Source organism: Lampetra fluviatilis, chromosome 12 (assembly GCF_964198595.1).
Source record: "Lampetra fluviatilis chromosome 12, kcLamFluv1.1, whole genome shotgun sequence".
Taxonomy (NCBI): domain Eukaryota; kingdom Metazoa; phylum Chordata; class Hyperoartia; order Petromyzontiformes; family Petromyzontidae; genus Lampetra; species Lampetra fluviatilis.
The window spans coordinates 8,761,787-8,890,731 of record NC_136286.1 but is presented as its reverse complement, the minus strand read 5'-3'; the positions used below and the strand labels follow the sequence as shown (position 1 = coordinate 8,890,731).

General features: G+C 49.0%; 3 protein-coding genes across 5 annotated transcripts; 2 read left to right on the top strand and 1 right to left on the bottom strand.

Annotated features, from left to right (window-relative positions):
- Window positions 1–68,402: 68,402 nt before the first annotated feature.
- Window positions 68,403–95,869, bottom strand: NUP107 (nucleoporin 107). Of its 3 annotated transcripts, none has more exons than XM_078861572.1 (28): window positions 95,583–95,869; window positions 94,539–94,610; window positions 93,688–93,795; window positions 92,256–92,389; window positions 91,332–91,485; window positions 90,772–90,875; window positions 90,266–90,393; window positions 88,767–88,821; window positions 88,592–88,663; window positions 86,627–86,715; window positions 85,718–85,796; window positions 85,017–85,130; window positions 84,052–84,142; window positions 83,488–83,573; window positions 82,373–82,432; window positions 81,247–81,392; window positions 79,740–79,788; window positions 79,272–79,341; window positions 78,036–78,151; window positions 76,667–76,705; window positions 74,894–75,044; window positions 74,299–74,411; window positions 73,620–73,722; window positions 72,878–73,050; window positions 71,383–71,508; window positions 71,145–71,258; window positions 70,015–70,185; window positions 68,403–69,164 (listed from the first exon to the last, which is right to left on the bottom strand). In XM_078861572.1, the coding sequence occupies exons 2-28, from the start codon at window positions 94,591–94,593 to the stop codon at window positions 69,054–69,056; spliced, it is 2,811 nt and encodes a 936-aa protein (XP_078717698.1). In that variant the 5' UTR covers window positions 94,594–94,610; window positions 95,583–95,869; the 3' UTR covers window positions 68,403–69,053. The 3 variants fall into 3 exon arrangements, with proteins under 3 accessions (XP_078717698.1, XP_078717697.1, XP_078717700.1); XM_078861571.1 differs by having other exon boundaries at window positions 95,592–95,869; XM_078861574.1 differs by lacking the exons at window positions 68,403–69,164; window positions 70,015–70,185 and adding an exon at window positions 70,211–70,276 and having other exon boundaries at window positions 95,592–95,869.
- Window positions 95,870–101,708: 5,839 nt separating this feature from the next.
- Window positions 101,709–114,916, top strand: HSPA9 (heat shock protein family A (Hsp70) member 9). The gene is made up of 17 exons (XM_078861570.1): window positions 101,709–101,795; window positions 102,735–102,793; window positions 103,430–103,517; window positions 104,451–104,632; window positions 105,104–105,228; window positions 105,403–105,476; window positions 105,913–106,019; window positions 106,886–107,048; window positions 107,465–107,557; window positions 108,626–108,835; window positions 109,395–109,622; window positions 110,421–110,525; window positions 111,178–111,295; window positions 111,762–111,856; window positions 112,519–112,611; window positions 113,606–113,746; window positions 114,134–114,916. The coding sequence occupies exons 1-17, from the start codon at window positions 101,757–101,759 to the stop codon at window positions 114,242–114,244; spliced, it is 2,031 nt and encodes a 676-aa protein (XP_078717696.1). The 5' UTR covers window positions 101,709–101,756; the 3' UTR covers window positions 114,245–114,916.
- A 2,280-nt stretch (window positions 114,917–117,196) lies between these two features.
- AP5S1 (adaptor related protein complex 5 subunit sigma 1) lies at window positions 117,197–122,445 on the top strand. The gene is made up of 2 exons (XM_078861569.1): window positions 117,197–117,452; window positions 121,119–122,445. Exons 1-2 carry the CDS (start codon window positions 117,298–117,300, stop codon window positions 121,639–121,641), a joined length of 678 nt encoding a protein of 225 aa, XP_078717695.1. The 5' UTR covers window positions 117,197–117,297; the 3' UTR covers window positions 121,642–122,445.
- Window positions 122,446–128,945: the final 6,500 nt, after the last annotated feature.

Below are 128,945 nucleotides of genomic sequence, written 5' to 3'. Positions count from 1 at the left end.
TGATCCAGCATACTGGAGGTCAGGTTTGGTGGATTACATGCAGATTTGAGTAACTCCCAAACCGGCTTGGCAGAAAGGTGGTTACCGTTGCATCATGTGGGTTCGTGAGACCATCTGATATACCCCCCCCCCCCCCACCGTGGGTACTGTAAATAACTCGTTAAGAATACATGGGGGGAAATATTTCAATGCAATGAGCAGGATATGGTAGTGCAGCAATATTCTTGAACAAGGTTAAATGAAACCGTGAGCATAGACCAGATTTTCACTTTCTCCCGAGATGGCATTACTTGAGCGTTTTCAATGTTCGTATGTGGCCGATAACGGTGAATTACGTAAACACCGTTTGAAATGAGTGGGATTCTTAATCGCTCATTCGCCGTATAAAGCGGTACTACTAAAGTTTAATCCGCCTTAGTTGCTACCATTGTCTGCTCTGGCCCATGGGCAAAATGTACTCGCGCATGGAAAAGGAGCACACTGAGAAATGTCTGGCTGAGGCAGTGGGTGGCGGTCGTGCTTCGTGCCTTACGGTAAGTACACAGCAGCCGGGAAGCGGCAGATCTCGGAAGCCAAGCAGGCGTTGAGCCTGCATAACGCTCGAATGGGGGCGGGCAGTGCTGCATTGGGGCAGTGCAACAACATCCACCGCTGAATAGTCACCGCTTCCCTGCCGCGTCTGTGCTCCCCGCTATTACCACGCACAGAACCGCCCTGGTGAAGGACGACTTAGGGGCCGTCCATAAATGACGTCACGCACCTGGGGGGGGGGGTGGGGTCAGACATTTGTGACGAGGGGGGGGGGGTGAGAAATGTGACGTCACAAAAATGCGCAACTTTAAATAAATATAGACAACACGTTCTACTTAATTAAATAGACTTATTAATACATGTGTAGTGGTGATACGCGCTGGGTGTATACGTCGTGTGCCAGCGCGTATGTACGGGTGTGTGTGTGGTGACGCGCGCTGACGGGGAGGAGCAGGCGTCAGTGCGCGGGTGGGGGTAGTGCTGCTGATTGGCTGTGTGCCGGTGACGCGCTGAGAGGGAGTGATCGGGTGGCAGCGCGGTGTGATTGGTCGGGGAGTGGAAACACGCGCTGGGCGAAAACGGATCGTGGAGATAGCGCGTGGTGATTGGGTAACTGAGGAGCGGTGCCGACGTTGAGGTCCGCATCCGCTCCGTCTCCCGGGAGGAAGAGATATATAAGGTGATGCACAGAGGAGTAGGGGGCAGAAGTGGAACCATCTAAGAATGAAGACGAAGGTGCAGAGATAGAGCCCGGAGAGGAGAGTAATGGAGAGTAGAGGAGAGTAAGGTGTAAGTGTAGCCAGAGAGAGAGAACGGTCTACACGAGCTGAGTAATGTATAGTGTGTAGCCAGAGAGAGAGAAAGGTCTACACGAGCTGAGTAATGTATAGTGTGTAGCCAGAGAGAGAGAAAGGTCTACACGAGCTGAGCGATGTATAGTGTGTAGCCAGGGAGAGAGAAAGGTCTACACGAGCCGAGTATGCATACGGTGTAGCCAGAGAGAGAGAAAGGTCTACACGAGCCGAGTATGCATACGGCGTAGCCAGAGAGAGATGTAAGGTCTACACGTGACGAGTGAAGAGTGTAGCAGAGGCGCAGAGTCTACACGGGACGAGAGAAGAGTGTAGCCGAGGCGCGGAGTCTACACGAGGCACAGAGAGCCAGCAGCACAGAATCTACGAGAGTCAAGAGAAGCGTAGGGCGGAGAGAAGAGGTCACGAGTTGTACCGTTGTATGGTGACCGCATTGTGAAGAAGAGAGGCCACGCGTTGTATCGTTACAAGTCAAGATTTAATAAAATAAGTGTGTTCCCGTCAAGGAGTTTCCTGCCGTCATTTTCCAATACTTCATCTGGCGTCAGAAGTGAAACGGGCTTCCAAGCATGGAGACAAGGAAGACCCGTAGGACCCACGGGATTGACCGCGAGGAAAACCTGGACGACTCGGGGCCGCTGGTGGCGGGGGGTGAGGAGGAGGACTTGCCCACGCTACAGGATCCGTCGACGGTGCCGGCCGAGCGACCGGGGACCGACGCCGGGCTTCGTGAGGCGCACTCCCGACTGGCGGAGCTGCTGCTCGCCGCCGCGTCCATCTTGGCGGAGATCAGCTCGTCGGGAGGAGCGGGGACGGTGGGGGACATTTTACAAGGTCGCCCCGCAGATTCCCGCCAAAACGAATGGGGGATTCCCGCCATTGCGCCTGGGCCTACTTTTGGCGGGAACGGCGAGCGCCACGTGGTGGTGGGTTCCCAAGCGCGCGCATCGACGTCATCAGCGCGCGAGGGGGTCCGCCATTTTACGTCTGCTGCTGAAGCCGCCATCTTAGACACCGACGGACAGGCGGAGAGGAACCACGAGGCGGATGACTTCATTTTTCAGCAGCGTCTGCCCACGTTGTCAGCCTTCAAGGCGGAAGGCGGAGACTGGGGCCAATTTCAGCGAAGATTTTTGGCGCATCAAGAGATGTCAGCGTGGTCCGATGCTACGGCGCTGCGGGCGTTGCCCGCCATGCTGGACGACGATGCGCTCGCGGCCTTCAGGGCTGCACGGAAGTCGGACCGCTCCACGCTGAAGGATGCGCTGGGTTTGTTGGCCAGGGTCTACGGACCTCCCTCGGCGTGCCGCCATCATTTCTACGCAAGACGGAAAGCGGCCACGGAGACCGCGCTGGCCTATCGCACGGCGTTGCTGGCTCTTGCTGATGCTGCGTTCCCTCGGATGGACGAGGAGGGCCAAGACGCGATGGTTTTGGAGCAGCTGCTTAAGTTGGCGCAGGACCTGGGGGTCCCTATCAACACAGCTGACGAGATTGATATTTCTTCTTTGAGAGTCGCCACGAGTATTCAAGCGCACGAGGCCCTACAACGGAAACAAGGCGTTGGTTGCAACGCTGCTGTCGTCGCAGCCCCGGGTTCGGTGGTCACCGAACCCCAAGTCGTCAGCCCACGAGAGGAGGCGTTCGCCACGGGACGACCGGGGGACTGGAGGCCGGGGGCCCGGTCGCCTCTGCGATCGGGCCGAAAGTCGGAGCAACCAAGATCTACTCCGACCCTCATCACGTGCTATAACTGCGGCCTCCGGGGCCACGTGGCGTCCGGGTGCCGCGCTCCGCGTCAGCGCGCCATGGGAGCTCGGCTGGACGACGACCGAGAGCCCAAGTCATCTCTACAATCCCCGGCAAGTCGCGGCACCTCACACGCTCGGCCTGTTTATTCGGCACACATGGGACGCCGCGTTGCGGCGGAGGAGGGCCGGTTAAGGTTCGGGGATTCGGTTCGGCGAGGGGGGTTCGGCCGGGACCAGGGAGACATTGAATGGGCGGAATTGGGGCATAGAATTGTGGCTGCTTCGGCGGGTTCGTCCGTTGTTACGGGATCTATTGATGGGGTTGAGATTAGGGTGTTAGTGGACACGGGGGCATCGGCAACTATCATATCGGACCTCATTTATAATATTCTTCCAGTCCAATGCCGTCCGCTGCTTCCAGTGGACGTGCCATTTTACGCCGCTAATGGGGGATCGTTGGGCATTATCGGTCAGGTTAGGGCGTCCATTTGCATTGGAGATATCAAATTGTCGGGACCCGTTTTCGTTTCGTCTTCTTTGGCAGTTCCGTGTCTTTTGGGCACTGATTTTTTGGCTAAAATGCCTATCAAAATTCTTATCGATCAACGATGCATTGAACTGCCATCGGGTCGCCGGATTTCATTTTTGACGGGCCCTACTGACATTCGGACGGCGTGCGCTACGATACAAGCGGTGGCGACGCAGACCGTGCAAGTGCCCCCGGGTTCACAGATGTTGATTCCCCTCCGGTTGCGGAAACCATGGGTGAGGGAGGCTTCGGGACAAAGTATGCTTTTGGGTCCTTCTAACAAGGCTGTCGGGGGTCTTGATTTATCGGTGGCTCACACTTTGGTGCGGGCTGACAGGGATCCGTTTGTGATGGTTTTGAACGCGGGGGCGCGACCAGCTGTCATTCCGCAGGGCACCGTGCTGGCTCACGCGGCGCGGGTCCCTGTGGATGATGGGTTGGTTGCGCAGGTGGGCTCGAGCCCCGCGCGGGACGTTGAGCCAAGGGAAGACCTTGAGTGGGTCCATTCGCTATGCGCCGCCTCGGACGATTTGTCGGCGGCGCAGTTGGGTGCGCTGCGCGAGTTGCTCATTGAATTCTCTGATGTGTTCAGTAAACATAAGTATGACATTGGGTGCACGGATTTGGTGCACCATCACATTGAAACGGGCGATGCGGCGCCGGTCAAGCTAAATCCCTTCCGACTGAGTCCCGTGGAGAAGGAACACGTTCAGTCGGCTGTTAACGAAATGCTAGAAGCCGATATTATTTCGCCCTCCTCTAGCCCGTGGGGAGCGCCTATTGTGCTGGTTAAGAAGCAGGATGGGTCCCTGCGATTCTGCGTTGATTTCCGTCGCCTGAATAAGATCTCTGTGGCTGACGCGTATCCGCTCCCCAGGATGGATGAGTCCCTCGATGCATTGTCTGGTGCGCGATATTTTTCGACTCTTGATTTGTTATCGGGGTTTTGGCAGTTGCCGCTCGACGAAGAGTCGAAACCTAAGACAGCATTTCGGACTCCAGGGGGGCTGTTCCAGTTTAACCGGTTACCCATGGGACTTCACTCCTCTCCAGCGACGTTTCAGCGACTTATGGAGTTGGTTTTGTCGGGCTTGCAGTGGGATACATGCTTGATTTATATGGACAATGTCATTGTTTTCAGTAAAACGTTTGAAGAACACCTCCAGCGATTGAGAGGGGTGTTCTTGCGAATGCGATCGGCTAAGTTGAAATTTAAACCGGCCAAATGTCACCTCCTTCGTAGGTCGGTTAGATACTTGGGTCACATTGTCGATTCTTCGGGGATCTCCACCGATCCCGCGAAGACGGATTGTGTCGGTTCGTGGCCGACACCTACGTCCGTTTCCGACGTGCGTAGTTTCATCGGGTTTGCTTCTTATTATCGGCGGTTCGTTGAGCACTTCGCCACTATTGCAAAACCCTTGCACGCTCTAACGGCGAAAGGAGTGAAGTTCAAATGGGGACCGGAGGAGAAGGCCGCGTTTCGCTCCCTCCGGGACGCCTTGGTGGGTGCCCCACCCTTGTGTTATCCCGATTTTGCGAGTCCCTTTTTGCTGGACACGGATGCTAGCAACACGGGCATTGGGGGGGTGCTATCCCAAGTCGTTGGGGGTGTCGAAAGAGTTGTCGCCTACGGTAGTAGGGTGTTGTCTCCGGCGGAGCAGCGCTACTGCGTCACCCGTCGCGAGCTGCTTGCCATTGTCTTTTTTGTGCAGCAGTTTAGGCCATATCTCTATGGTCGTCACTTTACGGTCCGAACGGACCACGCGGCGCTACAGTATTCATTGAGGGTCGCCCAACCCTCGGGCCAGTTGTCGCGTTGGTTGGAAGTCCTCCAGGACTATCAGTTTACGACTACGTACCGTAAGGGGTTGCGACACACAAATGCCGATTGCTTGTCGCGGTTGTTGCCTTGTGATGAATGCGCGTGTTTGTCGGGATCGGCGCGCTGTAAACCGACGCTTGCGGGGGAGATGGGGGCACTGGCTGCGACAGCGGGCGCACCGATCGTGGATGATTCCACTGCCTCTCAGGGTCGGGACTCGCTGCTCTCGTTGTCGCTCAGCGAATGGGGCCGTCTCCAGATGGCGGACAGCTCGCTGCTAGCATTGCGCGCAAGGTTGGGGGTCCCGAGGGGGACCAGGAGCGTACCGGCTCCTATGTGCTTGAGCAGGGCATGTTATTGAGATGGGACAGTTTGTCCCGGCGGAACGCACTCGTGGTGCCTTCCGCTGTGAGGGGGAGGGTTGTCTTGGCGGCACACGAACGCCTCTTGCACTTGGGAGTTAACAAGACGCTTGCCCTGCTTCAGCGTGACTATTACTGGCCGGGAATGGGAAGTGATGTGGTAAATATTCTGAAGGGGTGCGTTGAGTGCGCCAGGCGTAAACCACCGCCCGTGGCAGCTAATCCACCGCTGCAATCTATTCAGGTCTCGCGTACCAACGAGCTCGTTGCACTCGATATTTTGGGGCCCTTCCCAGTCACGCCGAGAGGGAATAAATATTTGTTAGTGGGGGTCGAATACTTTACCCGATGGCCTATGGCGTGGCCTCTCGCTAACCAGTCGGCAGCGGCTGTGACGGACGCCTTCGTCCAGGGCTATGTCCTGGACAAGGGGGCTCCCGAACGCCTGTTGACCGACCAAGGTAAAACATTTTCGAGTAAATTGTTGCAAGAGGTGTGCGATCTGTTGGGTACCAAGAAGGTGCGTACCTCCCCGTACCACCCGCAGACAGACGGGATGGTGGAGAGGCTCCACAAAACTTTGACTTCCATGCTGTGCCAGCAGGTGTGCGAGGCACATGTAGATTGGGACCTGCAGGTCCCGGGAGTCCTTGCCGCGTATAGAATGGCCCCCCATGCAGCTACGGGGTTTTCCCCATTCTATTTGATGTACGGTCGGGAAGCTGACCCGCCAATGGAAACGCAACTTGGCCTGTCCGCTCCACGAACTAATTCTAAATTGGCTGAACATATTAAGTTTAATATTCACAAGCTGACAGAGGCGAGGGAGGCCGCACGGCTTAATTCGCGGGCTCGCCAAATTGCTAATGAACGGTTGCGGGCACGGAAGGTGTCCATGCACGAATGGAAACCAGGTGACAGGGCCTGGCTGCATTGCCCTCAGGCACCCTTGGCTACGTCGCCTAAATTGTTGAGACCGTGGAGGGGACCCGTGGAGGTCGTGCGCGTTGCACGGCCCCAGTGCGTTCAGATAAAGTGGGGAAAGCGCCGTTGGTACGTTCACCCCTCCCGACTGAAACCGTTCTCGCCTCCATATGGCCTCCCCTTGTGTCGTGATGGCCGGGCGTGTGACGTGACCGGCGACCCAAAGGGGGAAATGTCTCTGCCTGATCCGCACGTATTTTCGCCTGATCTGCTCCCAGGTGTCTCGGAACTGACAGCTGCCGATCACCGGCGGCCGGATCTCCGCGGCGGGGCCGGCCCTTTCAGGCCCGTTCCGCGCCGTCTGGAGCAGCCGGAACCGCCGGACGGTCGTCAGTGTCCCGCCCCATACGACGGACCAGCCAGACGGACTCGCGCCAGGTCGTGCTACTTTGCATGACCTGCCTCGTGAGGAGTCGGGGCAGTTGCAGCGCCTCGTCACTGCGTGTGGTCGCAGGGACGTGGGGCGCGTTCGTTTTTTGGAATTTGCTTGTATTGTGTTATTGTTGACTTTTCGTGTTCATTGTCAATCTGTACATAGTTCTGGTTGTTGTTGTTGTTGTTATGTTACGGGGCACACTGGGGGGGGTTACAGGGTTTTTTTTGTTGGTTGTTGTCTTATCGTTGCGGTTGGTTGTTGTTAGCAGCCGGGCCGGCTGCGAGCTATGTGGGAGGGGGTGATGTAGTGGTGATACGCGCTGGGTGTATACGTCGTGTGCCAGCGCGTATGTACGGGTGTGTGTGTGGTGACGCGCGCTGACGGGGAGGAGCAGGCGTCAGTGCGCGGGTGGGGGTAGTGCTGCTGATTGGCTGTGTGCCGGTGACGCGCTGAGAGGGAGTGATCGGGTGGCAGCGCGGTGTGATTGGTCGGGGAGTGGAAACACGCGCTGGGCGAAAACGGATCGTGGAGATAGCGCGTGGTGATTGGGTAACTGAGGAGCGGTGCCGACGTTGAGGTCCGCATCCGCTCCGTCTCCCGGGAGGAAGAGATATATAAGGTGATGCACAGAGGAGTAGGGGGCAGAAGTGGAACCATCTAAGAATGAAGACGAAGGTGCAGAGATAGAGCCCGGAGAGGAGAGTAATGGAGAGTAGAGGAGAGTAAGGTGTAAGTGTAGCCAGAGAGAGAGAACGGTCTACACGAGCTGAGTAATGTATAGTGTGTAGCCAGAGAGAGAGAAAGGTCTACACGAGCTGAGTAATGTATAGTGTGTAGCCAGAGAGAGAGAAAGGTCTACACGAGCTGAGCGATGTATAGTGTGTAGCCAGGGAGAGAGAAAGGTCTACACGAGCCGAGTATGCATACGGTGTAGCCAGAGAGAGAGAAAGGTCTACACGAGCCGAGTATGCATACGGCGTAGCCAGAGAGAGATGTAAGGTCTACACGTGACGAGTGAAGAGTGTAGCAGAGGCGCAGAGTCTACACGGGACGAGAGAAGAGTGTAGCCGAGGCGCGGAGTCTACACGAGGCACAGAGAGCCAGCAGCACAGAATCTACGAGAGTCAAGAGAAGCGTAGGGCGGAGAGAAGAGGTCACGAGTTGTACCGTTGTATGGTGACCGCATTGTGAAGAAGAGAGGCCACGCGTTGTATCGTTACAAGTCAAGATTTAATAAAAGAAGTGTGTTCCCGTCAAGGAGTTTCCTGCCGTCATTTTCCAATACTTCACATGTTTTCTCCTACAATATCAGTGCAGCGCCACATTAAATACGCACTACAATGACAATAGTTTAAAGCGATTTTAAGCATGTTTTATTTATTTGGGGGGGGGGAGGGCAGAGCTTTGTGACGTCATATTTGAAGGGGGGGGGGGTCTGACTTTTTGTGACGCCGTGTGACGAATGGGGGGGGGGGTAAAAAATCGTCCAAAATCGCGTGACGTCATTTATGGACGGCCCCTTACAACACCGCCGCCGTTCTCCACGTACGGTGGCGTCACCACGGCGCACAGTCCTCACGATGAACCCACGCGTCGAAACGAGTGTCGGGACCAGGGGTCGTCAACCTGCGGCTCTTTAACGACTGCCCCCTGACGTCATTTGTGAAGGACCCACCGTCTCGTATTCGCACGGCACTGTGGCTCTTGAAATATTGAGCGTTGACCGAATTCGAAAAGAAAAAAGTTTCGTTATTTTGGTTGCCGACCCCTGCTCTAAACTTGCATAGCCATATTTGTCAGAAGCAATACTGACGGTGGGGGGCGGGCTACGTGGATATACATCGAGGATATGCCTGAACGTTCAAACGCGACTGTGCCTAGTGGTGGGAGAGACACCGTGAGCAGCGGCTGCACGTTGGCGTAATTGCCACGTGTTCGGTTCACAACGGAGCAGAGGTGGGACAAAGTCATTGTTATGCAAGTCCAAGTCGAGTCGCAAGTCATCAAATTCATGACTCGAGTCTGACTCGAGTCCAAGTCACATGACTCGAGTCCACATCTCATAGGTGGGACAAAGTCATTGTTATGCAAGTCCAAGTCGAGTCGCAAGTCATCAAATTCATGAGTCGAGTCTGACTCGAGTCCAAGTCACATGACTCGAGTCCACACCTCTGCAACGGAGCGCTCGTTCACAGTATGTGCTCGTGCCGATGCTAATTGACGTAGCGACGCACCCGTCAGCATCATCCCGAGCCTGCCTGACATCTCACAAAGACGGGAGCTGTTCAATAAAACCTCGTGGGTGGTGGTGGGGGGGGGAGGGCGTGCCCAGAATACTTGCTCCCACGTGACGAGTTAATGTTATTGATGTCACTGTTGTTATCACCGCTGCTGCGGCGCAATAATAATAATAATAACAATGGAACGAATGAGTGGCGAGAATGAATGTGGGATGAGAAAAATGCGAGTCCCCGCGGGGAGAATCCGTGCCGACGACTATTTATACCGCGGGCATTCCGCCTGCCGCGCACGTGAGCTGTGACCTTCATAGCTGGCACAAAGGCACGGGTTGTGTTGTTTGGGGGGCGGGGGGGTCTGGTGTGGGGGGGGGGGCACGGATATTGCGTGCGGGGCGTTGTATTCTTTGGGTCTTTCGGTAAAGTCGCGTAGATAGTTCCTGGGAGTTGGGGTGTTTGGTGCAGTGTGTTGGATGTTGGTACCGCGTGCTGGGAGCTTGCACACTGGGGTACTGTGTCAATTGCTGGGTAGTTGAGTATTCGGTTTTTGAGTGTGTTTTATGTGCTGGGTACTAGGAGTTGAAGCTGAGTGACCTGGGTGGTTGTGTGCAGGGTGCTATCGGTATGTACATGTGTGTGTGTGTGTGCGTTAGACGCCACATGGTTTTTGTACCATGTGCTGGACACTGCGTACCGCGTACTTGAGGATGGAGGCTCGGTGCTGTACGTGTGCTGGGTGGCTGTGTGCTGGACGTTATACTTGCGCGTGGTGCTACGTGTGTGTTCGAATCCACTGGGTATTTGTACAATGTCCTGGGCACTGCTACCACATGCTGGGTGTCTGTGTGTGTGTGTGTTCCATATATGCAGGGTGCTGTGGACGTACGTAATGGGTTAAGAACGGCACTGTGTGTGTGTGTGTTGGAGTGAATGCACGCAGCAGCAGCAGCAGCTGTTGGCGAGTCGCCCCAACTGCTCCCAGGGAACAATGCGGCTCTGTCCAGCAGCGGGCCAGGTGCGCGTGCGTCGGGGGCGGGCGAGCGCTGCGTCGATTGCGAGTCGCGATCGACCACTGCGTCGCTGTCGACTGCGCGAAAATTGTCGTCATCGCACCCCGACATTGCGATGACCGAGCTCGTGTTAATCGCATTTTTTTTAAACACCACGATTTTTGTGTCGCGATGGAAACCGCCAGAGTATTGTCCATAATAAGTGATTTTTTTTTGCACGTATCTCCATCACTTTTAAGAATACTAACTTTAATATTCTTGGTTCTTTCGGTAAAGTCACGTAGAAGGGAAATCGAAACATCGTGAGAATTTAATTGTTTATTTTTTATTATTTTATTATTTCCCTTCTACGTGACTTTACCGAAAGAACCAAGAATATGAATCCCTGCAATCACGAAAGCTTTACATCGAAACTAACTTTAATGCTTGTAATAACAAAATAACTACTTAAAGGTTAGCTTCTTCATTGGAATTGTTTTACGGTTATCGTTATTACTATTGGATACGATAGCATTATATACTCAAGTATGCTGGATAAAAAAAACGGTCCGTGGGTTTACTTTCTAAAGACACGCCATGTATTGTTACACGTGACACAAGCGTATCTGCAATTGCTGAATAATTCAGAATTCCCTTATCAATTCATACCCTTTTACCCAAGAAAGATGAGTCTCAAGACACATTTTCAGGAGGGCCCTCTGCTATTGCGATGTTTTGGCCAGATTTGTCATGCATTTGGTAAATTGGCTTCGTGTTGGAGGAAATCTCAAAAAGCCCCGGAAGAAAAACCCAGCCCTGCCTTTCTCTCCTGGCCACACCTCACAGACCTGTGCCGGTTTACCTCGAACACCTGAAGCCGACCTCACCCGACATTGACTCTGAACAAAGCATTCACATGCGTCTCGTCTTCAGCCGTCCTCGATCCGAGGGTTGGCCGCACCATGGGCACATCCTTCGCCACTGACTTCTGTCTTCGCCATCCTCACTGTCTGTTCCAGCGTGAGTCTCGCCCACGCTTTGCTGTTATCCATCCGTGTCGAACCCTGGTCTTCCTCGCGCACGTGAACCGGGTATTGTGCCTTTTCACAATCTGCTTTTACAAATAACTTCAATCTTTCGCATGGCATGTCCAATGCGGGCGAGCTTTCTTGATTGCATCGCCTCTAACATTTGACCTGCCTTGGATCAATTTCTTCACCATCGTAAGTGCTGCGATAACAATGCAATTACGAGTCATTGACCTTGCGTGCAAAACGCGTCCGCGGGGTTCTTATCAATCTGCTATGCTCAGTTGTGCCGCCAGGGGTCGCCGCAGACGGACAGATGGAGACGAGCAGTAGCCGAGTTGATCTACAGTGATCGACTCCCCAAGCAGTGATTGACAATAGACTCCGCAGTGATCATCGACTCCCCAGTGAGCATTGAATCCACGTTAGTCTTTGAGAACAATTGTAATCGTTCACCATTCGTCGTCCTCGTGATTATTGGGCCTCACAATCGTGAGTGCAGCAAACACAAAAAGAAAGATCTCCCGTTATTACCTTAACAGACTGTTGGGGCAAGTGCGGTTAGCGAGTAGAACACAACAGCCGCAATGACGCACGTGGGATTGTGATAAACTGGCGCGGTTGTTCACGCACACCGCGCTATAAACCTGCCCCGTGCTAGGTTCGATTCCTGGCAAAAGGCTAATTTTAGGTGATTTCCGAAGTGGTCTTGGGTCTCCCTTCAATATCCCGCATTGACCCAGGCTGGTGAAGTATGGACCAACCGATTCCCGTGATCGACACAGTACGCGGGAGGCTGCAATACAGCATTGTATTGACACCGGGTTAAAATGTCTGATTTTATACAACTAAATGAAATATATTTCAGGCCCTGTTTTTTTTGTATATAAATGAGTATTACCATGTCGACGAATCTCGACGATTGAGTAGGTCTCACTTGACGTCTCCGTTTTGAACAATTTGGGCCAAATCGCGTCTACTTTGTTCCTCGATTCCGATTGGCTCTCAATCGGCAGCAGCCCCCGACCGATCCACTGCTGGATGAATGCCTCGGCCACAAGCCGTCGCCACGTCTCACGATCCTGTGATGAAGATACATTCGCTCTCGGTTGCCTTTTAAAAAGCAAGCGACGCAGCTTAAAGTATGAGAATACCGGAAGAGATCGATACGCTGTTATACAATCCGTTCCTTTTCAGTAACTTAAAACGGGGCTGGCTGTACGTATGCTGAACTTCTTTCGCACCGTACGTAGCCAATCGTGCTGATCGGAAATTGCGGAAGAATGACGACACAACAAACACACAGCAAGGCTGCTGTGCTGGCGGGGTTGTCCGAGATGTCCCGTGGTGAGTGGCGTCCAACCCGGCGCTTGGGCCCCACCGGACCGTGAGGCCCGCCGCTACGCAGTTGCACCGCCTGCACACTGGCTAGCTACCACCCCCCACCACCCACCCCACCGCGCACTGCATTGCGGCTTGCGCACAACTCAACAGACCCAAACACCGAGGAGCGGTCGTCGGTGATAGCGATGGGCTTGCACTTTGCACGTGGCGCGCTGTGTGGAATTGCGTTAAACCATTAATGACTGAGCCATCGCTGTGGTGAGTAACGCCACACCTGTGCTGTGGGGGCTATGCCGAAGCCGGTGGGGGGGGGGATGGAATTTGTCGGGGTGGGGCGGAGTGGGGGTTCAATTTAATGTGGGTCTCGTACCAAGGGACCGTCTCCTTTGTGTCGTTTACAGCCTCATAAGGAATTCAAATGCCAGGCACACTGAGTGCTAAATTAAGTCTAAATGCAAACGCAGTCTTGTGCGCTTTTTTGTGCATGTGTGTCTGTGCGTGCGTGTCTTGTGTGTGCGTGCGATGCGGGTAAATTAATATGCGAGGGCTTAAACGCGTGCTAATTTGCAAAGCGAGCACCGTTATTACTACATGTCTGGATTTAGTTCGCTGTGAAGTGACGGCACGTGCTGTACGGCGGCTATCCGTTTATAGATACCCCGCTCAAATAACCATGCGCGGGCATAGATCATTAATTCGAGAGAAAACGGCATTTTTTATTTCAAAGCCTCTCCACGCGTCTCCCCGCCAATCTCGGTGCACGGTAATACACCTATTTGAAACACGCTCCTCTTGTAAGATGCGGGCCTTCTCGCTAACCATGCCGGCCTTCAGAGGCGCTTCTCGCTCACAGTCACAGCGCTCGCACCAACCGCCTGTTGGTGGCTATACGGGGAGGCGGGCGGGGGGGGTCTTTGTCTTTGTGGTTGCACAAAAGTGAAGGTGAATGGAGTGTCACGCAGACAACTGTCAATGACCGCTCCCCCCCACCCCACCCCACTCTACACCGCGTGGTTATTTTAAATGCCCGCTGCCTGGACGGTTTAACGGGTATCCGGTCACGAGCGCTCCCCTAGGTGCCAAAAACAAAGGCAAAGATACTCCCCCCCCCCCGTATAGCCTGTAACAGATTGTTGGGGCAAGTGCTGTTAGCGAGCACCTATGAAGGCCGGAACGGCACACGAGGGGAGTAGGTGGCCAACACCACGTCCGGCCGCCGCCTTTCTGTGCTCAGTGGCGATGATGTTTACACACCGACATCGGGGAGGCCCAGGACCGGTTCAGATAATCGTCACTGGTGTTGGTGGCTGTGAGCGAGAATCGAACTTCGGGTCGCTGGGTTCGTAGCGCAGCGCGCTAACCGCTACGTGCTAACCGCTACACCACCGATCCCCACTCCCCTAGGTACAAAGATCAAAGATCCCCCATATATCCTGAACAGACTGTAGGGGCAAGTGCTGTTAGCGAGCACCTATGAAGGCCGGAACGGTACACGAGGGGGTGGGTGGGCCAGCACCACGCCCGACCGCCTTTGTCTCCCTAGTGGCAATGTTTACACACCTCACCAGGTACTCATTTGAGGCTGAGTCGACCTAGGGGAGGCCCGGGACCGGTTCAGATAATCGTCACCGGTGTTGGCCGTGAGCGAGAATCGAACTCGTGTCGCCGGGTTCATAGCGCAGCGCGCTAACCGCTACACCACCGATCCCCACTCGCCTAGGTGCATACACTCACACACACACACCGCCTTGCGACAGGCACAATCGCATCTGTGTCTCGCGTTTGGAAGGCAGGGTTCGGGGATTAGCCATTGATGCAGTCATCACGTTCGCGAGACACAAGATTACAAGTTTTTTTTTTATCTGCCTGCAAAAAAACAAAACCCTCAACATTATTTGGCCAATTGAGGTCGAATGGGATCAGTGGTCAGAGCACTGATCCTGGGTCCATATCTGGACGTTCGTCACTTGGTTAAGAAGCCCCTAACAATGCCATGGGACTTGGGTATTGGTGGTGGTGCATGGCGGGGCTGTCCTGGTTGCCTCGGTTGTTATTTGTGTTGCCATTCTTGTTGGTGTTGGGCCCCAGTGGCTCTGTCCTGGGCTGTGCCGCGGTGTTGCTCCCTCAACTCTGCCCGCGTTTCTCCGCCGGACTTCTTCTCTACGAACGTACCTTTTAATTTGTATTGTCTCGAGATGCGATTGCATTTCGATGCGAGAAAAAATAATTTGTTGTGCTTTGTCTTGGATACGATGCAAATGACATAATTGGAATAATACGGCTTTTATGTCTAAATAATAATAAAAAACAAACATATCACCATTATTTTTTTTCCTGGGTTCACAGCAACATTTTCCTCTTGCGAGGAAAATTACTCAAAAAGGATTGTGCTAAAAATCCTAAGCAGGTGACCCCTCTTAAAAACGGGTCTTGAAACTCATTCGAGGCTTTCCTGGGTAAATAACGAATTAAATATGTTTTGTCTTAATACAAATCCACGTTCACCGCCGGGACTTGCCGTCGAGCTAATGCCGGACATCTCAATTTCATCGCTTGCCCCGGCCTTCCTGACCCCGGTTCGTGCAATTGTTTTTTTTTCTAATTTTATTCCGCTAACCGTAATTGGAAAATGATTGCGCAGCTTACATCTCTAACCTGATAATCCTCATCCTCCCTCGAATGGCAGCGAGGGGCAATGAAGTTCACCCATTTTTTTTCTTTCTCGAGTTCCCCCACTCCCCCCCCCCCCCCCTTCGAGCAGACCGCCAGCCCCCCCACCATCTCCATCTCCTTTGCTCCCGTCCTGCACCGACCGTATGTGTATCGTGCCGGACACGCAGCGTCCTGGATTATGAGCTTAACCATTCCTCTCTGCCCTTTCTGCCGGCGAAACCGCGGCGAGCAATCCCAACCACCGTCCCACCACCACCACCATCAACCACCAACCACCACCACCAACACAAGAACCCCCCCCCACCCCCGCCCTCCACCCACAGCAACCACCGACAGACCTCCTCTGCGTCGCGTTAGCGGCAGGAGACGATCGCAAAGCAGCTGCGCGCGAGCGGAGTGCATAGGCGCAAGATGCTGCATTAGCAGCACGCGCGCTTTACACACACATACACATATACACACACACACACACACGTGATAACGTTAAGCTCTTTGGCAAATCCACTGCTAGCTTGAATGCCTCCCCATGCGATATTGGTCTTGGGAGTTGTTTTATCATTCTTCGCTGGTTATTGCCCGTTGTGTAATGACTGTGCTCATGGTGGTAATGCAATTTATATATCGTTGTGTACTTTTTTTAAAAACGTCTTTATCATGTTTCGTATTATTATTCTTCTTTTGCATGCGCACACGTGTTTCGTGCAATGTCCCATCACGTGTAGGCGCATTGCGATGCCGCATTACACCTCCACGTGGCTATGCGCGCATGATATTTGCATGGATATTGCTCTTTGCGTGGGGTCCGTGTTTGCCCTAGATTAGGCGATGCCCCAAGTCAAGTCCAATGCAATGGCAATAAGACCCTGCAGACTCGCGTTTGGTTACGCTGGGTCAGGAGACCTAACCTCTCTGTGCCTCATGCGCTCCGTCATTTATTTAGAGTTTAACGAAATTTCTCCTTCTCACGCCAGCATCGCGTCGCGCGTACGTGTTGCGTTTATATATATATGTGGGGCGCAGCGGTTTGGCGCACTGCGCTATGAACCCAGTGACCCGAGCGCAATTCCCGAACTTGGGTGTCCTCTGAGTGAGCTGGGTCCCACCCTTCCACAGGTCCACCCGGCGTTTGTGCGCCGTGCAGGTCTCGATAGGACCTCGCTAACAGCAGCGGTCAGCACGCTGCGCCGTGAACCCCGACCACCTGAGCTCGCTTCCCAGCCACGGCTAACATCAACAGCGACAACCAACCGTGGCCGCCGTCCAACTGCACCGAGCTGCACTGACCAGAGTGGTGAAGTATGGTCAAACAACCCTCCCCATGACCAACATATCGTGGCAGAAGGTCTTCAGCAATATTACACTGACGAAGGGCGCACCTCCGATTCGCACGGTTGGCTACGTACGGCGCGAAAGAAGTTCAACAAACAATGCCAATTGCCGGCGACGGTGAAACGCGTGAAACGGGATTTTTCAAAACTATCCGTACCGCGTCGAGACTCCCTTATACTCTTAGGTTGTTTCGGTAAAGTCACGTAGGTAAAATAATAATAATAAAATAAAATAATAATAAATGAAAATAACTCAATTAAATCACGACGTTTCGGAGGCAACACAAGTCTCCGTCTTCAGGTGGGACCGTCACAGCTAAATTTACTGAGTTATTTTCATTTATTATTATTTTATTTTATTATTATTATTTTACCTACGTGACTTTACCGAAACAACCTAAGAGTATGAATCCTTGCAGTCACGAAAGCTTCAAATCTAGAACGAGACCCCCCCTTCTTCGCCGTCTTACTGAGCGCCTTCGCCGTTGCGCTCATCATCGCGCTCGTTGCCACGTCTAATCTCCTGACCCCCCCCCCCCTCAATGTGTGTGTGGTGGGGGGCCTGGTGGGGGCGGGGGGGGGGGCGGGGGGGGGGGCTATGGGGTGGGTAGGGGAGTCCTCATTGTCGGAGCCGCAGACACAATGGGCCGTGCATGTCTTTGCAAGCCACGCTGGGAATTTGTCCGGCTGCTTTGGTGTGCGCGGGGCCGCATTGTGGGGCGATCTTTTCCACGTCTCCACTAATTCCCTGCAGCCGTCGTCCGCGGGTGAAAGCGCGCCGATTTTAAGCCGGGTCGCCGTTAAATGGGGCTGCCTCCCCTCCACTGGAGGGACAAACATTCGGTAAACAGACAAATGGGCGTAAGAATTAGCCATTTAACTCGAATGTTTGAGATGGAATGATTTTGAACTGCAGTGCTCAATGGGGGAGAGCACTGAGGACTTAGAAAATTGAATAAATACGATCCGGGGGTATAATTGAAGCGAGTGGTGCTTTTGACCAAAACGCAACCCCCCCCACCCACCCACCCCCGCTAGCACGGTTGGCTACGTACGGTGCGAAAGAAGTTCAACGTACACCACATACCCCGGGGCCCCGTGTCGCCCAATCCAGTCTCGTCTGCGAGGCGAAGCGTGGCTGAGCCTGGTTAGTTACACGGTAGGGACACCACACCAGGGAATGGCAGGTGTTACTGTCGGTTTTGTCTGTGAGACGGACACAATATTTCAGTACTGTGATGGATTATTATCGAGAGGGAACCTGGGGTCAATGAAAACAAAATGTTGTCATCGTCGTTCGTGACGAATTGCAATCGTCGTGTAATTGAATTGGTCATTTCAGCTGAAACAATACCGCTGCGACGCTAATTATATTCAGATGACCCTTGACCTGATGTGCACACGCGACCTTTGAGTGACACCTTCTCACAATGCCCGATGGGCTCTCTCTGGAGGTTCTTCAGAGTTTCCTCCCACAAAGTGGTGTTCAAAGGCACGAGTTGGGGCCCCCCATGAGAACAACCATGAGATATGTTTTAAACATACGTATAAAAAAAAACGTATTTAAAACTCGGTTTAAATTTATTTTTACGAAAATAATTTCATTCACGTTTCACGTTTAATTTTAATTTAATCAGAGCAATAACGTAATATCATAAAGAGGCACCACGGATCTGTCGTGGCTGCATTTTGCGAAGATAGAGCGCCTCTACAGCGTTCAATGTTCGAGACCGTGAGCATAGCGATTTGACTAGGCAACAGCAGCCGCGATATATAGCCGAGGTGCGACTGTGCAAAACCAATTAAATATTGGTGCCCCACCTGACCGATTGCCGCACCCCCTGAGCTGATAATGTAGTTACTACGCCACTGATAATGTAGTTACTACGCCACTGATAATGTAGTTACTACACCACTGATAATGTAGTTACTACGCCACTGATAATGTAGTCACTACGCCACTGATAATGTAGTCACTACGCCACTGATAATGTAGTTACTACGCCACTGATAATGTAGTTACTACGCCACTGATAATGTAGTCACTACGCCACTGATAATGTAGTTACTACGCCACTGATAATGTAGTTACTACGCCACTGATAATGTAGTCACTACGCCACTGATAATGTAGTTACTACGCCACTGATAATGTAGTTACTACGCCACTGATAATGTAGTTACTACGCCACTGATAATGTAGTTACTACGCCACTGATAATGTAGTCACTACGCCACTGATAATGTAGTTACTACCCCACTGATAATGTAGTTACTACGCCACTGATAATGTAGTTACTACGCCACTGATCATGTAGTTACTACGCCACTGATAATGTAGTTACTACGCCACTGATAATGTAGTTACTACGCCACTGATAATGTAGTTACTACGCCACTGATCATGTAGTTACTACACCACTGATAATGTAGTTACTACGCCACTGATAATGTAGTTACTACCCCACTGATAATGTAGTTACTACGCCACTGATCTTGTAGTTACTACACCACTGATAATGTAGTTACTACGCCACTGATAATGTAGTTACTACGCCACTGATAATGTAGTCACTACGCCACTGCTCCCACGTGAAGCTAAACACTCATTACAGAAATTGTCCAAGCATCCAAGTAATGTGGAAGCCTCCTAAAAACAAGTATTGAGACTCAGTAAAGTTTCCTGGATAAAGTGGCATTATTAGTAGTATTAGAGACAGGCAGTGGAACGCATTGAGTAGAGATCATTACGCAAGTTACAGGCATCATATTGACTGATGAGAAAAGTCAGCAGGCTTGAGCAGAACGTGTGATGAAGAGTGGTCGAGACCAACGACGGAGCGGCAGCAGAAGGAGGGAAACACCTCCGAGAGGACGTCCACGACGGAGACGGAGCGAGGACATGAGCTCGTCGGCACGAACCGTGTGGATGGATGCACTGCAAGACCACGAGGAAATGGCGACAGCTTGCATGCTGCAGTTGATATATAAGCACAGTATAGTTTCTTTTGTATTTCAGTAGACAGCCCAGCTCAATGTAATTACGGTAATAGACTTATAATTTTCGTGTAATTTTGATAAATGGATAAGATATCGGACTTTGGTGGCACTGGTCCAACGCTGCCTCTGATTTCTGATGCCTGTGGTCATCTCTGTGCCATGTTGTGCGCTGGTGGGAGGAGACCCACGAACAAGGCAAATGTCCCCCGTACAGCCTCAACAGAACTTTGGGGCAAGTGCTATTAACGAGCTCCTATGAAGGCCGGCACAGCACACGGATAGGTGGGTGGCCAGCACCACGGCCGGCCGCCTTTATCTCTCAAGGGTTAGGGTTACTCATCGCACCAGGAACTTATTTGAGACTGAGTCGACCTCGGGGAGGCCCAGGACCGGTTGAGATAATCGTCACCGGTGTTGGTGGCCATGAGCGAGAATCGAACTTCGGGTCACCAGGTTCGTAGCGCAGCGCTCTAACCGCTGCGCCACCGCTCACGGCAAACATACACACACACGCACAGACACACACACGGGCACGGACGCACGCACGCCCCACGCACAGACAGAGAGGGCTTTTCATAGCCACATCGTGCACCGTAGCTTGGTCGAAACTCGTCATGCGCAGTGAGGAATCACGGGAGCACGTGGCGACATGGGTACGTCTTGTTTTGCTTTAGGATTTTTTTTGTTAAACTTTTTTGTGTCGTTTTCTCCCCCCCACCCCCCAACCACCCCACCGGCCCCGTTCTCTACGGTCAGGCAGTCGTATTAAGGCTATAATTACTTAAAAGCATTTTTGCAGGTTGCGCCAGATATTTTCCGTGAAGGGCTGAGTAATGTATTTTAATCGCTCGTTTAAGGAGCGCATTATAAACAGTTCCGCGACCCGCAGCGTTGCATTACCGTCCCATTAGCTGCCCGCCGAGCGAGCGAGCGTGCGTGCGGGCGCGCGCCCCGTTGCGCGCGCGCGGACCCGCGCACGACAACAGTTGTTTCACTTACATCGTTCCCTTTATAGATCCTCTTCCATTGTCCTGCACACCCACCCACCCCCGCGCCCCACGCGACCCGAGCTCTAGAGAATCGTTTCTGTCGCGCGGCAAAGGGGTTGGAGGGGGGGGGCAAGCGCAGTTGGTAATGCTTGTGTCTGGCAGCAAGGAGGGGTTCCTGGGTTCGATTCCCGAGTCTGGCGGCTGTGTGTGTGTGTTTGTATGTTCTCCCCTCTGTTCTGCGTGGGGGTTGTTTTGGCTTTTTTCTTCGCATAGCTACATAAACACAAACACACAGGTACACACAGGTATTGGCCAAGAACATCCGAACGCTGTAAAAATGACCTGCAAATCATACTCAAATTTGAGATTGCACGTGGTAATGTGGCCCCATGCGTGTGAAGACTGGGCACGACAATCTTGAAAAGGGTCTTGAGACTCGGTAGGGCTTTCATCATAATAATAAAGATTACCATTAGTTTTCTATGTGTGCGTGTGAGCGAGCTTGAGTCTAACTTTTGTACCCCTCCCCCCCACCCCTTTTGAAAAAAACACATCCAGATTCAATTGTGCCACCAGTATCGTGGAAATGAAGGAGCTCGATTATGAATAGCTTGTTTTACTTTCACCGAAAGAGGGCACATTCCCGAGAGGGTGTGCCCACGGCGGAGATGGAGCCATGAAATCGGAACTTGTGCAGGAGCAAGTTGGATCTTTGTATCGTGGGACCACGAGTAATGGTGAAGGCATGGGAATGACTTCATCTGGCACGGGATTGATCTTGGCCGATGATCACAGTACTTGCACATAATCAAATGTTACCCACTATCCAGCAGTCCTGAGTATGTATATTAGTACAATGTTAGGGCACTTCCAACAGGTGCCGAATAATAATAGCAATAGCCCAAACCTGGACAATGTTATCTCAACTGCGACACGTGGGAATCCTGTATGGCTACTTCCAAACACGTCACAGGCAGAGGTCACGTGACAACCCGAGGTCACGTGCTGTGTGGACCAAGCAATGATCGTTCATCAAACACCGATTTCAAACGAATTCTGTTTTCGATTTGCAAATCACAACTCCGTCTCTCTGTAGCATTCGCGTACCAAGTCGCCACGGTTTCGCTGGTCGCGAGTACGTTGGTGTTGACAGTTTCCGTCAACATTCACCCGAAAATTATCCCCATTCATCCTCGTGCACTTGAGCTCAAAATTGCCCACGAACAATGCACGCGCACGGACGAGCAAAAAGAGTTGACGGAGCGTCGTGGAAAGTTTTATTACTCGGTGGGAGTCAGACGTGGTTTTGGATAACGATTTTGGTTTAATTTTTTATTATTATTATTTTTATCATAACGCATCGCGAAAGCAAAGAAAAAAAATATTTGCACGCGCCTAGAAAAATTGACACCGGCGGATAAAGTTCACAATGATGGTGACGGCTGCTGAAATGAATAAATAGCCAGCTCCAGTAGCGCCGATAATTAAGCCCACGGAAAATTCCATCCTATTATTGTTGGTGGGCCAAGCCCCCTAAATATTCGGCGGCTCATTAGTGAGGGGGCCCTCGGATGCATGGGGGGGGGGGCGTGCGGTGGAGACAATTTACATCGCGGCACCGCCACTCTCAGCTGCCAGCCGGGGGCCCGCGCTGAGTGACGCTTTTGTTGGAGCTGTCGGGAGAAAATTGTATAAATATATGTGTGTGTGTGTGTGCGTGCGTGCGTGTATTGTGTGTGTGTGTGTCTGTTGTGGCCAGGTCACTTCTGAAAAAAGAGCTACATAGCTCAGTGGGCCTTACCTGGTAAAATAATTAACAAAAAATTGGTTCGTTTTAGTGTTGTAGTGGTAAACGCACTTTGCTACAAACCCCTAAGTTGTATTCCTGACCGGGGCTTACAGCAGTGGCATGCATAGACGACGACGTTGTCCAACAACCACCGCGACCGGCACAGCGTCATCATCCTTCGACTCGAGAATCGGTTTTGTTTTCATCCATAGCGGTGCATGTAGCGGCCTCTTGTGTCTGATGATGCAGGCGTCACAACAACCAAATTACATGCAACATATACGAATCGAAACTAATCGATACGCTTTCCATAAATGTATACCTTTATGACCACGTGTATTATTGACGGGGGGGGGGTCACACTAAACACTGCCATCACCAGTATCGCAGCCCCACACCCACAACACCTGGCAAGCCCTGGTGGTCACCTCTCCAAGCACGAACCAGCCTCAGATCGCCTTGGACTTTGAGATCTGTCAAGACTAGGACACACATTGACCGTGATTAGGTCCTAGACACACACCGGAAATTCATCGTGAACCGCCACCACGGTTCCCATTGAAACAAAAAAACATCCCCCTAATGTGTGGGCACAGATTGTCAAAAATGTGAAGGTGCGGCCCTGCGATTTGCCGGCTAACGCCACACGCAAACTCCAAATATGCAGGTGTCCGAGTTGGGATCGAACCCACGACCTCCTGCGTACCGGTAGAGGGAGTCAACATCACGCTAACGCGGCGATTCGATTCAATCCAAAGATTCCGTCCAGTGCGCTAACCGTTAAGCCACGATGAGCGGGAGTAATTCAATTAAAATCTCTCCGCAATGACAAATTTTGCCACACCTATCTGCGGTCTGGGCAATAAATTAATAGGGGGATTTAAGTAAATTGCCATGGCCTTGAAAAAAAAAATTTTGTTGCGAAAAAAAACACAGTCACATACGTACGCAGCAACAGCAGCAGCAAATCACTTACGGAGGCGAGGGGGCATTTAAAAACAATGGGAGTCCAAATGTCTCTGTACTCTTTTGTGTGTTCGGCTGCGCTATTCGTAGCGCTCGTCGTGGGACGTCAACGCCGGCGTCCATCAGCAGCCATTGTCTGGGCGCGCTCGAGAGAATGCGGCCAAGCAGCTGTGGTGGCAGTGGAAAAGTTAATTAAACGATGAGGGACGTATTGGGCTTCCTAATGAAGCTCGTGAACACCCACGCTTCCTCCACCTCCTCCTGCTCAGCCACCGCCGCCGCCGTCACCGCCGTCGCGCTGATTGCGGCTGCAGTCGTTAACGCCGGGGAGCGGAGAGAGCCGGACCACGTACCATGCCTTCTACGGCCGCTCATCGCCAGCGGTGGCCCCGTTAATATTTCTGGCCTTTTCGAGTATTATTAGATTTCCTTATTATGAATACTGCTAACCTTTGCGCGCGTGTGTGCATGTGTGTGTATGTGTGTGTGCATGCGTGTGTGTGCATGTGTGTGTGTGGCCGGGCGTAGTGCTGGCCACCCACCCCCTCGTGGTGCCGTGCCGGCCTTCATAGGTGCTACTCGCTAACAGCACTTGCACCAGCGGTCTGTGAAGGCTACAAGGGGGATCTTTGTCTCTGCGGGGAGCTGTGGCGTAATGGTTTAGTGCACTGCCCTACAAGCCCGGTGAATCGAGTTCGATCCCAGTTCACGGCCAACATCGATGACGAATATGTAAATCGGTATTAGGGCTCGACTCGGCCTTAAATGAGTACCTCGTGCCGTCTGTAAAAAATTAGCATTGGGGAGACAAAGGCGGACGGGTGTGGCGCTGGACAACCCCCGTCTTGTGTGCCGTGGCGGCCTTCGCTAACGGTTTGCCGGGCGTAGTGCTGGTCACCCACCCCCTCGTGGTGCCGTGCCGGCCTTCATAGGTGCTACTCGCTAACAGCACTTGCACCAGCAGTCTGTTAAGGCTACACGGGGGAACTTTTTCTTTGTGCTCGTGTGTGGGGGGGGCAGTGATAGTGTGGTGGTTAGCGCACTGCACTGCGCGCACTCGTGACAATCGAGATCAGGGTTGACATCAACAACAACAACAAACAAGAATAACCATTTTATTGCAAACTAACAAGGGAAGTCGCAATGCGTGTGAGTCACGTCACGAAGCAGCCCTTAAAGAGCCGCAGGTTGCCGGCTCCTGCCCATGGTGTACGGGACTTCCATGGTGTACGGGACTTCCATGGTGAACTGGACTTCCATGGTGAACTGGACTTCCATGGTGAACTGGACTTCCATGGTGAACTGAACTTCCATGGTGTACAGGACTTCCATGGTAATCTGGACTTCCGTGGTAAACTTGACTTCCATGGTGAACTGGACTTCCATGGTGAACTGGACTTCCATGGTGAACTGGACTTCCATGGTGAACTGAACTTCCATGGTGTACAGGACTTCCATGGTAATCTGGACTACCGTGGTAAACTTGACTTCCATGGTGAACTGGACTTCCATGGTGAACTTGACTTCCATGGTGAACTGGACTTCCATGGTAAACGACCTTCATATGTGTTCGCTCACAGCACTTGCCCCCCTCGCCCCCCAACAGTCTACGAGGCTATACGGTGATATTAGTCTATATATTTGTGCGCGGCAATTGACGATCGCAGCTTCCTCGTGCACGATCACAAATCCCTTCTCTCCAAACTTCATGGAATCCAAAATGCCCCTGCCAGACTTCTCACCCACTGCTGCCGTTGCTGCTACGGCTGCAGTCACCACTCAGCGTGTCTCCCCCCCCCCCCCCCTCCCACAGACCTGCACACCCTCCGCTCCGGTCACGGGGGGCCGCTGGTCGGCCCGGCACGGCGATGAGGTGGGGGGGTGGGCACCGCGTGGGCCGGATGCATCCCACAACTTTATTTCAGCGTCCGACGTAATTTGTGTTGAACTTCCTTCGCACCGTACGTAGCCAGCCGTGCTAATCGAAGGTGCGGGGGAAGGACACCAAACACAAAAATCAGTTCTACAGACACGAGTATTCAATCGGAATTATTTCAAAGTGCATAGCTCTCAGTGGCTTCCTGATATCGGATGGAAGAGCGTTCCAGACGGCCGCAGAAGCGCATCTGAAAGCTCGCGATGCAGTGACCGTTTTTGCGAGAGGTCAGCTCATTTTCCTCTGCCGCCCCCCAATGTATACAACTCCCCCAGACACCCGTGCTCTTGACTCCTTGCCCTTGTTCAAGTCCAAACTTAAGACCTTCCTCTTTTCTTCTGCCTATGACTGACTTCCGCTGTAAAATAATTATGAAATTTTCATCTACGGCGTCTTGAGATGTACATATATATGGTCGCATTTGCATTCTATGTAAACCCCACATCGTACTGTCCTGTATTGTATTGAGAGGTTTCTGCTCTCAGATGGGTTCGCAGTGACCTGGTTTGATTCGTCACGATATAGACACGAGTGCAAACTGGAATATGAATTCTATACCGGGCCTTTTTTTTACACGTAGACAGAAAACGGAGTTCCTTGAGAAACCCCACAGATGCAAGAGGCTAACACTAAAACGGTGGCGAGATGGTAACGATCTCGCCTGGTATACAGGAGGCTGTGGGATCGATCTCGACCCTGACGCTTGTATATTTGGAGTTTGCATGTTCTCCCCATGGTCGTGTGGATTTTTCTCCGGGTCCTCCGGTTTTTCCTTCCACATTTAGAAACATGCGTTTAGTAGTGGTTGGCTGCGATGAATTTCTACACGATAAGCTACTTCGTTGAGCTATCATTTGTGGCCAGGTTTCTTATTTTTAAAAAGAACCACATAGCTTAGTGGGCCTTACCTGCTAAAATAAAAACAGTGAATAGTTAGTTAAACCTATGCACAGATAGGCCAACGACCTACTTTCTGTACCATCTCGTGCAGGCACCAAATGATTCTGCAAGTGCGGGTCTCACTCAGGCATCAGCCACCAACCCCAAATCGAAATCACAAGGTTAATTGTGTGCACCACCATTCACAACCGCCGACATTTTCACACCTTTCGTTTACATACATCACAGCCACCATCATCATCAGCCACGATCTCTCCACTGCCTACAGAGAGGGCCTCCCCAAGTCATCACCATCCCTCGCGGACTTGCCGCAATCTAACTAGCGCCTACACGTGAGCTGATTTGCATCGCTCCATCTCCGCGTGTGAATGTCCTCACTGGGTGCCTTCCTTCCTGCGGCTGCCAGGGAGCGGTTCGGATATCACTCGCCCACGGGGGGGTTGGCAATGGACACGGAGCACGAGATGGTGGCGGTGAGGGTGGCATCGTGCACACCGCCGAGCAATGTTCGTTGACTCACCAAGTGCTGGTGTTTACCCACTGCATCAGGCACACGAGAGAAGCCCAGAACCGGTTCAGATAATCACTCCCCACTGAATTTATCACCGTGGCCTAGAATCGAACTCGGTTTGCCCCGGTGCATCGTGTGGCTCTCATACCCGCTGTATCACCACACACCCCACCACGCCACCATCTCAAAATAATGATACACAACGAGCAAAACAAAGTGATAATTGTCGGAAGAAAATTAATAGAGAGGTGGCAGGCCTCACCCCCCCCGCTCCCCCCCCCCGGCCCCCCGGCCTGCGATGAGAGAGAAGCAGTGGAGTGAGCAGGGAACTCCGCCTTATTAGCGCTTCCTGAATGACAATTTGCCCTCCTGATTTAATCATTTCTTTGTTTGTTTAGCTACAATGGGCAGATTAAGGGGAGGTCTTCCTCTGCGCACATGATAGAGCAAACTTTAACGGGATTACGCGGCGCGGAGGGGTTTGTGTGTGTGTGTGCCTGTGTGTGTGTGTGCCTGTGTGTGTGTGTGTATGTGTGCCCGTGTGTGTGCCCGTGTGTGTGCTGCATAATGCATTCCGGGCGCGGAGCCGGGGCACTCTCTCGACGAGGGCAGCGCGCGGTGCTGGGGCCCGAGTCAATACCCGCCGCGGTTTGACCTTCAACAATTCCATCCTCGCCGCCGATGTCGCTCATTCCTCCAAATCGCCTCTCCGTTTACCCTTCTTAAGCTGTCGCTTTGTTTCTTCCCTCCGTCTCTCTCTCTCTGCCCCCCCCCCCTCTGCTGCAACCTCCCCCCCCCCCCACATCTCCTCCCACCCACTCACAAACACCTCCTACCACTCAACAGCCTCCCAGACCCCGCTGCCTGCCCGCCAACCCCTAAGCAGAAGCGTTGTCACTGCTACGTGTTTGTGGCGATCTGTCGCTGTTGGTAACTTTTAGACGACGACTCTCCTTTAACAAAATGGGGGTGGAGGAACTGTTGGGAATGATTGCGTGCAAAAAACACAAATAACCATCCAATTGCTGTTGATGTATGTAATACAACTAATTTTCATTTTGCTAAAACCCGAAGACCAACAGCCCAGTAAACACGGACCAACGTTGGTCCAACGGTCCTAACCGCATGCCAAACGCTGCGCCAACGTTGTTGGCATGTTTACTGGGACAAGGTTATTCGTACACAAATTGGTGCGCGTGATCTGACCTTGGTGAGCGGGGTTCGAAAGCAACTCACGCTGCGGTTTGGTTGGATGCGTCTGCTCGTCAGAGACACACACATTGCATCGCAATCTTTCTTGCTTCCAAGTAAACATCATCATCATCATCATCAGGCTACGATTGACGTTTTGCTTCTCACAGGAGCATATCCTAGCGCCGACGAAAAGGTGTGCGCACGAATGAGAGTCCGTGCGCACGTGTCCGCCAAGCCGACTCGTAGCGAGGCACGAGGGCGAGGCACCCACACATCTCAGGGCAGGGCCCTCCCAGGGCAGGAACGGTGTCTTGGGACTCGTCTGGGCATCGCCGGGTAAATAAACAACGCTTTATTTGGCGACGCGGCGCTTGGCCGCGGGTGCGCGAGCATGATTAACACACAAAGATATCCAGCTCATGTGTGCTGTGAAGAAGGGCCATTGCCCGAAACGTTGCCGATTAGATATTGTTTCATTCCACAGTGTTAGTGACAAATGTATTGCATTTTTTTAACGGACGAATAACGGCCTGTATTGTCATGAGTAGTGTTTAAAATGTAAACGTAATGATGACTGTGTTAAGTGACGTGTAATTCGCCTACCTGCGATACTACAGCGCTCATTCCCCGTCTCATTTGTTTAAACAAGACCGTGCTCTTTGGACCGGTCCGATGTTACGAGCGGAGACCGTTGGTGCAAAGCCTGCAGTTTGATCAATCGGGTCATGAATCTAAAGCCGGCGAGCAAAAGCCTCCAATTGGTAACGCTGCCGAGAGGAGAGCGAGAGAGCGAGATCTTAATTGAATGGGATAAGACTGGCACAGACAAAGGTCCCCCCCCCCCCCCGCCGCGCAGAGCCTCGTAGACTCTGGGGCAAGTGCTGTTAGCGAGCACTTACGGAGGCCGGGCACGACACACGAGAAGGTGCTGCGGTCAGCGCCACGCGCAGAGCCGCCACTAACCGCCCCAAGTGATAAGGATGTTGTTTACGCACTGCGCCGCGGACCAGAGGAGCGATTCGTTCTATTCAAGAATCAAATTGGCACGTTCGTTGTTTGACCTTATGTCGCGCGAAGCAGTTACTTTTGCGATAACAAGTCGCCGTTTAACAATAACAACGACGTTTCATCTCACCGGGGCTCTGCCTTGGTTTTAAATAAATGACGAAAATAATTCACACAGCGACACATTCAGAAACGTAACCAAGCGAGTTAAGTTCGTTGAGTTTATTCAGCTGCCCAGGATTGGGCAAAACTTCGCCAACTTTTCACCCGGGCAGCTGGATAAATGTTTTTAACATTATAATTATTATTATTTAACCTAATCAATAACGTATTTAAGAATCGCAGTTATGAGACAAACAACATTTACACTATTAAAATAAATAAATACCTTTTTTTCATTTGTTAAGAGACATAATGTTGAATGTTAAGAAAAACGATTAACTTTTTTTATTTGACCAGGTAAAGCCCACTGAGCTATGTAGCTATTTTTCAGAAGAGACCTGGCCACAAATGATAGCTCATCGAATTGGCTTATCACGTGATAATGTATAGCAGCCAAATACTCTAAACGCATCTTTATAAATGTGGAGGAAAAAAAAACGGAGGACCCGGAGAAAAATCCACGCGACGACGTGGAGAGAGAGACACCGCAAACTTCAAATATACAGCAGGCGTCAGGGTCGGGATCGATCCCACGACCTCCTGCATACCAGGCGATGGTAGTTAACATATCTCGCCCCAAAAAGTAGGGGGGCCTGGGCAGGCCACGCCATGGCTGGATACGAGGCGATGGTGGGTGACGGCAGACTTCCGAATGAGTGGCAGCCAAGAGAGGCACAGCATGCCCAGGGAGCTACGTTCACGACGGAGACGGAGCGATTAAATGTGCCAGTGTCCCACAGCGCTGCAGATTCATGATAATAGCAACCACGAGCGAAGGCGACTGCTTTGGAGGAGGGGGGGTGAGAGGCCTTTGTGCAGCATTGGATCGATGACGTCCGGCAATGATTACGGTGAGACGACACCCATTGACAAAAACACGTCACTTCTATAAAGGGGGACTGCGCTCAAAACTAAAGATGAATATAAATGCCACCTCCTCCTTTGTAGGCTGCTGCTGGGCAAAGTGCTCTCACAAGGCACCTACGAAAAGCAGGCAGCGCACCCACGGAGGCAGCGGTGAACAGCACAACAACAAAGACAAAGATAAACAAAGATCCCCCATATAGTCTTAACAGACTGTAGGGGCAAGTGCTGTTAGCGAGCACCTATGAAGGCCGGAACTGTACACGAGTGGGTGGGTGGCCAACAACCACGCCCGACCGCCTTTGTCTCCCTGGTGACAATGTTTACACACTACACCAGGTACTCATTTTAGGCTGAGTCGACCTAGGGGAGGCCCGGGACCGGTTCAGATAATCGTCACCGGTGTTGGCCGTGAGCGGGAATCGAACCCATGTCGCCGGGTTCATAGCGCAGCGCGCTAACCGCTACACTACCGCTCCCCCACGAACAGCACAACAGCACGCACCCCGGCACGCACACATCACAACGGTGAACCTGCAGCGAAATCTAAAAGCGCATTTAGGCTTTGTGTGCATCCTGTGACTTCGCTAATTAAAGAGGTTCGCACCCGCCCCCCCACCTCGCCTCGAGGTCGGGGCTATCAGCAGTTCCTCCACACAAACACAAACGGCCCCGGAGCGTTGAGTAGCCAGAAGGGAACTCCTTACAGCGTCATTAGCGGCAGCGTCAATCACCCCCGAGCCGGCCTGCCCAGTCACGCATGCCATTTGTTTGTTTGTTTACTCACTCGCCCTTGCGTGTGCACGTGTGTGTGTGCGCGCGTCTGTGTATTGCGTTGCAAGGAGGGTGCACTTAGGAATGATTACCGCTCGAGGACCTTTCGGTGGTAGTTCTATGATATCCGCCTCCGTGGGGGCGCGTTCTCTCACGCGATGGAGCTTGCGCTGACAGCGATCCGCAGGGACTCTCCTCCGTCTCGCTACGTGGGCGACGCCGAGAGTGCGATCGCGATGGCATTGCGGGGTGGAGGTGTAAATACAAGAAAGAAAGTATTTGTGCTAATTATGTGAATATTAAAAACCAAATAGGAATTATTTCGCCTGGTATAACGGAGATCGTGGGTTTCATCCCGACCCTGACGCCTGCTGTATATTTCCAGTTTGCATCATCTCCCCGTGGTCGCGTGGGTTTTTCTCCGGGTCATCCAGTTCCCCCATCCCCACATAAAACCAGGTCACTGGGGAGTCAGTCATGTTTGTGTGTTCATGCGGAGGTTGGAGAGTGAACCAGAGAGGCTTCAGGAATAAAGTTTCAAGTTAATTTTTTGTTTAACCAGGTGACAACTCAATGGACCAAGATAGTCTCATTTACAAGAGTGAAATGAGGCATTAGTCTGCGAGTAGCGGATCATTATTGCTATGTATAGACCCAATTGGTTAATTTGCGGGTAATATTTTAGAGTATTTGGCTGCTATACATTTCCACACGATAAGCCACTTCGTTGAGCTATCATTTGTGGCCAGGTCGCTTCTGAAAAAGAAGCGAATCGCTCAGTGGGGCCTTACTCGGTAAAATAAAATAAACATTGTCTCGTTTAATAGTTTAGTTTTCAGAGAGAATTTACACAAAGCGTGATGAACGGCTTGATCTATATCGCTACTCGTGACTCACCTGTAGCGCAATGATTGATCCCCGGCACCTTCCACTACAACTGCGCTCAGGTTAGATCCCAGCTTCTCTACCCAGAGGGGCCCACTTCTAGATCCACTCAGTCTGAAGTGGGCGGCACCCCACTGACTAATCGCTCTCTCTATCTCGCTCTCTCGTGACGTTGATCTCAGAGTGCCGTGGGTGCTTAAATGGATTTATTGCCTGCAAAAAAAATATATCCGTTTGCAAAAGAGACTCTTGATCTCAGTGAGCTTTGCCGTTCTTCTGAATACACAACAACAACAACGATGATGATGGTGATTGTCCACTTGCTTTGATCCATTGGTCAGTGGGGTGGCTGGGGGTTAGAGACACTGAGCCACCTCCGACGTGAACCTGGGTTTGAATCCGGGTTTCAGCTACTCGTGATGTACCGGGTTTCTCGAGTGTCGTGCGTTGATGGTCACTGCCTGGTCAGCGCTGTCACTGCAAAGACAAAGGTAAAGATCCACCTCATAGCCTCAGAGAAAGTATGGGGCGAGTGCTGTTAGCGAGCTCCTATGAAGGCTGGACCGGCACACGAGGGGGTGGGTGGCCAGCACCACGCCCGGCCGCCTTTGTCTCCCCAGTGGCGACGTTTACAGACCGCGCACCAGCTACACAATTGAGGCTGAGTCGACCTGGGAGAGGCCCAGGACCGGTTCAGATAATCGTCACTGGTCACCGGGTTCGTAGCGCAGCACGCTAACCACTACACTGCACGCACACGCACACACATAGAACACACCCCAAATTAGATTTAGTTACGTGCTGAATTCTGGTGCAATTTCTTCTTTGAGAGACAATAAAAAAACATGGGACTGACATGAGGTGGGAAATTACGCATCGTAGCACAAGGTCACTGGAGCGGCTTCTGCAAGAGTTTCGATGTACAGCCCTACGATTGGACAATTGCATTGTATTGGGGGGATTAATTATATGATAATGGACCGTCCATATGCAAAGTTCCGCTCACGGCCATCATCAGTGACAATTACCTGAAACGGTCATGGGCCTCCCCTGGGTCGACTCATCCTAAATGAGTACCTGGCGAGTAAACATCGCCGCTAAGGAGACAAAGGCGGCCGGGCGTGGTGCTAGCCACCCTCCTCCATCATGGCTGTTCTGCTAACAGCACTTGCCGCACTAGTCGGGGGCAGCTTTGTCTTTGTACGTCTCCGCGTGCTGGTATGCCTTGCCCCGCGTGTAACGATGTTAACTCCGGACGCCTCGGGGCGCTGTCACCTGTGCGCGCGCGTGCACGTGTGATGTGGTGTGTGTGCCGTGGTTATCACCCGCGGCACACACACTCACACACACAGCATTCTCTTTCAACGCCGTCTTTGTCTTCGCGCGCAGCTGGCTCGCCCCCCCCCCCCCCCGCTGCTGTGACCACTAATGCGACTGTTTAGCCCTCCGCCGCGCATTGTTTGGTGATGGTTATTTACTATTTGAAAGGATTTGTGTGCGAGTTGTGGGGACCGGCGGCGGAGCGGGGGAGGGGGGGGAGGCTTTGGTTGTGGCCGAAGAACGAGACGGGAAAGGTGGGCAGTAGGGGGTGGGGGGCTGGTGGAGAGGGGAGGGGAGGGGTGGGGAGGCCAGGTTTTTTGTGGCTGGTGGGGGAGTTGACATTTGGGAAGGATAATGGCTGCTTTAAAAAAAAAATCTACAACAGGAGGGGCATTTTTTGCACGAGGGTAACTCATCGCGTGCCGCTGGGCACTGATAGTGCCCCCACAACCGGAAGGAGCCCCCCCCCCACACAGCTCCCCCACCCCGCACCCACTCAGTCGAATTCCTGGTGTCGCACACATGTCTGGTGGGAGTGGTTCGTGGTGGCTTTAATTCTTAACGTCTTTTTTTTATTGCTCGCAAACAAAATAAGGCGGTGCTCATGTCTTCTCTAATTACTTGAAGTGACGAAGCTTATGTGATCCTTAAACGTGATTTTTCAATATTTGTGAACGGGACAATATGATATTGGCAGCAGCAAGAATGTTAAATGTAATATTCAGGGTTAGTATCCAGGCACCACGTTGGTATTGAGGTACAATCATCAATATATATATAAAGACTCACGACATCTTTCATTATGACAGCGTTATTAAAAAAAACAATCTATAGCAAGGTTGACGTTTCATGTAATGGCCCTTCTTCAGAGCCGTTTCCGAAAGCATTACCCTATTAAATGATCGTTTTCAATACAGACACGACAGCCAAAAAAATATACTTTTAATTCCAATGGCAGCAGTTCAGCCAAATAAAACTCAAACACCGAATGTAATAGAACGGTTTTTTTTACGCGTAATAATTTGGTGACCGAGCTGAGACGATCATCTTCACCACTCCTGTCACTCTGGCCACGGTGGCGATACATGAACTACCTCGCCTTGTATAGAGGAGGTCGTGGATTCGATCTCGACCCTGACGCTTGCTGTATACTTGGAGTGTGTGCGTTATCCCCGTGGTCGCGTGGATTTTTCTCCGGGTCCTCCAGTTTTTCCCTCCACATTTAGAATCAACATTACGCGTTCAGAGGATTTGGCTGCTATGCATTGCCACGTGATCAGCCACTTTGTTGAGCCATCGTTTGTGACCTGGTTACTTCGAAAAAAAAGAGCTATATAGCTCAGTGGGCCACACCTGGTAAAATAAAATAAAAATAAAAGTAGTTGAGTTTACTTTACGCTCCGGTTTAAACACGGGGCGGCTTATATCCGAATCCAAACTCAGGCTCTCAGCGGCTCAGAGTCTCTATCACCCCCATTAGCCACCAGGCCAGATTTACAGGGGAGCGATGTGGGGGGGTGGGGGCACCTGTCCGGCCTCCAATAGACACTTCTAGGAGCAGGGACCTCTGAAGGCGCCCGCGGCGCTGTGTGTTTGTGGGTGGCTCCGGCTCCCCATTAGGCGTGATGATGAATTGGAGCGTTGAGGCGATCGCTCTCACCTGCGCTCCGAGTGAGCAGCAGCCCCGGGGGGGCAGGATGGGGGACGTGGGGCGCGGGGTAGGGGGCAAGGTGGGGGAGCGGGACAATTAGGTTGTTTGGGTTTGTTGAGTGTTGTTGTTTTTATCTCATTTTCGCGTAGGGAGGGGTTTTCCTTATCTCTTCGTGCCCGTCTTTTTCATTTTTCTCTCGAAACGACGCTTCGTAACTGAGGTTGGATGCGTTAAGACATTAGCTCTGTCTGTCCGTCTGTAACGTGGGGGGAGGGGGGGAGGAGGTCGTGCTGGTAGGCGCGGTAACTGTCGTAATGATCATCGGCGGTGAATGCAACATCAGTTCTAACGTCGTGTTGCTATTCGGGCAGGGCCCTGGGGAAACCCGGCCGAATTGACCAAAGCGTTGACGAAACCTGGAGACGCAAACACGCGCGCGCCGGAAGGCGTTACAAGAATCCGTGCCGAATATCCATGATTTGTTTTCTTCCTACTGCCTTGATTTTCTGAAGCTCATTGTGTGCCGGAGCTGCTCATGCGATTTGGTGAAAATTACGAACCACATCCAGTATGCCTCTCGCTATGGCTGTGGCTACTCCGAGGTCGTGTGCCACACGCTGCGAAAAATATTCAGTGAGAAATTGAGGCCCCGGTTCAACGGCACGCCGTCTAGATTTGGCTGAGTTACATTAAACCTGCGAGGCTCAGTCAATAATTAATAGTGCCCTGTCTGGCTTCCAGTGCTTACCGCGAAGTCTGACGTGTTCTTGGAATGTTCTACATGTCGCATTAATGGTTGAACACGCACACACACACACACCTGCAATCGATAAATTAACTGGGCCGCGCAGTATAAGTGGCTCACCGGTTTAAGAAGTCACATTTCAGAGCTGGACCAGGTCAGAGTCTTATTGAGATCAAACATCTCTGTTTCGAGAGAGATCTGGCTCACCAAGCGATGCTGTTAAACACGCACACTCATGGCCAAACACCTGGCATCACGCCTTGTAACAAGTCACCTCCCTGGCCACTTGATGAAGTGTGTGTGTGTGTGTTTCAGGGCCACAATTCTAGTTACATTTTTAGTTTTTTTTGCTTCGTAATATTAATAAGAATGACACCGAGTTTTTTTTTTAAAGAGTTTTATAGCGCATCGGATTCCTCCAGTATAAATAACTATGCCGATTCGGATTCTCATCTTAAACATTTTAATTGGCACTCCCAGTGGCAGCTGGGAGTGCCAGCGACACAAGGTGACTTGGCACCTGGCCTGCAAACGGGCATTAGTCTGCCACTAAGGATGCGATGATTGCTGCAATGCGTCATCCCAATCGAGTAATTGGTCTTGACATTTTTATATGTTTCAGCCTGTTACAGCTTTGATCCCTTTATCATCTCAAAACTTGCCATTAGCATCTCACTAGCGCGTAATTAGCACGCAACCAAAAACATCGATTCTCACACACGCTCCCGCTGTTCGCTGCCACGCATCACGACCTGCACATTTGACAACACAATTGATTCAGCATCAACAGCTAAACACAACATACTGCCGTGTGTCTCCCGATATAAATAAACATCCGATTGTGGTCGCCCATCAGCAGATTGGCTTTAGACCCCTTCGGTTTCAAAGCAAGCAAACTTTGAACGGGCTTCGACCTTCTGGGTCTCATCATCAAGCCAAGGTGGTTAAACATCACCAGGTTTGACACCAGCAGAGGGCAGCGTAGGCCCGCCAACACCTGTCGCCGACTCGTTCGTCCTCGCGGTGAGAAGGCACCAAGCTACGCCCTGGGCGCAGTGGAGTCGTGGGGGTGGGGTGGGACTCAGCATTTACCGCTCATGCCGAGGGTGTCACTTTCAAGGCTCATATCAATTACTCCAGGTGTAGCGGGGGTGGCTAGTGGGAGGGGAGGAGGGGCAGGGTGGGAGTGAGGCCCGGTGGGGGAGCGGGTGGGGGGACGCGTTCCCTCACACGGCCATCCTCACCCCCCACCTCCTTCATCAGTCGTCGCTTGTGAGAGGTGACGGTTTGGTGGAGATGGGAGATGGGGCGGGCAAGGGGTGGCTGGCTCACGCATTCCAACAGACACTGCCGCTCTCCCTCCCTCCCCCCTTCCTCCCTTACCTTTCTCTCGCTCTCTCTCCTTTGCGTCTTCTGCACAGGTGTGAGCGGAGGCGGTGGTGGTGGGGAGGGATCTGTAAACAGGCCCGGCCCATGTCCTCTCACAGGCCCCCTTAATGGGGCAGCGCGTTCTTTGTCTCGGGGCGGCCTCAACGACGCAGAGGACGCAGAACAATGCGAGCGGCGCGGGGAGGCAAATGTCACCCGTGTCACTCGTTTCTTGCGTGGTGTCGTGTCGTGTGTGTGTGAGTGTGTGTGGGTGAGAGTGAGAGTGTGTGTGTGAGTGTGGGTGAGTGTGAGTGTGTGTGAGAATGTGTGTGTGAGTGTGGGTGAGTGTGTGTGTGAATGTGGGTGAGTGTGAGTGTGTGAGTGTATGAGTGAGTGTGTGTGAGTGTGGGTGTGTGGGTGAGAGTGTCTGTGTGAGTATGTGAGTGAGTGTGTGTGAGAGTGTGAGTGTGTGTGAGTGTAGGTGAGAGTGTGTGAGTGTCTGTGTGAGTATGTGAGTGTCTGTGTGAGTATGAGTGTGTGTGTGAGTATGTGTGAGTGTGTGTGAGTATGTGTGTGAGTGTGGGTGAGAGTTTGGGTGAGAGTGTGATTGTGTGTGTGAGTGTGGGTGAGAGTGTGTGAGTGTGTGAGTATGTGTGTGTGTGTGAGTGTGGGTGTGTGGGTGAGAGTGTCTGTGTATGTGAGTGAGTGTAGGTAAGAGTGTGTGAGTGTGTGTGAGTGTAGGTAAGAGTGTGTGAGTGTCTGTGTGAGTGTGTGAGTGTCTGTGTGAGTATGTGAGTGTCTGTGTGAGTATGTGAGTGTCTGTGTGAGTGTGTGTGAGTGTGTGTGAGTGTCTGTGTGAGTATGTGAGTGTCTGTGTGAGTATGTGAGTGTCTGTGTGAGTGTGTGTGAGTGTGTGTGTGAGTGTGTGAGTGTGGGTGTGAGTGTGTGTGAGTGTGTGTGTGAGTATGTGTGTGAGTGTGGGTGTGAGTGTGTGTGAGTGTGTGTGTGAGTGTGTGTGAGTGTGTGTGAGTATGTGTGAGTGTGTGTGTGAGTGTGGGTGAGAGTTTGGGTGAGAGTGTGAGTGTGTGTGAGTGTGGGTGAGTATGTGTGAGTGTGAGTGTGGGTGAGAGTTTGGGTGAGAGTGTGAGTATGTGAGTGTCTGTGTGAGTGTGTGTGAGTGTGTGAGTGTGGGTGAGTGTGGGTGAGTGTGTGTGAGTGTGTGTGTGAGTGTGTGAGTGTCTGTGTGAGTGTGTGTGAGTGTGTGAGTGTGTGTGAGTGTAGGTAAGAGTGTGTGAGTGTCTGTGTGAGTGTGTGTGAGTGTGTGTGTGAGCCCATGAGAGAGTGGGGAGCGGTAGTGGAGCGCTAAGCGCCGCTGCGCTCCGAACCCGGCGAGCCGAGATTGCCGCTCACAGCCGCCAACTCTGGTGACGATTATCTGAAGCAGTCCTGGGCCTCCCCTAGGTCGACTCAGCCTCAAATGAGTTCCTGGTACTCTCTGTAACCCTGACCCTTGGGAGACAAAGGCGGCCGGCCGTGGTGCTGGTCACCCACTCCACCGTGTGCTGTGCCGGCCTTCATAGGTGCTCGCTAACAGCACTTGCCCCAAAGTTCTGTTGAGGCTCTGCGGGGGATCTTTGTCTTGTTCGTGTGTCTCCTCCCGCCAGCGCATAACATGGCAAAGAGTTGACCACAGGCATCATAATGTAGACCCCCTTGGTCGACTCAGCCTCAAATGAGTACCTGCTGGGGTGTGTAAGCATCGCTACTGGGGAGACAAAGGCGTCCGGGCGTGTGCCGTGCCGGCCTTCATTGGTGTTTGCTAGCCGCACTTGCCCCAACAGTCTGTTAAGGCTATACGGGGGATCTTTGTCTTTTTGTATTATCTTGTATTTGTTTAACACGTAGGCTTTTGCGACCAATATTATTCGTAATAAACTTTTTGGGTCAGATCGCGTTATTTATAAATGTGTCGTAACCCTCCACCACCCGACACGGCCAATCAGTAAAAAAGTGTCACGTTGACAAAAGACAAATAAATTTCGATTTAAAGCTTTCGTGACTGCAGGGATTCATATTATTGGTTCTTTCGGTAAAGTCACGTAGAAGGGAAATAATAAATAATACAAATATAAAACAATAAAAACATTTCTATTTTATTGTATTATTTCCCTTCTACGTGACTTTACCGAAAGAACCAAGAATATAAGAGACAAATAGTTCACTACTTTAGCCCACCGGTGTGTTGACGAGGGAATCCACAACATTGACAATTTCATCATCTTGTATTTGGTGTCAACGTGAACGTTGGTGTCGCAAGCCATGGGGGGATGCATCAGTCCCAGGGGTCGGCAAGTAGCTGCCTCGTGGCGGTTGTTGATTAAGGAACCGCCGTCTCGTATTCACGTACAATGCGGCTCTTGCAATGTTGAGGTTTCTTTGTTGTTTCCGAATTCCAAAAAAGCAATGGCTCTTTTCTTGCTGTGTCGCTTGCCGATCCCTGCATTAGATAATGGAGCTGCTGTAATTTAAATTGCGTAATGATGATGAATGTGGCGGTTAATTTGAGTTAAATAGACCGCTCGCTTTCCCTGCGTGCCCCGTGTCCTTTCTCAAAGACGTGGGCTATCATAGCCGTCTGTCATTTAGCTCTGCACAGACAGGCGTTGTAACGTTACGCACGGCGGGCGTGTGAGCACGCTGGTGCTTGGAGATGGAACAATGAACGAACGGATTCGGATTTCTTCCGACACATGCATTAATAATAATAATTGTTCAATTTATAACGCGCGCAAATTTGCAGACGTAGTGGCCGCAACTCAGAGGCGCGTGGGAATCCGTGTAATTCTAGATTTGAAGCTTTCGTGACTGCAAGGATTCATACTCTTAGGTTTTTTCGGTAAAGTCACGTAGGTAAAAAATAAAATGTAAATTAATAGAAGTAATAATAATCACGACGTTTCGGAGGCAACACAAGTCTCCGTCATCAGGTGGGACCGTCACAGCTAAATGTGCCTGCATATAATGGGTTCGGGTAACCTGTACAGCCATTTGAGGCCGCTACATCCACCAGGATGTAAACACAAAATATACAAAACTGACTCTTCAGAACTAGCATATGTAATTATACTGGAGCAAATCCGATGAGCTCTGAAGCTCTTTCTCACAGATGTTCAGTGGCGGATCAGAACGTTACAATAGCAAACAATACAAAAACACGACATGAGTGCAGATTGCAGGAAAGGTAACAGATCACTGAACAAAATATGCAAACATTTTTTTTATATTACCACGTAGAACCCCACTGAGCTATTAACGCGTTTGTCAGAAGCGACCTGGCCACAAATGATAGCTCAACAAAGTGGTTTTTCGCGTGGACATTTATAGCAGCAAAATCATCTAAATGCATGTTTTTAAACGTGGAGGGAAAACCTGAAGGACCCAGATAATGTAAATATACAAATCGAGAGAGGAGTCAGCCAAGGAGGTATGCCTTCACCAAGGAGGTATGCCCTCACCAAGGAGGTATGCCCTCACCAAGGAGGTATGCCCTCACCAAGGAGGTATGCCCTCACCAAGGAGGTATGCCCTCACCAAGGAGGTATGCCCTCACCAAGGAGGTATGCCCTCACCAAGGAGGTATGCCCTCACCAAGGAGGTATGCCCTCACCAAGGAGGTATGCCCTCACCAAGGAGGTATGCCCTCACCAAGGAGGTATGCCTTCACCAAGGAGGTATGCCCTCACCAAGGAGGTATGCCCTCGCCAAGGCTGTCCACAGCAACATATTCAACTATATCCAGAAAATATGTGAAAAAAAGCAAATCCTAACCATTGGCATCTGAATATGCCACGGCGGTGTGATGCTCAGCGCATTGAACTTGCAAACCAAAGGTCACCGACTCAAGTCGATCTTAAACCAATGAATGAATGAAACAAGTTTCGATTTAAAGCTTTCGTGACTGCAGGGATTCATCTTCTTGGTTCTTTCGGTAAAGTCACGTAGAATGTAAATAATAAAGTAATAAAAATAAAACATAAGAAAAATAAAACATAATAAAAATAATTTTATAATGTTCAATTTTTATTATTTTATTATTTACATTCTACGTGACTTTACCGAAAGAACCAAGAAGATGAATGAAACAAGGTTACGCCACCGATTGTCGATCGGCAGGTCGCGTTTGGTGGCGATGGTGTGACTACCGCCACCTCTTCCAAGACGAATGGCCAGCGTGGAAAAGTAGGCCAATGTACCTTCTAGAGGGGCTCCCTGGAGCTTCCTATAGTGAAGGCCACTTCCGCCAGCAGTGGCATGAGCGAGCGGTTTCAGGGCTGCGCCTTAAAATGTTAGCTTACTCCTACTTATGATGCCAGGGTGGCGAGATGTTAACTACCTCGCCTGGTATACAGCTGTTATAAATGTCCACATAATGATAATCCACTTCGCTCAGCTATCATTTACGGCCAAGTCGCTTCTGAAAAAGAGCTATGATGTAGCTCCGTGGCCCCGACCTGGTAAAATAAACAGTTTACTTTTAGTAATAAAAAAAACCTTCCCGCTGCGCACGTGCATTTACGGAACGCGGCTCCGTCTGCGAGGAATCTTGGAAGATTTCTGGCGAATGCCCTCTGCGCGCTCGCAGGCAACACATGCGGCCTGTGATCCTTGGCGCCTCACTTTGATATCGAGCCACTGGCCTGGCCGCGGTAGGCGCGCACGTGTCGGTACCTGCCAAGCCGGGAGCACGTGGCACAGCGGCGAAGGAGTCGAGTGGCCTTCCTGGGGGTATTTTCGCCCTCCCATTTTTCAACATTCGCTCAAATTTACAGCCAAGCAACTTTCATTTTTCACCGCGATATCTTTCCCAGCTGTGTGCGCTCGCAATCGGCCCTTGCACCACTTGAGGAGTTTTTTTTCTGTTCCCTTCTTAACTTCAGTTTTTACGCTAAAAACTTGCAGACTTTACTTTTCGTTTTTTTTTGGGTCTTCCAACATCTGCGGCAATAAGACATTTTTATAAAGGGATAAATTAAAATTCGTGAAATGCTGCAGCGGTAAATTATAATGTTCACTTGTGCGCATTTTTATAAATGTTTTAGGCCGATACAAATTTGCTTTGTGAGAAGACGTCCCCCCACTCTCCACCATCAAAACTTAACACGTAGCAAGCTTTCGCGACCAATATTATCCACAATACCGGGTTTTCTTAGTTAGATCGCGCAAATATATAAATGTGTCGTTAAACTCGCCACCATCCGATACAGCCAAATAGTAAAGTTTGTCACGTAAACAGAACGTGCCAATTCGTTACTAGTACAGCACACCGGTGTGTTGGAGAGCCAAGCCACATAATTTACAATCTGTGTACGACGTTTCGCCACTAATTACAACTAGCTTCATCAGGCGACAGCCAGAAATCTGGCCAGATATCCAACACACCGGTGTGCTGTACTAGTCACGAATTTGCACATTCTGTTCACGTGACAAACCTTACTAGTTGGCTGTGTCGGGTGGTGGCGGGTTTTACGACACATTTATCGATTTACACGATCTAACCCCAAAAAACCCTCTATTATGGACAAAATGAGAAAATTGCACGGATCAGTCAAAATAAATTTGACCCAGTCAAATCTTTCTGACCTGCCTAGTAACACCCCTTCAAATTACTTAAACCAACATCTCTATGCAGAACCCTCGTAAAGTATTCTTAAACTCGCTTGTGAATGTCGGATAAATTAGTTACATTATTAATATTCACACTACTTCGTCCAGAGGGGTGTTTGACCATACTTCACCACGCCAGTCAGTTGCACGTTGGCGAAGGAAGAGGACGGGCAGTCTCAGGAGCAGTTGAAAAATCACTCCCCACTGATGGCAACCAGCACTCCGAATTGAACTCAGTGCTACCGGGTTAACTACCGCCGCATCAACTACTGCACCGCACTAACTACTGCGCCGCTGCCAGTCAAAGCCATCTGACCTGGCCAGTAACACCCCTTAAAATGGAAATGACTTTAACAAACATCTCTAGGCAAACCCCCTACCTCCCCTCCCCCCATCCGATGATTTTCAGTATTCGTGTGAATTTCCAAACATGCGCTGAGAGCGTACGCCGGGAAATAGCAGCACGTGGATCGGAGAAACGAATGGAAATCGGAGCAGAGCGATGGTGACTGACCGCTTAGAAAGGTAAGTGGCGGTTTGGGGGAGGAAGCATCGACAGATGGCCGGGCGGTCGAGACTGCTGATGGAATTACAGCCAAAGGATGCAGACGCGCTCGAGAGGACGTCCGCTCTAGAGATGAGATGGAGCCAATAGATCGGCTCATTTTGCAGGAGTGTGGTGGATTGTGGCTTTGCAGGTCCGTGAGGGATGTTAGGAGGTCCTTCGTATCAGAAGTTGAATGACAATGGTTGATTGATGATGATGGTGGTAGTGGTGACGGTAGTGATTCTGATTACATTATCCATTGTAAACGAAGTCCCTTCCAGTGCAGAGTTACTGTAGTGGCATCTCACGAAGAGCCAGGGGCATTAGAAGCTTTGCAGAATTGGCAGGGGTTAAGCCACACATTCTTTCATTCATCAAACATAACAGGTGTTCCGGTACCGACACGAATAATGCGTTCAGCATAAACTGAGTGAGTTTCAAACATTAATCGTACTAAACACACACGGTTTCATTGATGCGACTGGTAGATAATGTTTTGTAATTGCCTCCGGAAAATGACATGTAACGTATATTTCGGATTATAAGACGCACTTTTCCCCCATGTATTTCGGAGCAAAAGATGAACTCGCGTCTGATAATCATCCGGTTCGCGTGCGCGCGTGGATGTGGGAGACTTGAGTTGTATAACTTGATTGACAGCGGGCACGATTTTGGCATGCGTCTTACTTTCGGGAATGTATTATAATCCAGGGAATACGCGATGTACATATTTGGTTTAAACATAATTACACAAGAGTCAATGTTCATACAAGTGCCTAATTCACGCAAATTGCATCTCACAACGCTGCGCGATCCGCAGCGCGTAGAGGTGGTACGTAGATTCAGATGGAAAAAAATTCAGCCAATTCACGATAATTTGTACGTGCGCGAGGAAACCGGAGCACCCGGAGGAAACCCCAAGCGCGCGAGGGGGAAACGCTCTATCCCCGCACTGATGGAACGGACGGATATCAGTCCACACGTTTCATTTGCCGCCTTCGACTGGTGCGAGCTAGGGCACGGCACTAACCACCTCGACTCCCACGGCGAAAAGATTTCGCAACATCATCTGTGCGGTGATCCACCAACCCCCCCCTCGCTGCTGCTGCTACTGCTGCTGCTGCTACTCCTGCTGCTGCTGCTGCTGCTACTGCTGCTGCTACTGCTGCTGCTGCTACTGCTGCTGCTACTCCTGCTGCTGCTGCTGCTGCTACTGCTGCTGCTGCTACTGCTACTGCTGCTGCTACTGCTGCTGCTGCTACTGCTACTGCTGCTGCAGCTACTGCTGCTGCTGCTGCTACTGCTGCTGCTGCTACTGCTGCTGCAGCTACTGCTGCTGCTGCTGCTACTGCTGCTGCTACTGCTGCTGCTGCCTCCACAGTGCTGGATCTCAGCCCTGTGGAGGCACCACCGCCCAACAAGGCAACCCACCGCCCCCCTCCGCCGGGCTGACAGTTTTGCGCAAACACCTGCGCTGGCTGTTAACACGTCGCAATTAGGGGGCTTTTGTGGAGGGGGAACGAGCCGGCGAATTGATGGAGCCGGATGGACGACACCGACAGCTTTGCGCCCTGGGGGCAGTGGCTGGGCTCTTCCCTGCGCACGTGCTCGCTAACAAATCGCCCGATCACAACGCCCACCACTCCCCTCCTCCCCCCCCCCACTCCTACACCTCCCTCCTCCCCCGCCCCCCTTCCCCTCGCAATTGCTGGCTCGGTTTCGCCAAGTAAACACGCACAGCAGGAGAGGTAAAGGCAGTGATCATAGGGGGTTGTTTGACCATACTTCACCGCGCCGGTCAATGGCGGTTGGTGAAGGGGGTGCTCCTGGACCGGTTCGAACGATCGTCGTGGCCAGCGGTCGAACTCGGGTCGCCAGGGTTCAAGAGTGCAGCGCGCTCCTCTCCGTGCCACCGAATTTAGCTTTTTAAATCCTTTATATTAAGTTCACTTGCTTGCTTGCTTGCGTGCTTACGACCGTGCAAATCTTTCGGTCGTTTTTTTAACCCACTTCCCGTGATCCAATCGAGCTGACATTTTGCACACAGACTCGTTGTGCGTGACAATTTATTTTCGTGAAAATTTTTTTTCATAACTTTACACTTTTTAGTAAAAAAAATATATATATATTTAATTACCAATTGCTTAACGGTGGCAGGCAATCATCTGACCCATAGGTGGCAGCCATCTCAAGCCAGAGGACGAGAGTAGTCTAGCCGCCACGCATATAAAGGATTTATGGTGAAAAACTTTGTTTTTACGGGTTAATTTTTGCTGAGTTGGCTCCGCTGTAATGTGAACCCGTGCAGAGTCGGAGGCGGCCAATTGTATGACGTCGCACAATCGCGGGTCCCCGCTCAGCGAACAGATGTTGCTCGCTGGTGTCGCGTTCGAGACGGGCGCGGTGCTGTTGGTGGTGGTACTGATTGCAACATTGCGAAATTTTACCACCACCACCACCATCACCACCACGACCACCAACAGACAAAGATTCCCCGTATAGTCTAAAGTGATGTTCGCGAGCACCTACGAAGGCCGACAATCCATGCAGTGCATGCACACGAGCCGAAACTTTCACTCCATCTTTACGGGCACGGTTCCTGCATTGGCTGCCACGCAATCATTAGTCTCGACCACGGGCTATTATACCTTGGAATGACATGCCTCGCTTGAGCCCCCTCACTTCTCCCAGCAGTCAAGATGACGCCTCGAACTGGCTTATTCCCTCTAAGCCACGTGTTCGTCTCTCTGTCTCTCAGTCTAATTCCAAGCACACATCCCTCCGCGCCTTCCTTTGTCAGCTCACGCTCAATATTTGTTGCATCGCAGACCGCAGATTTTTTTTTGGTTTTACACCGCGAGAGATGGCCACGGTTCGATGCCGATGCCTGAATCGAACATCGATCAGCATCGCGGCAGACGATGATGACGACCACGGAGATGGTGATGACGCCCACTAAATTTTGATGTTTGGAAACACACACACACAGAGAGAGAGAGAAAGCAGAGTTTTGCTTTTATTCGCATTGACTCCAAGACGGCTCATTAAACTTTAAGGAATCTCTCTCAAGGCCGCCGCTGCACATTATCTCTATCGGATTGATTGGCGGCGAGCGCGCGCCCACGCGCACAATGAGGGCTTAGAGGGGTCGCTCCCCTCTCCCAGTGGCGACTCCAAGGCCATTGTTTGCCCAAGGCAAAGGTCTTGCATCCAGACGTCATTGATTTCCCCCATCGCAGCGGCGGGAGTTTAAATGTAAATGCGAGCGTGCTCCCCGCCTGCCCTCGCCCCCCAACCCACCCCCACCGCGTGTCTTCTGCCGCGCTGCTACAGTCTCAGCGAAAGACGCAAACAAAAAATAAACCCAGCTCACGGTCAGGGGCAAGGGGTCAGGGTTCACGCTGGACGTGACCCATCTCCACCGTCGAAATCTTTTTTTGCTCCTCGACCCAACTCCATGCCCCCTCCACCACCCCCACCGTCTCACCCAATCATCCCCTTCGCACCCCTTCCACTTCCACCCCACTCCCCCCCCCCACCTCTGCATCGCCGCCAAACCCTCTCAATTGGACTTCACATCTCGGGGATTTGCGAACGCAAAAGCTGCGACTTGCACGGCCAGACCACACGCCGGGCTAATCCCCGCCGCTTAATGAGACAAAGGCGCGATGAGAATATAAACTGTTCCCTTTGTGGGGGGCCCGGCCGAGATCCCACCGCTAATCCGGCGAAGCGCAAATGTGCGGCACCTGGACCCCCCCCCCCTTCCAACCAAAAAAAAAGTTCAGGCTCTGTGTTGCCACATTTCTCTCAGCGGCTGCCATCATCAGCAGCATCATCATTAGTCATGGTCAATCCACTGCTGGATGAAGGCCTCCCCCCGAAGCCGGCCCCGCCGCCACTTCTCACGATCCTGCGACGCGATAATCTACCAGGCTCCGTGCGCAAGAATTTTATTCCATCGTTCCGTCTCCGAGGTGGAAGTTACTTCTCGATACATTCGTTATCATTGGTCGCCGCCTTTGGAATTTAACAGAAGATGGACAGAGATGGGGCGGAGGGAGCGGTGGTGCAGGGGGGATTGGGGGAGGGGCACGAGGTGTGTAGATTTACTGATTTAATGGCGAAGTTATTTTTTATTAAAAATCTGAGCCACCGCAGCCCCCGTTCAAAGAGTTACATAGCAGAGTGAATCAACAAACTCGTTGCGGTTGCGAGAGCGATGCACTTTTTTTTATCTGCTCACTCCTTGCGAGTTATTATTTAAGTACTGTTTTAAATCAGTTACATTTAATTGACGTATTTTGAGAATCTAGAGTATTGACAAAATTACGTCGGTCCTTCTACCAAACGTATTCTTCTCTTGAATGGATGGGGTCAAATGCGTATGTAATTGTTATTTTTTTTAAATATATTAAAACATTCAGATTAGATTTGGTTCACTCGGGTAAAAAGTAAAACATTCATTCGTCCGCTGATTTATAAGAATGACCCGCCGGATGGGACCTTGGTACAGAAAACGAAAGCTTCTCGTCACAGCCATATCTTGGACACACTTAAGCGGTTGTGCTTTCGCTACGTTGTCCCCACCTGAAGAAGGGCGCTTGTGTTGCTCCCAAAACGTCGTGATTTTATTTAGTTGTTTTCATTTATTTTATTTTTACCCACGTGACTTTACCGGAAAAAAACAAAGAGTATGAAAGCTTCTGCCACTAAATCATAAACATTGCAGACACTGAGTAGCAAGCACATTGGAGGAATGCCGTGAATGAGTTTTAAGTCAAAATAATCGACGAGTGACAAATTCCTTACAATCACAGACAGCTATAATTATGAGATTACGGTAAAAATAACATGAAACTAAAAGCACTGAATGCCAAATGTACTCACGTACTTTGTCTATTGTATTTCCCCCATAATGTGAGTGTTGGTGCAGTGGCTGGCACACTGCACTATGAATCCAGCCCACGTGAGTTCAATTTTCACGAGTTTAATTCCCACCCACGGCTACCATCAGTGGTGATGTGATATCTGGACCGGTACAATCCGCTTCTGCTCTCTGGCTACAATTCGTCAATGAAGTATGGAACCCTCATGGACACCCTGGGATGCTTTGGAGACACGACCGTCGTTTCTCATCGGAGACAGGGCCAGACGCATTGGCGCAGCAATTCGGTGTGCAGGCGGTGCAACTGCGCTCGGGGGCTCGGATTTCGGGCTGCGAAGAGGGAGGTAATGAAATGTAATCGTGGGCCCTCGTTTGCATCCGTTGCGCCAGTGCCCAAGCCAACAACGCCGCACCACTTGCCAGGCGGTCAGTGCACCGAAAGACGTCACACAAAAACAAAAATCTATCTTACAGGTGCATCGCTCGTCGTGGCGATGCTCGTCTTGTCTGAAGCCACGGGCTCACAGCGAGCGGCGTTATCGAGCAAGTGAGCTCAGGTATGCGCGTAATTGTGCCAGTGGCGTGACTGAAACCTCTTCAAGGAGTGAAATTATTCGCAATAAAATGAGAGGCAACTCGCCCCGGGGCGCCGCCACGGACGCCCACGCTTCACTCGAGGTGTGTTTGTGTGTTTGTGTGTCTCTCACTTGGCAACATCGGCGCGGTCTTGGAAGATCGCCCCAAGGCCACGGAGCTGTGTGGGCATAACGCGAAGTGCTGCCCCTGCTGCAGCCTGTCCCAGATAGGTCGCGCCCGTCTCAGAGCAGGCGATCTTTATTTGTAGCCAGGGTGAGCGATCAGTGATGCTACACTCAGACACAGGAGGAGGAGGAGGAAGAAGACGTGGAATCGAGAACATGCACATGCAGGTGAGAGACAAGGCGTTTACTTTTAACATGAGCAAGTAAGCGTGGGCAGGACACGCTACTGGAAGGGCCGATGGCCGGTGGTCGAGACTAACAACGGAGTGGCCGTCAAAGGAGGGAAAACACGCGCGAGAGGACGTCCAGTGCTAATGATGGCCTCATTCATACAGGGCACTCGTTTTGCGGCTGAGTCTACCTAGATGAAGTACAATCCACAGGCTCAGCAACACCGCAGCTCATTCACAGGCAGAGATCACACTTCAGTATTGCTCCGAATGCATTGCTCGCATCCCACAGCTGACACAAGCACACGTTGTGTCATCCACTAAGCCAGTGGTTTGGGACCTTTTCCTTCCTTAGGTCTGACGTGGACTTTCAAATACCTTCGGCCAGCCACATATTAGTGCCTGAGTGTTATCCAATAACACTGGTCAACACACGTTTTCTGGCATAAGGTATTCCAACGGGTTTAAGGTAATTTTGGGGTGCTGATTCCAAATCTGGTATCAGTTTTTGTCTATCACATCAGGTTTTTGAGATATCAAATATTGCATTTTCAATAAAAAATGCAGAAGAAAAATATTAAATAAATGTGGATATCTACATAAAATTATATTATAAACACACTATCCTAGAAATACAGCACCATATTTTAACACTAAAGCAGTCACTGACTCGCAACAACTTGCAATCATAAGTGACAGTGATAGAACAATTCTGAGATCAGATTTGGAATCAGCACCCTCAAATTAGTCTAAAAGAGCTGCAAAAGTCCAGGCCAAAAAAAATAGTTTTTTTGTTGACCAGTGTAATACAACAAATATGTGGGCTCACCTTTACAGGTTGACTGAGCATGGAAAAGGTCGACAAAAAAAGTATTTCCAAATTAGAAACTCGCCCCTGCAGTGCCCGATTGATGCGGCTAAGATCCTTGCTGCGATGTGTGGACGGATATTGTTTGCGGGTCCTACGAAAGTGAAAGATCCCTCGTGGCCGCGGACCGTACGAAATTAAGTCACAGGCTGTACGGAATGAAATCGTAGGCCGCACGCAATTAAGTCGCGGGCCGTGTGAAACGAAGTCACAGGTCGCGTGACATTTGTTTGTGTGTGTGCGTGTTTAGTTTGTTGTCCTTCCCCCGCACCTCCGATTAGCACGGTTGGCTACGTACGGTGCGAAAGAAGTTCAACACAAAATACGTAGGAAGCTGAAATAAAGTTGCGGGATGCATCGGGCCCACGCGGTGTCTCCCCCCCCCGGCCCCCGCCACCTCATCGCCGTGCCGGGCCGATCAGCGGCCCCCCGTGACCGGAGCGGAGGGCGTTCGAGAAGGGGGGGGGGGGGGGCACGCGGAGCGGTGACTGCAGCGACAGCAGCAGCGGTAGCAGCAGCGGCAGTAGCAGCGGCAGCAGCGGCGGCGGCAGCGGCAGCAGCAGCAGCGGCAGCAGCAGCAGCGGTAGCAGCAGCGGCAGTAGCGGCGGCAGCGGCGGCGGCGGCGGCAGCGGCGGCAGCAGCAGCGGCAGCAGCAGCGGCGGCAGTAGCAGCGGCGGCAGCAGCAGCGGCAGTAGCAGCGGCGGCAGCAGTAGCGCTGCGCGTCCGCCCAAGTTGCGGTTCGACTCTAATTGCGGCGAGGAGATCGCTTCAATTTGAATCTTTCGCTCCACATCAAACGGGGCTTTCTTTCGCACGGCGATCAATCCGGCAGCCGCGTGGCGGGGCATGTGGGGCAGATGACACGCAGGAGGAGGAGGAGGAGCGCCTCGGGACTATAATTCTCGAGGGATGGACACGGGAGGCCGACATTTGATACCGCTGATGGCTTTCCCCCCCCCCACCCCCTCCATTTAAAAAAAAATACATTTTGCTTTGAAAAATAATTTCTTTTGTATGTCGCACATGTATCAATTTATTTATTTTGAAGTGCCGGTCGCTTACCTGTCACCCTGCCCTTCGTTTTGGCTCATTTTGATTTCATAATAAAGCCCCCACACCACCCCACCTCCGCCTCTCGTTGGGCGTGAGACGCGCATGTAAATGTCACGTTGACGTTCCCCTGGCCGGGGCTAGGAGCGCCGTCGCCGCGAGTTGTGAAACAGCTGACGGGCGGACGCGATCAAAGCGAACTTTTGATAACGGCGACGGCGGCGATGACATCAAAATCGTAGAGCGGCTCAACGTGGCACTCGGCGGCCACGTGCTCGTCCGTCTCGCGAGCGCTCAGATGTGTTTTGCCTTGCGGCCAACGGGGGCCGCGGTTGTCAATGCCCAACGGGTGGGATGAGTGCTCTCCCTCTCTCTGTCTCTCTCTCTCCTGCTCCCTCCCTCACCCTCTCTTGTCTAAACAAGACGTGCGAGTCTTAGGCGACGCTGAAGGAGGCAGGTGTGAAAGTCCAGGGTGGCTCAAAAGGCCAGCAGGGCACATAGGTTATTATATTTATTTTAACACTGGCATTAGAATATTTTATTTGTTAACGCTTTAAGTTTGTATATATTAGCATTATTCATATACATTTTCCTTCTTCCTTTTTTCGATGACTTACAAGAATGGAAAGCAAATTGACTCAATTTAGACAAATGATAATTGTTGAATGTTAAAAGATTACATCTGCAATCTTTAAAAAAAATCCCTCAATTAATTTTAAAAAGATCATTTACACGCGCACTAATGTGAACGGGAAGACAGTTTCGAACATTTATTGAAACGAATGAAAAAAATCCTCCGTAGGAGTTGTTAACGTAAATATACGACGGCGCCTATGTGCCCTGACTTTTGGGCCGCCCTGCGCATCCCCCGTCGCGTCCCGCAGCGCATGGCGGCGCTCGATTCTCTCGTTGCGCTCTCAACGCGGCCTCCATGGAGCGCACATCGCACGCGGTTCCCGCGTGACGCCGAGCAGCGGCGCTCCGTGCCGTGCAAGGGCTTCGTCAGGATGTGCCACGCGGCGCCGATGCGTCGTCAGGCGTTAGAAGGAGAGAGAGAGAGAAAAAAACACGTTAAACACTTCCATGCTTTCTTGCAGATTTCTCCAATTATTTTCACTGTGAAATGCACTGTTGATGTACTCCTGCCTGCCATAGCAATGGTGAGTTTTACACAATTGGCTCCGTGCCGCCGGTGAAGATACGAACCACCAAACATTAACTTAAGCACGGCCAAGTTTTGATTTTATTTTATCTAAACGATGATCATAACAAGAGAGTTATTACACAATAGCAAAATATCACTTTAGCTTTTAACGAAATCCTGCTGTTATAATTCAAGAGTCGGTGAGACGGAGATGCTCAACTCGTGTGATGACTCGAAAACGACTCAATTCCCACCCTTGTAGGTGTCCTGTCACTGCGATGTCCCGTGACCTGCGACCTCCGGTAGCTGCTGCTACTGCCGACGATCGTGAGCTCGTGTGTTCGACAGAGATGCTCAGCTCGTTCGGGCCTAACCGGCCGAAATTAAAGGTTCTGGAAAATTCGGTACAAAGTTTATGGCCGCTGAAAAACCTTGAAGTATTGCTCAAACGGCAAGAGGTGAAGATTTTTAAAGGAGACGCAATTTCGAGGGTAGGCGAAGATACTGGGAGATGCCCTACGCAGTAGAGTCGAGTTTTACTGTCACACGACGACTAATGTTGAGCGTGATTTGTCCAATTTCTATTGACTTTAGCGTCACACTCCATGGTAGGTAAATTTCACTGCGGTTCCTCTGATGACGATGACGGTCATGATGTCAGGGATCGTACATGTGTGAGTGTTTTTTTATGCTTTTTTTTTGCTATAAGCACAAACTGGACTGTGCAGTGCTTGACCAATTTCAGTTTAACAGAACGTCGCTAGAATCTACATCAAAGGTATCTAAGTGTGGTCAAACAACACAGGTCGGTTGGGGAGAGCCTTTCACTCCACACAGATGTGACAAAGCGGTGTAAACTTACGATGTCATTAGATCAACACGTGGCCGTCGGTTATGTATGCATGTTGAACTTATTTCGCACCATACATAGTAGTTCCAAACAGTCATGGTTATAGGTAAACTCGCTTGCATTCACGTGGTCAAAAGTGCACATTGCTATGGAAGTGGGCACGTCATCCCATAGGACATGCTATAAGATACGCAGGAATTTGAAGTGAATCTTGTTTCGTCCTCCTCGCACGTAGAGAGAAGCACTGCCCTTACCAATGGTCCGGGTGCACGTATGTAGACCCAGACAGAGATTCCCCGTATCGCCCAAACAGACTTTTGGGGCGAGTGCTGTTAGCGAGCACGAGGGGGTGGGTGGCAAACACCACGTGCTGCCGCCTTTGTCTCCCCAGTGGCGATGTTTACACACCGACACGCCAGCTCCTCATTTAAGGCTTAGTCCACCTAAGCGAGGCCCAGGAACTGCTTCAGATAATCGGCACTGGTGTAGGTGGCCGTGGGCGGGGATCGAACTAAGGTCGCGCCGTGTATTTCAGAGCGCAGCGCGTTAACCACCGCGCCACCGCTCCTTTCTCTTAGACGCAGACGGCCACCTACGCAGAGATAGCGGACCAAAGCCGTCTGCTCGCCTCGGGTCTCGATTGGCGGATAAGACGGAGGAACCCCACTTCAGCATCTTATCCTTTGCATTGCCGCGCTCTGTTAATGCCCTTCCTTGCCTGTGGTGACACATTTGATTGCAAGTCGGTCCACAGCGTGTGGCTTGCCTGCAATCGTGCAGCTCGCGAGACGTCAGAACGCAATTCGGGGTTTGCATTTGCGTCTAAATGTGAGAGTGCGCGGAGAGAGAGGAGAAAAGAAAACCCCACCACCGATCTCGTGATGAGGTTAATGTAGCGCCGACGATTCGTGTGAATTGCATCTCGCGATCGCGCCGAGGAGCTACGCACAAAGGTGTGAGGCTTGTCAGGCGGCAAGCCCGCGCTAACAGAATAGAAACTATCAACTATTAAAACGATCAACTAATTTTTTTCATTGTACCAGATAAGGCCCACTGAGCTATGTCGCTCTTTTTCAGAAGCCACCTGGCCACGAACGATAGCCCAACGACGTGGCTTATCATGTGGAAATGTATAGCAGCCAAATACTCGAAACGCGTGTTTATAAATGTGGAGCGAACAGAGCAGAGGACCCGGAGAAAACCCCACGCGACCACGGTGAGAGAAAAAGAGAGAACCTGCAAACTCCAACTATACAGGCGTCAGGGTCGGGATTTAACCCACGACCTCCTGTGTACTAGGCGAGATAGTCAACATCTCGCCACCGCTGCGCCCCTTACGAGACGCGATTGAAGAGGCGAGCCGAAGCGGATCGTAAAAAGCGCGGTTGTTTGCTGCGCTCATGGCCGTCTCGCTCACGTGCGTGGGAGAGGTTCGGCGCGTCTCGCCAGGGTCGGCTCTCGTTCCGCTGATGATTGATGGACAATGCCTTTCCGTCAACGATGTCACAACACGGAAAGGTGGGGTCTGTTCATGGTCGGGAAGGTTGCTACGTGTTCGAAAGGCGCTGTATGTGTGCATGAAAAGATGATGATGATAATGATCCTGCAGCTGATGATGATGATGCATACATTGATGGATATGGTGATGATGATGATGATGGCTGATGGTTACGATGGTAATGTGCAATTGATAATGATGGTAAGTTGGCCATTGCCACGTCCTCGATTGAATGTTGATGGCGATCTCTGAGAAGGGGCACCACAGTGCACGCCACCATCATAGAGACTACCGCTGTGACAGGATCGCACTAACTGCGAGCGATGCGGCCATATGCGGACATCTCCCAGCAATTGTTCTATATGGTTACGTCAGTGAACCTGGCACATCCTGGACAACCTTCATCGCCGTGGCAATAAGGGCAGCAAATATCTGCTCCGAACGAGACCTCAACGTTGAATGATGAAAAAGAATCGGGTTTGCCCTCTTCAGCAAGAATACAGGAGGTGTTAAGCTGTTCAAAAAACAAATAGAAACCCGTCACAAGGCATCATGTCTGCGTTAACCACACATCATGCTTGTGGTACAACATGCAAATAAACATGCTTTCACACTGTATGCGTTGTCATTGAAGCTGATTTGCCTACATGTGTGGTGGTGATATGTTAACTGCCTCGCCGGGTATACAGGAGGTCGTGGATTCGATCCCGATCCTGACGCTTGTATATTTTGAGTGCGCATGTTTCTCTCCGTGGTCGCGTGGATTTTGCTCCAGGTCCTCTGGTTTTTTCCCCTCCACATTCAGAAACACGCGTTAAGAGTGTTCGGCTGCTATAAACATTTGCACGTGATAAGCCACTTCATTGGGCTATCATTTGTGGGCAGATTGCTTTGGGGAAAAAAAAGAGCTATGCAGCTCAGTGGGCCTTACCTGGTCAAATAAAAATAGTTTTAAAAAATGTAAGAAAAAAAAGGGGCCCCATTGCCAAGCCTCGCAGTTAATTTCTGCAGTACTGCTCAAGGCCAGTAGGTGGCGATCCTGTATTTTAGTTCGATCGCTGTCGAGGTACAGGCGTTGCTTTGGCGTGCGCGCGTGTGCGCCCGGCAAAGTTTTGTCTGTAGGTACCGTGTTGAACTTCTTTCACACCGTACGTAGCCAACCGTGCTCGTCGGAGGTGCGCGGGGGTGAAGGACAACAAACTATACACAAAAAGCAGTTTCTGAAGAAGAAAAAACACAAAAAGCAGTTTTCCCAAACTTCCATAAACCACTCTGGCCGGCACCAGCATTAATGTCCCGTTCATTGTGACAAAAGCTACAGTTAACGGAGATGTTTGACGTGGCGCATTTGGCCGATATAGTCACTGGAGGTGTGTGTCTGCGTGTATGTCTTTGTGCCGTGCCGGCCTTCACAGGTGCTCGCTAACAGCACTCGCTCCTCCAGTCTGTTAAAGGAAACACGGCGGAGCGGTCGTGTCGAGGTTGGCGATCTGTGCTTCGAACCCGGCGACCTTCTTCCATTCCCGTATATTTGGAGTTTGCGTGTCTCTGTCTCTCTGTCTCTCTCCCCGTGGTCGCGTGGATTTTTCTCCGGGTCCTCCGGTTTTTTCCCTCCACATTTAGAAACACGCGTTTACAATATTTGGCTGTCATGTAAATTTCCACGTGATAAGCCACTTCGCGGAGCTATCATTTGTGGCCAGGTCGCTTCTGAAAAAGAGTTATTATAGCTTAGTGGGCCCTTACCTGGTGAAATAAAAGAGATAGTTTTAGTTTTAAGAACTGAGGTGGCCTGCTGGGTTCATAGCGCAGGGCGCTAACCAGTGCAGCGCCCAGTGCTACACCCAAATGGCGTGGTTTTACCCAGTTGCGAAGTTTATATACGGTTTTGTGTTTCGATTTAAAGCTTTCGTGACTGCAGGGATTTATCTTCTTGGTTCTTTCGGTAAAGTCACGTAGAAGGGAAATAATAAAATAATAAAAATAAAACATAATAAAATTATTCTCACGACGTTTCGGCCAGAACGCAAGCTGAGGACGGCTGCTTGCGTTGTGGCTGAAACGTCGTGAGAATTATTTTTTATTATTTCCCTTGTACGTGACTTTACTGAAAGAACCAAGAAGAAGGGGTTTTGTATTTGTTTCCTTTTCTGTTAGATTGTATCTCGCTATTCCCTTGCTGCTAACGCCAGTTCCAAACCTTTCCACAATTCACGAGTCACATTTAGATTTGCACGCGAGCCGGTCGCTCTGGCTCATAGATAACGTGCAACGCGCAATATAATTTAAGCCATTAAGTGCATAACTTACGGATGCAATTATTAGGCCGTGACGTGCCGCTCCGCTCGTGTCTCCGTGTTAATGAAGTGGAAAGATCAATTAGGACAGACACCAAAAAAAAACGTGGGTAAATAATTGGCATAATGGAAGTAGCTTTGCAAACACGTGTTCGTCGTTTGACACGGAGTCCCGTTGGCTCGAAAGCGATTAATTACACGCCGCGTTCGTGAGTGTGTGTTATGTGGGGAGCGGTGGTGCGATGGTTAGCGCGCTGCGTTACGAACCCAGCTACCCGGGTTCGATTCCCGCTCACGGGCCAATACCAGTGACGATAATCTGTGGCTGAGTCGACCTACGGGGAGGCCCAGGACCGGTCCAAAAAAACAAAGACAAAGATCCCCCGTATAGCCTTAATATACTGGTTGGGGCAACTGCTGTTAGCGAGCACCTATGAAGGCCGGCACGGCACACGAGGGGGTGTGTGGCCAGCACCACGCCCGGCCGCCTTTGTCTCCCTAGTGGGAGACAAAAGCACACACACACACGACAGAAACGCACACAGGAGACACACGAGGGAACACAGTGCGTCTCACATCCCGTCATCGTGGGCTCTTCTCTAAAGACCTCTCTCTCTCTCTTGAGTGTTGTTGTTGTTGTAAGCCGCTATTAACACATCGCGAGAGGTTCCCACTTTAGCAGCGGCGGCGGACGGGGGACCGGCAGATAGCATCTCGTGATAGCAACTCGAGGAGGAGGAGGAGCAGGCGACTGCCCTTGTTTGGTTGGGGATGTCCCCCGCTGTGCTACGCGGGGTTCCACGCGTTTGTCTTCGTTTCCCCGCGACTTGTCGTCGTGGTGTGTCCCTCTCCCTCCACACCCCCCCCCCCACCGAGGAGGAGACAGAGGCGAGAGCAATTTAGAAAACAAATTAGACATCAGCGGCACTAATCTGGAATTGTTGTGGCAAATAGCGGTGATTAAAAATAATGATGATGCTAATAGCCTTTATTTATCCAGGAAAGCCTCAACGAATCTCATTAGGAATCTCAAGATTTCTCTCTTTTTTTTCAAGAGGATGTTGCTTGAATCGGGAGGTTTGATTTGTTTTCATATTGATGATATGTTTTATTGAGCACGAGTCATAATAATAATTATTATTATCTCAAGCCTCGTTCAGTCTCGATCTTTCCCCCCCCCCCACCCAAGATTAACCTGCATTGAGATATTTGGCAGACCACGTGAATTGGGTTGATGCTTCCTAGAGGCCTCACCGGACGTAATGGCATGGCCTGGCTGGCTGATACCCATAATATATCAGGTTTGCCAATCGATGACTCCACGGCTGATCGAATGTGTTCGCTACATTTCGATTTAAAGCTTTCGTGACTGCAGGGAATCATCTTCTTGGTTCTTTCGGTAAAGTCACGTAGAAGGGAAATAATAAAATAATAAATAAAACATTATAAAATAATTCTCACGACGTTTCGGCCACAACGCAAGTAGCCGTCCTCAGGTGAAGAACAGGTCTGTCGGAAAGACAGCGTCTGTTCTTCACCTGAGGACGGCTGCTTGCGTTGTGGCCGAAACGTGGTGAGAATTATTTTATTATGTTTTATTTTTATTATTTTATTATTTCCCTTCTACGTGATGACTTTACCGAAAGAACCAAGAAGATGTTCGCTACATCTTCGCCAAATCCACTCGACATTTGAAGTCGAAACGTCGGCGGAGCGAGTGCGTTTCGTCTCACGCGAGTGTTCGGGCCCTGCACGTGTCCTCAGGAGCATTCACGGTCACGCCGACTCCGTTCGTCCTCGCTGCAGCGCCTTTTTGGGTGCTGGACATCGAACAAAAACGGCCGCCGCATCGCGCGGCGCTTTCTGATGCGCTTCTGCGGCCGTCTGGAACGCTCTTCCTTCCGATATTAGGAAGCCACTGAAGCTATGCACTTTTAAATGATCTAGATTGCGAAAACTCGTCGATGTAGAACTGCTTGTTTGTGTTTAGTTTGTTGTTCTTCTACCCGATTAGCACTGTTGTCTCCGTACTCTGCGAAAAAAGTTCAACATACAGTACATACAACATACATACAACATACATACAACATACATACTAACGCTGCCTTCTAGCGCACTTCGCGTGCCCCTCCTGCCCAGTAATTCGACTCGTGAGTTGCCGGCGGACAGAGCGAACGTTAAACCGCTTTGTGGGACACGTGGCCCCTAAACGCAGAACATATTTTAGCGCCGTTGTACAAAACATAAAGTCGTGGCCGCTGCCTTCAGTTGTGATTTAGAACCTGCAATGGATCGTGTGGACCCCCCGGCTCCCACCATCTCTCCGCCCCCCCCCCCATTCTTTGCCCATCTCCTGGTGGAGCCGCTATGTATGATTTATTGCCGCAGATTCACGGCTGTGGCTGGAGCAGGGGCCCCGGTGGTTCAAGCGCTGCTACATCACCACCACTGTGCGATCTGAGGTTCGGCAAAACTTCAGTGGCGTTTGATGTGTGAGTCGATCTTGCTCCCTCTCCCCTCCCCCCCGGCTTCCCCGTCTCCCGCTTCACCAATGTGGTGAAGTACGGCAAAATAACGTCCAAGATTGACAAGGAAGGCATTCATCCAGCAGTGGATTGACAATCAAATCAATCATCGGTGAATCGGGTGAGCTGCTTACCGGGTCCGAGACAAAGAGAGAGCGCGCGGTGGGCAATTGTATAGTCAGACATTTCAAACGCCGGCGCTGGTTGCAGAGAGGACACACTCCGTTCAGTTGTCTAACGTCGTGAGTCCGTGCGCGCGTTTCGTGACTTCGCGTACCCGGCTGCGTGCTCCGCGGGCTCTGAGTGCGAGCGCTACACGTGCGCCGCATAAAAAAGTCCACTTGTCTCGAATTATAGGAGGGCAGTCGTGCGTGTGTCTGTGTGTGCACGCGTGTGTGTGTGTACGTGTGTGTGTACGTGTGTCTGTGTGTGCACGTGTGTGTGTACGTGTGTCTGTGTGTGTACGTGTGTGTGTACGTGTGTGTGTGTGTACGTGTGTCTGTGTGTGTACGTGTGTGTGTACGTGTGTCTGTGTGTGTACGCGTCTGTGTGTACGTGTGTACGCGTGTGTGTACGCGCGTGTGTGTGTGTACGTGTGTATGTGCTTTGGGGTGAGCTGTGATGCAGCGGTTAGCGTTACGCTGCGCTACGAACCCTGCGATACGAGTTCGATTACCGCTCATGACCAACACCAGTGACGATTATCTGAACCTGTCCTGGGCCTCCCATAGGTCGACTCAGCCTCAAATAAGTACCTGGTGCGACGTGTAAGCATCGCCAATGGGGAGACAAAGCCGGCCGGGCGTGGTGCTGGCCCACCCACCCCCTCGTGTGCCGAGCCGGCCTTCATAGGTGCTCGCTAACAGCACTTGCCCCAGCAGTCTGTGAAGGCTACACGGGGGATCTTTGTCTCTGCGAGGAGCTGTAGCGTAATGGTTTAGTGCACTCCCCTACAAGCCCAGGAAATCGAGTTCGATCCCCGTTCACGGCCAACATCGATGACGAATATATAAATCGGTATTAGGGCTCGACTCTGCCTTAAATGAGTACGTCGTGCCGCCTGTAAACAATCAGCAATCAGCAAAGGCGGACGGGTGTGGCGCTGGACAACCCCCGTCTTGTGTGCCGTGCCGGCCTTCGCTAACAGTACTTGCCCCAACGGTCTGCTAAAAGGCGACACGGGGTGTCTATGTATTTTTTTGGTCCTGCATCGTGTGAGTGTGCCGCGCGCTCATCTCCTGCGCCGATCGGGATGAGGGTGCCGTGCTTCTGAGTCAGCCATTCCTGCAGCACGCGTCACGCAGCCCAGCTTCTGCCGTGGCAGACAGACACGCCGGTGAATCAGCCAAGACAAGAGCGGGGCTTGTGTTCAGCATGTCTGTATGTGGCTCACACCAAGGCGTCCTACCGAAACCCACAGCCAGCCCACGCTCAGCGAGTACGATATGCGCGTATGTGCGTTGAACTTCCTTCGCACCGTACGTATCCATCCGTGCGATTTGGAGGTGCGGGAGAAGGACAACAAACTTAACACAAAAATCAGTTTTAAATAAAATAGTTTTCAGTCTCGATTTAAAAGTGATTGGCTCTAGTGGCTTCCGAATATGGGAAGGCAGAGCGTTCCAGACGGCCGCAGAAGCGCATCCGCACACAAAAGCAGTTTTAAAGAAATTAGTTTTCAATCCAGATTTAAAAGTGATTAGCTCCAGTGGCTTCTGAATATGGGAAGGCAGAGCGTTCCAGACGGCCGCAGAAGCGCATCCGCTCACAAAAGCAGTTTAAAAAAAATTCGTTTTCAATCCAGATTTTAAAGTGATTAGCTCCAGTGGCTTCCGAATATGGGAAGGCAGAGCGTTCCAGACGGCCACAGAAGGGCGTCCGAAAGCGCGCGATGCAGTGACCGTCTACCGCTCATGTCTCTCTCTCTCTCTCCCTGCCCCCGTGGCTCTTTCTCTTTTAGTTACGAGCTCCTTCCTCTCCTTTGCTTGCCAGGCGCGACTCGGGGCGTTTTCGGAGACTAAACAGGAAGCCATCAAGATAGTTACGGGCCGGCACCTTAAGCTCACGCTCAGCGCAGAATAAAGCGCCTCTTAAACCTTCACCCAGGAGGGAAATAAATAAGTAGGTAACGACCACTTCCAAAGCGACGGGGTTAAGTGGTGGCGCATTGGTCAGCGCGCTGCACGCGCTCTGAACCCGATGACCTGAATTTGTTTCGCGGCCACGGCGAACATCAGCGGTTCGTGAAATTTGAACTGCTCCGTGTCTTCCCCACCCCCACGAAGCCCTTCACCAACTCACACTGACCAGCGTGGTGAAGTATGGTAAGGAAAAACCCACACATGGTGTAGTGTGAAGGGGTCTCGATCCAACAAATGACTGACGGGTCTGTCCCGGTCAGCGAACCTAATAATAATTTCGCACCCGTCACACGACATCCAGTATGCCAGGGACCCGGGGGGGAAAAAACACGAAGTGAGAAATTAAGCCGTGATTATTCGATTGTTTTTTTTTTTAAATATATTTTCAGGATGCAAAGCGACACCGAACGCAATATTAGTGAGCGTGGGGCGTCAATGGCTCGAGAGAAATTGACCCTCGTGCGGGCGGTGTGGGTGGGCGAGTAGAATGTGAATTAGTCGTGACTGTTCGTGTATACAGCAGCCCAAGCACGTCTGCAGTCTTGTCTCTGTAGGCTTTGCCTCAAGCCTGAGAGTCGGGACGTGGTGCAGATGTCACTCGCCACTGATGTGTATCCGTGACCGGGAGTCGAACACCAGCTCGCTGGGACTGTAGCGGAGTATGCCACCGCCGCCAGTGTCCTGTCACTGGGCTTGCCTTGTTAAATAATATACTGTTACGTGATGTTTCATTACTATTGGAAGTGAATCGGATGGCATATAACGTGTGTGTGTGTTATGTAATGATGCATTGATTCATCGATTAGCTTAAGCGGCGAGTGATATTTGAACCGGTACGGTCCACCCCCACCACGATCCAGCATCGTGGAGTATGGTTCGGCATGACGATGTTTTCATCCAGCGGTGGAGCGAGCTGGATGGTAGCCGCAGTGGATTGTGGGAGATGGTGGTCGGCATGGGGATGCCATTATTGTAACATTCGTGTGCCCACACAATCCTCTCCAAGTCTCAATACTTTTTCTGACGAGGAGTGCTGTCAAGTTTCACGGCAGGGAGCGAATTTGTTTCCCCATTTCAGTGATGTAATTTGCTTCATCCACCAGTGGATAGAAACTGGATGATACACTCGTCTCGTGTCAATCAGATCACTGACTACTATTTGTGAGCGCAGGCCCGCGTACGATCAGTGATGATGATGATGACGATAATAATGACAGTTGATTTTGTTTAACCACGTGACACCACACGGGATCACCTCAGTCTAATTTGCGAGAGTGACCTTTGAATAAGACTGGGCATTTTTGGTGATCAACAATGCCACATATTTGCGCTGACGGATCACACATCAGACTTTTTTTTTATCGTGAAACGCAATGTTTGAAACACCATTCCGGACTGTGTGCGCGTGTATCCGTGTAATTGTAGGGGGCACAGGTGGTGCAATCCTCCCACGGCACCTGGGTCTGCCCCGTGGCCTCCTACCAGCGAGCCTTCGACACACCACGTGGCCTCAAAGTGCACATAGCCTGGCACAAGCGCCGTTGTGACGTCACCGCCACTTAGTAACGAATGGCGGTTGCTGCTGCTGCTGTTATTGTTGGAGCGGTAGTGCAGTGGTTATGACAGTTTCATTCCCACTCACAGCCAACATCGGTGAAGAATATCTTAATCGGTTCTGGGCCTCTAATAGGCCGGTCTTCAAAGGTGCCCGCTAACAGCACTTGCCCCAACAGCCCGTTAAAGGCTATACGGGGGATCTTTGTCTTTGGTGTGTCGGTGTGCACGAGTGCTTCCTGTCAAAGGAACCGTCCCGTAGCGGTCTCAATCCGTGGCTGGCACGCATTCCACACCGCGCAAAAACAATCCGCAGGCTGTACCTTATCACGAGTTCATTTCACGCCTCCGAGACTCCGGGAGCCCTCTAGCTGCAAGGACTCACCGTGACACGTCCCTCGGGGGAGGAGAAGGGGTCGGGGTGTGTCGGGAAGGTGGGGAGGGTGCAGTTAAAAATGAAAGGGAAATTTAAAGTAAAATGTTATCTGCCGTTCGAGCCAGCGAGAATGTAAACCGGCGGGGGCAGAACCAGGAATTGTCCTTTGAAAGGTGGAGCGAGTTCACTTGGCTCCTTCCTAATTAAGTAAGCCTCGGTCGTGAGTGAGAGCTGTTGTTTGTCGGCAGGCGACGACCGTTTGCAGGGCGACGCGAGAAAGATTATGACCCCGAGGGCGGATGACGAAATCCATCCACGTTGAATTCGGAGGCAGTTCGTCGACTGGCACAGGGTGGTGCACTGCTAGCTGCAGTATTCCCAATAGAAATGTGTTGTCTCATTGGCGTGACTGTGATCAAACCCCTCTCCCCACCCCACCCGGACCGACTACGATTTAACATTGTGGCAATCGTAGCGGCCTCTAGTTACTGGAGGTAATCGCGTGAAACCCATTACATACAACACGTATGAATACGACATGCGTTCATACACGCGATTCGAAGCGTGCACTGTGCGAGCTTATGAACCCATTACTTATCGATGCATTTTCAGCATCGTTGCATTCGTAACACAGACACGCAGGGACATTTCACGGGAAGGATGCACTCGTCACGTGGTCAACGAAGAGCAACTATTAGAGTATAGAGTTCGTAGTGATTGAGCTTTTTTGAGAGTTGGTGAGTTGCTGATGCACGACCTTCGTATATTTTTTCGGAGGCATCGCTTAAGCTCGATGGCCCATGGGTTGGTGCTCGTAGCCACAAGCACACACGGGAGAGTGCCCATCGTTCGGTGGCGTTCACCATCGTGAGCCATCTTCTATTCACTGATAGATGAAGGACTCCCCATGCCACGGCCATCGCTATCCCGAAGAGTTCCACGATGCCACGATCCATCTCGGTCCTACACATGAGCTCATGTCATCTCTCCGTCTCTGCTCATGCTGGATGGGGATCACGATATTTAAAGCCATTACGTTGAAAGTTTAACGACGGCGACAGCCAAAAGTGAAAACACACCTTAAACACAAAAAAACTAAACCAAACTGTTTTTTATTTTTATTTTACCAGGTAAGGCCCACTAAGCTATACAGCTCCTTTTCAGAAGCGACCTGGCCATAAATGATGGTTCAACGAAGTGGCTTATCAAGTGGAAATTTATAGCAGCTAAATATTCGAAACGAGTGTTTGCAGATGTGGAGGGAATAAACCAGAGGACCCGGAGAAAAATCCACGGAGAGAACATCCAAACTAAAAATAAACAGACATCAGTGTCTGGATCGAACCCATGACTTCCTGTGTGCCATGCGAGGTAGTTAACATCTCGCCAAACGTCAATGAAGATGGATAAATTGCACCAGCTCGCGTGCCTGGATGATATATTGTTACATGGCACGACCGTTCAGAGATGGAGACGGCTTCCGGAGGCCTTTATCCAAGCAGTGAATGTATCACAGCAGCTGATGGCATTGAAAGTTTCAGTTTTGAATGGCTCATTTTGAAATATCGTACGGCTCACTCTCAACGTAAATTACTACGGCAAATACTTATAACGTAAAATAGGCTTAGGCGTGCGTTTTAAATACCAACTCCGGGCGATGACACTAAAATGTCGACGCTTAAATTTTATTTCTCGAGGCAGGCACCGATACCAATTTCCACACCGCTCTTCATATCCCCCAACAATCCAAATTGAGTGTCCCTAATTTTACACGACATTCAGCAAAATAAGCTACTTTGTGCAAATATGCCATTGGTGATGCAATTTTCTCGAGAGGGCAGAGAAAGAGAAAAAGGGAACCCCCCCTCCCCCCCATTACTTCATACGACTCTCAAAACCCCCGTCGAGAGAGAGCGAACGCACCCCCCACCCCCTTCCCTTTGACAGTGACAGTTATCCCAACTACAGCTTTAAGCGCTAATCCCGCGCTGTCAAATTACGTATGCTTTGCGGGGAGATTACCCATCGTACGCATGTTGCGCGAAAGGCAAAAAAAATAAAATCCCAACTCCTTTCGTGTGCGCGCGCGCGTGCCTTGGGTCCCCCCCCCCCCCATTTTAGATTCCGACCGCTCAGGTGGTGCTCTCGCTGCCACCGCTGCCCTCGCTGCTCTTGCCGCTTGCTTGCTTGCCTGCCCGCGGTGTCGCTTTTCGTCCCACGCCGTGTAAGCGACACTCGCTCGGGACTTCGTCATTCGTCGGGACTTGTCCGCCCCCCGTGGATCTGTCTCTCGCTCTCTCTCATTTTTCTCCCCCCCACCTCCCTTCCTCCCTTCCTCCCTCCAGCCGCATTCCGGGCGTCGCCCGTCACGGCCACGGCCGCACAGGTGTGAGCGCTCATTCGTCCAAACACACATCCCCCGTCGCCGGGATCAAGAGATTTGCACTCTCACAGCGCTCACTCGGGCGCACACAAAGACAAAGATCCCCCGTGTAGACTTCACAGACTGCTGGGGGCAAGTGCTGTTATCGAACACCTATGAAGGCCGGCACGGCACACGAGGGGGTGGGTGGGCCAGCACCACGCCCGGTCGGCTTTGTCTCCCCAGTGGCGATGCTTACACGTCGCACCAGGTACTCATTTGAGGCTGAGTCGACTTAGGGGAGGCCCAGGACCGGTTCAGATAATCGTCACTGGTGTTGGCCGTGAGCGGGAATCGAACCCGGGTCGCCAGGTTCGTAGCGCAGTGCGGCGCTAACCGCGACACTACCGCTCCCCACTCACCGACACACACACACCGACACCCACTCACCGACACACACACACTCACCTACAACCACAACAAATGCTCTCACACTCGCTCATCTGAAGCCGACCCGGCCACATGGGCCTGGAGTGGAACTCGCAACAGGGCGAGGGCGATTCATTAAAAAGCATGTCCGCAGGGCACATGACAAAGTTGGTCATTTATCACTGTTTAACGTTTGACGTGGCTATTCAATTGACCATGATTCCAGCGGGGTTTTTTTTAGTTTGTAACCGCTGACTTGATGGTAGGGTTACAACATTTTTTTTTAAACTGAAGTCATGTTTGAGTTGAAACAGCAAAAAAGGTTGGCTCGGCGACTCAACACGAGACTCAGTGGTGGACGCAAAAAAACAAAACTGTTTTATTTTACCAGGCAAGGCTCACCGAGATATAAATTTATTTTTCAGAAGCGACCTGGCCACGAATGATAGCTCAACAACGTGGCCTATCATGTGCAAATTTAAAGCAGCCAAATACTCAATGCACGTTGATTCTAAATGCGGAGGGAAACATTGAAGGACCCGAAGACAAATCCACGCGACCACAGGGAGAGAGCATGCACACTTCAAATATACAGGCGTCAGCATCGGGATTGAACCCACGACCTCCTGTATACCAGGCGAGGTAGTTAATATCTCGCCACTGTGGCGACCCAGTGGTGGAGCGAGTGGGCACACATTCTGAAGGTTGCGAGTACGAATCCTGTTTTTTTTTTGGGGGGGGGGGGGTGACCCCTCAGGCATTGCCATGAGTACCGCTTTGTGAGGAAGTCAACACTGGCTGTTCTATGGTGAGGACTCTCCACCGTCATAGGAATGTGGAACTTCCACCACCTGGCTCTGTAGGGCTGTAAAAGGGGAGATAATGAGCACTGCATCAATGCTCGTTTGAGCAATGAGTCACATTGAGTGTTTTGACTTGGAGTGAAGAGGTAACGTACAAAACGAGTACTGCATTTGTATTATGCTGCCACTTGCATCGGCCCACACTTTGCAGTAATTTAATCGCGATAAATAACAATGGAGCATAGGTTTTCTCCATTAAACATGAAGACAGTCATGCTTAAATTCTGTAATACAATCTCGTTTTTTTGTCCGTCTTTAATTCTAAAGCATTTAAGGATTGTTCATCTCACATATCGAATGGCATCGCTATTTGGGTGGAAGGCCAGATTTCACATTCCTCTCAAGAGCTGTCCATGAGAAACGTGTTATTTGTTTTTGTCGGTGTCATTTGATGCTAAGAGGCAAGCACCTCCATCCACCTGGTGAACGTTGGCCTGTGAACGCTGCAAAGTAACAATCCGATTGCAGCGAGCACAATTGTAAAAGGTATGCATTCAACTCAAGAGTAATTTAAGCAAATTACAAGTGCAGTGATGAAATCATTCATTGACTTTAAGGTGGCATTTACCGTCTTAAAAGACCCTCAGGGAACTCACTCCTGCCAACCAGTGCCGGATTAAGCTAGTGCGGGGCCTGTCGCATGTTATAAAAAAAAAAAACCTTAAATAAAAACACGTAAATATTAAAACACATTTTATTTACTTGCATAGTAAAGTAATTGTATTTTTTCATTTGCTACACAGCCAGATAATACGACAAATCGCTAACCTCAAATACCCTTTAATATATACCAAGTTTATGCGCAGCACGTTGAGATGTGGCCGCATTTAAACACCACATGCATCAAAATCGTATTGTAATATTTTGTATTCGATTAATCAGCCGATTATTTTGAAATAGCGGACGGAAGGATATCGGATCTCCGAAACGCTGGAAGCTCACAGCAACGGACGTAGGCGTGATGTGCCGATGATCATGAGCAATGCCCACCTACCTCAACATTGGATGTGAAAATTAGTTGTGTTCACGATATGAAAATGCTATGCTTGTTGCAAAGCAGAAATAATCAGTAAAAGGAATCAATAATTTTCGATTCAAAGCTTTCGTGACTGCAGGGATTCATCTTCTTGGTTCTTTCGGTAAAGTCACGTAGAAGGGAAATAATACAAATAAAACATAAAATAATTCTCATGACGTTTCAGCCACAACGCAAGCAGCCGTCCTCAGGCGAAGAACAGGTCTGTCGGAAAGACGCTGTCTTTGTCTGTCGGAAAGACGCTGTCTTTCCGACAGACCTGTTCTTCACCTGAGGACGGCTGCTTGCGTTGTGGCCGAAACGTCGTGAGAATTATAATTTTATTATGTTTCATTATTTCCCTTCTACGTGACTTTACCGAAAGAACCAAGAAGAGGAATCAATAATTTCGATGGTTGATAGTTCCAGCTCTACCAAAGTGCCTGTCTCGAACACCGACCTTGAGACTCACCGGCTGTAGACTTTTCAGAAGTTGGGTTACAGCGTTTCTCCTACGTTACGACGCTCGATTGAAAATTAAGTTAACCTTATTTCGAATTCTAGATTTGAAGCTTTCGTGACTGCAAGGATTCATACTCTTAGGTTTTTTCGGTAAAGTCACGTAGGTAAAATTAAATAATAGAAATCAAATAAAATAATTTCGAATTCCACTTTGTAATGCAAGTGCCGTATATCGTACCATTTGGCAAGTCCGCCGACCTAACCACAAGACAACGCATTAGACTTAACACGATATTTTAAAAAAAACTTTATTGATTTAAACATATTACAAAATAAGTGAGGGGAGTTGTAACCATAACATAGCATAATCACTAGAATGTGTATGCATAACACTCCCGTATCGGTAGGTACGGGCTTCATAGGCAGTGGCTTGCCCAAGGACACGGCACAGTTCCCAAGGCAGTGAGGGGCGCGCACTCTTCCGACACTAATGAGAAAGTGATACAAACTGTCGCGTTTGCTGTTCTCCAATTAAATCACCACAGCAGGTTACACATATACGAGAAAGATGAATCAAGCAACACACATCCTGGCACTGTCACAATGGCTCGAGTGAGATGGATCACCTGCATAGGAGGTGGTTGGGGGGGGGTGGGGAATTTGAATTTAGAAAAAAATAAACCAGCTCAATGTACCAATGTACAACAAACAATTGTTTTTTATTTATTGTCACCCAGAACCCCACAAGTTGGCCAGCAGACTCAGAACGAGTGAATGTCGTAGCCCAAAGGGTCCAAATTCATGTCGAGGAGTTTCAGGCTCGACTCGCACACCTTCTGCAAGAAGGTCTGCAGCTCCTCCTTGCTGAACACCTGTGTGTGGGTGAGGGGGGGTGGGAACACACACACACACACGGTCAAGACAATAAAAACATTCAAAAGGGAAAACGCTAGCCTCGAACCCCTTTTGGGAGTCGGCTGTGCAGCACGCAGCCTTCAGTGACTGGGCTTGTAAGTCCGTGACCTTGGCTCACTCGAAGCTGGGAACTGTGGTGGTGCATGCAGTCTCGAGAGAGAGGCGCAGGGACAATGATCCCCTGTTAAGACGCGCCTGGGCTTCTGGGGCAGTTTCACTCCTCTAGCGAGAAGCGGTACGCGTGCCAGTGGCACACGTCTGTGCACTTACAACAGGCCTGTGTGTGCGCTTGCTCTTCCAACACGAGCTCATCCCAAATGCGCTAAGCCAGGCTTGTATTCAAAAGCAGTTGGTGTAACTAACTGGTCGCAAGCTTACGGAAGACAACAATCATGATGTTCCGCTAACCCGCATCAATGCAAAGCATAATCCTTTCTCAGGTTTATTATGTCTCTGGTTTAAAAGGTAGAAGACTAGGATTAGGGTTATAACTACTACCTCCTGTTGAGTACTGGGGGCACATGCAAACCGCATTATGCCACTGTGACGATTATCTGAACCAGTCCTGGGCCTCCCCTAGGGCGACTCAGCCTCAAATCGAGCACCTGGTGTAGCGTGTAAACGTCACCTCTCGGGAGATAAAAAGCGGTCCCCCGGGCGTGTTGCTAGCCACCCCCTACCCCTCGTGTGCCATAGTGCCAGCCTTCGTAGGTGCAACTCGCTAACAGCACTTGTCTCTACAGTCTGTAAAGGCTACACGGGGGGGACAGGAACTTTGTCTTGGTAGGCAGTGGGGGCGCCACGTGCCTCGTAGATTGCGTTGTGCTTGTCGGCGACCATGTCCGCAAGGCGCACGCACTCCTGGTAGAGGCCAGCGCCGTGCAGCACCGAGTGCAGCAGGAAGCACATGGACGGCAGGCACAGGTGGCGCAGCTGGCGCATCTGCCGGGCCCGATCCTCGTCCTCGTCGCCACCCTCCTGCCCCGCACGGGGTGAGCGGGCAAAAACGGGGGATGGGGCGTGCGGGCACAGCAACAACACATGCACACAAGACACCGAGTCAACCCTCCTGAGTAGAGCAGAGCTCACTTGAAGGGATCTCAGAAGTTATTTAATCAATGCGACTTGCCGGGAAACAAGAGGCCAACACTGCACTACGGCAATTTTCAGCAGTATTTTCTTTTGTTCTCTTGGCAGAGTTCTGTCCGTAGATTTGCAATTTGTGTACAAATTGTCAGGAGTTGCTCGAAGTCAATTTCCGGTAATATCTGCCCTCAAATTTCCCGAGAGTATCTTAGCTATTTCTGTGGAACAGTGGCGCTGTGGTTAGAGTGCACCGCTCTATGAAACCATCGACCAGAGTTAATGTTTCGACCACAGATAAGACCAGCGGTGATATCTTGCCTTAATTTAAATTTGTCTCCCTATGTTCACACACAACATTTTTTTCTAAAAGCAATCAGAAAAAAAGGTGTCACGGCTTATCTGCTGCAATGCAAGCAGTGGCAAACTTGAAAGCAATGTGCCCTTGCTGCTGTAGTTCATGTAACACTTCTCCCACAACAAAACGCAGGCGTCCGTCCGCAGATGCAAGGACGCTTCCGATAAGCCATCAAACAGAGCAACGCTTATAGTTTCAGACCCTGGCGAGGCCTTGTCCGTTGGCAGCCAATCCAGAGCATCACCTCCCTCAGCGGTGGGAATTTAACGGTTGGGATTTAAGGAAACAAATTACGAGTGTTGGATTACCCACTCTGGCACTAGTGGAGACAAAACAAATGCGTGGGCAGGTACTGTTATGGCAAGAGCAGCTGTGCCCCGACAATCATGAAGAGCAAGGGATCGAAGGAGAAAATGACGAAGATATTTTTTGAAGCGGTACGAATCTTGTTTGATCAAAGGGGCCGTTTGTAACGCTGTCCAGACCCCAGACTCACCTCCCGCGAGTCCACCATCCAGCCGCCCTCCACGAACAGCAGCACATTGTGGATGTGGTCTTTGGCCTGGGCCGTCAGGAACCGCAGCTGGGACTCCCACGCTTTGAGGTCAAGCTGGCGTGACGGGGGTGGGGGCAACGAGCGCGGGGTCAGAGACAACGTACGCAGCGGACGTCGTCGCAGTCGCAATCGCGGCCGTCGCAGTTTATTTCCGCTGCTCCCCCCGCGGCGTGCGTACCTGGTACTGGTCCTCGCGTTGCTCGTGCGCCACCTTGTCGCAGAAGTTGTGTCGCGTGGGCAGCGTCGGTTTGCCGGGCTCCTGCTTGTAGTGGCAGAACCAGGCGTTGAAGGAGTCGTGCGCTTGCTGGAAAAGGACGATGCACGGGAATCAGATTGGCGAGAGAGAGAGCGGGAGAGTCCGCAATCGTTCAACTATGACCCCCGCCCCCCCCCCCCCACCTTATCCTGTTTCAACACTAAATGTTCCCTCCCGGTTTCGCTTTTAACACTTTCAAACGAAAGTGGAAAGAATGCACGCATTAGCTGTCCGCTCGCCCGTCCATAACAGGGCGGAGGGGAGTACTGTAATTCTCGTAAAGATGATCCGATATGAACGGACCTCTAAGTGTAAAGTCATGTTGCTGTTTGGGAATTACCCTATTAAAAAACGGATTTATCAAAGGGCTGCCAAAAAACTTGCAGACACAAACCAGGCCAAACATAACTACTTGCAAAAATGCTCAATAATTTACACCGACAACTATCAGATGGCTTTGAAAGTGCTGCTTAATATACCTCAGAGGACAAACGCATTTTGTGAAGCATACACAATCCGTGCGTATGCATGCATTTTCCAAACTTATTTTCAAGGGTTGGTAATGTTGCCGAGGTGAGGCTAGTCTGCCAGCATGCCCTCTCAAGTCCCCTCACAATAGCATCAAAGTGTGAGAGATTTAAAACAACAACAAAATTAAGAAAACTCCAGTTTTCCAGTTGCTACCGATTGTATCTGGGTAGATGGTATGCAAGGAGCTAGCTCCATAGTTTATCAGTGTGCGAGGAAAATACAATAGATTTGGAAGGGTAAGTAGTTTTCCCATCGTAAAAAGCCACCCTTTAGGAAATCATGAGATATTGAATAATGTGATCGTAATTATTTCTTTCTTAAGTTTAATTCTTGTACTCGTGATCAAATCACGTGGGTTAAGATATTCTACTACTTTCCGATTCATAAATGTTGCGCGCAATTGATCCATGTAAACCTAGCATCCACTTTGGATTTTATTTGCATAAAATAACAAAAATGGATTCTTAAAATCGAATCGTGCCAACTCATTGAATCGCAGGGGGTAAACTATTACCACAATACTCAAATCCATTCCATAGTTGTAGAGTACAACAAAATCCACTGTTATACTGTACTATTCTCCGCTGTCTACGCTGTCAGCCTTCACCATCCTGCACTGACCAGAAAGGTGAAGCATGGTCAAACAACCCCTACGACACACACGGTGTGGGCAGGCACTAATCCAGCAGTGGCTTGACAAACAGGACGTATGTAACATTCTGTACATCATGGGTTTTGCGACACCTTCTGCTGCCATTAGAAGTCACCGCATTTGCCGCAACTTTAAAGGTAAACATTCAACCAAAAACCCGAATCGTGGCAGTTAATCGAATAGTGAGGTCGCGCTAATTTGTTGTAAGTGCAACTGCGTGGGGCAGACCATTACCAGGTAGAAGCGTATAGAGAGGTGCTCCCTGATGGTGTTCTTAGCGCTGCTCTCCATGCTGCGACCGCCGCCTCCCTCCATGGCCGGCTCCTCGTGTAGCCGATAAATCACATCGATGGAGTCCACCGGGATTATCTCCAGCGCCGCATTGGCCGCCTCGTGCTTCTTGGTCGCTGGGGGAAAGTAAATGTTTCCGTTGACCCCATTTTCCACGAGCACATCGGAGCCGAGCCAACGCTGGGCCCGCATGGTACGGGTTGTTTTTCCACTGGTGATTTTCCAAGCCGAGTTGGAACCGAATCGTGACACAGCCTCACGAGACAATACACCGCAGGGACACAGCGTCACCGCGCTATCCACATGTGCGACTCGACTCATTCATTTCACGTGACATTGGCAGCACGGCATGGCTTCTGCAGTGGAAAAACAACTTGACCCCTTCTCAGCTATGCTGGGCTTACTCTGTACATGCCCGGAACAGATCGGTTGTGCAGTGTAACCAGATACTTACTTCTACGTCACGCTTTTATTTACGTTAGTTAATTTTTTTTGTTACTTTAAAAAGTGTTAATGAATCAAAAATGTCAACAATATGCATTATGGGTTTGCTTAATTTTGTATTTACCATAAAAGTGATAACCGTGAGCCCTGTTTGACAGTTAAGTTGGACAAACAGTGCATGCATGGCATCTGATCTCATCTGTAAGGCTCAGAGTTGCGAGGTTGACCCGCGGACTCGTACCCAGGAACGTCCGGATGATGGCATTGCTCTGCCGGAGTGCCTCGATGCGCTGGCTCGGGTCGAATACCAACCACTCGATGGCATCGATCTTCTTCTTGTCCTCCTGCGGGTGAGCACATGGACACACGCGAACACGAGTCGGACGCAGTGCCACCGAGCGCTGCACAGCATAAACTGTGAGATCCTATCCAAAAATCCATTATATAGCTGTTACTATCTGGAAATACACGTGGTGTGTGTGTGCTTAGGAACTGCTGCAGATGAAACAAGCTGCATATTAGCACACACTTTAGGGGCAAGGCACCGTGTGCTTATTTCCAAAAGTGGGCTTGTATCAGAAGCTGCCCTTTGCAATCCCTTCAACAGAATCTGTAAGCATCAGAAATGTACTCGTACAAGCCGTGTTGATATTTAGCTTCTACGGTGTACACAGCTTGACATGGGATATTACACAGTAGTGCCCAGGACAGTGCTGCCAATGCAAAACTAGGACTCTTGTAAAACAAAAACACGTGAAAACGAGGTGGAATCCTATCTATACTCACTGCCACTTGCACGTATTCCACCGAAGACCTCTTGAGGTCTCAAGCGTAGGGGGCGTAGACCTCCCAGGACAAAGAACACAAGTGCCAAAGTGGCAGCGTCCATCTGCGCCCAACGCACGCACGTGTGCGCATACCGGAGTGGTGGTCGCGTCGAGGAGCGCCGTGCAGTCGTGGTGAGCGAAGTCTCCCGAGTCTTGGCCACGCACGTTCTCCACGATCGTCTTGGTCACGGCCGCCACGTCCAGTCCTGCCCGGAGAGGGCGACAGCAGATATATATATGCTCGGCTCAATTCCGAACGACAACTTTTTGTTCTACCTTTTGGAGCGCGTTTTTATTCAAGTTTCCCATTTTTCACAAGTTGGTCGGGATTTTGTTGAGCTGTAAGTCACGTGATAGAATCAGGGTCAACCTCTAGCCAGGGTCACCTTGGAGAAGAACAATTTATTTATAATATTTTTGTATTTCTTCTTCCTGCTATTCAATTAATTCTCACTCGAAAAAAAAAATGTGCGACTTTGAGCAAATGTTATCCCGGCGCTCTCAAAGCATTTCATAACCAACACGCAAGACACCGAAAGATTTTTAGAGGCTTTGGGGAAAAAAATGCCAGATGAGAGACCATCTTTGAGGGCCCCTCGAATCTGAGACTTGGGCCAAACTGCCCCCCCCACCTGTGCCCCTCTCTCCCCACAGCCACCCCGAGTGGCGCGAGTGCGGGTATAGGTACCCGCTCTCTCGGCGAGCTGCAGGCAGTGCTGGCGCAGCGCCGTGCCAGTGATGTCCTCCAGGAAGGTGGCGTAGAGCGACACGGCGACCTCCGGCGGGAGGTGGCTCGCGTAGAACGCCACCAGCTCCGTGCGCTCCTCTCGCATCAGCAGCTGGGGGTAGGTGTGTATGTATGTATGTAGAGCTTCTTTTGCACCGTGCGTATCCAACAATGCTAATCGGAAATGCGGGGGAAAGGACTACGAACTAAACGCAAAAAGCAATTCTAAATAATTCTAGATTTGAAGCTTTCGTGACTGCAAGGATTCATACTCTTAGTTTTTTCGGTAAAGTCACGTAGGTAAAAAAATGAAATTCAAATTCATAATTAATAATAACTTGATACAGCAAATCTGGCTGTGACGGTCCCACCTGATGACGGAGACTTGTGTTGCCTCCGAAACGTCGTGATTTGTATTATTTTATTTTTATTAATTTTCATTTCATTTTTTACCTATGTGACTTTACCGAAAAAACTAAGAGTATAAGTTCTAAATAAATTAGTTTTCAATCTAGATTTAAAAGTGCATAGCTCCAGTAGCTTCCTAATATCAGAAGGAAGAGAGTTTTAGAAGGACGCGGAAGTGCATCTGAAAGCGAGCAATGCGGTGACCATCTTTCTTCGAAGGCTAACCAAAAAGCCACCGCTGCGAGGATGACCGGAGTTCGTGTGATGATTTATGTTCCTTGATGAGATCAGCAAGGTACTGTGGTTCATTTGTGGCAAGCATTGCTTATCGGGAGGGTGCAGGCCATCCATGGTATGGTTTAGCGTACCATGTGCTCCGTATTAAGCCAAGCGAGCTAGAAAACCTGGCACGTAGGATACAAGAGAAGAATCTGGAACTAGAGCTGACACAGTATGTGCTGTTCAAATGCTGTCTCAACTGTAGGTGATAAGAGGTTTAACTATCAGGTACTTACAGTGACACTTGAAGTAGCCGTTCAGATTATAGAGAAGTTTCATGTGAATGTACTCATCATCCTATGTGAGAACTTGATATCCGAAACTATGTTTTACAGAATTCACATTTTATATTATGCATGCATTTGTAATAGGTATTTACAAACGATCATTATTACATTTTACAAAGATTGTGAAAGCTCAACAAATTATTACAATTGAACCACTGCACAAATGTATTGCACATTTTCACCACAACATTGGCACGTAATTACACGCCCCAAATGCAAAGTTGGAGGCATGCACACACTGTGGGTGTCACGTCTGGATAAATGAATACATTTTCTTCACAGTCTATGCAAGTCAAGTTGTGGGTGTCGCCAGAACGTCAGCACACAGGACAATGTCAGGTCATGCGAGACGCAATAATTACGCTTTCATTTATTAGTTTTGGTTATTTAGATTGGATACGTAAACGGGTGTGCAGACGTGAGCAGACTTGAGCAGCCGATGCACAGTATATACAAATATATGCGCCAATTAACACATTAACACAGTCAGGCTAAGGCACCTTTAGGATCCTTTGGGTTTAAATGTATTGCCCAAGGATTCAACACTGATTCATGAAACTCAGAAAAAGCAGTATCGATACGGTGGAAAAACCACCTCATTGCACAAAGTTCTTTGCGTTCTAGAGTCATCTTTATTCATCGAACGATGCAACACTGGTAGAACCAGATGGATTCAAGGGGGCTCGTAACTGTTGGGGAACTTGTCATGGGGCCTTGTATTAGTCGTTCAGTCACTAGTACACGAACCGGAGTGGCTTACCTCGACGTATGTCTTCAGGACATCCACACACACATCCTCCTGAATAAAAAAAACACAGTTATTTGACTTCAATGGCATCTAACATGAAGGTGAAAAGTAATCCATGCATTATTCCTATTACCGCACTTACGACAAAGGCATCAAATCATGAGTTTAAAAATGGATTCATTCCAACGGATGTATGCAATGTGATGAGTTCACACAAACCCAGCAGGTTCACAAGGCAAAGGCAAAACAATAATTATTCAAAAATTAAATCATGACCCCAAAATAATATATAATTAACCTAATTGCCGTTAGGCCTGGGCGAGTCGTTACCTGCCTATATTCTAACAGATTAAATGCATTTTTTCATAATAAATTGTTAGCATTTCGATTTAAAGCTTTCGTGACTGCAGGGATTCATCTTCTTGGTTCTTTCGGTAAAGTCACGTAGAAGGGAAATAATAAAATAAAAAATAAAAGGCACAATTTTATTATTTTTTATTTTATTATTTCCCTTCTACGTGACTTTACCGAAAGAAACAAGAAAATTAATTGTTAGCAATTAGATATTGTCCCAGTCAGTATCGCCGTATTAAGAATAATTTTTACTTTTCTAAGCCTCTGGCAATGTACCAGTGTCATTTTACACTCGTGAGAGCTTTGCCAACAGACATTCAGCCATCATTCAAGAGGTGCCCACGTGGGTGGCTCCGAGATCACAGCGCCAACCACCACCACCACCGAGAGATCCTGGGTACAAATCCAGGCAGGCACCTGTGATTAAACGGGGTTCTCAGGTCTTAGCCTGGTCATTGATGACTGGGCAAAAGCCATAGCAAGAAGTATGGTTCTTCACTTCGTTTTGTTACATGCCAGCTGTTGAGGATTAAAACGTAAGGTTTTTAATGAGAGGTGAGTAACATTTTTCGATTTAAAGCTTTCGTGACTGCAGGGATTCATCTTCTTGGTTCTTTCGGTAAAGTCACGTAGAAGGGAAGTAATAAAATAATAAAAAATAACACATAATAAAATAATTCTCACGTTTCGGCCACAACGCAAGCAGCCGTCCTCTGGTGAAGACGGCTGCTTGTTTTATTTTTATTATTTTATTACTTCCCTTCTACGTGACTTTACCGAAAGAACCAAGAAGAGTAACATTTTCTCAACCAGGGCAGGTGCGAAATTGCTTCTGTGTGTTGTGCGGACCCGAGGTCACTTGAAGGGATCTCACAACTAGTTCCGCAACATCCGCTTCCGAGGACTGTTCTCCAACACGGATGGCTGCACTGCCCTGCGAGAGATCCAAATGGATTCTCCGTCTCATGACGCGACGTCGATAGCACAGCCGTAACATTCGTCAATTCGCTCGCTTCCTCGTTCTCACCTTTGTGTGCAGGCCCAGCGTGCGGAAGAACAGCACGAGGTGCGACATGAAGCGCATCAAGTGGGGGGGCAGGGTGGCCGTCTGCGACAGCCACTGAGAAAATTCACCCAGCAGCCCTGAGGATACACAAAGACCCCCCCCCATATAGCCTTAACAGACTGTTGGGGCAAGTGCTGTTAGCGAGTAGCACCTATGAAGGCCGGCACGGCACATGAAGGGGTGCGTGGCCAGCACCACGCCCAGCCGCCTTTTGTCTCCATAGTGGCAATGTTTACACTCCGCGCCAGGTATTCATTTGAGGCCGAGTCGACCTAGGGGAGGCCCACGGCCGGTTCAGATAATCGTCACTGGTGTTGGCCATGAGCGGGAATTCAAGTCAGGTCGCCAGGCTCGTAGAGCAGCAATATTTTACTGTCTTTTCTTGGATTTTCTGTTTGCACTCAGTCACATATTCACTTTAAGATGTTTTTTTTGTTCATGTTTTTGTTTTTTCTTTGTTGCGGTTGTACCCGTTTCAAGAGCCGAATGGCTCACAGGGCTATACCTAATAAATGAACTTGAACCGCTACGCTACCGCTCCCGTCACACACGCACGTCGGCTGGCGCGCGTAGGTGAGACCTCCGAGGCAGCTGTGCCCCGCCGATACAGGACGCGCAGGATGTACCGAGTCGCCGGAAGACTGTCGGCTTCGTTGTCAACATCAGTCATGGTGATTCTACTGCTGTATGCAACAGACCCAATGTTTTGGTCTACGGACTCTGCAGTTGATAGGTGTATAGAGTGAGCTCACTCATGGAAGTTAAGAGACACCACCAGCCTCATGTTTAACAACCTAGTTGTTGTTTTTTTATTGACCATTAATTCCGGCTCATTCGTACAAATGCTATTTCTGAAATGCTACGTTTTAAATATTGCAGCCTTAATGCACTCTTGCTGGGTAGAACTGAAGCACAGCAGGTACCACATTCGACCATCAACCCGTTGGCCTGCGTTCAATTCCCTGCCACAGATTGCACCGACCAGGCGAGGTGAAGTATGGTGATAAACAAACACTGCTAGGGACCCCTTCATCCAGCAGTGGATTAAGAGGGCTGAAAATTATTATTACATAGTGCAATTATATTAGATATAAAAAATATCGTATCATTATAGGTTATTTTTCAGACGCATATATAAACGTTATCCAATAGAATATGTATTTAAAGTAATGTAGAGTATTGTGCTAAAAGTCTTACCATCAATGTCAGACAGGATGATGTACTTCTGTATGATGTGAAACGGCTCCTTCATTTCATCCAGGACTCTCTACTCAGCACATTGAACAAAGGCCACATCACATTTATTTAAATAGAAAAAAAACAATTCAATCATATAAAAACTAATTCATATGGGGATGCAGTTTTGACACCACTACTGAAATATATTTAACCACGAATAATGGACTGATGCTATTAAATGCACAATTGATTTATTAATTCATACATCACCGTTTCTTATCTAAGGATCAACTAAAATAGCTGGGGATTTTGAAGAGCTGCGTTCACACCCGTTTGCGACGCAAGGCACTTGGGAATTCATATCTTGTGTGAAACGATTGGGGAATCATGCATGGCGAGCCACCTGGATGAACACGCGTGTCAAACGCCGGATAACCGCAGGCCGCTGACATGCCCCTTATCACACTGTGCTTGCGTCACTCTTACCGTGTTATCAGTGGCCTGAAGATCTTCAAAAATCTTTTCAGTCGTCAGGCTGTTTAACAAAGAATGGAGGTTAAAAAATGCGTTAATTGTTTACATTTAACTTCAAACTCAGGCGCAGAGGTATGACGGTATGAGCAATCCGTTAAGATTAACTTTATTAAGCCTACTATGTTCACTCTGCCAGACCCACATTTTTGTAAATGTGTTCCTACGTATTTAGACACAAAGGAAATACTGTGGGTCAAAATCCAAGGTTGAATAATATATAGATTGTTTGTCAAGAACACTGCATTCCATTATTATGTAATGCTCGTCATTGGTAGGGGCTTTTAATTCCCCATTATCTCAAACTGTACCTGAGCCTATGATTTAGAGAAAGAATTGATTTCTAGTGACCGCTGTTCAAAACATTTTTATAGGGCCGATGTTTCAAAACCAAAACATTTAAAAGAATTGGACCACAATTTTAGGAGGCCCAAAATATAACAATTTAGTTTTCAAATGTGTGTTGTAATGAGCTTAAGACTCGCTTTTACCCATGTCCAAAACGTAACCTTGTAACCCTTAGAACATAATTAGTATTTATATCAGGTCGATCACTCACAAATAGTTAGATCAATTAAAAATAAAAATGTTTTGAATTGAGTGAAAAAAACAGTTGTGATTTTTTAAATAATATACTATACATATAAAAAAAACGCTGCTTGTTATAGACCATAATGTTATCGCACAATGACAGCCTATTGTTGAAGCAATAGCCCGGCCCCATGGGTGATTAGACAAAGCCTGGCTAATGGTCAACGTAACAGCTGGCATGGCAGGTGCCACCCATAACACATCACTGCCGAGCGAAGACGACACGCTTTAAACATTCCAAGCCCCTGGCGCAGCACTTTATTGACAGTAAATGAAACAAGAATTCTATGTTTACCAACTGCGCTAAGTATTGCTAAACTACTATGTCGCTCAAATACGAGTAGTAGTGACTATAATAATCACGTAAAGATTTGCCCCAGCAGTGGTCTGATGACTTTTCACCATTCGGAGTTGAGAATAAATAAATTTTTGACTCATTTACCATCTCATTTGAATTGTTTCTTGAACAGTTTTGTTTATTCCGTGAACCTATGCACATTATAATTTGTAAGCAATATGCATGAACGTAAATAATAAATACACAAGCACTACTTTGCTTGCGTCATGAACACAAGAACATTTTAAACGATTCATCTGATAAAAATGTATTCGACATTCACAGCAAGTGATTATACCGTATGGCATTACAGACATCAGTGCATAATATCTGTTATCAGTGTATGAACAAACCGAAACAAATGTACCTATTTTCATATAATAATTATTTTACAAACTGTACCAAAGGTTTATATTTCACACCCCATGTCCCCCTTCTGTGTCAAGAGCCCAGCATCTAACCACCGGCCGCAACGGGCACCAGGGATGTGCCTGACGGTCGGGGGGGGGAAGGAAGAGGGGGCACATCGCTCACTCGAGGGTGGTGCCGTCGGCGGGCAGGTTGACCAGCTCTCTTGGGCGAGTGACGAGCGTGCGCACCTCTGCCTCCACGAGCTGGTCCACCAGCACGCGGAAGTATGCCCACACGCAGTCTTCCCACGACTCGCACACCGGCAGGATCTAGGGTCCCACGACAACAACACAGGGCGGCGTCCACACCCACACGGGAACGAGACCACTCATATTACCTCTCCTGTATTAGCTCTTTCTTCTCCCCTCCACGTGCCCTCCTCCCTCTCCCCTCGCATAGGACTCTACTCGCCCTCCAAGCACCTTTATTCCTGCAGCAAGACTTTCTGTCGAAGCCCCCATTCAACTTTTTCTTACTGTGAGGTCACTCATTCTCCTCTGGTGCTTCCCATTGTCTGAAACGCCATTCCCCCAGCTATTAGTTCTGTTGACTTCACATCCCATTCCAAGTGCAAGCTCAATGCTGTTCCTTTACCCTCAGTGTGACTGCTTCTCTTTATAAAATAATAATTCCCACTGATATATAGCGTCTTGAGATGCAGTAAAATGCAAATGCTATGTTAATCTACATGTATATAAATCACATACAAATTATATGCCACTGTTACAATTAGGCTAACGGCACGAACAACATTGTACTTTGTGCTAACGAGATAAAAATGCAAATGGGATGGTAAACACTTCGACAGAAACAATGGACTCATGAATCGAGGCCTTCCCATGCGGTCTATCGTGGGGCTTGCTTGACCATACTTGACCATGCTCATGAGTGCAAGCTGCTGAACGGGCAAAGACAAGTTCAGGTATCACTCAATACTGCTGCAAGCCGTAGCCGAGAATCACTCTCAAGCCACTGGCTTAAATCGCGCAGTGCGCCATATACGCCACTGCCGCACCCTCTTAATTACCCGTTCACAATTAAAATCAGACCATCGTGGGGAGGGAATTCGTAACAAGACGATCGTTAACTCTTGTGTGGAAGATGAGGGACCGTGCCCAGTCCCAGCCCCATACGCGTCACCATGACATTTAACTACACGATCCTCGTGTTTGAAGGATAAACTTTAATTTTAGCAGATATCATCTTGTCAAAACATGCTCAGTTTTACATTCTCAACAAATGACCGCACCTGTTTGAGGTTGCCGCTGAGAGCCGCGTAAATGGCCCGCTCGTGTCTGTTGAACTGCTCCTGTATAAGAAATTGACGTTTAGGCGGAGAGGTCACAAGCAACTCATCATCAGCCATGATCAATCTACCGCTGGATGAAGTCATCCCAAAGCTGTCACCATTACTTACAGTTTGGCGATGTAACGATCCGTCTATTTTGTCACCCCATTTCCGTGATGTTTGTACTCTCATGTGTATCCCCTCCTTTTGGCTTTTACTTAGTCGTGATTCTCTCAAGCATTGGCCATCATCACTTCTAGCGATGTGCCCTGCCCGAGCCCACTTACTTTTCTTAAGTCTAGATGAAGGAGTCTAACTTGCGTGCGTTTTATGATCCATGCAGTTACCTTTCTGCGTCTGATAAGCAAAAAGGAAGATTACGATGCGTGATGGTTTGGATTTTGGGTAGTGCGATAAATGTCAACTTGCCCAGAAATTAAGTTTAAAGACAAGGGACGAAAATCATGCATGTACAATGATTCTATAACGCTTGGAAGCATTTATTTCAGGAGATAACAACATTACCCTCACGAGCTGCACACGACATCACATGGCACATGACATGTGACATTAAATCGCACTGGTCGAAAAGGTTTATCCATTTAACACTGGTTTTATTGCCAAGTTTTGGGAAATTAATTTTGCCCCAGTAGTAACACAGCTTTATACTAACATTTAATTTATGTTAGGACCATATTTAAGCGAGTCATTGTGACACCCCACTACAAATGTATGTGCAATTTGTACTTATATACTTTATTTTTGTTTACTTATAATTTTTGTGACTTGCTTACCTTTTCTGTATTATTAGTTGTTGTAACTTACTGACCCGTCCCGACTGGACGTCTGTGAGAAAGAGCTTCAAAGCTCATCAGATTCCTCCAGGATTAAACAAAAGATTCTGATTCATAGAGATGGACAGCCAGACATAGTGACAGCTAATGCATTAAATCACGATTTAAACATTGAAGTTGGAAAGCGTTAAAAAGCAATCTGTGAAAATCTAACATGTACGGAATCCGAGTAGTCTCGATGCTTTCTGAAGGGACGAGGGCTAGTGGCACACGAAACCTTACCTCCTCGGCCATTCTCCAGCAGCATGACCGCCACACGTCCCGGTAGGGGTTCCCTTCCACAGGCTGCAGCTCCCCGTCGCTCCCCACTGAGGGTACCAACACAACGCATGCCACGCGCATCAACACGAGTCGTGGTCTATCCGCTGCTGGATGAACGCTTCTCCACGCTGTAGCGATCCTCCATAGTCCCGTGGTGCCCACGGTCCATTTTACTTCTTCGCAGTGACCCATCTCATTGCTTCGTCTCCATAACGGTCGTCTGTCGGGCGCGTTCTCTCCTTCCTTGGCTGCCAGTCACCAGTCTCATCCATCAGCCATGGAGTGTCGTCGTCGGGAGGGAATGCGTGCGCATGATCCATTTAGCACCATTTGTGTTCTCGCAAAGCGATGGGCAAACCCCTTTCATCAATTTCCCAAGTTTTTCACAGGGTGAATCGCCATATAATAATAACACACCTAAAATTCCAGTTTTAATGGATCACATCTAATGCGCAAATGCTTTCAACCTCAGTTGGAAAGCGTAAAAAAAAAGACAGCGGGGGATTTATTGGAGGCGGCTCTCACCGCCGTCGTAGTTGGGGTCGTGGTAGAGTTTCCACCCCTCCAGGGTGGCTGCCCGCCATGCCTGCCCGCACCGACGGCACTGCCGCTCCGCCTGTCACCGCACCAAGAAAAATCCATGACGTCGTAAGTGACCGCTAAACAAACTGCAGCGGCAACTGCAACAAAACTCAACCCCCAGTGTGGGATGCCGCGCTGTTCTAGCCTAGGATGTGCGATCATGCGAGCCAAAATGACATGCACCCGTGATGCAGTGGCTATTGCTATCGAGGCGTGGCCGTTTCCGAATAGATGCGTATAATAGTCTGATGTTGTCCAGATGGTGTTCTACCAAGGACACTGGCCACTAACCCTCACCGAAAACAGTAGGCACCAAATGACACGTCGATTTGTCCATTACAATTTATCTTTAGGGCAACATCCAATGAAACCTGCACTTGTGACGTGATTATTTCCGATTTATGCAGGTTACAAATTAATTATATTCTCAAGTAGCGTTCAGGCAAGCGGGGCGATAGCCTATGTAAGACAGACAAGGAAACAACGAAAAACATTGTTACATTTGAAATAGAAGCATAGTGAACAGAGAACATCTTATTACGTCACTTTACACATTCTGGTTGATACAGTGGCGACATGTTAACTCCCTAGCCTTGTATACAGGTCGTGGGTTCTTATCGCGACCCTCATGCCGATATATTTAGATTTGCATGTTCTCCTCGTAGTTGCGTGGATTTTTCTCCAGCTCCTCCAGTTTTTCCCTCCGCATTTAGTATTTGGCTGCTATACATTTGCACGTGATAAGCCACTTTGTTGAGCTTTCATTTGTGGCCAGGTCGCTTCTGAAAAAGAGATATATAGCTCCGTGGGACGTACCTGATAACATTTAAGATAGTTTAATAAATAGTTTAAAGGGGCGATCTGCCCAAACGCTTCCCTGTGCACACTGTCTGGACGCACGCACGCACCTCCTCGACCATGCCAGCGCGAATGAGGCAGAAGAGGTGCTTCAGCAGCTTGGCCTCGTCCTCCTGGTCCAGCTCAGCGAGCGGCAGCTTCTGTCGAATGGGGGCGTCTGGGTCCTATTCCGCCAGTACACAACAAAGCGCCACAGTTTCACATTCACCACATCACAGACAAGCGAATTTAAGATGCAATCGGTATATCGCACAAATGATTTATAGGCTACTTTCTAATGTTCAGTGCTTACTAAAGTGGTGATGATGGAATGATAATTAATATTGCCGTTCATTATTTTCTCAGGAAAGCCTTGCAAGTTTTTTCAAGGGGATCATACATGGGAATGTTTGGCCAATTTTAGTCGTGTTTGGCACACGTGGGAGGAAACCGAGTACCCAGAGAAAGGTCACATACACAAGGGGATAACACATAAAGCTCCCTACAGATACATTTAATAATACCATTGGTGTACCGTCATCTCCTGGACACGTCACAGCCCAAGCATACACCACCTGATATCCCCATCAGTCTCCCATCCATTTACTAACCAAGCTTAACCCAAATAAAATTCCGAGATATGATGAGATTGGTTGCATTCGCAGTGTCATAAAAGTCTTACATCGCACTCATCACAGCTGCGCCTAGCATTTTACAGCCACAGCTCAGAGCTGGGACAATCGCACAACGACAGGACACAGCCCGTACTCACCAATTCAGTGACAAAAGGTCGCCGCATGCCGAGGACGCTGCACAGGTTTCCTTGTTTCAGGAGGTGCAGGGTGTTGTCCCTGCAATGCGTCAACAGAAAATCACTATTGGTCAAGCACAGCACTGACAAACTCTGCTGCTGAAATCTGTCTTCAAGCTCCACCGTAACTGGTCCCATTTCTAACTCTCCTCTCACTCTACTGCAGAGGTCGCAATCGGGTACCCGATACCCGTACCCTACCCGATACCCGGCTACCCGTACCCGGCCGGGTACGGGTACCCGTTTGCGACCCTGGTGCGGCCGGGTACGGGTAGGCCGTGAGTCACTGGTGAGTAACCATTTGTCACTCATTCCCAACGTCTTATCTCTTCTCACAATTAAAGTTCCTAGAATCAACCCACCCTCGCCTGCAACATGGCTTCATCCCAGAGGTCGCAATCGGGTACCCGTACCCTACCCGATACCCGGCCGGGTATGGGTAGCCGGGTATCGGGTAGGGTACGGGTACCCGTTTGCGACCCTGGTGCGGCCGGGTACGGGTACGGAATCAAAACCCGTTTGCGACCTCTGCTCTACTGTCCTCCCCGTGACCTCCTGCCTCTCCATTCTCATCTGCCTCTACTCCCCTCCTGTCTCTCATCTCACTCTACTCCCTTCCATGAGTTCTTCAAACCAAAAGGCTATCTAACAAAGCCCCCAGGCGACCTTCACTCAGTAGGGAGATGCTCGTTTTCCTCCGCTTCCCTTATAATCCAAATTTTCTTCCCACAGCCATCCATGCTGTTGACTCCCTGCATCTGTTCAAATGCATAAGACCTTCCTTGAGATATGGCCACATTTGGACACTAAATACATCCACATTGTAACTTTAATTCCCTTGATGGATGTTTAAAGAGGTGTTGTTCTCACCAGCACACGGAGGACGATGAGAATGGGACGGTGTCGCTGAATGCACCGATCTCCTCTTTGGCGATGTTTTCAAGCCAGTCAACCACAATCTGTGCGCAGTGCAGCTTATTAAGGTGGACATCTTCCGAAATTTACCAATGTATTATTTACTAAGTATTGAATGATCCACCGCTCCACGGCGATTCGATTAGCTATCATGATTCGAGTAGCGATTTGACCCAAGAATCTATTTTTTTCGTAAGATTATTCCCGTCTCGTTTAAATATTTTAACGTTTGTTCTGGAGAGCTCAAACTACTATAATGAAACAATTGGCCTACATGTAACAGTCCTTAATATCTATAAACACATATATCGTTAATGTGCTGATCTATTGTATTCCGTGAATCGAAGCATCATTGCATGTCTATAATGCCCAGTTGGTCCATGCCAATTATAGGCCAATGTACTTTCAAGCTAAATATCTATTGCATTCTGTGAATCGAAGCGTCATTGCTTGTCTATAATGCCCAGTTGGTCCGTGCCAATTATATTCCAATGTACTTTCAAGCTAAAGAGATGAATGAGAAGATACATACCAGACAGAGCGAATTAGAAAAAAAAATATTCTTGAATCGAAAAATGACCATGAATGCCGGCAATTCAAAAATCGCTTGGGTTAGGGGGTGAATTATTGTGCCTAGTGGGAGGAAATGTATGTCAAAGTTAAGTCGGCTGCCATGAAACCGGAATAAATGAAGATACCAAACTCACTGATACGTAGCAGTTTGTCATGAATGTAGCCACTCAATCATGTGCTACAATCGCTCTGATTATATTGCAACAATTGTGCAAGACATAAACTGATTACAACAAATAATAAAACATTTATTGAGAAGTTATAACTGTTTATTCATTCATGAAATACGCAAGGTTTTACTGGAGCATGCTGCTCTAGTTTGCAATCTCTCAAGAGACCGCCAAGGACATTATACTTTGCAAATTACTTCACTCCTACAACAACGATAAGATATTTCCAAAAGTAAAAACACACTGCAGAGAGAAATGTAACGCATGCCATGCGCTTTATTTAGAGCACATTATTTCTGCCACGTTCCCCATGACCACTGCGAACCACGCCAGCCCAGTTTATGTCGCACCTCCGATTAGCACGGTTGGCTACATACGGTATGAAAGAAGTTCAACATAAACAATGAACCGGGATAGTGGGTGAACTCGGCCCAAATTCTCGCAGTAGCCTTAGCGAGCCAGCCCAGGAATCACCTGGGCTGCGTGGCTCACTTTAGCGGAGTGGCATGGCTCGCTCTCGCAAGGAAGCTTCTTGCTTATATTCAGGCCACCCTTAGGACTCGTCAAGGCATCTGGGATCAACACAGAAACTGGACGTGTGGGAGTCAATGGCATCCCTTGGCTAGTTCACTTCAAGGCCGTGTTTATTGTTGTAAAATAAAAAACGCAGGGAATTTTTCTCCGGGACATTTTTCCCACCACATTTAGAATCAACATGCGTTTAGAGTATTTGGCTGCTATAAATTTACAAGTGATAAGCCACTTCGTTCAGCTATCATTTGTGGCCAGGTCGCATCTGAAAAAGAGCTATATAGCTCAGTGGGCCTTACCTGGTAAACATACAAATAGTAATAGTTAAAATATGTATACATATATAAAAATACATATCAACTTGGAATAGTATAACACAATTCAAGCAGAAGTAAATGTGTGAGAATCTACTTTTAAATATTCAAGCTTGCTTCCGCTCCGGCTGCAGGGGTATTGGACGGAGAAGTGGCAGACTCAACAGTGGGAAGGGCTGCGTCTATGGAGCCAGGTGGCTCTTTGAATGGCCCTAGCATGGTTTGTGTCTGATTTTCAACGGTGGTGGAAACACAACAATAACTTCATGGATTACGCCCAGTGATGCAGGCATCACGAATGCTACTGTTGCTGCGGCTGCGTGTATCTGTACCTGGCTCTGCCTGGTGGTGACATCTCTGCGGAATAAAGCCTCCATAACCTTCTTCTCGCTGGGCCCCGAAACCTGCATGGAACAAAAGCCAGACCGGGGCGACAGTTAAACCTGCACTGGGGTAGCACAAGGTCGCTCCTGTTTGCTGTGCGAGCGCTGGGAGCGTTCCACTTACAAATTCATCGATGGGCATCACTTCATCCTCTTCGAGGGCTGTCTGCACGCGATCTCTGCAGTTCGAGTTGAACACAGGTATATGTATAAATACAAGCAGGTGGTGAACATGCAACAAGTAAAATTACGCCTTATGCTCACGATATGCACATTGAATCGCGTGGAAAGGAATAGATTATTTCCGGTTTGTGAAAGTGTATGCCACAAGACGGGCATATTTTGTAGATTGAGATGGAACTCGACCGCTAATACAGATCAGACAAAACAAATGAGAGAGAGTACAAGCAACAAGACATGAGATAAACTACATACAGTAACACGGCGGCAGTGCCATGCAAGCTAGCAGCAGCAGCCATCTACTCGATACTTATTTTCCCTCTGCCATCCCTTACCTCCTTTATATCTATCTCTCCTCCTTCTTCTTCCCGTCCTCTACCACTATGATTTGTTTTATTCCCCGACGTCTTCTGCCTGCTCCTGCGCCCAATGGACATCCTCTCGGCAGCCTGGCTGCCAGTGGTTCCTCGCTGGGCAGCTCTATCGCCTGTTCCGCGCCGCCCCTTACAATCGGCGCTGCACCCCCTCCCGCGTCTTCCTGCCTGCCCCCGCGCCCACCGGACGTCCTCTGGGCCCGGCTGCCGGCGGTTGCCCCCCATGGCCCGGCTGCCAACGGGCAGCGCCGTGCAACTTCCACGCCATCCCGCGTGACGGGTTGGCCGCTCTGTCACCCGCGTCGGATGGCTCCTTTTTCGGGCCACGTGGTCGCCGAGGCATCGGCAGCCCGAGGACATCGGGGTTTTGTGCGGTCCCAGGGATGGGAGGTCAAGCTCCTGCCGGGGGAGTCTTCGCCGTATCAGCATGCCGGGCACAGAGGGAAGCTTCACGTCCGTGGCAAGCGAGTCGGGCCGAGGCTGCGCGTTCTTCCTCGTCGCGGGCACGGACATTGCGGATGTCGTCGGCGGTGCGGGGGACTCCATCGCGGTGGCCCACTTCTCCCTCCTGGCTCCAGCCCCTCGCCCCCTTTGTCTTCCCAATGCAATGTTGCCCGATCAACTTTCAACCCCCCAACTTTCTATCGCCCCCATCAACTACGACAAGGCCTATCCAAAACCATACTTATCAATTTATCTTGCTTTAAAGCATACAAACTACACCAATAACCCAATTCTTTATTTTAAATTATTATCATGCTGTGCACAATTGTATAATTGCTATAAAGCTCCTTGGAAAAAATATCATTAAGATAAGACAGTGCAGACCATAGAGGACACACAATACATATTCCAAACAAGATGCACAGTACTTGCAAGACAAAAAAAGACATTCTTTTTTTTTTATAAAAACATGATCCTGAATATAGAAAATTCCTCAAATTGTGGGGGTGGGAGGGTGAATTGTTACATGCCTGGCAGATAACAAAAGCCCTGCATCAACATCAATGCTGTGCGTTATGCACATACAGCAGGTAGGTATAGCCAGACTGTGCGCCGCTGTACTGACTTGTAAAGCGATGCAAGCAGTCTCCACGTAACCATCTCCTGCTTGAGCAGCCATAGGATGCTGGTGGTCTTTGAGAGCTTATGATGCGCCGGCCCAGTGCGGGATGCGATCTTCTTCAAAAACGACACCTGCCAAAACAAAGCAATCCTCCGTATTGCATCGAAAAGTAGTGCATATTCCTAAAAAGTTGCTGCTGCATTGTATTGTTTAGTGGTCATGTAAAGGTCTGCACAGTTAAGTCCTGGTGACATGATATTCCTATATCAAAAGCTGATGTCCATCCAGTGCTGGATAAGAGTGTTACCAGGTCTATGCCGGTTGATGTGGTTATCCGAGCATTTTTAACCATAGGGTGATGCACTGCTAGCTGATGAGTTCCAAAACAAACATTTCTTTGTCTCGTGGTATCGATGCCAATTGCACAATTGAACTTACAATTCTGGAAATCTAATCTGTAAATACATACTTCTCATTGATTTCATATTTAAACCGAGCCCACGTTGTACCTGGTTGTTGCATATAGTTTCGTAGTCTTCCACCAGGAGAAAGACCTCACTGGACGAGCGCTTGATTAAGGAGTCCAGAAAATCGGAAAACATGATCATCGTAGCTGAATAAATAAAAACAACAATTCCTTATTAGATCATCGGGTATATATTTTTTCCACACACTCAACACGTTTTTTCTGTGTTTTTGTCAGTCGATGAGTACAATCTCCAAAAGGTCTATAATGCAAAAGACGAGCGACTGACATCGCTCATGACAGTACAGCAGGTAACACATTTTTTTAATTAAGCAAGAATATAAGCGCTTTGGAAAAGTCAACAGGAGGGAGTTTGAATGCCACACAGTACAAGCAAAGGATAAATGCTCCATCCCATAACGATAGTTGAACACATTCAATCTGGTAGAATGAGTCGGTGACATTGGCAGAGGCGTAAGGACGCGAGGTACATTGAAAATAATGACTGCGGTTGTAGCATTTAATAAAAGAGTGATAAGCAAGGGACTGAATGATGATGTTCGATTGTGAAGCATCCATGCCTGTGCATCAGCCAAGTCTCACCTGCCACTCCAGGGTCATCTTCTTGCAACATGGCAGCGCCAGCTGTGAGGTCCTCAGTGCAGTTGCCCGGGGACAGCACATCTGTGAGGAAGGTCGTTCGCCAGGGGATCGTCCGTACAGACGTATTTGACTCACTGTCATTGAGCAGGGAAACCTGATGTGGGACACGCAGTGAAAGGAAACAACAGTGGATGAATTTCGATTTAAAGCTTTCGTGACTGCAGGGATTCAGACGCTGTCTCCCCGACAGACCTGGTCTTCACCTGAGGACGGCTGCTTGCGTTGTGTCCGAAACGTCGTGAGAATTATTTTATTATGTTTAATTGTTATTATTTTATTATTTCCATTCTACGTGACTTTACCGAAAGAACCAAGAAGAAGAAATAACAGTTCTTATCGAGCTCACCAACTACACATGTAAAGGTCCGTCATGTTCTTTTTAGAGCCCTTTATCAATCATGTGCTTGATGAAAGCCTCCCTTTGCCATGTTGGTCATGGGGATTGCTTTGACTATACTTTACCACGTTGACCAGCGTGGGTTGAAGGCGAGTGGGGTGGGAGTCGAACTCAGGTTGCTGGGTTCGTGGCGTAGTACACCAACGACTACACGATGTTGGTTATTGATTGGTTAAAATTGATGCTTACACTCATGACGCACGCATTGAATTGTGCAGGTGAAAATGTATTTATAACAATGCGACATGCTGTTACATTTAACTAACAGAGCGAGTAAAATAATACAAGGCGGATAAAAACCAAACTACAAACGAGATCAATCGTGACCGCGGAAATTACAGTTCACCAAATCCATGGGTAAAGATGAATAATTGCATGCTTATTACTGACACTGTGGCGTAATACAGACTCTTAAAAAGCATGCACACAAATCTAGGGAAATGTTTTGTTAAGTTCTACAGGCTTACCCTCATCAGGCTGGTATTCCTGGCAAGTGGTGTTCGGCTTTGCCTTCGCGGAGGTGTGCTCCATGAGGTGTTGACCGGACTCAGCATTTTGGAAATGTCAAAAGGCGGAGCGGTGCCATGGCCATGCAGTGTCACTGCAGGCAAAAGCAGGTTTTACACATCAAGTAACATCATCCTGCTACCATTTATTCCGCAGATGTCCGTCATTCAATCTATACCCGAGAACCAAAAGTAGTATGAGGAAGAGCATATATTATTAAATCCTGGCATTCCGTTTGTCGGTCAACTAAATTATGAGAGCTTTTCAGAAGGCCTGAATCAAAAAGTTATAGAATGTGAACCCCCCCTCCCCCAGATGTGGGAGTAAAAAGTTGATCCAACAGGTTTCCAAAAATTGTCAACCCCTCCAATTTTTCTTTTACTCCTCCCCCCCAAAAAACGAATTCATTTTGTAAGCATATATGCTTACACACCCGAAATACAATAGTCAGTAGTATCGGTACACATTGGGGGGCGCGAAGCGCCGAGAAGCCCTCCACAAGAGTTAGTGGCAGCCAAAATTCTAGTAACACTAAAAAGGAGCAAAAAAGTCCCCTTTCCAAATGGTGTCTGTTGTGTTTTGTGAGAAGGTGTGACATGACCTGCAGAGCAGGGAAAATATTTTATGGAGTGATTGTTTGATTAAGGTTGCTCACTAGACACCAATTGACAAATGCCCGAATATTTTTTTTCGAATTATCATCCCACTATAATTGATTTATTGAAAGATGTTTGTCCATCATTTTCCTTGGGACTCGAGAACCATATGTTTGTTGTACAAGGAGAGCCCCTGTGTAAATGCTAGCTTTCCTTTTCATATGGCCTAGTTGGTGGGCCAGACTGAAAGGCAGGCACCTCCTGATGCGAGTACAATTTCGATTTCTAAATCTTCTAAATGTGATTATAATATAGACAATGTACACACAGGGGAAACTTGTAGATCGAGGGTATTTGAAGAGTTTCCAGCCTTATGAATACATTATAATCCCTGCTGGAAATTTAGATTTTTATTTTATTGTGGAAGTGCGTATGAATATGCAATGGCCAGGAAAACAGAATTCCAGACAGTAGGAACAACAGCAGGGATTACACAGCAGCCCATCAAAGCATAGGTTGAAGAACAAGTTTAACAGAAGGCTGCAAGAGCAGGGGATACAATTAGGAGTTGAGTGAAATAAATAGAAAAGTATGCAGAGTAGAATCCACAGAAGATATTTCAGAATGTGGGGGGAGATCATGTAGTCGGCGCGGGATGATCAAGTTAAAAGAGCTATCTTCATTAATTTGACAAATTATGTTTAAACAACATGAACAATAACCACAAAGAGCGCAACAAAGGTAAAATGTGAACTAAATACGACATGTGTATTGTGCGAGTGTTTCTGCGGTTTACCAGATGGGCTGCAGAAAGACTCCGGCGTGTTGATGGACCTGTGCCGACTGCTGTCCTTCAGGACGGGGCTGTCTGTTCCCCCAACAGTGTCGTCCAGCAATGACAGCACTGCCGGTGAAAAAAGTAATTTCCATCACCGCTACTGCAATAGGAATGTAATAATTCATACCCCCCCCAACTCGCTCACATGCTGGTTCAATTGTCACAATTTGGGATCGTGATTCACTTAACAATTACAATTATTTCGTCTCATTTTTACCATCTTGTAAATATTGTTTCTCGTTCTGTATTATGTGTACATAATAGCTATCTTAACCCAAATGAAATATTAGCGTATCGGTGTATACTTTGCATAATGAATAACATAATTGTACATGTCCAGTCCTGCATGCATCATCGTGTAAAATATGTATAATTCAACAGTATTTGTAAGCAATTTAGTGGCAACCGAGGTAGAAAATCTATTGCAAGGGAGTCATGAGAACAAAACCAGAGTTGACTGGTCATCAGACCTGTGTCAGTTCTAACTGCAATTACAGCACCATTACATATTAGCTGAAATTGCCATGAATACCAAGCTGTGATTGCAACTGATCATGAAAAACACTGCAATTGAACCCTAGCTCTGCTTGACATGCCCATGAAGGGTTATGCCACGGTGTTCAGGCGTCATTGTCCAAATTTGAAAATTCGTGTGCCAATATCTTAAATGTAATACAAAGAGCGATAATTGCACCGACGTGTGAACATTTGAAAAATGGCTCTCCTGAAACCGTCGTTCGGCTCGGCTTTGCTGGGGTTAACAAGTGCAAACATAACCACAACTTATAAGTAGCACCACGTTGTTTTACCAGTGTTCTTCTTGGCACCTTTCCTCTTGATGCTGCCTGCGAAAGATTGCTCCATTCTGCACTGCCAGTGATCTGTTTAACAACACGTTATTGGTAGGAGGCGGATTTAAACTAACAGTCGTAAATAACAATAAATACTTTATCAACTTTGACTAAACGTCATTTGTTAGCCAAGTGCATACGGAACTTACTCCGCAGACAGAGGGGTGCAGCAAAATAAATTTAGTTGAACAGTACTTCTATGTGTCCACGTGTATGATCCCCGCCTTCTGAAACTCATACTGAGCAGCGTGGTGACGTATTGGCAAACAACACCAATCACCAACACGGCGTGGGCCTTCTTCCAGCAATGGATTTGTAAGGTCCGTACATTAATATCGCTACATGTTGACCGTGTCTAGAGTACAGTACTAGAACTTATTTCCCCCAAATGTCAGTCGTTTCAAAGTACTGCATTGAAATGCTGTAATGTATACTATTACCAACGATCAGTCACACTATTCATCCTCTACTCTTGACTAAACTGAATGCCCATTGCCCGAGACGCTGCTTCTTTCTCTCACGTGCGTTACAGATATTTGTCAATCCGCCGCTGGATCAGGAAGCTCCCGACGCAATTGTGGGTCGGGGGGTGTTTATTTAACCGTACTTCACCATCAAATTACTCTCAATGGGGTCTCGTCTGGTTAAAATAACGAAATTTACACGAGACTAGAACACTCAAAAAAGGCTGTCCGCACCTCCGATTAACGCGGTTGGCTGCGTACGGCGCGAAAGAAGTTCAACTACACTGTACACACACACAAATAAACAACGTCAAACACAAGCCATAATGAATCTCAGTGGACTCTCACTTGGTTAAATAACAGATGCGAATCGATAAGACTGCATCCCGATCGAATGCAATCTGGTGAAAGGACGCCAAACGCAGCCATTCACCTCAGCACCTTGATCGCCTGGTCACTGTCCGTGAATCAAAAAGACATTCAAGCGACATTTCACCCGGTTAAATGTAAGACGCCGACGAGCAATAATAGAATGTACCTCACTCACCCCTGGTTACATGTGTTGTAAAACTCGGGCCTTCGGTAGAGGCCTGCCGTGCCTGAATGCGGCCAGCTAGCCAGCGCACGCGTGGCACCGGCGACCTCCAACCCCTCCCAGTTGCGGTCGTAGACCAAACAAATCGAAAAGCACACAACAGAAGAGAACAACAATTCGATTAATCGCGACACAACGCTTCGTTAGTTCCGAGTGCGCACGGCCAAAGAAACGCGCCGCCGCAGTTTTGAGCCGTCAGCCTCTTCCCGCTCAGAGCCCCGCGGGCTCCTCATCACGTGGTTCGGGGGGATGGGGGTGGGGGCGGCAAGACCCGAGCAGTCGATGCACCGAGTGAGTCGACTCCTGGACGTGTTCAGCACGCGCTCGGCAATCGATTGCTTTGTGTCTTTGCATTGCAGCGGGGGGGGGGTGCACCTATCTCGTGGTGCATGAATAAGGGCCGTTGCCCGAAACGGACTTTAATTCTGTGTTTGGTACTGTATGTGCTGTACGTTATCCGTAGATTGAGTGGGCGGAGCGGTAGAATAAGTCTACATTATAGACTGCCAGTGCGCTGCGCTCATTCAGGTTAAGAACCAGGCTACAGTCTACATTATAGACTGCCAGGACACTCACTCCGATTAATAACCAGGCTACAGTCTACATTACTGTTTTTTTATTAACTTTATTTTTATTTTTCTACTACGTGACTTTACTGAAAGAACCAAAGAATATCTGTTCGATTCCCGCTCACGGCCAACACCGGTGACGATTTTCTGAACCGGTCCTGGGCCTCCCCCAATAGGTCGACTCAGCCTCAAATGAGCACCCGGTGCGGTGTGTCGTAAATATCACCACTGGAGAGACAAAGGTGGCCGGGCGTGGTGCTGGCCACCCACCCCCTCGTGTGCCGTGCCGACCTTCACAGGTGCTGCTGCTCGCTTACAGCACTTGCCCCTACAGTCTGTTAAGGCTATACGGGGGATCTTTGTATATTGAGTGAACTTCTTTCGCACCGTACGTAGCCAAACGTGCTGATAGGTGCTGGGGAAGGACAACTAAACGAAAAAAGACAATGTAAAAAAAAACGACTTTGTTAAGTTTAATATGTTTACCCACAGAGGTCGCCGGTTCGAGTCTATTTCCCGGCACGGCAATTGAATAAATGGGGAAACGTGAAATCCCTCCGCCTCTGTCAATGCAGTAGCATTGATGGGTCCACCAGTGGACCGACAGGTCGCGTGTGGGTGGGGTAAAGTGTCTGGCCAGCGTGGAAGAGTAGGCCAAATATCGTCTTGAGGGGCTCTCTAAAACTCCTTGTGGGGGCCTTTTCACCAGCAGTGGCGTGAGCTGACACTTGTAGGGCTGCTTGTATAATTTACGAGCTGTACTACCCGGCTTCGCCCGGGACTTGGATTCACCACACCCGGCCGCCTTTGTCTCCATAGTGGCGATGCTCACACACATACTCGTTTGAGGCTGAGTCGACCTAGGGGAGGCCCAGGACCAGTTAAAATAATCGTCACCGGTGAGCGGGAATCGAACTCGGGTCGCCGGGTTCGTAGCGCAGCGTAGCGCTACCCGCTACACTACAATGCGTGACGCTTCCACGTGCGCGGGTCACATGACAGATGTGACGTCACAGATCACTCGCCGTGCAAAATATAAATGCATTATTGAGCTCCCCCCCCCAAAAAAAAACCCACAAAAGTGTATTTTAATAATGTTTGCATGGTGTACAGTCTGGAAAGTACCCACATGGCAAATTTCAAGTTTGTTGCATGTCGGGAAGTACGCTAAACATTTTGAACAGACACACGTAATCACAACTTTGCCTTTTATATTTATGGAGATTACAGTGTAGGTATTTGAGTTTATTCATCTAATCATCCACGATCTATTCCCTGCTGGATAAAGGCGTCGCGTATCTCACGCTGTCATGTAATGTGCAGCAATTAATACAGCTCCTTGCACACGAGATCCATAGATCCATTCATCACTCCATCTCCTCTTCTTACGTTCTTTCTTCTTCGGCTGTCGTTGGACTCGGCCATCGGCTAGCAAATACCTTCTAACGACGTGTCCCACGTAACTAACCGAGCCCACTTTATCTTCTTCACAACCAACATTGTGTATGTCCTCGAGTCCATGTTCCTGTTTCTGTCTCAATGTAACACAAAAGAGTTTTTCAGTTTTCAGTTTCATTTATTTGGTATAGCCCTGTGAGCCATTCGGCTCTTGAATCGGGTGCAAGCGCAACAAACAAAAAACTAAAACATGAACAAGAAAACATCTTAAAGTGACTATGCGCAAACAGAAAAATCCAGGAAAAAACTGCAAAGTCTTCCAGAAGAAAAAGCACCGTTCACCAACGCTGTGTGCAAAAATCCCAGTGGGACGCAAGTCAAACAACAACAACCACAAGACAACTTAGATTAAAGACATTATTCTAACTCCGTACTACAACAAACAAACATGGCCAAACCAAAACACTTTTCGAAATCATCAAAATAAAGCCATGAAAGCAATGTAACAGTGATCATAGAAACTGACCGAAATTTCACAATAAACGACATAAACAACATGTACCACCAAACCCTGTAGCCATAGCTGGCTGCATGAGTCACTCCACAACAGCAGGAGCATCAGTCGGAGTATCAACATTTTTCAAATGCACCTTTAAAGATCAGCACACTAAATGAAAACACAAGATCATACGTTGCAGCGTTCATCCGGAACGAAAACATTTGATTTTAAGCCATTTTAGACTCGATGTAACGCTCCATGCATTGTTTTTCTTCGACAATGAAAATCTATTTCTCTTTAACAATATCCCCAATTTCTGATCTTCGTCATCGCGGCAACGTGAGTTGAGCGTGGACAATTAGAGCCGTTAAAAAGATTGTTTAAAAATATATAAATGTTTTTCTTTTTAATGATAGAATATAGTATTGTCATCAGTATGACATACCTATACCAAGTTTGCAGTCGATACGACACTGGGAATACGGTTGAAATTGAGTTACAAGATTTTTTGTATACGACAACACAGAGTAAGTTAATTAAAAGCGTGTAAAAAGTTTTTTAAATGTTTTGGATTTTTTATGATAGAATATCGTGTTGTCATAAGTATGACATACCTATACGAAGTTTGCAGTCGATAGCACATTGGAAAGTGTGTAAAAATTGAGTTACAATATTTATTTTTTGAGGATACAACAGACGAAGTGAGTTAAAAAAAAAAACGTGTAATAATAATAAAAAGGGGGTCTTACTGGCACGTTCAGTCAGCAGACCTGTCAACCCATTCGGTTTACCCCGTATTCTTGCACAGGGAAATTGAGATTTCAGGTCCATATGGCGCACAGCCGTTTCAACATGGGCAACAACGAAAACATAATTTGTCTCTTTGTTATAGATTTGAAGTTTTCGTGACTGCAAGGATTCATACTCTTAGGTTTTGTCGGTAAAGTCACGTAGGTAAAAATAAAAAAAATAGAAATAAAATAATATTTGTATTACTTATTTTAACCTACGTGACTTTACCGGAATAAATAAATAATGGGAATAAAATAGTAATATTTGTATTATTTATTTTTATTTTTACCTAAGTGACTTTACCGAAAAAACCTAAGAGTTTGTCTGTGTTTCTCCCTTGTGATGGGACTTTGTACGATGAACGTTGAGATTTATATGGGCACGGGGTGACCAATAAGGTTTAAATTTCTCTATAACAAGGAAGGCACTAATTAGGGGTTGTCAGGTATGCTTTCCCCGCGTTACCTACTAAATATATGAAATACAACTGTGACAAGAATGATCAAGGTAGTTTGTATTCGTGCTCACGATTACCCAACAACTAGAAGGAATCCGCTTGCAAGCTAACCCGCGCTGCAACTGGGAATCGATAAGAATCGATTCCGATCTAAACTAAATCGTTAAGTCGATCTAAACACGTAAGACCGCTCAGCCAATCAGCGACGAGGAACAGATGGGCGCGCGGAAACTTCCAGAAGCGTCGACCCCCCCTTCCTCAACCCCCCTCTCCAGCCCCGCCCACTCCCCCCCACCCCTCTCCAACCCCGCCCGCTCCTCCCAATCCCCCCTCCTCCTTCTCCATCCCAGCCCAATTCTCCCCCTCTCGCCACTCGAACCTCTCTAACCACGCGAGATGTCTCCATCCCAGCCCAATTCTCCCCCTCTCGCCACTCGAACCTCTCTAACCACGCGAGATGTCTCCATCCCAGCCCAATTCTCCCCCTCTCCAACCACGCGATATGTCTCCATCCCAGCCCAATTCTCCCCCTCTCTAACCACGCGATATGTCTCCATCCCAGCCCAATTCTCCCCCTCTCTAACCACGCGAGGTGTCTCCATCCCAGCCCATCCCCCGGCTGTCCGGGCCACGTGACGCAGAAGCGCGAGGAGCTGTCCAGAACGCTCTCGGCTCGACCCCTAAGCCACGTGACCCCCCACCCCCTCTCGCCCCCCCCCCCAACTACCGCCCCCCATCAATGTTCCGCTCCCGGCCCACGTAAGAAGAATCAGAAGTATAGAGTATTTGGTTCTTTCGGTAAAGTCAAGTATATAGAAAATATTTTTATTCATAATTTTGTAATTATTTTTATTTTCTATCTACGTGACTTTACCGAAAGAACCAAAGAATATTAATTCCTGCAATCACGAAGTTTTAAGTCAGAATCAGAAGTTTGTTTAACCCGAAGGCTTTCGCGACCCATGTCAACGAAAGGTTTTTTTGGGAGGTGGGTGGGGTTAGATCGGTTAAATATAAACCCGCCACCACGGTTTAACAACGCATATATATATTTACGCGATCTAACCCAAAACAACCTTTATTATTAATCAGAAGTTTATTTTCCGAGTACTGTAAAGGCAATTGAAGGTGGCAGACAACATCAAGACCTTCCACAATTATGGAATTAAAAAAAACAAATATACGTGATAATGACAGCAATTATGTTGTAAAATGAATGCACAGTTTAAATGAAAACAGAGGTGACAATGGAGATGCCAGCAGACGAAACTAGGCGTTTCCAAAACCTTGGGGCAGCTGCATTCAATGCTTCTGAACCAAATTGCGTGCGAAATCAGGGAACTATTAATGATACCGTGTAAGGTTCCGCCCATTCCCTGGCGTTTATACAACAAAATAATTTGGTGGTGTACCAGCTCAGGTAACAAAAACATCTCAAAAGCGTCCGTTCATAGCACTGTGTTGAACTTTCTTCACAGCACATGTAAGCCAGAAAGCTAGTTGATAATAAGCATTGGAGACAGTTTCTTTACACTTTGGGGAATAAAAAAACAACTTGGATGAAAAAAATATAAATAGGTCTTCTTGGTTCTTTCGGTAAAGTCACGTAGAAGAGAAGTAATAAAATAATAAAAATAAAACATAATAAAATTATTCTCACGACGTTTCGGCCACAACGCAAGCAGCCGTCCTCAGGTGAAAACCAGGTCCGTCGAGGCGACAGAGTTTGAATGAGAATAATTTTATTATGTTTTATTTGTATTATTTTATTACTTCCCTTCTACGTGACTTTACCGAAAGAACCAAGAAGATGAATCCCTGCAATCACGAATGCTTTAAATCAAAATTTAATATAAATAGGCTTTACCCTTCCCTGCAATAATACAGGTTCTAGATTTGAAGCTTTCGTGACTGCAAGGATTCATACTCTTTGTTTTTTTCGGTAAAGTCACGTAGGTTAAACAATCAATAAAATAAAATAAATGAAAACAACTAAATCGTTTAACCTACGTGACTTTACCGAAAGAACCAAAGAGTAATAATACAGGTGTTAAGATGTTCAAACACCAATCGATACCAATGCAAGGCAGCAAGGGTCCCATAGATAAAATCAGCAGTTTTAAAATGTTTTAATTGATATGCATATTCAAATAAACCAATCCCTATTAAAAATGGCATGATAAATTGTTGCAGGCACATTGCATGATCCTGCTCGATCACGTGACGCTCTCAGGCAATTCGACTCCTCCCCCCCCCCATTTCACTCCCCTCCCCGTCTCCTAGCACCACGTGACTCTTTCCCCCGCTCTCCCTCCCCTCAGGTATCACGTGACGAGCCCCCACAACCACCCCCCCCCCGCCCTTTCGTCTCACGTCGCCAGTCGCAAGCAGCAGCGTCCGCCATGCAAGCGTCCCGTGGGCTCGCCGGTTTCCTCGCCAAAGTGCGTAAATGGTCTCGCGTTCCGTCTCGGTGGTAGCGCGTCCGTCTTCTGAAGGCACGCTTTCATGCTAACACGCCTCGTGGTGCCTTTAATTCGCGTTGTAACTCGTAACTGCGTTGCGTGAGGCCTAGTGATCGCCTAGCCGGCGGGCAGGCTTTTTTGAGGCCTAGCGACAGCATGGTTGGCGCGGTCAGCGGTGTCGTCGTGGTGTATCGGTTGCCTTAAAGTATTTTTCGCAGGTTTATAACTTGAGTTGGTGCGTGCCTAGCAGCGTTTCCACGCAGCGCCGAGCTGCCAAATTTGTAGAGAGACCGACTTTTGAAAGCTTTAAAGAGAAATGCGAGAGTTCGCTGTGCGGGTGCGTGCGATCCACGTGGTGGCGAGGGCGAGCAAAGGACTACGCGAGGGGTTTAACCTTTGCACTTTCAACTCTTGTCAAATATATTTAGTTAAACTATACATCTTTGAGTGCGCGTACAACGATTGATTCGGTTACACATTTAGTGTGCGGCCTCAGGTCCGTGGAACTCGCGCCGCCACACGTGGTCGGGGGAAGGGAGTGCGGACCGGACTCGCCTGTGACCTTGGGGCCATTGTGTGCCACATTTACGGCGAGGTCGGCCTCGCGGGGGTCAGCGAGTCCATGGGCCTTTCTAGAGAGACGAGGTGAAGCCCTCCCGAGGTGCATCGCACGTCCGAGCGGCGTTGATGCCTTGTTGCATAAGCTGCGCCAAGAACTAAAAGGCGCAATTACACAATGGGGCTGATGTAAGAGGCCTGCAATGGGGGGCTGACTCGTCTTTCTGCGTGTAGCAGCGGCCTTGAGTCATTAATTCACTGTGACATAGCATATTTTAGTTGTATTTATTTCATTTGGGAGTGCTTAGTGATGCATTTAAAATTCCTGACGTGATCTATTTTGTGTGTGTTACTTTCTAGGGGCAATGGAGTTCTATGCACCAAGATGTTCTAAAAGGATTATCACGCAGGCAGTATGCGTAAGTATTACGTGAAGGTGATATTTTAAACTTTTTGGGATTTATATAATGAGCCTTATGAACTCAATTAAAAACGTCACTCATCACTGAGAAATAATTAAAGTTGGTTTTTCGTTTGTACACGAAAAACATTAATACCTTCAACTTACTAAAAATGATCTTAATTTCAGTATAATTTTGACGATTTAAATAGACTTTAATAAAATTGACTTAAAACGTGCGTTTTTTGTCCATGGCTCAAGTGGCCTTAATTCAAACTAATGTGCCATGCCTCCATATTTACCCCCCCCCATATTTCAGTGGCACATTCCGTACCATGGTTCATGTAACAGAACCAGAGAAAGACGGTTGAAGTATTTTTAGGTGACAGTGCAGTTCAACATCATAGACTGGTCAGATTCGCCAACTTTTCTCCCAAATGTACAGTCACATCAGCGCGCCCCATCCTGCTGTGACTTTAACTTGGGAATATCAATATGCAGACTTTGGCACGGAAAGCTGAGCTTCTCCCCTCGGTGGCCTGTACTTTAAGACTGCGACATAAAAACCACAATATCCGGTTTGATCAACACTGAGTGCCTTGCTTTCCATGTTGACAGGAACATGCTTTGTGTTAACTAGCAATGGATTTTGCAGGTCGGAGGCAATCCGCGGAGCGGTGATCGGCATCGACCTGGGCACCACCAACTCCTGCGTGGCGGTGATGGAGGGCAAGCAAGCCAAGGTGGGGCGTACGAACTTCACTGCATTGGACAAACCCACTTGAAGTTCATTGTCCGTGAAAATAATTCTGAGACTTTTTGTTACAAAGTGTGAAAAACGTTACTGATAATTACGAGGAATTCTTAAAGCATAGTTTACGGTTCTAACATGAAAAACACGAGAACATGTACTTGAAATTCGATGTTTTTGTGTGGAAATGTATTTTTTACAACAAAAATATCTGCACCAATAATGCAAGTTTTCTGCCCACATTTAAGTTATTGACTAAGGTGACCTTGTTCCCATCTAACCCCATGTCCCCATCTTTCAATCTCAATACCACACTTCATAAAATGATTAATGTCAGAAGAAGATGATTGTTAAGTTTACCTTCTCGGTAGTATATTGTGACTCCAGTGCAGTTCAACATCATAGACTGGTGAGATTCCCCAACTTTTAACCCAAATGTACAATCACAGCAGTGCTCCCCATCCTGTTGTGACTTATTTTGGGAATATAAACCTGCAGACTTTGGCACGGAAAGCTGAGCTTCTCCCCTCAGTGGCCTGTACTTTAAGACTGCAACAGAAAATATAAAAATATTCAGTGGTACAGTGGTAATACTTGTGCCTCATAAGCAAAAAGGGCCTGGATTTCATCCTGAGTCAGGCACCTATGTGTGTGGAGTTTGTTCTCCCCCTGGTGTGCATGGGTCTCCAGGTTCTCTGGTTTCCTCTCACAGCTGAAACAAATATACAGTGTAATTGGTATTGGCCAAACATCCTAAGTTGAAAGAGTACTTGCAAATCACTCTCTTGGGATAAAACAGAAACATTTCCCCTTCTGCAGAAATTTGGCAGCACCATCTTAAAAGTTTTGGCCATATTCTTTAGAGATGTCCTCAAACCTATTGAATAATAATTAACAGAGCACTTTGCTTTGATGGTGGGGTCAGGTGCTGGAGAATGCGGAAGGCGCCCGAACGACACCATCTGTGGTGGCCTTCACCGCTGATGGCGAACGACTGGTGGGTATGCCCGCCAAGCGGCAGGCCGTCACCAACCCAAACAACACCTTCTATGCTACCAAGCGTCTCATCGGACGCCGCTTCGATGACTCCGATGTGCAGAAAGACATGTGAGTGGTGACGGTGGCACAGTAATCTCTCGGTTAACACCCTCTCTTTCTCGAAACATTCTTGCTTTGAAACTTCTGCCAGTTTGCACCTTGCTGCTTATCTGGAAAATTTAGAATCATCCAGGTGTTTCACTTTGCATATAAACTTAAATGGTTAGTCCGGTAGATATTTAGTTTTTTGATTATTAGATGAACAACTAGTTAAAGATAGGCACTGCACATAGATAAAGATTGCCCATAGCACAGAGGCACTGCACTTACAGAGTGGCATAAATTAAATAACTTTCCACATTTATCATGAATATTGCTTTATTACAGAATTTGCATTTTTGCCAATGGGTCGATTCTGAAGGTTTATTGTCAAAAAATTTCACAACCATTATTTACACGTCTCTTATTAGAGGCAGTAACTAATACATTTCTAGTTCCTTGTGCGAGGTTGAAAGTTATCTATTTGGTTGTGCTCTGCAGGAGTAACTTATCGTACAAGATAGTACGGGCGTCCAATGGGGATGCTTGGGTGGAGGCCCACGGGAAGGTGTACTCTCCCAGTCAAATCGGGGCCTTTGTGCTCTTGAAGATGAAAGAGACCGCTGGTTAGTAGTGCACATTTTACACGATAACACGTGCATGCTGTAGTGGTTCATTGATTATGCAGTGTGTTGGCATAGTTATGTTTTATGTCGTTAGCCTTAAATTCATAGCAGATGCATGACTTTCAAATTCTCTGAGGCTTATGTGACCATCTGTGGTTTGTTTTTTCAATGCAGAAAACTTCATGGGAACGTCCGTGAAGAATGCAGTGATAACAGTGCCAGCATACTTTAATGACTCGCAGAGGCAGGTGAGCGATGACGTTTCATTATGTTATTTTGGTTATCAGCACCTACAATTCACAGTACACTCAATACCTGATTGTCCAGGGTAATGGGAGGTGGGCTTGGGGAGGTTCTTCAGATAAAACAAGGACATGGCTAATGTGAAACATGTGCGAATTAAGCTATAACCACATGTATTGTTTACCTAGAATTTGTCAATTGTTTTTGTTATTTCTGAAATCAATTTATTTGCAGCCATATTTTCAGTCATGTGGGCATTGAGTCACTGACCCTCAACGGGTAAAGAGCAGCGAATAAACCAGCGTGCCTGTAAGCTTTTTTTCAGTAAAAAAATTCAACCGCAGTTACTTCGCCCATAGATAATTGAGAGTTATCAAATCTTTTAGTTTCCATGTGCTCAAAAGTTTTATGTGTGTTGTGGTGTGTGTTATGGTCTGTCAGGCAACAAAAGATGCTGGACAAATCTCTGGCCTGAACGTGTTGAGGGTGATCAATGAGCCAACTGCAGCTGCCCTCGCCTACGGTCTGGACAAGGCGGATGACAAAGTGTAAGAAAATGACGTCGCCACTGGCCTCTTCGCTTCCCAACTAGGCACAGTCGCGTCCATTTTTCGACGACGTCTTTCCCTTGCCTGTGCAATGATGATATATTGACACAGCATTCCAAATAAACACAATTTTTGTGGAATATTTAAAGTTTATGCTGAGCGCAGGCAAGGAGGGATTGTCCAGGAATCGGTGTGGTGCAAGGTTGTGTTTAGCCACAGAGGATTGTGGAGTTGTAAGGCCATTTACACTTTAAACAGCTTGGTTGTACAGAGATGGCTTAAAGTGGCATCTGGCACGCTCTGTAACCATAACTATAATCCATAAAATGTGCAAAGTCACTGTGAAATCTACATCGCCACTTGGAAATGAGATGGAATCTCACTTGACTTGTTTCTCATTCTAGATTGACAGATAACATTATGAGACCAGAAGTCTGTTTCAAGGGAGACTTGCATTTAGATGAATGGCAAAATAGCAAACTAATTTAAATGTGTAAACGCACAAGAACAACTGTAAAATTTAGCAGTAAGAAAAACACTTCTAACCAGATTTCTATTAATAAGGAATATTGGTCTCATAGTAGCGTACTGTTTTACGTAAAAGTCGTATATGATTGTAAATGGAAAAATTTTAATATTTAATATATAGAAACATCCTCAGCTCTATTGTAATATATAATGAAATTTTAATTTATATAGCATCTAAAAGATTCAGATGTTGTACATAGCAACCTGTCTCTCAAGGAAAAAAGTTAAATGGAAAATATAAAAAAGTAACTAAATCACAAAACCATCGCACGTTTGGCAGATTAAACACCCGCACGGTCATGTTAATGAGTTCCTCCTGCACGCTTCTGCTGCTCCAGCATTGCCGTGTACGACTTGGGAGGAGGCACCTTCGACATCTCCATCCTGGAGATCCAGAAGGGGGTGTTTGAGGTGAAGTCGACCAATGGAGACACCTTCCTGGGTGGTGAGGACTTCGACAACGCCCTGCTCAAGTACATTGTTAAGGAGTTCAAGCGCGAGGTGAGTCCCCCCCCCCCTCATCAACACCTCATTACGCATTCCTATGAGTCACCGCTTCATGTCTCTGAATATTGTATGGGTCACTGGTAGAGTAGGCTTGTGACTAGTGGTCACGTTCCATCTCACAACCTCCGATCCCCCTTGTCAAGTCCGTCTCTCGAACCAGACCGGACAAATGTTGCTTTTCTGTCACAGCTCCTGCCATCTGGAATTAACTTCCTCTCTCACTACGCATGAAGACTTTTCTCAAATGTGGCTCACCTGGTACGGGGATATACTTTGAGGGTCCCCGATTCTGATAACTGCTCTGCTTGAGGATTCATTCAAGTGTCTTGGGATGCAGCTGCATTTTCTTTCGGTGCTTTATTAATTGAATTTCTTGTTTGTCTTGAATTGTGTGTGTGTGCGCGGTGCAGTCCGGCGTGGACCTCACCAAAGACAGCATGGCCCTGCAACGTGTGCGGGAGGCAGCCGAGAAGGCCAAGTGTGAGCTCTCCTCCGCTCTGCAGGTACTGCACACTGGGTGGAATCATCACACCACCTAATGTATAGCAGCAGTAGAACACATTCCTGCGGATGGAGCTGGTAGGAACGTTGGGTTGCTCGGTCAATGGCCAGGGTCAACGGCGGCGTGGTATGTTCCACAAATATGCCCAACTGTGAGGGCGGGCATAAGCCGGCGTGAGTAGGTTAAACGTTGAGTTTTATAAGGGCACCACGGGGTGACCAGCCCCTCCCCACCCAGCCCCACCCCCCACCCAGCCCCACCCTCCCCACCCAGCCCCACCCATCCCATTTTTGCATGCACGACGCGCTGGTGGAACCACGTGGTTCCTACCAGTATAACAGAGTGATTTTCATCAACTGCTTTCTCAGCGATGGCTCTGGGATATCGTTCAATATTAAATGTTTCATTCAGGTTTTTTTGGAGTGGAAATATAATTCAGTAAAGTTGATTGAAAAGCATTTGAAATTCCATTTTTTTTATGTAGTGGTTCAGCATGTTTGTCGATTACATCCACAAGCTATATTTTGAGATTTTAAATTCAATCATTTCTTAATTCATTGTTTTGGAATATTTACCAAAGTTTTCACCCACATAATAAAATATCTCTTCACACATTGGATGCAACAAGCCCCGAATCGTACGGTCACTGCTGCATGCTCCGTTGTGCGGTGACATTCATTTTTGGGAATATTCACTTGCAGCTTCAAATCTAGAAAGGAAACTGAGTTCACTATTCGGTGGCCTGTGCTTTGAACTTGCTACAGAATATATTTTTATCCCTCAAAAGTAAACCACTGTATTCAGGACAATATATAAAACGGGGTGGAAGTGAGGTGGTGCTTTCGTTTGCGCAGTGAGCTATGAACCCGGCCACCTATGTTGCATGGAGAGGCCGTCATCCAGTGTTATCAAATTCGTACAAGTTTTTATCAAAATAAGCTAATTTGCAGCACTTTGTAATTATTGATATGAATGTTAAACCCAATAAACCGGCATCTTATACATCTACTTGCTTAGGTTTTTTATCCCCGGCTGCATTTAAGAAACTTGTGCCGCCTACCTTTTGCAGACTGACATCAACCTGCCGTACCTGACGATGGACTCATCGGGCCCCAAGCATCTCAACATGAAGCTGACGCGGTCGCAGTTTGAGAACATTGTGGGCGATCTGATCCGCAAGACCATCGCTCCCTGCCAGAAGGCCCTGCAGGACGGCGAGGTGGCCAAGTCTGACATCGGCGATGTCATCCTTGTTGGTGGCATGACCCGCATGCCCAAGGTATGGTCCGCTGCAGGGTCTTGCATTAATAACCACAAAAGTGAGACCATAGTTTAAACGTTTTTTTCCCCCATTGCAATGTGTTTGTGTGTGTGAAACCTTGGTCATCAATGCAGAACGTAGAAGAAAGATCTCAGCTTTTGAACTGTAGTACTGAAGAGAAGACTTGCATATCCCATGGACATCATTAAGAATCAATGAAAGTACTACAGGGGATTGGTGAAACGGCCAGAGCATATGCCTTAATAGACGGATGGAAACTAAATGATTATGGACACACAGCTAAGCATGATAGGGAAAATCTGCATTACCTTGATGTTTATATTTCAGCAGTACAACAATAAACTTTTCCTGCATTTCATTTTGCTTCCCACACCACAGTCCCCTAAGTACTTGGTTTAATTCCCGCTACGACAATGCAAAGTAGGCAACGTTATGACGATTGTTGTGTGGTGACTGCTAACGTAGATGACACTAACCGCTGGTTTGTCGTACGCATCTGCCCACCATGTCCACCCCCCCCCACCCTTTCGCTTGCCGTTCATTCTCCCCGCTGCAGGTCCAGCAGACGGTGCAGGAGGTGTTTGGTCGCGCGCCCAGCAAGGCGGTGAACCCAGACGAGGCGGTGGCGATCGGCGCCGCTATCCAGGGCGGCGTCTTGGCGGGCGACGTCACGGACGTCCTGCTGCTCGACGTGACTCCCCTCTCGTTGGGCATTGAGACCCTGGGCGGCGTATTCACCAAGCTCATCAACCGCAACACGACCATCCCCACCAAGAAGTCACAGGTGTGAATGTTTGCAAAAGAAATGGCACTTAAACTTCGAGTTGTTGTACTTGCATCGTGATGTGTGTTTAAGCACTTGCTGTTCAAACCCCCAATATCAATAGATAGAAACGCCTGCTATCCACTATTATCTTCACAGATAATGATGTCTTCATAAAGCGGTTGTAAATTCCATCCTGTTAGCATTAGACCGCAGATTGTTGTGCAGATATTATTGAAGTTATATTTGAAGGCGAACACATTTATTAAAATCCACTGTTTTGTGCCTCCCTTAGTGGTGTGGCTAAAGGGGCGTTTTTCTCTATACGGAAGACGGTTAACGTTAAAATATAAAAAATATACGGAAATACGTCAGCCCCGCAAAGGAATATACCAAGATATAATGGTAGGTTTTTACCCTTTTAACTGGTACAAAACTGACACCTTTATTCAAGGCATCATGTTTGCAATGACCACAACACAAGTAGTCAATAAAGCAAACAAAAAGAAGCAACTCTGATAAGGATAATAATATGCACTGTCCTTGAAGTTGATTGGCCCACACCCGAGACGGCTTTCTTTAGAGCCTAGTCCCCATTGGTGTAGGGCCAGATGACACGCCTTCTGGTGTCATCTGCCGTTTGTGCAGTGATGATTTAAACGATACAGCATTCCGAAAAAAATGTGGAAAACCAACAGGGTTATTCTGAGCACAAACTATGGCATAACTTCACAAAATATATCTCAAGAGGCATCCTCTTTGCCGAGGTGCATTGTCGATGTGACAGCTTCAGGTGGAACGTACCCTTTTTTGTTGCAGGTGTTCTCCACTGCCGCCGACGGACAGACGCAGGTGGAGATCAAAGTGTTCCAGGGTGAACGCGAGATGGCCGGTGACAACAAGAATCTGGGACAATTCACTCTGGTACAGACACGATGACCCAAAAAACTCCATGAAGATAAATGTGAAAAGGATTAATGTAGTAAATGAGTCTATTGGATTTCTGCTCTAGCTTTTTGTTTCTAACACAATTGTCTTCTGTTGGAATTACTTGGAACCGGTTGCATTTTGAGTTTCTCTAGAAGATATGCCTCTTAATGCGAGATCGTTCCTGATTGAATTTGGAGTAGTGAGTGGCAGATCTCAGGTATCCTATGTGCATTGGCTCCTGGACTCTGTATAAAATGGTTAAATTGAAGGCTTGTTTAGTATGGGTAAATATAATTTGGTGTGCTGCTCATTAGGGCGGTTTATAACATAAGGGCTTGCAGCCAGCAGAGCTAACTACATGTAAGTAGCCCTGGATACAACTGTTGAAGTGTGGCCTCCTGTTTACAAGGTCTCTTTGGAGGAACATTATACCTCTGACTAAGCAGATGACACAGAATAATAAAATGTCATTGGTAACTGATACAGCTATTTTCCTTCCTTCTGGCTGCGCTTGCCTTGGCAATGGAGAAGTAAGCCTTTCTATAGCATCGTCTATTTTTAAATATAAGGGCACGCAATGGACTTGACTCCCAATTGCACCGGGAAAGTAAATGGGTCGTGTCTTGTTTTGCTTCTGATGGCTTAGGTGGGCGTCCCACCAGCCCCGCGTGGGGTACCCCAGATCGAAGTGACCTTCGACATCGACGCCAACGGCATCGTGCACGTATCCGCCAAGGACAAGGGCACGGGACGCGAGCAGCAGAGTGAGTTTACCGTCTAAACAGTGCGTGGGGGGCGGGGAGAGGGGGGAGGGCATGACAGTGTGGGGTGATGGGCGGTTTGGTGGAGACTGGGTCGTACGCGCAGGCCTTTACACAGGCCATCTTCTAAGCTGAGAAGGGTAATTTGTCAGTTTGTGAGTTGTCTGTCGGTCACAACACTCAATTTTGTCAACATCGAGTGGGTTAATTTTGACTGGAAATAAACCGATCTATCGTAGTGATGATGTACTAAGTAGAATTCATGACATTTGACCTACAGCTAAAAATAACACGATTGAATATTTTTCACCGTGCTAAACTTATGGTCTTTTAGAAATTTCGAAACTTTTGAGATGGGAGTTGAAAATAGCAAAATAAACGACAGATGTTACACTTTCCAGTTATATCAACTAAAGATTTCATGATATAGCAATCCCCTTACTGTTGCCGTGTGTGGTTGTGCCTGCAGTTGTCATCCAGTCATCGGGTGGCCTCAGCAAGGATGAGATTGAGAACATGGTCAAGAACGCAGAAAAGTACGCGGAGGAGGACCGGAGGAGAAAGGTGCGTAAAGGATTCGGATTATTGTTGCGTGTTTTACCGAGGCCTCGTAACTCCTCAAGCTCTGGGAACTCGACAATGATGTTTAATATTTTTCGTCAACAGACTTTGAATTGTATGGTGAGTGTTAATCTCGACTGAGTCTTGTTCCCCTGTGCCTGTGGTGCACCCAGCCCAAAACATTTTGGAGGAGGCAAATAGTTTTCTAACCAAGAGTACTAATTTGTAAATAAGTTTTCTTAACTTTTAGGTTTTCCTGAAACCCCAACGCTAGAATCCTGTTTGAATGTACAGTCATACCCCGATTTATGTTTTCCCCTTTTCCATCGTTTCGCAAGTAAGTCACTTTATTAATTCTGCTATCCGATTTGCGTCCCTCAACCCCACCCATCGCTGACAGCATCCGTCCTTTCTTGTATCTGTCGTCTACCCTGTAAAATGCTTTGACGTTTCGATATTCGTCATCGCACCTTTCAGGAAGGCAATCCCTGACGCTAATTGGGGCATGATTTTATATTACAACAATACAGCCTTGAAAAATCACGATGGTCTTGCGTAAAAATGTGCGAGTGCTCCTGTCCGTTGATGCACGTTCAAGTGTGGCGTGCTCGATGATGTCACTGCTGCCCTTGGTGATGGCGCGTGTGGTCGTCGTGTCCTTGCAGGATCGTGTGGAGGCCGTGAACCAGGCGGAAGGCATCGTCCATGACATCGAGAGCAAGATGGAGGAGTTTAAAGATCAGCTTCCAGCCGATGAGGTATTCTTCACAATACTGCATTGTGTACCATTTATTAATTGTTTTGAATGACCAAAGTTTTCACCGAAATAATTAAATCACTCTAGATTGGAACGCAAATCCCAAAATCGTATGGTCACTGCAGCACGCTCAGTTGTGCAGTGACAATCACTTTTGGGAATATTCACGTGCAGTCATTGACAAAGGAAACTGAGTTCACTCCTTGGTGGCCTGTACTTTGAACCTGCTACAGAGTACATTTTCGAGTAATGCAATGTGCATTCAGCAATATGTAAAGTGAGGTGGAGTAGTGGCACGTTGCTTGGTGTGCACTGTATTGTGAATTTGGCCATGTCCGTTTGATTCTCGACCACGCCTAACATCAGTGGTGTGTGTCTGAGCTGATCTTTGACATGTCTCCCCCGCACCAACCACCATCCACAATTTTTTTCCTGACCCTTTGCTGTCAAAAACATATCCCTGTAAAACATACCACGGTAAATATATACCATGGTTAACCCGTACGTACAGCCTTGGTTTTGCTTAACCTTAGAGATTTGTCACATTCTGGGCGATTTGGTTATTGGCAAAGCGCGGAAAGTTCTATCTAAATTTATTTTTTGGACACTTATTTGTTTAGTGAATACTCTTTACATGTGAATTTCACACAAAGCACCAGATACACAAGAAAAATAATAACGTGGGAGTGATGGCCCCACAGCTTTGGAGCCTAAGGCCTGGGTGGTAGGTACATGTGTAACTAGTCACGGGTTAACCGCGATCATAACGAATTGGCCAGAAAGCTGCAGCGTTGATTTCCCTGGACATGGCTGACATTGCTGGAACTTGCAGGGGACATGTCTGTTGAACTATTTTCTCACCGTACGTCGCCAACCCTGATAATCGGAGGACGTAGCTGCATTTGCCCTCCCCCCACTGAGAACCATATTCCCAAATGATGGCGTATGTCTTGCTAACACACCTGTCGTCTCCCACACGTCTCTGCGTGATCCAGTGCACCAAGCTGAAGGAGGAGATCGCAAAGGTGCGGGAGCTGCTTACGCGGAAGGACACCGAGACGGGCGAGGCCATCAAGCAGGCGGCCTCCACCCTGCAGCAGTCCTCACTCAAGCTGTTCGAGATGGCCTACAAGAAGGCAAGTCGCTTTGCACGCACCTCTCGTCCGCTTTGAGTGGTGACATTCCGTGTGTTGAATATTGCAATCGCTGCTTTTTGAATACATTTCTCGGGTAACAGATGAATTCATCAATCGCTGTGAAACTGGTTTGTTATGCAACTACTTATGCGTGTGAGAATAGCTATCGACGATTTATGAAAAATTTTAATTTAATCATGCAAATGTTACATTTAGAATAATACTGTACAAATGATACAGAACAAGAAGTGGGACAAATTAGATGGTAAAAATTAGACAATTCTATTAATCAAATCTATCCTGGATGGTGTTTGACAATTTATCAAATTGCCGCTAGAGTTGACCCATTGCTCGCCCACTAACCATGTTTAAATCCTTGCGCTACAGATGGCGTCAGAGAGGGAAGCTGGAGGAAGTGGCAGCGGTGGCAGCGGCGGCAGCAGCGGCGGCAGCAGCAGCAGCGGCAGCCAAGAGGAGAAGAAAGAAGACAAGCAGTAACGCCAGTCAAACGCACGGATTACAATATTGGCGTTTGACTATGGACACCGGAACCCCCCCCCCCCCACACCGTTGTGTAGCGTTACGAAAATATAATTCCACTTGAGATTCATTCATTACATGAGAGTTGGTGAGCAGATGGGGACAGATGGTCACTTAACAGTGTTGTGGAAACGCAAACCGCTTGCGTAACTACAGCACTAATGATATAAAAAAAAGTACACGGCAGGCAACTTATTCCGCTGTTTATTTTCATTTTAAATTGACAGCATTTGTGATTGCACAGTCATTTCTATGGCCCGTTTCAGAGAAGAAAAAAGAGAAATATAATTTATTTTGCTGGCTTTTTTTACCGACGCATGTTTTGTGGCTAAAACAAGGGGGGAAGGCGCAGGTAGGATGCTAGTTTTTGAAGGCGCTTACACACGGACGCTGGCTGCTGTATAGTATATATCTGCAAATCATTGGACCTATCTACAGCTTGCGCTTGTGTGATTGGGGCACTGTTGGCGATGTGGAAGTGAGTGGAGGGGGAAGGGTATTAAATGGCCTTGTATTTACTGGTAGTAGGTCTGTGCTCTGTACAGAGTTAGATACTTTTTTTAAGTGTATTGTTGGTGTCTGCTACATTACTGCCTATTATTGAGGCAATACTGTATTCCAACGCACTTGTACGTTTAAATGTGATTACAAAATAAAGGTGATGCATCGTGTTATGAGCACATCGTCTCTTGTAATAAAAGTTACTGTGCAGGGTGCAAATTGTGTATCAGTATTTTATTGTGCAAATCTTGCATTTACAAAGATTGTGTTACTCTGCGCCTATCGAATCAAAATAAAATTGGCGTTTACAACCCTTTTGTCAATACACTGTAGAACACATTCCTACGGAGGGAGCTGGTAGGAACGTTGGGTTGCTCGGTCAATGGCCAGGGTCAACGGTGGCGTGGTGTATTCCGCAAATATGCCCTACAGGGCGGGCACAAACCGGCGTGAGTAGGTTAAACGTTGAGTTTTATAAGGGTGTAGTACCGTTGAGGACGCGTGGACACCCGAGTAGAGGCACACGTATTTATTTCACAACAGTCACTGGGGACATACAGTACTGGAGGGGGTATCAGCCCCCTCACCCGGATAGCTGGGAACACACGGCTAGCTACCCCTAGCCTGCCTCCTAATCCTCCAAATACTGGGCTAGGGGAGGCTGTCTGGCCCGACACTGGTCAGTCGGGCTACGGTACCCGGAGTCCCAGAGTCCTGGCTCTGGTTCACGGGACCACGCCGCTGGCTCAGTCCTGCGCGGCCCTGACAAGGGCGGCGTCCCAGGGGAGTCCAGGGCTCTAGCTAGGCAGTCTTCGGTCTTCAAGAGTTTACTTAAACATTCTGCCCCGAGCCCTCTGACACATCCCCCTTTATACTCCACCCCCGCTGAGGGGTGGGGCCCCGGGCTGCCTGGTGCGGACGTCGTTGAGAGCACCCCCCCCCGTGCACTAACGTAGCCCCGCCCACTGTGTTTGTTTCCCATAAGCTGCCATGCATAACGGCTCTCTCTAACACCCCTACACATACAGCTCCTCCGTAACACCCCTACAAGGGCACCACGGGGTGATCAGCCCCTCTCCACCCAGCCCCTCCCTGCACGATGGACGGACGGACGGACACAATAATCCCCTGTGGGCTAGTGGAACCAGTGGGTTCCTACCAGTATAACTGTTAATGCCTCACCACCCTCGTCAGTGTGCGTGGAAAGTTGGGAAAGATGCAGGGTCATAGAGGTACAATGTGTATTTTTCTCTGCAGTCATTCCTCGTGATCCGAGTAGAATGCACTTGAGGTTTGCACAAAACATTCCATATCACACTTGAGCATGATGCACAAACCTTGCACCGAAGTATAGGATGCAAACTGGGCTATGCCTGCTAATGACCGATACAGCAGTTAAATATTTTGTTCCAAGTGGACGTTCTTGTCCAGCACGAGAAGCGCTTTGGGAAGTCCGTGCGAAGCGATACCCGACATTGGATGTGAACAATCGAACACGATATTTAATTGCAAATTAGCATTGCAAGTTATCACGATTTAGCAATTCTATTTGAGCCCTCTGACGACTGAGATTCGACCATGTCCGTACAGTGCTCTCTAAACTGCAATGATTTCTGGTTGTCGAACGAATATGGAAGGTCACACTCATTACACAGTGCTTGCCACAAATGAACCAAAGTACGTTGCTGGTCTCGTCAAGGACCGGTCATCCTCGCAGCGGCCTTTAGCTCTTCATCGAACAAACACGGTCAGATGCGCTTCTGCGGCCGACTGGAACGCTTTTCCGATATTAGGAAGCCACTGGAGCTATGCACTTTTAAATCATCTAGATTGAAAACTACGTTCTTCAGCACTGATTTTTGTGTTTTGTTTAGTTGTCCTTCCCCCGCACCCCCGATTAGCACGGTTGGCTACGTACAGCCCGAAAGAAGTTCAATGCAGAGTACATGGAGAAATGGAGAAAGAAACGACGGCCCATAGGTGAACATGGGGGTGCCTGTAGGCTCCTATGGGGAAAATGGAATGCCCACAGACTAACCAGTGAATACGGAATTCTCCGAATGTATGGACTATAAGTGTTTCACTACTTTTAGTCTGACCTCGTAAAAAAATCAACCCTGAGGTTGAAAAATTAAAAATAGGTTTTACCGTTTGTCAATAAAACTGGCGTTAAGATGTTCAAACACCAAATAGATACATGTTTGCAAGGCATCTGGGACGCTCTTCTTTCCGATATTAGGAAGCCACTGAAGATGCGCACTTAAATCCACTCCTATATCCCCCCTCACCCATCATTTTTGATACCGTCCTGGCAAAAAAGGTCCCATAGATATCGCCCCAAAGGGTAATGAATCGAATCGCTAATTCGACCTCGCACGACACCGATTCCGGAATCGATGACCCCGGAAGTGCGCCAAGCACGTGCGCGTGTTGTGTTCGCGCGCGCGTCTCGCCACCACCATCATCATCTCCATCACCACCACATCGCCATCACCATCACCACCATCGCCATGGTTTACGCCGTCCTCATTCACACCGTGAGCTCCGCGGGCCCCTGCCGCGTCCTCTACTCGCAGGTGTTCGCCGCCGAGAAGCTCCAGGACGACGGCTGCGAGGGCGAGCGGCTGCGTCTTCTCCGCAAGGAACGGATGGCGGCGGTGGCGAGGTATAAAGAAGGCCTCTCTCTCTCGCTCTCTCATGATTATCGGGAAGTTACCTCGGCCACTCCGGGTCAGGCGGGAGATTCGTTGCTGTCGTGGTGTGAGATGGTGGTGGGCGGGGGGGGGGGGAGCGCGCTGGACTTCCTGAGAGGGTGGCCCTCTGGTTAACACGGAGGAGGCTTTCGCGAACAATATCATCCATAATACAGGGATTGTTTTGGGTTAGATCGCGTAAATATAAATGTCGTTAAACCCGCCACCAGCCGATGCAGCCAATTGGTAATGTTTGTCACGTAAACGGAACGTGGCCAATTCGTTACTCGTACAGCACACCGCTTGTGTGTTGGAGAGCAAATCCACAACATTTACAATCTTGAGTACGACGTTTCGCCAGCAATCACAACTAGCTTCATCAGGCGGACCCCGCCCGCCCCCTCCACGCCTTTGTTAACCCATCGGCATAAATTGGTGCTCCGTCGGTAGTCGATCGGCGGTGGCTGGCGTGGGAGAGGATGCCAAATATCCTAGTGAAAGCCATTCGGCCAACAGTGAGACATTAATTGTCAGAGTTCGATGTATAGGGTTTATGGGTGGGAGTTAGGGATATGAGAAAAGGGTTTTGTGGATGGGGTTAGAAACGAAAGTTCCCGATATTTGTCTTTTCGCGCAACTGTGGGGCCCGTAATCGTGGCCTCCACGCTGTCCGTGCTGCGTTGTGCTGTTGGTCATGGCAGCCGTCTCGGCCTGGCCACATTGGCAATGTCAGACCGATGTGGCGGCGTCGTCACACCGATGCACAGGCCCTTTGTGTTCATCCACACGCTGCACGAAGGCCTTCCCACGCCGTGTCGGTCATCGGGGTTGTTTGACCATACTTCACCACGCCGGTCAATGCGAGACCGTGCGGTGGGCCGATGGTCTTGGCAAGGACTTCATCATGCAGCAGTGGATGGCGACAAATGACATCTATTTCGATTTAAAGCTTTCGTGACTGCAGGGATTCATCTTCTTTGTGCTTTCGGTAAAGTCACGTAGAAGGGAAATAATAACATAATAAAAATAAAACAATAAAATAATTCTCACGACGTTTCGGCCACAACGCAAACAGCCGTCCTCAGGTGAAGAACAGGTCTGTCGGGAAGACAGACGCTGTCTTTCCGACAGACCAGACGCTGTCTTCCCGACAGACCTGTTCTTCACCTGAGGACGTCTGCTTGCGTTGTGGCCGAAACGTCGTGAGAATTATTTTATTATGTTGTATTATTATTTTATTATTTCCATTCTACGTGACTTTACCGAAAGAACCAAGCAAATGACATCTAGCTCCGCGAAGTACACAGCGTGTAAACGCTCACTCAAGCTGTTCGAGATGGCATCTTGACTCGAGTACCGGCCGGGGCAGTTTGTCACGCCGGTGACGGCGACACGACCAAGGATGAATGAACCGTGAACCGTACACACACACACAGATACACACGACGCGGATAACACAGTTGTCGCTCTCCTGCCCACTTTTCGTTATCACTGGAGTGGCGGTGCAGCGGCGTGAACCCCACTTGCCCGAGGTTGATTCCCAACAATGGCTAACATCATTGGCGAGCGATAGATAGCTCACCACTTTTTTGTATTATGTATTTTTTACTTATTGTGGTGAGCCCTCGAGCCCCGTACAAGGCGCCGATGGTTTCTGGGGGGGGGGGGGGGGGGCGTGGGGGGGCTGTTCGCGCTTCAGAACCATACTTAGGCGGGGAGTGGAAGGCTCCATGCCCCGGTGGGGATTCTCCGTCGGGGGGGAGGGGGGGCAGTGAGGGCTTTTATAAATATGGGGAGGGAAGAGGGGGCGGTGAAGAGGTAACCAGCGTTCTAAGGGGAGGCCCGGTGTGGTGCCGCGAGGGGGGGCGGTGGAACACTCCATAAATCATAAAACATCCACGCAGCATGATGGTTGGGGGTGACAACCTCTCCTCGATTCTGGGTCCATCTCACCTGAGCTGCCCGCTCCCGTCTCCTGCTCCCTGACTTGTCCACCTTTCCTCTCGTTTTAAACTTCGAAGGTAAGTAGACAACCTGGCCTCGAATTCCCATTGGTTATCGCAACTTCTAACATGTAAATATGCCAAGTCAAAACTTGACTTAGGCACCTGTGGGATTTAGTTTTTATGGTGCATTGTAAATACCCGAGGCTCAGTCAGAGAGTAGGGAAACTTTAGGATTGTTATGGTTCAGTGGTTATTGCCTGAATATAATAGAGCACTTGTGAGATTCGTGAGGTGCATTGTTTATGCCCGGGGCTAAATGAGCCAGTCTATGGCCCCATCTCCAACTACAAACGTTGATCTCAGTGGTTGATATTTGAAGCGAGTCCGTGTTGTGCTCTGTGGCAACAGGGGATAGATTTACAAGTTGAATTGCATTGTCATATTTTATTAACAAAGGATTGAGCTACTGTTTGTGATTGCTGACATTACCTATAAATTATTCTACTTGGTACACGGATGAGGCTGCTAAAAAAAACGAGACAAATCGCCGATGAATTATTAAATTGCAAAGCACTGGTAATTCTAGCCTGATCTGTTTGGCAGCCACAAACGTTGAATCTGAAAACTATAGCAGTATCGGTACCGCGCTTTTGTGCGACGGCGTTGTGTTTAAGAGGGTGTGGAAATGTAACCGATGCCAGCGATTGCGATGACATCTTTTGCTTCTCACTCGCTCCCTTGGGCATAGGCGGCGGGGGGGGGGGGATAACATATTTTTTGGGAGGCAGAAATAGAAAAGTAATTTTTCTAAGAAAATCTTACTTGTTGTGCAATTAATGAAATGTATAACAACAACGATTGAAAATGAATGTCCAAAAACGAGACAGCACAATCGCGCCGCTAGCATAGCACATGGTAGACGGGCACAATCAAGTCCACCACTAGCAAGAGCACGTGGTAGACGGGCACAATCAAGTCCACCCCTAGCAAGAGCACGTGGTAGACGGGCACAATCAAGTCCACCATTAGCAGAGCACGTGGTAGACTGGCACAATCAAGTCCACCACTAGCAGAGGACGTGGCAGACTGGCACACTCAAGGCCACAGGTTCACGTCCTCTACTCGTGGTGACCTTGCGCTCTCTCGCCAAGTCCGGCTTTGAGAGGTTTTACCGTACCGGTGAATACTAACACTGGTGAATAGGTTTCAGGGGCAGGTGTCTGAGCCCTGTTAGCCATAACCACTCACCGCATAAATCAAAATGAAGTTTGCGTGTCACCATAAGTCATGATCAGTCCACTGCTGAATGAAGGCATTCCCATATCACCATCCATGGTTTCGAGATACCACAATCCCTCTCACTCCTGCACATGAGCTGATCTCATTGCTGTCTTCATACCGATCATCTTCTCCGATGTGTGTTCTCTCCTTCGGCTGCCAATCGATCTCACCACCTCCACAAGATGTGTAATACGCCGTATTTATGAAAACGTATCTCTAAATACGGCGTGTTGCAAATTTCGATTGAGCGAGAGGCGAGACAAAATATGCTCCAGCCACCGACCCCGACTCACAAGCACGGTGAAGTGTGCTGTAAAAAAAACCTGAAAATAACGCGGCACACCCCGTCCCGGTCGTCACAACCCACGTAAGCCATGGCTGCCCCCCGTTCCGCATTTCCTTCATCGCCAGGCAGGTGCAGGCGGCGTTCCAGCCCTGCAGCGCCAGCGCCTCGGCACAGTCGACGGCGGCGGCGGCGTTCCCGGGCGTCGAGCCAACCGCCGCGCAGGAGGCGGCGTTGTCGGCGTCGCTCGAAGTCGGCGCCCTGCGCCTGCCGGCGGGCGACCCCTGCGACTCGGAGCTCACGGCGCTGTGGCTGCCGTTGCCCGGCGACGGCGGCGGTGGCGGCGCCGGCCCCGCGGCGGCGCCGCCGGCGGCGGCCGCGTCGGTGCTCGCCCTGACGCTGCTGTGCGAGGAGCACGACAACATGACGCTGGCCGAGTCGACGCTGCGCCACGTGCGCCACGCCCTGCTCGAGCGCCTGCTGCCCCCCGTGGCGCCGGCGGCGGCGCTGGGCTGCGAGGCGCTGCTGCAAGCGGACCGCGTGGACGCGGTGCTGGCCGCGCTGCTGCCCTTCGGACAGCTGCTCTTCCTCAATCACCAGTTTGTGCAGAGCGTCGAGAGGGAGCTGAGCGCCTACGTGAACGTCAAGTGACGTGGGCGGTGGTGGCCCTGACACTGATGTCTTATCGGCGAATGTGCCGCCCCCCCTCTAAAAATGAGTGAAGGACACTGAATTTTGCCGCTTGCTCACCCGCCTGTTTGGCGATTTGGCGAATCGCGACGATGCATCTATTTGCCCGCTGACCGTTTTGCCGGATTGAGCGCCGCGTTGTTCACTTTTACCGCGCAGGTTTTCGCGGTCGTGCTGTCCAGACCCCACCGTCCAGCGCGCGTCCGGGTTGTTGCCGCGTGTTGTCGGGACCGTAGCACCGAGTGAGAACGTGAGCGTGCGATTCCAGTTCCTGAAGAAGATGCCTGTCTCACTCGGGAGTGTCGGAGCCATGTCGCGTCGAAAGGTTGTCGGGTCGCTCTATCAATGAAGCTGTTGACACATCGTTGTTTCCCTCCCCCCCCGTGATTGAGTGTGACAACAAAAAGACATTCTTCCGTAATTGCCGTGAAAATTAAATGTTTACTTTTTTTTTGTCGCTGAGCGATCCGTATGTATGATATTTCCCGTGGATTTGCGTTGATTGCAGGGTGTGCGTTTGCGGTGGATATTTGCCCCATGAATCACTTATGGCGCCCTCAGTGTTGGCACGGCTGGCGGCTTTGTTAATGTCAGGGTTGTTCTATTCCGAAATTGGAAGAGTTGCACACCCTCATTAATTGTGACCACTTGTGAAAAATACCTTTTTGATTGAAGTATCATCGACTGGTAACTGTTGAGTTACGAGCTGAAGAAGATCCCATTTGTAGCTCTGCTGCTAGAAGTGCATCGCTCCGTGTCAGTGGATGACCGTGGAAGGTGACGTCACAGACTTAACTTTTGCAGTCACTTCAGAAAGGTCTCCATATATCTCTGAATTTACACATATACGCCAGGGGCACACATTTTTATATAACCTGAAGAAAGTGTTTCTCCCATGTCAATCAAGTCAATGCAATGCCCAATAGCTGGATTTTTTCCAAAATAAGTAACAAATCAAATTTAATAACGATGGGTTGTTTGTGTCAAGCCGTTGGTACCAGGGGCTGAGAAGCATCAACTCGCTATACTTGAGGAGGGGACCTGGTTTAATCACAAGGCAGCGGCCGACTCCTAGAGACGAATCCGGGTTCTCGGCAATACCGGCTCAAGTGCCCTGACCCCTGAGTCACCCGGCCACTTCAATTTGAGCTCCGTTCAACACAGTCTGCAGTTCGTAAGTAAACCTGCGAAGGATGGACACGCGATAATGTGTTCGTATTTACATGTGCGAATAAGGGGGGGGGGGGCGTGTCGTGTTCGCATGAATTGCATGGGTAACTCGTTATCCAAGGTTCTTTAAAAAATATATATTTTTTACACTCGAGACACATGTACGTATGTTGAACCTATTCCGCACCGTACGTAGCCATCCATGCAATCGAGAGGTGCGGCGGGCGGGCGGGCTGGGGGACAAGATGACGAAACGCGATATACCGAGCCGATCATTGGGTGACGGCAACGCAAACATTGAAAACGAATCCCGCCGCTGACATTTTAGTGGTGATGGTGGGGGGGGTGGCATTTTACAGTCGGCCGTGGTTCACGAGCGTTCCGACGGCACATCACAGGCGACGGCCGCTGCCGCCGATGGTTCCTCTGCTCCCTCCGCGTAATATCTTTTTTTTACGGCCGAGGTGGAACGATTGGAGCGATGAAACTCGGCGTGGGTGGAGGAGCGGGGGAGTTGGTGTCGCGCGACGTGGTGGCTCTCGCTCGTGCGGCCCCCCAGGCCGACAGAGGAGCCGAAGTGGTCGATCGGTTCGGGCAGGTTCATGATGGGCGTATTGGAGCATTGAGCCAGCCCACCGCTGTTATAACCCTGGGTTGGGTTTGAGTCCGGGTATCGAACGCCCGTGGTCAAACCGGGTTATCGGGTGCAGCGAGTTGATGCTCACAGCCCAGGTCACACCAATGACTGCACCCAATAAACACCCTATTAAACATGCTTAGTCACTTAATGCGGCATGTTCCAGCTACGAGAATGAAGCAATCGCAAGTTGGAATGTCACGCAACAAACACAGTGCTGCAGGGTATGCTAAATGTGAGCTTATTGTGGCAAGCGAGGAATTCACTCGAGGTGTAGTTCTTTCATATCTCCCGAGGCAATTCTCCAACACAAGGCGATGATTGCACTGCTAGCTGCGAAGAGTCTCTTGAGCGTAATGCCGAGAGCACCGCTGGGAGCCCTGTTCACTCCCGAGTCGGCCGTAACCTTCCTTTAGAATCACTGTGCCGCACTTGGGACAAATGTCAGGTGCAGTTCAATAGCTGCCCCTCGTCACCCTGTGTGTTTGTGGTTACGCTATTGCAGTGCACAATTGAGCGGGCGGAAATGTGGTTGAAAAGCTGTGCGCGGATGAGTGCGATGTCAGTGACTCATGGCCATCCGATCATTAGATTGCGTTTCGGTTCGCTGCACTGAATGGACAAGTGAAGGCCATGAGGTCATCACGGCCAGTGCCGGTTGCTATCGCAGCTCGCCATCGCTTCCTTCTGCGAGATTCCCTTTGCCGTTGCAAAGTTTGACACCATGACCTTCTGTGTCTGATAATTGGTTTTTTTACCCTTCTATCTGGCAACAAAACTGACACCTTTTTTACAAGGAGTCATGTTTGCATAGACCACAATACCTGCAGCCATAATGCAAACAAAAAACATAACTGATAATATATGCACTGTCCTTGAAGTTGATTGGTCCACACCCGAGACAGCTTTCCTTAGAGCCTAGTCTTCTGTGTCTGCTCTTCCGGTCTCATCGTCTTCCCCTTGATCACCGACCGATGGGTGCCACTCTCAACTGCTCCCTCTATCCTACACACGCGTCCCAGCAATCGCAACCTCTTAATTTATTGTGCCGAACAATGTTTTCTCACCCGTGTCCTATTCCCATTGATTGGCCTTGTTGCGTGCACTATTCTCTTGCTACGCACGTGCCTTGTCCATCACAAACTCCTCTTCCCGATTACATCGACATAGCTTGCTTGCCACGTTCTATTGCTTGTCACATTGCGTGCCACCTATTGCTTGTCAACTTCTGTTGCCTGCCACGTTCTACCACGAGCCTCTCGAGTGGCTCTTCCCCACCCTGCCCTTGGTGGCTGTTTCATTTCGCTGCCGTGCGAAGAAGGAAGCTGTATGGAATAAAAAACAAACAAACGAGGTTTGTGACGTATGCGAATCTTCAATCCTGCATTGCTCGGGAGTTTCGCAGCGTTGAACACGCGGGTGTCGTGTGGATGCCTGTTGTCAGCGGCGCTTTTTCACCGTTCAAGGGAGGACCTGCCCACGTGATGACTCGAGTAACTTGGGAATAATCTACGGAATGCCACGATGTTTTAGACAACTTCGGTTGTAAATCAACTCGAGCTCACTCCCGTCGGCTGCAGCTCGCTGTCCACGAGCTTGCTTGACCTGTACACGTGCACAGCGCCTCTTGTTAATCCACTGCTGGATGAAGGCCAACCCCACGCCGTGCGGGTCGTGGCGATTACGTTTACCGCGGTTCACCACACTGGCCGGTGCAGATTGGTGAAGGCGAGGAGTATAAATGTGGGAGCGTAGAAAGTTCAGCACAACGGTGGGTTTTTTGGTGTTTACCACGGTTCACGACACACTTCGGTGCAGATCGGTGAAGGCGAGGAGTATAAATGTGGGAGCGTAGAAGGTGCAGCACAACTTGGGTGGATTTTTTTTTACTTCCTCTCATCTCCACTCGGCTGCCCGCCAAGGTAGCTCCACAAAGCGGCTCACGTGACGTGCACATCGGTCACACATCCAAGCACGATCCAGGCTCGTGACGGCTTGGCTTCCCAGATGTGACGAGGCCGGGCACATTCCGAGTGATTTGCTCACTTTGGCTTCAAGGGGACTCGCAAAGCCAGAATCTGTCACAAGCCCAGACTGACTGCCCGTGAACCACACCGTGGGCGCGTCTGTAGTTACCGATCATTCTGATGGGCTGTCCGCTGGCATTTTTGTTGTTGTAATGCCATTAGCGAGGATGTGGGAGACGTGTGTGTGTGTGGTCGATGATTGCCGAAGGTTTCTATGATTGTGTTTTTTTTTTCCCCTGCAGGCAATTGGCCTTGGTTACGGAGTAGATTGTGTCTGTGAGTGTGTGTGCGCGTGACTTCAAAGACAAAGTGGGGAGCGGTAGTGTAGCGGCTAGCGCGCTGCGCTACGAAGCCGGCCACCCGAATTCGCTTTCTGGCCAACACCAGGGACAGTCCTGGGCCTCCCCTAGATCGACTCGGCCTCATATGAGTACCTGGTGCGATGTGTAAACATCGCCACTTGGGAGACATGTTGACCGGCGTGGTGCTGGCCACCCACCCCCTCGTGTGCCGTGACGGCCTTCATAGGTGCTGCTTGCTCACAGCACTTGCCCCAACAGTCTGTTAAGGCTTTACGGGGGATCTTTGTCTCTTGTGTGACTTCACCGTTTTGCCCCAAGGGACCTAAAATAATTACTTTGGAACCGCTTGGAAAGTTTAAGTTCAGCTGCCAGTTAAGTTCACTCGCAAACAAAGGTAATCATTCTTCTCGTGATCCAAGTACCTCGACGCGGAAGGCTTCTCTTTACGGGTGGAGAGGTGGCGCGGTGGTTAGCCCACGAAACTACGAATCTCGCAAAACCCGAGGACGATTCCCCGGCCATGGATAGCATCGGTGGCGAGTGATGTCTGAACCGGTCCTAGGATTTCAGCAACCCGCAGTAACCAGCGCGGTAAAGCATGGACCAATCCTGTGACTGACGTGTCGTGGGAGGCCTTCATCCAGCAGTGGATTGGCAAAGGCCCCTGTGTGTGTGTGTATATTTGATGATGTGAGTGGGTGTATGGATGATGCGTGTGTGGGTTTCGTTGATGTATGCGTGTTTGGATGATGTGCGTGGGTGTTTGCTGTGCGTGGGTGTTTGGATGTGTGTTGGATAATGTACGTGGGTGTGTGGATGATGTGCGTGGGTGTGTGGATGATGTGCGTGGGTGTGTGGATGATGTGCCTGGGTGTGTGCATGATGTGCGTGGGTGTGTGGATGATGTGCCTGGGTGTGTGCATGATGTGCGTGGGTGTTTGGATGATGTGCGAGAGCGCACCTGGCTGCGTTGCTTTTCTTCAGTGCAGCGACGCAAAGAGATGGTGATATTTGACCACACGTAATGAGAACATTTCCCAAATGAATGGTCACTAAAACAGTACAGCATATGCAGCACAAAGTCGGCCGAGGTTATATCGCTGTCAGAGCTTGGTCAGAGCACCCAATTCCTACCTCACTGCACCGCGTATATAATTCAGAGTGATCCAGGGTGATCCAGCACTCGCCGATTCATACCTGCCATTCAAACGCCGGTGGTCGGTCGCCTCCTCGTCACTCCTATCGCTACTACAAACAGCCATCATGGTTACTCTTCCCACTCGTGAATTCCTCCTTTCATGCTGCGGACTCGATCTATCAGACTCACCGTTTCGTCTCATCCACACTGTCCACCTACCACAGCCGGTCACAACGTTTATCTATAGTATATGTATGTATGTTGAATTTCTTTCGCACCGTACGTAGTCAATCGTGCTCATGGGATGTGCGGGAAATGTCTTCTTCCTTCGCACTGCTGGGATTCCTTCCCACGTCGTCTTTTCCCGAAGGTTCCTGTAATCACCTTACTGATTCAAGAGATGTATTAACAATTATCTACCTACAACTTTATCCGGGAACACGTGGCCCAGCAGTAAACATCCGTGAGTACCTCTATTATAGGGAAATCAACAATTAATTATCCTATAGCGAGCCTCGCCCCTGTCATAGGAATGCAGAGGTGGGACAAAGTCATTGTTATGCAAGTCCAAGTCGAGTCGCAAGTCATCAAATTCATGACTCGAGTCTGACTCGAGTCCAAGTCACATGACTCGAGTCCACATCTCATAGGTGGGACAAAGTCAATGTTATGCAAGTCCAAGTCGAGTCGCAAGTCATCAAATTCATGACTCGAGTCTGACTCGAGTCCAAGTCACATGACTCGAGTCCACATCTCATAGGTGGGACAAAGTCAATGTTATGCAAGTCCAAGTCGAGTCGCAAGTCATCAAATTCATGACTCGAGTCTGACTCGAGTCCAAGTCACATGACTCGAGTCCACATCTCATAGGTGGGACAAAGTCAATGTTATGCAAGTCCAAGTCGAGTCGCAAGTCATCAAATTCATGACTCGAGTCTGACTCGAGTCCAAGTCACATGACTCGAGTCCACATCTCATAGGTGGGACAAAGTCAATGTTATGCAAGTCCAAGTCGAGTCGCAAGTCATCAAATTCATGACTCGAGTCTGACTCGAGTCCAAGTCACATGACTCGAGTCCACACCTCTGTAGGAATGTATAATTTCCAAGAACTGACTTGGATCTGTAAAGTAGCGGGCGAACACAACCTCAATGCTCGCGCGAGAGCTAGACGTCACTTTGACGATCACAACTTTGAAGAGTGCTGTTTGTTGCTGGCGTGTTGGAGAGCCCTGTGCTCGGCAACCGTGGAAATGAAATAAAAAATTGAGCAAAAGCTGACCGCAGTCGAGACGAATGTGGCCGATCGCCCATCGCATTCTCAGATGTGCCTGTAACTCATTAGCCAGGCAATCAGTGATACGTTGTGAGCCATTACATAATTGGCCATCCCTGTTAATGAGTGGTAAGTTTAGTTGCCGCTTCACTAATCACACTCTGGCCTGATTACTCGCAATTATTAAAAGTTAACGGGGTTTTTTTTTTTGTTCCCTTTGTTGCTTCGGGGGCAATGGCACGGTTGGCTACGTACGACGCGAAAGAAGTTCAACATACATACGATTTAGATGGCTGGCTGGAGGAGGGGGGGGGGGGACTCAGCTCCCTTCCCAGCCGAAGTGTTTCATGATTATTATATTGGACATACAAATAATTTGGACAAGATGCACACGCAATCTTTTATTTTCGCAATTCACCGTTGTGCGTCGCAGCTTTGGCGCACAGACACGAGGGAGGGGGGGGCGAGAGCCAGATGCGTAAACGACAAACGCAGGCGGCATCGTTGCGTTGAGCGTTTAACGTTGACATCAAAAGTTTGTTTAACATTGACCGTGTTGTACCCCCCATCCACCACCACCACCACCCTCTGGGTTGTCTTAACCCCCATCCATCCCCCGCATCCCGGTGTGCCCCCCCCCCCCCCGTTTAAACAATGTCACAACTACGGGGTTGTTATGGTCATCCGCAGCGCAAATTAACGAAGAATGACACATT

Coding starts and splice junctions, on each gene's coding strand:
- HSPA9 (XM_078861570.1), top strand. CDS start 101,757: ATGCAAGCGTCCCGTGGGCTCGCCGGTTTCCTCGCCAAA. Junction 104,633..105,103: donor TCCGATGTGCAGAAAGACAT/GTGAGTGGTGAC, acceptor TGTGCTCTGCAG/GAGTAACTTATCGTACAAGA. Junction 113,747..114,133: donor TCGAGATGGCCTACAAGAAG/GCAAGTCGCTTT, acceptor CTTGCGCTACAG/ATGGCGTCAGAGAGGGAAGC.
- AP5S1 (XM_078861569.1), top strand. CDS start 117,298: ATGGTTTACGCCGTCCTCATTCACACCGTGAGCTCCGCGGGCCCCTGC. Junction 117,453..121,118: donor CGGATGGCGGCGGTGGCGAG/GTATAAAGAAGG, acceptor CTTCATCGCCAG/GCAGGTGCAGGCGGCGTTCC.
- NUP107 (XM_078861572.1), bottom strand. CDS start 94,593: ATGGAGCAATCTTTCGCAGGCAGCATCAAGAGGAAAGGTGCCAAGAAG. Junction 85,797..86,626: donor TCATCGTCCTCCGTGTGCTG/GTGAGAACAACA, acceptor GACGCATTGCAG/GGACAACACCCTGCACCTCC. Junction 73,723..74,298: donor TCGACGCGACCACCACTCCG/GTATGCGCACAC, acceptor GCTCACCCGCAG/GAGGACAAGAAGAAGATCGA.